The 144,179-nt window shown below is 40.3% G+C and overlaps 2 protein-coding genes across 2 annotated transcripts; both read right to left on the bottom strand.

The window, feature by feature from the left end:
• Window positions 1-2,482: 2,482 nt before the first annotated feature.
• PANX1 (pannexin 1) lies at window positions 2,483-44,490 on the bottom strand. The gene is made up of 5 exons (XM_039882032.1): window positions 44,104-44,490; window positions 23,644-23,783; window positions 9,411-9,634; window positions 7,669-8,321; window positions 2,483-7,195 (listed from the first exon to the last, which is right to left on the bottom strand). The coding sequence occupies exons 1-5, from the start codon at window positions 44,282-44,284 to the stop codon at window positions 7,116-7,118; spliced, it is 1,278 nt and encodes a 425-aa protein (XP_039737966.1). The 5' UTR covers window positions 44,285-44,490; the 3' UTR covers window positions 2,483-7,115.
• Window positions 44,491-52,012: 7,522 nt separating this feature from the next.
• Window positions 52,013-116,696, bottom strand: HEPHL1 (hephaestin like 1). The gene is made up of 20 exons (XM_039882031.1): window positions 116,518-116,696; window positions 104,942-105,186; window positions 93,885-94,097; window positions 93,031-93,210; window positions 90,422-90,676; window positions 86,936-87,116; window positions 84,423-84,562; window positions 84,137-84,268; window positions 82,388-82,599; window positions 77,787-77,937; window positions 75,897-76,109; window positions 73,007-73,220; window positions 67,731-67,870; window positions 65,033-65,173; window positions 61,482-61,588; window positions 58,708-58,930; window positions 57,288-57,427; window positions 52,867-53,029; window positions 52,322-52,393; window positions 52,013-52,232 (listed from the first exon to the last, which is right to left on the bottom strand). Exons 1-20 carry the CDS (start codon window positions 116,685-116,687, stop codon window positions 52,030-52,032), a joined length of 3,495 nt encoding a protein of 1,164 aa, XP_039737965.1. The 5' UTR covers window positions 116,688-116,696; the 3' UTR covers window positions 52,013-52,029.
• Window positions 116,697-144,179: the final 27,483 nt, after the last annotated feature.

Here is a 144,179-nt window from a genome sequence, read left to right on the forward strand (position 1 = left end):
CTCAGATGTAAATTAGCATGAGTGCGGGCAGAGAAACCATCAACAAGGAAAGCTCCTTAGAAGTGTTTCAGAAAGGCTCTCAGTTAAGCCCTCAGTCACTAAAATGGGAGAAGGAAATGGAGGATGCATGTACTTGGTCACCTCAAATTGGGCAAAATGGAGCGAGCAGTGGAAGAGGCTGATCCTCGGCCTGGGGGACAGTTCCCTTCGAATCTGATGCTCCTGTCTACACTAGGCATTCAGGGTATAAACAATTCCTTGGTGTCTGGGTGTTAGGCACTGGGTCAGGTTCTGGGGACACAAGGACAAGGAAGTCACCACTCCTGCCTTCGAGGGCCTCTCAAGCTGGTGGGGGACAGACAAGAACACCATATCAGTACTGCAGACTACTAAGCACTGAGGCAGTGTGCGGTCACCAGCACAGGAGAAATAGCAGAACTGGGTAAAGGGCAGGGGAAGTCACAGACAGTTTCTTGCAGGAGATGCTTGAGCCTTGCTTTTCTAGTGTGGTAAAAACACATAAAATTTACCATCTCCAACTATATTAAGTTTATAGGTCAGTAGTGTTAAGCACATTCACATTGTTGTGCAACCAATCTCCAGAACTATTTTCATCTTGCAAAACTGAACTCTATACCCATTAAGCAACACACTATTCTCCCCTCTCCCCAGCCCTCGCGACCACCATTCTTTCTGTCTCTATGAATTTCACTGCCCTAGGGATCTCACATAAGTGGAGTCATGTGTACATGGTGTAGGATTTATTGTGTGTATGTGAATGGCCTATTTTACTGAGCATATCTTGAAGGTTCATCCATGTCATAGCATGTCGGAATTTCTTTCCTTTTTAGGAGGAGTATGTATGGACCACATTTTCTTTATTCATCTGCCAATGGACATTTGGGTTGCTTCCATCTTTTGGCTATTGGGAATGATGCTATGACATGGATATATAAAAACCTCTTCTAGACCCTACTTTCAATTCTCTTGGGTATATACTCTACTATGGACTGAACTGTGTTCCCCTGCCAAACCCATATGTTGAGGCTCTAACCCCAAGTGTGACTGTATTTGGGGATAGGGTCTTTAGGAGGTAGTTAAAGTTAAATGAGGTCGTGAGGGTGGGGCCCTAAACTCATAGGGAACGAGGCTGAAAACTTGGGCGGCCTTGACCACAAGTTTGTTCTTTATCCTGAAATCCATGAAGTCCAGAGGGACTTAAATAGTGGGGGTAGGATAGGGAGGGTTGGCATAATCATATTTGCATTCTAAAAGGGCCACTGACAGGAACATGGAGAATGGGTTAGACATTGTGAGACCACAAGAATTCAAGAAAGTTAGCAGAGCCTGAAAGACAATACTGGGAATGGAGGGAGGCCTCGGAAGGATGAGGTTAAACTACAGGCTCAGAGACAGAGATTGAGATTTAGGACTTTCACGGTAGGCAGACCCTTGGGTGGCCCCCATGACGCCCCTGATGTTCTCCGCCCTGCATGGGATGGGACTTGTGATTTGCTTTGAGGCAACAGAATATGGCAAAGGTTAAGAAATTTCACAGGGGTGATGAAGCTCCCAAAGCAATTGATTTTGAGTTAACCAAAAAGAAGTACCCTGAGTGCCTGACTTAATCTGACTAAAACCTTTAAAAAAGGGACCAGGCCCTCCCTGAGGTGAGAGATGGACTTGATAACATAAGCAGTCATGTTAGAGAAATTCACATGGCAAGAAACTGTGGGCGGCCGCCAGCCAACACTCAGTAAAAAATCAGCCACAAGGAAATGAATTCTGCCAACAAACTGAGGAAGCTGGGGAGTACTTCCTTCTCCAGTGGAGCCTCTGATGAGAATGTAGTCCATCTACAACTTGACTGCAACCTTGTCAGATCCTAAGCAGAGGACCCAGCTCAGCCATATCCTGACTCCTGACCCAGGAAACTGAGATAATGTGTGTTGCTAAGGTAGCAGTAATTTCTTATGGAACAAGAGAAAATGAATACAACTTCCAAGGTTCCCGGGGCACTGCCCTAGGAAACAGCTGAGAAGCAGGTGGAAGCAATGATGATTGCAGCTAGCACGTATGGAGCACTCACTCTATGGTAGGTATTGTACTAAAATTTCTAATGGCTCTGACTTATTACCCACAACAGTCAATTGTTTCAATTGACCATTGGAGTATACCTCTTGAGAGAGGTGGGCTGGCCAACCTATGTTTAGCAGCATACAGTCTTTACTGCTTTCTCTCCAAGCCCAGACAAACAATCCTTAATCAGATAGCATCTGATTTCTGCTTTAGAAATTTCAGAATCTGTGGGCTCTTAATCAAGGCTTTGTTCCTTTAGTTACTGCCAGCTGGATTTTAGTAAGTACCATGGAGCCTACTGAATTTTATGTACCCAGCAGAGAAGAATGAGCCTCAAGACATTTCAGGACTCATCTTCTGTTACATCTTCCCCTGAGGAGAAGGCAAGAAATAGTAAGACACGTTTTTCATTACTCAGAGAAGTTTTATTCAGGTTGACACAATAGCGCAGAACCAAAACATTGTTTCACCTTTATCTATAGACAATGCAGCCTTGATTTTCAGCCTTTGACCTCTCCTTAAACAAAGTCAGCATGATCAGAATGCAGATCTTGGGCAACTGACTTATGTGGAAATAAATATAATAGTGATAACCACCAAAATGCAGAGCTTTCAAGGTTCTTGTGCTGTTTTTAAGGATCATTTTCTAAACCATGATATGTTCTCATCCTTTGATTGTTGTGGAACAGAAACCAATCATTCTTACCAAATGAAACAGCAAAAAGAACACACATATTTTTCTTTAAAAGTTTTGAAGAAATTTAGCCATAAGAAATTTAAATTACACCTAGAAGCACCACTTTACAGAATACCATTAAATTGTAATTACGATGCTTTTAAAAAGTCAACTCGTTACGAGGAGCTGATGGCTTCAGTTTTTGTAGGGAACACTTGTGACACTGTAGAATTCTACAAGAATTTTCCTCTTCTGGCAGGCAGGAGGAAAGCACTCAAGGCACGAGAAGCTTTTATAACTTTCTGGAACTTGAATAACAATTACTGATCAAACCGTGTGCTTTAAACGACAAAGTATTTTTACAGCTAAAGAGAGAACCCAGAACATAATATATTTAAAAGCAGGCAAGACAAACCAATCATGGATTAACATCTATGATATTCCACAAATGACACAATATCATCTTTGCCAACCTTCTTTTAAAGGTTTCCCTTTATCTATAAAAAATTAGGCTAAAATATCAATAATTGCTCAGAAGGAGCTATTTAATTCTAAAGCCCTCAGACGAAACCTCAATTACTGATAATTGTGCATTTCAATCAACATCCGTTTTCATGAGGTTATTCTGAGAAATTATGGAGACCAGGACCTTTAAAACTTCAATTTTCCTAATTATTGTGAGGCAATATTGAACTTGTATTGAACTTGGAAAGTGGTCATGACTTACTCTATAATATAAAGTTAAGAACTGTCACTACTTATATGTGGAAACCTGTTCATCTGAAGAAACAGTCCTCTTTCTACCAGGACGCTAAATTAGCCTCCTCTCCCTCTCCTGTGGAGAGTCATCTGCCTTTTAAAATCAAATCACAGTTGCTAATAAACTAGGATTTCTCTCCTATGTGTTCATGCATTCAACAAATATTTAAGAATGCCTATTAAAGGCCAGTCATTGTTTTAGAAGCTTGAGGTTTTTATCAGTGGATAAAAACTCCCAACCTCATGGATCTTCTATTTACCCTGGACTGACAATAGCAAAATAAACCAAACATGAATGCATTTAAAAAGGTGTACAACAATCTGCCTGTAAGAGCTGAACTAATCCTCCCAGGAACAAGGCCCACAGTGCCCTTGGCTCACTCCTGGACAGGAAAGGATATTCAGTGAACAGGTAGTTTCCACAAATGAACCATGAATGTGCAATAAGACCTGCCATTCAACTGAAGTTTCCAGCTTTCTCACAGTACAATGACAAAGTAGGACAAAGCATTTTACAAGTGTCATGCCACCCTCCTCTCCTTCCAGTGAGGCTGCACCAGGGGCAATGATTCGGATCTGGGATGAGATAACACCTGGTGGCCAGAGAGAAAACAATGGTCAGTGCCAACTGCCTGATCACTCCAGGCTATTGCCGCCCACTCTCTTGACTTTTACAGTCTGATTCTAGAAAGTGAAGTCAGTTACTCAAAAGGTACACTTCACTCAAAGGTAAACATACAGCTGAGTCTGTTGGAAACAGCAGCTTTGCACAAGGGCAGCAGAAGCCTCCATTCCCGGCTGTGTGGCTTGGGGCATCAGAGCGCAGCTCGTGCTTAGGTACATGGACTATGATGGCCCCTGAAGGTGTATTTAGTGTTGTGTGTCTATCTGAAGAAAACGTGTGCAGCTTTTAAAAAATATTTGCAAGGAAGTCTGTGACCTCCCAGAAGTTTACAGACCTCTGCATTGGAGGGTCTCTGCCTGTCCCTTGGTAAAATTATACACACAGCTGGACACTGAATTCAGAACGATGGGACCCAGTGTCAGCTGCAATATGGATGTTACGAGTCTGGGTTAAGAGGTCTCGGGGTGGTTTACTAGGAAGACGTGGGCCAAAATTAAAGTCAAACACTACTGCTGGGGGCTAGGGGTGGATGTCATTTAGCATAGGTTCATCCCCTTCTGAAAAATAAGGAATGACTCCTCATCTTCGGGAATCTGGCCCTTGAGAATCAGTCTCCATCCAGGCTGGCAATTCACAGAGGATGGGAGGATGAACTTTCCTAATAACACCATTTTCCAAGCCCAAATGTACAACCAGACATCTGTGTCAGCCTCCTGGCGCCACATATGTTCATCGGTGGCTCCACATATCCCACGGCTTGTCCTCACCACTCCCTGCCAGGTAAGGAATAAAAGGCAATTGGAGATCTTACTGTTCAAAATTACTGTCGATGTCACGGTTTTGTTTAACCTTCAGCCTGGGGGCCACGTGGCTAAAAGGCCTCTGGGAAAAACTATAATAAAACCATCAGCGATAGAAACTATGGGAAAGAGAAAAACGACATGGCGTTTACCAGGAACATAGAGCATTTGCTCTGAGTTTTCCGGAAGGTCCTTTACTGTGGCTACTCTTTTTCTTGGTACCTGCCTCTGTCTTCACTGTCTTTTACTAGACTCTGAACTCCTCAAAGATGGGGACCCGCCTTATTCATACCCATGAAGCCAGTATGATGTCTGGGACATCACAGACCCGATAGGAGCTCAGAGAGTGGGAATGGGGAAATGAACAGAGGCCGAGGACTCCATATAACTCTGATGAAAGGATTATCCACGACAGGACTTAGAGAGTCCCTGGTCTCCAATATAATGTATCCACTTCTACCACTTCAAAATATAAATTAGGGGCAGTCTACAGAGAAGATGAGGCTTTTAGGGGAAAAAAAAAAATCATAGAAAAATATATTTCAAAAATCTTTTCAAATTATAAAAAGAGTGTAGAGAATTGTGATGGAATCACAGATACAGTGACATAAATATGTAGCAAAATCGATTATTTGGATTACTGCCATTTCCACTATAATTTAACAGTAATAAATAACATGTAACAAGAATAATTTAAAGCACTGATTGCATCCTTGATATCTGTCATCAGCTCTCCGTCTCAGAAACCATCGCAGCACAGATAAAATCTGCTTTTGTGGATATTCTGAAAGGCAGAGAGCAGCTTATATAACTTGTTCTTCACAAAACACTCATTAGCTCACAGGAACAGGTCAACAACTGAACCTAAGAGCCAAATGTAAGCCGTGAGGTTCCTGAGGATTAGTCACTTTAGCAATGTGTTAACTTTCTAAGAATAAAAGTAGGGAGGTCCACAGATGTCATTTTAAATAATTTCGTATAAAATGTAAACATAGTTAGGATGTATTTACATGGTCGGAATTGGGAAAAGTTTTTATATACTCTGAGTCAACCTTACATGTCTATGAAATAATGCTTAGGTATTATATACCCATTTTGTGACATTTATTTTTTAAGTCTTCATCAATGCTAGAATGTTCTTCCCAAATGGCCTCAATTCTGACATCATGATTCTAAATTAAAATGAATTTTAAAAAGATATGCTTAAATATAAATAAAATAAACCGCTAAGTTGTTCTGGCTCCAAGCATACCATATGGCAGATATCATTTATATGTTCTGATCACAAAGTCAAAATATCCGTCAATTTAAGCATTCTGTGTTCGGTTAATTTAAACAGCATCCTATTTTAGATGCTTTTGATAACAGGAACGTTCTGAAGAAAGCCCCTTGGACAGTGACTGAATTAACCTGTTTCGAATGTTCCAATTTCCCCACTGGACTATTTTAGAAGCATTCTTGCCTAGAAAGAAGTCACAATTAAATATCCGTTAGACTCTATCTTACTACATTTTCAGTCAGAGCATGCATGGGCCTGCACCCTTCCTAGCAGAGTGCAGCTGACAGTGGTCAGAAGATTTTAGTTAGCCAAGGCTGACAAGTAGCACTGTAAAGAGAGCCAGGGTGGGCAGGACTCAGGTACCAGCATTACTTCCAATTAAGGACAATGGCAAAAGCAGATCCACCTATGGGTCGGTCCACAGCCAGTGAATGTTTTGCTTGTCCAACAGTCATTACAGCATGTAAGAGGCTCATATTAAATTGTATCCTGACATGTTTATTATTTCATAAAACAAAATTTAAAAATCTCTCGAAGTCCTTGCTTTCCGGTAGCTCCGAGTCTCACTGGACCATCTGTACAGAAAGGTGTTTCTTTGAGGCACTGCAAGCTCTACTCCTCTTACTTTGATTAGTCTTCCCACTTTTCCTCTGATGAGGACTTACACATATATACTTGCTGTGGGTTACTTATCTCTGCATTGCTTCTCGAAGGAAGTTCATGAACCATTCTCCCACATCTTGTTGACCATCGCTTTCATTATGGACTCAATAAGACATGCTTGGTATCTCTAACGAGAACCATTTACTATGAATCAGCTGAAACTTGACGGGCACTTTAGCCAAAATGAATCCCGCATCACAGAAGTCACAAATCTGAAGTTCAAGATAAGAATCATCAGCAAGAAGAATCCAGAAGTCTTTGTCGAGCATTCCTCTCTCCATTATTTACTTTAGTTTTATCGTGTACACTCAAATCTGTCAAAATGAAAAACAAATATTCTGACTGAATTCACAGCGGGAGTTAACTTCTCCTATGCTATAAATCTAGCCCATGTTTTTTGCCTTAGCAGGTATTGCATCTTAGCAAATTTCAGAGCATAGTGAAGTTAGGTCAGGAGGTACAGGGAGAAAAGCCAGTAAAACAAGACAAAAATAAGCAAGAATGACAGCAATGAGTAATGCTTGAGCAAGAGGCAGAGTATGAAACAGAGAGAGAATGAGAAGGAAGAAAGAATAATCTAGAAAAAGCACAGCCACTTTCCTTTGGAAGTTTAGGGCAGCTCTAGTTCTTTCTTCTCCCAGTACCAAAGGGTTTCACCTGAGACCACACTAGGAAAATGTTCTGATGCCCAATGACAGGTGGGGCAAAGACTGTCAATCATTCACAAAAGGCAGCTGCAAAGGTACTCTGTGGGTTTCCTCAACCAAGACCTGAAGGCTAACCTTACCTCGGAGCTCTGCCATCCGGTTCCCCTGCTCCTCTCCCATCGTCTTAGCCGGATTTTTCCCATCAACAACATCCATCTTGATCATGCCGAGGTTAGTCAGGAGAAGTATTGGGTCGATGCCCTGACCACTGCTTTTAATGTTCTCCAGTACCTTAAGACACTTGTATGACTTGAGTTCACTTATATTCTCTTCTAAGAAAAGATTGTAGAGGCTCAAGTCATTGTACCCTTCAGACTTGAAGTGCAGAACATCAAAAGTGGGCAGGATTTCATACACTTTGAGAACATCTGTCTTCTGTCGGAATGGAACAAATAGCGTGTAGAGAACCACCGGAACCAGCAGAACATAAACAATGAGGTTAATTAAACTAAGCAACTGGAAGATGCCAACTGCAATGAGTTTGCACTGAAACCGATCAGGGACAGTGCTGTCGTTTCTCAGGATTCCTGATTTGATGCTGCAGACAAACTCATCCGAGAGGGAGGAGAGGCTAAAGTAATAGCCCAGGTAGATGCATGCTAACAGCATAATGCAGAGTGTTAGTACCCGGCAGCTGATGTACTTGATGATTAAATTATTAGAGTTTTTCTTTGTCTTCAAGTACTGCTCCACAATTGGGTACTTGAAGTGGCTTTCAGATATCTCCCACAAACTAAAAAGAAAACAAATAAATAATAATTTAAACCTTTTCCAAGCCCATCAAATATTAAAGATGTAAACATATTCAACAATATCACACTAGAAATATCACACCTTTCTTCCCGTACTTCTCTATTACTTCATTCGAGTACTAGAGAATAACATCAGGTTATTCTCTAGTACTCGAAAAAAAGAAAAGCAATGATAAAACAACTTTCCCCTTAATGTTTTAAAGAAGCTCTAGTTAGTCAAATGAGTTATATCTGTAAATTCTTAGACCACCACCTGGTACCTAGTAAATGTTTGTTAAATAAATTTGATAGTTCTTATTCTGATGCTTTTTAAAAAACTACAGTTTTCTGCTCAAGTGTGAAAAAAATAAAATAAAAAAGAATTTTCCAGTCCAACTAGAACACATATATATGCCTTCTATAAGCAAGGGGTTTGAGTCAGATAGCTCAGTGGGTGTGGGATCCGGCTGCGGGGCTGACAGACCTGGTTCGGGTCCCAGTTCTCCCACTGATAGCTACAGTATAGCGTTTTTATCTGAAAAATTGGGGGAAGCAATAAATAAACGTACTTAATAGATAAGGATGCTCTGAGGATTTAAGGGGTGATGGACTTAAGAGAACTCAACATGGTGTCTGTGATATATCAAGTATGTTTAAAATGAGAGCTATTAATATTATTACTATTGTTGATAATAAAAACCAAAGGAAGAATGTGGAAAAGGCAAGGCACTGCCTACTCGTTCCCCACTTCTCATACCCGTTCCCTGAGCTCACTGGGCTCTTAATCCTCTGTGCTTCTCCATTAAGGTATAAGTCAAAGCACCCAAGCCACACTCAGCATCGTAACCTGTTACCTCTACTAGAAGTGCATTTTAAGATATGAGACAGTGATGTTTCATTCGATAAGAGAAAAACCCTTGATGTGAAGACAGGTGCTGGGGCATGTAGGTAGGGGTGTGATTTAGGTAGAGCGGGACTTCCTGGCTCCCACAGAGCATCACCAGGTAGATGTCAGCCCCCCATCTACTGGCAGAAGGGCAGAAAATGTGTACTACAAAACCTGACGAGGTACCTGCTAGAGACTAAGTTACCTTTGCCCTACATTCTCATGAGCACCAGGAACTGGGCAAACACCATCTCTCAGGTCAGGGTCACGCACGCTCTTTGCAGCTTTGATTGCACGGTTGTAAACTTTGTCAAGTTCTTCCATGATGAACTTCAAGTCTGAGCAAAGATGTGGAGTAGCTGCAAAACGCCAGAACAGGGAGGGCAGGTACAGGAGGATGGCAACCAGTAACAGGATGTAGGGAAAAAACTGAAAAACAAGAGAGCATCAGAGACACCCCACTGAAGTCGCCTCACCACGCTGAGTACTCTAGTTTTCTCATTTTGAGACAAATGTGTATGCTATGTTATTTAATGGAAATCAGGCCCATCACCTAATAACTACTTCTTATCTCTAAATTCACCTGCCCAGGTAATAATACTAATAACTATCTTTCTGCCCCCCTTACTAGACTTTAATTGGAAATAACTGGCAACTACATGGTAACACATGGTGTCTCCTCTCTAATCACAGAAGGAAACAAAAAAGTAAAATTATTCTCATGTCCTTTAGAGTAATCCCTCAACAAAATCCCAATTAAGGAAAAGGTAAATGTCACAGTGGCATCTGCTGTTTTTTTCCCAACTGCAGCTGACATTCAATTTGATTTTATATTAGTTTCAGGTGTACAGATAGCGTAGTGGTTAGACATTTATATAATTTACAAAGTGATCTCTCTGATTAGTCTAGTAGCCACCAGGTACTATAGTTATTATGGGTTCTTTTTTAAAAAAATTGCTGTGGTTTTAAGGAGGTCACTATGGCTTAGTACTCTTGCCTTTTTTTTTCTCCCTCCCTGGAACCTGGGAGAATTACACAGAAATGCATAACTTTGCTCAAAACAAATTAGAAAATTCTAATTTCTAATTGCTTCAGTGATTCAGTAATCATCCCATCGAACAGCTGAAATAAGCAGTTAAAAATCAGAGAATGAGGACTGGACCTTCCATGCTGGGACAGACCTAAGGAGAGCCCAACACCCTTATTTTACAGTTGGATGACCTCTAGTTGGGAGAAGCCAAACATATGGGCGACAGTGTCATTCATGAGGGGGGCATCTGGATGTGAATGTATGTGTAAAACAAATGAGAGGGGCTTCAGAAGTCAGAGCGAGCAAAGAGCACCCTGTAACCAGATCCATCGGGTGGTCAGGAAAGGCTCACCCTCAAGAGAGACGCAGGAAGACCACGAACTACAGTCGGCACAGTTCTGTGTCTAAGCTCAGCTTAGTGGACCTGGGCAGTAAGGTCACTGAGCCTCTGACTCTCAGTTTTCACATCTATGAAATGGTCGTGTCATACAGGTGTTATCAGATAATTTACAAAAAATGCTTAGTGTGGTACCTGGCATGTAAGAGGCACTAAAACATACCAGCAAAAACCAATGACAGGGCTACCTGGTGGGCGTGTTATGTTTAGTCCTCACAATGACCATTTTATTGATGGCTTTGTTTTGCAAGGGGGATAAGAAAGTCTAGAGCAATTTACTGGCCACAGAGCACAAAGCTGGTGACAGAGAATATAACCCCAAAGTTATCCCTTTTCCACCATAATACACTACAAATTATTTTACTTCTCTGGATAACTTTTCCCTACCTTTGGATCACTCTCTTTCTGCACAGCTCCTTGGAGTTGTAAAAAGAGGCTACGATGGCCCTGAGTTAACACAAAACCCCTACCCCACACATCTGTGGGGGCAGGGAGCAGATCCCAGATCCTGACTCTCACTATAAATTCAGACATACAAAATGTTGCCAAGAGAGTACACAGTGTTCTCCAAAACTCCTCCATCCAGTTTCCCCGCTGTTAACATCTCACATTTCCATGGTACACTTGTCAAGACTAGGAAACCATCATTGGTACCTTACTATGAACTACACTCCAGACTTTTACTTGGATTTCTCCAGTGTTCCCACTACTGTCTTCCTTCTTTCCAAGATTTAGTCCAGCGTATTCATTATATTTAGTTGTCATGTCTTCTCAGTCTTCTTGGTTCTGTGACATTTTCCAAGTTTTCCCTTGTTTTTCATGGAGAATAATATTTTTAAATGCATAAAATATTTCTTATTGGTTCACATAAGAAACATATTGTATTGATATACAGTTATCAAAATATTAAAAAACAAATCTGTATGTGATTCTTCTTTTTTAAATTTATTGGGGTGACACTGGTTAATAAAATTATATAGATTTCAAGTGCACAATTCAATAATACGTCATATGTATATTGCATTGTGTGTTCACCACCCAAAGTTAAATTTCCTTCCGTCACCGTATATTTGACCCCCTCTACCCTTACCCATCCCCCTTTTCCCTTTGTATATGTGATTCTTTATTAACACATTTCACAGAATCTACCAATGGTCTAACAACAGTAACTTTGAAGCAGTGAAGAGGAAACAGTATTCCAAATTATCTGTGTTTTCCCATCCCAGTTCACAAATTCCCTGATGCCATCACGGAGCCATGTTACGAATCCCTGCCCAAGAGGGAAGAGAGAAATCGCAAAATCTGAGCTTCGCAAAGCTCTCTCACCAAGACAGCGGCTTCACTCAGGGGGTCTGGCATGGGATGGGGTTTCTGAAGACTATTAATCTAATTTGCAAAGGGCTGCTACACAATGACACACAGAAACAGGATGATTAGCTGAATTCTGGCTGCATAATTCAGAGTTGGCTGCAGTGAGAAGCAGTGTTCCTTCGATCCTTGCCCACACTGAAGGGTGCCCATTTGTATAAAAATGCAACTGCGTGATATAGAGTTTGTGCTGCTTCCATAACCAAGAGGGCCCGGCATTTTCTTTGGGAATCAGAAGAAACTATTTCTAACTTGGGGTTGTGAAATATTTTTACAAGTCACTTGTTTCAAAGCCATTTAAAAAATAACATTTTACCTCAAACTGTTCTTCTGAATTAAAAAGTGACTGTTTATGGTCTGCGGCGATTTTTCTAACAAGCCTTCTTGGTATAATAATTAGTACCAATGAACAGTTAGGCACAGCTTACTGTAATCTGAAAAATGAGCGTTTAAAGGTATTATATATTGAGTGTTTGCTTTCTCCAAAAATGTCTTTGTACCTTGTTCACCCCTTTAGCAATAGTTGAAGGCCCCCATTTCTTGGTTTTCAACACAGCTAAACCTCTTTCTTGTTCTATCAAAAATAAAAAGGTGACTTTCAGTGAATCTGTAACAAGGCGATATTAAAATCAATTCAACTGAAATAGGAATCAAGGAAGCATTAAATTATAGTCTTTAAAATCCTTTTATGCAAATAAGAAACACGGAAAACCCGCTGAGTTTTATGACTGCATCTGCCAGATGGGAATAGCTCTGTTCACAGTTCTTTCTCCTCCAAATTAAGTCTGAGATGCTCGGCATCTCAAAGCTGCAACTGCATCACTCCACGTGATGTCTATGGTAGCGGAGAACTTCCAATGACAATGAAGCTTTGGAAAGCCACGGAGAACCAAGCAGTTGGCATGACTTTCAGTCTCTCTGCCTTAAAAATTGTTTTGTTGTCCTGGAAGGGGCTGTGGTTAGAATAACAGAAACTCCAGATGAAAAGAACCTTGGACGGGGTTCAGTATCACCTCCCTTCACATTCAAATCCCCTCTACCTTATCTAAGGCAAGTGTCCAATTAGGACTGAAGAACTCCTCACCAGAAATATATGTGATCACGTCTGTAGGATTAAATGCAAATGGTAAGTTCATTCAGAAACATCACCTGGGCACCTGCCAGGTGCTGGGCAGTGGGCTCGAAGCACGGCCCCCCAGATGAAGTGTACAGAGTCTGCCGTGGGACCACATTGGCCAGGTGAGAGCATAAGTTAATAATTAAACAATCAAAACATACAAGTGATGGCCACAGGATACATAGAGACTAAGTACTGAGGGAAGACTTTGTAAAACAGGTAACATCTGAGCTATGTTTTAAACTACAGTGAGGCCAAAAAACCCCACAAAATATAAAATGAAGTGCTATATTACGACTCAGCTGAAATTTCACTTTCTCTGTGGCCCTTCAAACATCATCTTTCTTCTGCTGGAATCCTTTCTCCTTGTCTGCCTGGTGAATTCTCACCCATCCAGGGCACTGAAGTAAATGAGCGAGCCCACGGTCAGGAGTAGTCAGAGCTGAGGCTGGAAGGGTATGCTGGATTGAATGGCATCCTCCCAAAACTCAAGTCCACCTGGAACCTCAGAATGTGACAGTGTTTGGAAACCTTTGCAGCTATAATTAGTTGAGATGAGGGCATACTTAATTAGGGTGGGCCCTAATCTAGTGACTTGTGTCCCTCTAAGAAGGCCATATGAAGATACAGAGACACACAGGGGAGAAGCCATGTAAAGACTGAGGCAGAGATTAGAGTGATGATGCATCTACAAGCCAAGGAACAGCAAGCATTGCTGATAAGCACTGAAACTAGAAGAGAGGCCACAACAGATGCTCTCTTGGAGCCCTCAAGAAGGAACCAACCCTGATGACACTAGGATTTCTATCTTCTTGCCCCCAGAACTATGAGAGAAGAAATCACTGCTGTTTGAAGCTACCGAGTTTCTAGTGATTTGTTACAGCAGTCCTTTGGGACTCAGGGACCGAATTATGAAGCCCTCGGCTTCCCACAACGCACGCAATGGGAAACCACTGGTGAAGAACATGATCTTAGAAAGACTACTACAGCAGAGGAGAAGGGAACACACTGGAGAGGAGAGACAAGGCAGGAGGCTAGTGCAGCAAAGAGGCGGGAGGTGACAAGCACTGAATAAGACAGCAGCAGTGGGGAGAGGGGAAGACATTTGAGAGCTACACAGAGAGGGAATCATACACTTCAGTGCCTGCTTGAAAGGGAGGGATGGAAAAGGGGAAGAACTGAGGCTAATTCTGGGTTTCTAATTTATGCAAGGGCATGTGTGGTGGTACCATTAGTTGAAATAAAGAAACACAAAAGAACAGATCACAGCAGAGCAAGGTGAGGTAGAAAGTAGACCTAAGATGATGAGAGATATCTATAGTCAAGAATATCCTGGTGGAGATGTGCAGTAGATAATTGAAAATAAAGGAAGAAAATCTGGCTGGCCTCCTTCATCAGGATTTTATGGTATATAGATGGTTGAAGTGAAAAGCATGGCTGAGATCCTCCAAAGAGAATGTGTAGAAGGAGGGGACAAGAGGACCAGGGAGGGACACGACACCCTAACATTTAAGGGTCAGGCAAAAAGAGAATCTTGAAGAGACAGGAAGGAATGGGCAAAGTGGAAAGTAGGTAACCAAGAACAAATTGCACTGGAGAAGCGAAATAAAAAGACCCACAAAAGAAGTTTGTTCTTGGCTGAATGTTGCTCAGACAGATCATCCCAAATGTGGATGTCAAGAGGAAGGGCAATCCAGAAAGCCTAGTGCATTCCATGAGCAGCTGACAGAGGACGGAGAAGAAGGTGGTATGCCATTGTATTTTGTGCTCAAGGAAGACGCCCAAGGTAGCAGCAGGCTGTGTCTGGGTGACATTCTGTGAGGGACCTAACATGAGGAGAGACCTGGAGAAGAAAAGAAGGCAAGCAGAGCGTTTGTGTGTGGAAGGAGGAAAAGACTCCTGTAGAGAATAAGAACCGAGTTACAAGGAATCAAGGAAAAACTTCCTAAGGATCTGTATGAAAATGGAATGAAGAGTCTTGTGAGGCAAGGAGTTCTTTCAGTGGATGTGGGAGAGCTTTAGAATTCTAGATCAAGGGTGGGCAAACTTTTTCCTGCAAAGGACCAGACAGTAAATGTCTGTGAGTCATGTGGCCTCTGTCACAACTGTACAACCCTGTCATAGTGTGAAAGCAGACACAGGCAATGTGTAAATGCATGGGCATGTCTGTGTTCCAATAAAACTATCTGCAGAAACAGGAGATTAGCTGGACATTGCTGGAGCATATATATCATAGTTTGTGCCAACCTCTAGATTCTTGCTTTTCAAAGAGTGGTCCCCAGAACCGCAACTTCAGAATTACCTGAGAGCTTGTTAGAAATACAGAATGCAGGCCCCATCAGACCCATGAATTGTGTCTGTATTTCAACAAGATCTCCAGGTGATTGGTGTGCACAGAGAGTTTGGGAAACATTGGTCTAGATGAGTGATATCTACACTGGAACCCGAGCTGGGCTAGCAGGATCAAAATCTCCCGAGAAGCAGATAAAAACCATATTCTTGACCTTAACTCCACAGGTTCCTACCTAGAGGTCTGACTGGGGCTCAGGATCCTGTATTGTCACACAGATAATCCTAAGGTTTGAAAGCCTCGGAGGACCCCTCCAACTAAGTTTCTGTGTATCTACTTAAGAGAAAGATTTGACAACTCTGTTTATTATTATTTCCTTGTTCTTGTGTTTTGTTTCTGTTTTTCAGTCAAAAACCTGCTTTTCTGTTTCAGAAAGAAATCTCGCCTACCAGTTGCCTACATTATGAATTTGAACAAAGAACAAAACACTCCAAAAGGCATTATCGAAAAGTCCTAGAGCGCCAACTGCTGGTCTCCTTGAATGCACCACATTTCCACCACATTTCCAGACATCCTTAGGGGTTCTCGAGGCCGCCAGAGATAAATGGAGTAGGAGAGAAGGCAAGGAGGAAGAGGAAAGGAGGAATGAAAGAAGTAGGTGAGGAGAAATTACAGCATTAATTGTACTACTGCCGTAAACTCTATGCTGATGATAAACACACTTAAATATTACACTAAGTAACTTTTTGGGGGAAGGGGGATATGGGTTTCTTGATTTAAACTCTGACATCAGAACCAAATTGAGAAGCGTCCATATAAACCTTGTGCCTCTCATCCCCTCATCCTGAGCACTAGTCAGAATGCTCCTAGAGAACTAAGTCTGCTTCTGAATAGGACATACAAGCCACTTCATTTCTCTCATCCTTTCCATGTATGTGTTCTGCACACTCACTATAGGCTGTGCACTGTCCCAGGGGTTCACTGGTGAAAAAGACACAGGAATGGTCTCTGCCTGCATGGAACTTAGCCCTAGAAATAAAGAATCAGTTAAGTAGGACTAAGTCAAGTAAATGCCATATCCCAGAGTGATTCCAGGAAAAGTATGGCTACTCTGGGAATGTACAATCAAGCGACATAGATCAGGATGGGGTACAGCTGGTGTTCTGCTTGGCTAGCCCCCCATTTTTAGGATCTGAATGTCTTAGAGGCAGGGTGTGTGGTCTGCTGTCCACACAGCGGCCCTGTGGTCTTATTCCTGGAGGTTTCACATTGACTCATCTGGTTCTTCAATCAATTTGAACTGGCAACAACCCTCCGTCCAGAGGGTCAGAGGAAGGTTCTAGATAGAAATGACATTTAAGTTGAGATGGAATGATTCATTAGGAGTTAGTCAGACTTGGAGGGGAGGGGAGATTTGCAGGGGAAGACTTCAAAGCAGAGTGTGTTTGAAACAGTTAGAAAACATGAACCTGAGGGAAATCAGCGTCCCTGGGGCACAGAAAGTGGCGAGAAAGGGTCTAGAAGTGAAGCTGGGCTGGTTCACAGGGGCCAGAGGGAAAGTGAACCTCATTAGCCAAAATAGTTTGCTTTTTAAAAGAGATAGAAACATTTCATAGGGACTTGAAGGGTTGTTTTTGTTTGTTTGTTTGTTTGTTTTTTAAAAGGAAATGACAGACAAAAAAGACCACCTGTGATTAGGTGGAAATGGGTAAAAGGATAGTAGAAATGAAGGCAGCAAGGTGAGAGAGATGACAGCCGGCTGCCCTAGAGGGGTAGATGTAGGGATGAAGGATTTAAGAGCTACTTAAAAGAAGGCAGAACTGATGAGACTTGGTGACTGACAGGATGTGGGGGAAAGAAGAGTCAAAATGGCTCCCAGATTTCTGGCTGATGTAACAAGGTGGATAGTGGTGTCATTAAGTGAACTAGCGGTCACAGCAGGGATGGGCAGGGAAAGTGAGTTCAGCTCTGAACAAGCTGTGTTGGAAGCACGTACCAGACCTTCAAGTGTTCAAGTTCAGGACACGGCTAAGTGTTTGGATCTAGAGCTCAGGAGAGAAGTGTGGGTTGGAGATAAAGACCTGGGTATTGATGGCATATGAGAGGAAGCTGAAGCAAGAGAGATGAGATGATCCAGGGAGAGGGTGAGAAAAGGAAGGCGCCTAGGACAGAACCCCAAGGGAATCCCAACTTCTCAGGGATGGACCAATGAGAAAGGATCTGCCAGGGAGGCTCTGCCCCAAGAGTCAAGAGAATACCTACAGAAGGAAGGCGAGATCCACAGAATTGGATGTCAGAGAGAAGCCAAGTAGGATGAGCCTGGCCAGTGAGAATAAATTCAGAAACAGGGAGGTCGCTGGTGACCTGGGCAAGATCAGTTTGGAGGATACAAATGTGCTAAAATGCTAACAGGAAGAGAGCATGCAGAAAAGAGAAGAGTCGGAGATGCAGAAGAGGAAAGTGAGGATGAGGTGTTCCTTTCAGTAGGGATTGAGGGGGGCGGATCTAGAACATGAGTGGGACACAAAGGTGTAAGATGGGGTGATGGTCTCAAGGTCTGGGCAGTTCTTATTAAATGCTATTCTTGCTGTTAAAATGTACCACAGTATTTTGCAGATGTAGCTGTAAACAGGATGATCTTGACAGGAACTCAATCAGATGAGTACAGCCAACTGCAGAGAAGAAATCAACGTGAAAGTGACCAAACAGTATATTAAGCAATGGCTAAGCCTCCCTTCCGGGAGACAAAGCTTTGGATATGAATCCTGTCTCCTTGACTTACTGCAGGTAAATAAAACTACCTAATGAGAGCCACATCTTGTTCTTGAATAGAGCACCCAAACAGCAAACTCCTTGAGTTTGGTAACACGGGTTCCAGCGTTTGGTCAGAAGAGGGCCTCTTCCATTTATCAAAAGGGAAGAAAAAGGATGGTGCTGCCACGGGAACATCTGCTAGGTCTGATGGCAGGAGGCTGAGTTGGTTTTCACGTCAGAGCTTCCATTTTCTCTGAAAGTGGTGGGAGAGGGCCTTGGAGGGCGGGAGGTGGTGGTAGGGAGTGGGACGCCCTAATGCAGTTCTAGGTAATGATGAATTCAGAGCGAGGTGGCCACAGTAGACAGGAGGTAAAAGTCCTTGTAGATAAGACAGAATGGTTAGTCCGATGTGTCATCTGGGAAGATACAGGAGTTACCTTGGGACAGAGAAGTCTTACCAAAGTCTTGAATGACAGGGTGGGGGATGGATGTAGCCGGGTGTCAAGAACATCTAAGGAGCAGGGATTTTACATGAAAGGAGTACAGCAAAGGTAAGGAATAAAGATAGGGGAAGAAGATACATCTTCGGGCCTACCCTGAACTCAGGACCTCTCTGGTCAACAGTGGGCTCCCCTGCCGGACAGCAATTCTTCTGGAAAGACTCTCCTTGTATTGAACTTAAGTTCATCAATAGATAACTTTCACCCACAGATTAGAGTGCAGACTTCTGAAGCTACACAAATTAAACCTGTACCTTTTCACATGTGAAAAGCATCTGAAACCTGCAGGAAGCCACCTGCTCTCCCACCATCTGGCCATGGGACCTTGGACAAAGCATCAACGGCTGTGGTCCTCAGTGTCCCCTCTGTGAAATGAGAAGCCTGGATGAGATGATTCCCATCAGCCCAAGAGTCACGAGTCCACTGAATGTGGAGAAGCCAAAAGAAAACCAACAGGAAAAGCTTTCTAAACTTGAAAAAGAATCCACTAATCCCCTCATCTGGGTATCTATCTACTCAAAAAAAATGGAAAGTAGAGACTTGAACAGATATCCATACTGCTATGTTCGTGGCGGCATTATTCACAATAATGTGAATATTGTGAATATTTTCAGAAGAAGAAGAAACACACATGTGTCCATTGATGGAATGGATAAACAAAACGTGGCATATACACATAATGGAATATTACTCAGCCTTAATACTGATACATGCATGCTATAACATGGTTGAAAGTTGAAAACATTATGCTGAGTGAAATAAGCCAGACACCAAAGGACAAATATTCGATTCCACTTATACTAGGTCCCTAGAGTAGGCAAACTCAAAGAGACAGAAAGCAGGATGGTGGTTTCCAGGGGCTGGGGAAGGAGAAAATGCAGAGTTAGCATTTAATGAGTACAGAGCTTCTGTTTGGGAAGATGAAAAAGTTCAGATGGATGGTGGTGATGGTTGTACAACAATGTGAATGTACTTAGTGCCATTGAACAGCACACCTAAAAATAGTTAAAAAGGTAAATTTTATGTTGTGTATATTTTATCACAATTTTTTAAAAAACCTGAAAAAAAAAACCCAATGAAAATAAAGTGGCTGTGATCACAGCATCTGGACTGGCTGAAAAAACCACACTAATGTTCAAACCTTCCAATTAGGCTGGAATCCTGACTTCTCTCTAACCACCTGCACTGGTTTCCAAGTTCTGCCATAACCAAGCACACCTAAAAATAGTTAAAAAGGTAAATTTTTAACTATTGCCACAAACTGGATGGTTTAAAACAACAGAAACTTTTTTCTTTCATAGTTCCGGAAGCTCAGAGTCCAAAATCGAGGAGTTTCTCCCTTCAAAGCCTCTAGCAGATGCCTCTCCTAGTTTCTGGTAGCCCCACACATTCCTGGCTCATAGCGGCCTAACTCCAACCTGGGTGTCTGTCATCACATGGCTGTCGCCTCCCCATGTGTTCACACCGTCTTCCCCGTGTCTGTGTCCAAACTTCCTTCTTATGAGGACACCAGTCATACTGTATTAGGAGCCCACCCTACTCCAGCATGACCTCAACTAATTACATCTGCAAAAACCCTATTTACAAATAAAGTAACATTCTAGAGTACAGTGGGGGTTAGGGCTTCAACATGTTTTTTTAGGGCAGCAGTCCCCAACCTGTTTGGCACCAGGGACTGGTGCTCCTATGAGAATCTAATGCCTGATGATCTGCAGTGGAGCTGAGGTGGTGATGCTAGTGCTGGGGAGCAGCTGCAAATACAGATGCAGCTTTGCTAGCCCACCGCTCACCTCCTGCTATGAAGCCCGGTTCCTAACAGGCCACAGACAAGTACAGTGGCCCGAGGGTTGGGGATCCCTGCCTTATAGAAAAGTTTGCTTCCCTCTGGTCTAAGCCTCTGATATCCCCTTTGACTATCCTTTCATGTAATGCTCTAGTCAGCAATAAAACACCATGTGTTGCTCTTTGATTGTGTGTCCTTTGCCTTCTCAGAAATAACAGCTTCCCTTCCTTTCCATTTCCAGATCAAAACTTTCACTCTGTGCCTACCAAGTGGCTTTCTCCCTGCCTCTGCTCCCTCCTGCACACCGTCACTGAGGATTAACTCCTAGAAACACCAACTTCACCTTGCTCAAGGACCTTCTGTGGCTCCCGCTGTCCCCAGCATTTAGCCTGCACACCTATTTAGCTTTCAAAGATACTCTATAACTTGGTTCGACCTTCCACAGTCAATCAAGGCCCCGCTACTCTCCAGCAAGACAAGCCAACACCTTCCCCTCTCAGAAGGTACCATGTGCCCTCCCTAGGCAGTGCATCAGCAGCCTCTTCTCTGAGACCTATTTCCATCAGCCATTTGAATATGTTCAAAACTCTGTCACATCAAAAAATTTTCCCGGACCCGAAACCTTCCCTCCAGTTACCATCCAGCTTGTTGCTCTCCTTTCTAAGGAGAAAGATTTTCTAAAAAAGAAAATGTCTGAAGAAATTGTCTATCACTATAATCTTTATTTCCTCACCTTCCATTTACCAACTGCTATCTGGTGCCCACTTCTCCACTAAAGTCACTCCTGCAGGGTGACGTATGATTTCACCAAATCCAGTAAGTTTTGTTGCCACCTTTACTGCACTGTCTTCTCTGCAGGAGCATTTAACAGAATTCACTACTTTGAAAACACTCTTCTCTTGGTTTCTATGATAAGCACACTCTCCTTTTTTCATCTAGCTTTCTGTTTATTCCTTCTCAGTATCTTCTTTACATGTTTGCTTTCCTCACTAAACAGTGAGCTCCTAGAGGAAGGGACTTCATGTGTGGTTCTCTGATGACAAGCATACTAGAATGTACATGGCAGGCCCTCAATCAATGGAAGCAAAAATCAACTCTCCATTACTTGTTTTCAGTTCGAGAATTTCCATTTCCCTGTGAAATTCTCCATATTATTTTAATTCTTTGAACACAATGATAATTTAAAATGTGTGTCTAATTAATCTGTTATCTGGATCTCCTATGGGTCTGTTTCTAGTTCTGCTTTTTCTCTCGGTTTTCTTGCATAGTGGTTATTTCTGATTAAGTACTAAACATTCCATGTGAAAAACTGAGACAAGAATCTGAAGCTCTGGATGAAGTTACCTTCCTTCAGAGAGGATTGATTTATTTTTGCTTCTGGCTGGCAGGTAAGTAGAGATGCTGACAATCCCTTATCTCCTTCGTTCAGTTGGCACTGAAATAATTCAAACCAGGACTCTAGTCCCTAGGAGGGCTGGTTTATTTCTGGATTACCCTTCACTCCTCATCAACAGCCTTTCAGGCCTGGGGTGCTGACCAGGGTCCTTCCAACTTGGCAGATCCCGACTTCAATTTTTGCCTCCAGATCTCTGAATCCAGTAAGCTGTCTGCTCAGACCCTCAGCCAAACTTCCCTCCAAACTACCTAGACACCACCACCAGAAAGAGAACTCCTTACTCTCCGATACCCCAAACCTGAGGCCTGCCTACCCATGCTGCTCTCCGCGGTTCCTCCTTCTACCCTGCAGGGGCAGTGGGAGCCCGGAGATCTGATTCTGGTCTTGTGACTCCTCGGCTTGACCTCTCCTGGTGCCCTTATCCTCACCTGTAAAATGCACCTGGGTTGACATCTTTCAAATTCTTTCTGCTCTCAAGGTTGTGCAATCTCTAACCTTTCTGAAGTAAGGACAATCCCAGACTATACATTCTTCTTCTGTGGATCCATCAATGCCCAGTCCAGTGACTGATTACAACTTTCCATTCTCATAAGAACATTATAACAAATGGACTTAAACTACAATGGTGTGGATTTAGATTTACAAACAAAGCCATGCAATTTTTGAAACTGTGCCCATTCACACTGAAGATCATTATTTGATGCCCTGGCTGCTAAGCCACGCGAAGTTGATAGGGACTCAACTAACATGAAGGCTAAAAGTCAAAGAGAAAAGCCCGACCCCAAAGAAGAAAGGTGTCACTGTAGGGTACCACTAGGCCTAATGGCATGCGATGAACAAAGATGAGGGGGACAGGCCTGAGTCAGAGCATAAGGATTAAATTGTTCTTTTAAAAAGGAAGGATGCTGACCGTGTTCCGCAACAGGCCAAGGCAGGACCTTAGGCTTTTCAGAAGCTAAAACACCAAGCTTCCTTGGTAAAGAAGAATACCAGAAGATACACAAACATTCTATCTGTTTTCATAATGAACAAAAGAACCAGTGGTTGAAAATAATGGCAGGCTGAAACAAAGTCCGACTTTCATAAGCACAGAGAAGACCTTCATTACACAGAGAATGTTCTCCTGTGCAAGCTTGCCGACTCTGGCCTGGGGTCTGCACCACCCAGCCTCTGTGCCCCTCACCTCCACTGAGCTCTTGACTTGTACCTCTTCTCTGCAGGTGATTTGTGTCTCCCGCTCCTTGCAGTATCTGGGCACATTAGAAAGCAAAGGAATCTACTCTGAAAGCTGTGCTACAACCAACACCCCCAGAAAGAGTCGTCACGGGGCTTCTCGATACGCCACCAGGAACACACTGGCTAGAAGCAGATAAACTCTGTGTGGGTCCTCACTTTTTCCAAGAGACCCTGTGTGTGGTGCAAAGGGTGCTGGCCAAGGCTACGTTCAAGCCCAGTCCTGCCGCCACCCAACAAATTCATTCAGGCATTCAAAACGTGCCGAAATCAGCTATCGGCCAGATACTCTGCTGGGCATAAAGGATAGAAAGGTGACTAGGACACACGAGGTGCCTGCCATTATAGAGCTAAAATCCAAAGAGTGCCTCAGTTTCCCCATCTGAAGGTGCTGGACCAAGGAATCTCTGAGGTTCCTTTTGACTTTAAAGTGCCAGGGATGTACGATCGGTGGTAACAGCCCTGGTTGGCCACAGGTATCTGTGTGGCCATGGACTGGCACGGCCTCTCTGGGCCTCAGTTCCCACATCGATAGAGCAAACAGGTGAGATGTGAAAATGCCCCAGTTACCTTATGCAGCCACAGTGGGAGGTTTCCAGAATCGCCCTGCAAGGAATCCTTCTGCTGAACTGCAGCCCAACAGTAAGAATCCACAAAGGCGGCCTGACGCCAGGAGAAAGAACTTGGGGAAAAACAGCTTATTTGTGTACCTGAGAAGCAAAAACAGATAGTTCCAAATCAATGAAAGTGCAGTGTCTGGACCCTCCTGCCCCACCGTCTCCCTCCCTGCTGCAGGTTTTCAGGTGTTAGCTAAGTCGTGAAGCACCATGACACGACTGGGGACCAAACACCCAAGTCGGTAGTAAAGCTGAATATTTGAGAGTGTTTTTGGCCAACATGGTCACGACCGGCTTGGGCTCAGTTGGGGAAAAATGTTTGAAAGGAATGAAACCACCATAAAAAGAAAAAGTGAGCAGGAAAACAATGAGAACAAAAATGTACAAAGGAAGCATGCACAGAGTGTTTCTTTTGGGGTGAGCGTGAGAGAAAGGAGGGGGATTTAGGGCTGGGGAGGGGGCAGGGAGGAGGAGAGTCAGTGCCAGCAACAGGACTAGGAAAGGAGTCCCTCTAGAACAAAGAAACAGAACTTTTGGCCTGAGGAAGTTGAGGCTGATGGACCATCTGGTAATACTTCAACTGGATGACAAATCAGTTTTCCATCTCCTTTAAGAAAAAAGGCACAGGCTGAAACTGCAGCCCAAGCAGTTTACATTTGGAAGGCAGATGCTTAATACGGCAAACCTCCAGATCGGAAGATGGGTGCTGGATGGGGAATCGAGAGAGCTGGGTTCTGCTCGAGGCTCTGCCACCAGCTTGCCCCTCTGGGAAGGAGCCCTGGACCCTGGTTTTCTCCTCTGCAAACTGAGGACATCACTCAGCAAATGCCAGTGTTCCTACTACCTGGAAGACTTGTCAAGCTCTGAAGCGCCTGTGAGCTCCTGACTCACATGGGACATGTGGGAAATTGGCCAACGAGACTTTGGGGCCACGGGGCTGAAGCTGTGTCCTTCCTCCTTGGCAGTAAGTAGAGCACCTTGCACTGAGCCTCTCCTGGCAGCCCCTGGTCCAGCCCCGCTTTCCCGTCCCATCAATCACCATAGGAATGTGTGTGTGTCACAGGCATAAAGACCAGCTGCTGAGGCCAAGAGCAGCCACACTCTACTCCACATCCTGGGCAGTGTGAGAGAGTGCTAAGTGCCTGGGCTCTGAAGTTACTTGTATTTAAACCTAATTCTGCCACTCACAGCTGGGTGACCTCAAGTCACTTAACCTTCCAAAGCCAGGGATCTCCAAAACGGCAATGGCATTAAGGTCTACATTCTTGGTATGGTACCTGGTTCCCAGTAGTTGCTTGGTAAGTATTACATTCTTCTATATGAAGTAACTATCAGATTCTGTTATAACTTTAAAGACTGGGGGCATGCCCACCGTTCTCTCTTCCCACCCTTTAGAGAGGGAACAGGGATTGTAAGAAGACACTGATCTGGACTTCCCTAGTCCCTGGGACACAAAAATCCTCTAAGTGTCACCGTCCTTTAGAGAAAGAGTGGTCATTAAACTTGTGGCAGGAGAGGGTAGTGATGGGGATGGTGTCCAGAGAGCAGATTCTTGTGATGGTGGGGGAGGAGGCAAAGCCATGGGCACCCCCTATCGTCAGTTGCCTTTATGCCCACAGACATCAAGAAAGGACTTCTCAGCAAGAGCCCTTGGAGATCACTGTGAAAAGTCACACACCATCAGAGAATGTCCTATAGCTGAGGGTAGGTGAGGTATTTCAAAGTCCCTTCCAACTCTTTTCCCCTTAAACCTGAGTTTTTACATTTTATAAAAACGGAGCAGTCAAGATACCAGGACCTCGGGGCTAATGTCACAGTGCTCTGGCATCACTAGGACTTTGTCAAATTCTTCCTAGGTGGTCCCACCCACCAAGACTCACTGAGAATGATGGCAGAGACACGACAGGGACAGGAAGGCCCGGGTTTAAACAGATGGTTTCTGGAAAGTTGCTTGCTTGGCAACATCTGTCCAAATACTTTCTCGTGAAAATGGACAATGCTGTTAGGATTTCATGAAAACCTGTTTGGCCTGTATGTTCCTTAGGCATAGTCTTCTTAGTGCATGTGGCCAACATGTAGTAACATTCTTTCTACAGGGAAATGTGCTCAAGTTTTGTCTAGGGACCTCAGGGACCTCCCCCGAGGCAATGGTAAAAACCTCTGGAGCATAAATAATTAAACTTTTATACCAAAGCTTTTGCAAAAGACGAAGAAAGAAACGACAACTGAGTATAGAGAGACAGAAATTGAAGATGTGCTGAGCTCATAAGTAAATGTTTTTCATCTGGAATGGAAGGTTAGAAGATAAGACATCAGACAACTAATATTCATGGGATACCAAGCAGCCCTTAAATCATTTAAACCTTACAACCAAATTGACAGAGAATGAGAGAGACTGAGAGACTGAGAGAGAATGAGAATGAGAGAGAGAGAGAGAGAGAGAGAGATATCTTATCTTCATTTTACCCTGGAGGAAACCAAAGTTCAATGTAGTTTGGTAATCCCACACTCAAGCTAGTAAATGGTAGCAACAGACTTTGAATCTATATTCAAATCTCAGTCTCTAAAAACACTCCCCTCTGGGACAGTCACTCCATCACACTGGAGGAGGTCCCAGGAGCCAGGGCTCTGTCGGAGTGGGGGTGGTTTGAGCAAGTAGTTCCTCCAAGTGCCAGGAAGAGCAGAGCTTCCTGGGAAGGGTCAAGGACAAATCTGGGGAAACAGATCAAGCCCCAAGTATTGGGTATTCCCAGGCCAGAAATTGGAGACAAAGGAAGCCAAGAGCCAGGCAGGGGCAGGAGCTAAATTGGGAGTGGAGGGCAGGACTAAATAGAAGGGCAAACCAAGAGTGTGCAGGGGGAGCGGTATGAGCTGGGTGGTGCAGACGGACACCTTCACCCAGGGCATGACAGCTCAGCCTGTCTTAAAGGCTTCTGTGTCAGGATGCTCAGCTGCTGTCATGGAGATAGGATGCTTGAACCTGGACCATCCTGACTCATCTCCAAATGTACTTCTACATCTTTTATCTCACTTACTCTTCAAAATAATACCTAAAGGTAAACAACAGTTTTATCTATTTTCCTAGTTATCTTCTGGTAAGGAGAGTTTCTAGTTTCTCCCTACTCCACTCATTTTAAAGCTGTTGCCAGATTATTCATCTTGCCTTTCTGTTCTGATCTTGACGCTCCCTTGGCTCAACATTTTTCACCGATTCTCCACTTCCTAGAGAATAAATCCAAACTGATGCTTCAAACCAACCCAATTATTGCTGTGGCTTGCACAGGCCTGATTCATTTCTAAATCTCTGCCTTTCCTCACACTAGTCCCTCTGCCCTGGGGGCCCTCTCTCCAAAACTTGTTTGTTAAGTCAGTGCTTCTCCATGTCCACCTCCATGACCTATCTTTCAAAGCCCACCTCAGATGGTCACCCTCCCCACGAAGCTTCCTCCCCACTGAGCTCCCAGAGCCCTTTACAGCCATCAGACAGAGGCAGATAATCACCTTCGCACGTGTTGTATAAATATGTACCTATGTCGTACCTCTTCCAGTGAGATCTCAACTCTTGGCGAGCAGGATGGAAAGACCCATCCCATCCCCTCTCCACTTCACACAGCACCCTGTATCAAATAAATAACACCCGTCTGGGAGCTTTAAACATTTGAAAGTACTACCATAAATACTGTCTCAGCGTTCAAGCGTCCCTGTAAGAGATCACTGTCCCATTTAATAGCTGAGAAAACAGAGCCCCCTGACCTGCAGTGATCCTCCGGCCAGAGTCCCATGCTCTGTCCGCAACACTCTGCTGTGTGCTGGCTGAATGAGCACTCTGATTTCTAGTGAGAAGCTTTAGTGAAAGATATGCACCAACTTCTCACAACTGCTCAGAAATCAAGAAATGCGTTTCAGGTTTACGATGGGAACAACGAAGAACACTACTTCTGACCGGCTGAGAGTGCAGAGGAAGCTGTGGGCTTTACATTTATGTGTCTGGCCAGATATAATGAAAGAGCACGAGGAGGAAATGGGTGCTCATGGGCCCTGTGGAAGGAGCCACAAGATCTGCTAAGTAAGTGACCCAACCACAGACATCCTCCCCTCTGGCCTTGGCCTGGAGCCCAAGGCACGGATCACACCTTCTCCCTGAGCGGCAGCCCAAGCAGTTCCTGGCAAGCTTAGACCTGTACCTGCGGCTGTCGCAGAGGCGGCTGGTGGAGAACCTGAGGGGAGACAGGATCACGGCCAGGGAGGGCAAGCCTGTCCAGTGGTTTCTCGATGGCACCAACACAATTTGTGCAAGGCTCTCTAATCCAAGTCCAACCCCACAAAGTGGGGCTTTGGTTTAGTTTGCTACCATCCCTCTCTCTTCAATAAGCTTTCTTTTCATTCTCATGCATTACTAACCCGCGTCTGAAGGGCCGTGAGTTCTGAGCAAGTCCCTTGCACCTTCAGACAAACATACCTATCCCCTCTCCCAGGGTGATGTGGGAATAAGTTTCTCTTATTTACTTCTGCATTTAAATGCTATATTCAACTGTGGCTGGCATAAGAATCAGGCCTCCTGAGGGGTTAGGGAACCTTATCAAAATCACAAGTTTAACGAAAATAAAACATGAATAGAAAGATCTAGTTAACTGGTTGGGAAGATTTTAGAAGAACTTTCGAATGGAAGATATGCTAAGCTGAAATAACGGACACATTGGTGAGACGCAGGGGCAGTAAAAGGCAAACCAAGAAGACTACCCCTGGCTGTGTACCTGTTTCACAGATGAGGAAACTGAGGCACTGAGATCTGTGGCTAGTGGGTTACAGAGCTGGCAAAGAGCCCAGGTTATCAAAGAAAGTTGGGTCAGAGATGTCAGGATGAGAAGGAAGGAGACGGGAGAGTTTCTTTGAAGAGAACGGTAAATCCTGGAGTTGCTCTTCTGAGGTACAAAGGGAAAATAGAGTAGAATAATGATGGTAACAATTATAATCATTGCTATCTATACATAGCATGTTAAAAGTTTGCAAAATGTTTTCATTTTGCCAAACAAAAAACCAGTTCTAATCCACTTTAATGTAAATCTCACACACACACACACACACACACAGACTCATATATTCACACACACCTATGTAGATCATAACATAACCTATAAGCACTGAACCTGAAAGTTCTGGTTATATTTTAAGGTTGCAAGAAATTGAAAACTGCTCTAGTATAAACCCTCAAGGTCAATGAGAATAATTACATAAAGAGGACCCTGCACGTGCGGATAGAGAGAAAGAGCTGGGTAGTGGTCAGCTCTTAAAAATAAACACAGAAAGGAATAAGCATTCACAAGGATGAAACAGGTCTGAATCCATTTAAAAGTGCATTTGACCCCAACATAATAAAACTGAATGACCCAAAGGATCTGCCCCAAAGATCTTTTCTTGCCAAATACTCAGGACTCTCAACCATCGTAAAATATAGTAAAATTCCAAGAATCTCAGAATAAAGAGCTAAGGAATACCTTTCTATTTACTAGATGGGATACTGCCCGATTCATGATTGTTCAATAAAGCCAATTAGATCTTTAAATTAAAAAAAAAAAAGAAAAAGCCAAATTCCTTCCCTTTCACCTTTCCAGCAGACTTCAACCCCGAGCCATCTCTAGCCTCGAACACAAGCAAATAAATATATTCTGGAAATTCCACACTGTCCATTACTGCCTTCACTTTAGCTTTGTAGGAAATGACTCTTAGGCACACACAGTTTTAAACCAGTGCAAAAATATAAGTACTCTCTGTAGCCAAAACAAAACAAAACTAAACTAAATTGAAATGATAGTTTTCTTTTCCTTTAAACCAAGTTGATTCACCAGATCTCTTTTGTCCACAGGCAAGCCTGGCTTTTAAAGAGAATCCAACCAGGACTGACATCTGCTCCTTTGCTAGGATGGGCATAATCAATGTTATCTTCTACACAATTTCCAAAAAGTCCCCAGACACTTCACTACCTACCCCATGTTGTACAGAGCAATACACAACCGCTCGGCATTTCAGAACGAATGGTTTGCCCCTTCTGGACCGACCTAACACATTAGACGAAGGCACCCTCAGGGCACAATGCTCTCACTAATGGAGGAGGGTATAGTCTGCACCTCACGTGGTCCAGGATGTGTAACCACTGGGCCGCACGGCCAAAGGGAACATACAACCAAGCTGGCGAGCCTCAGATGGAACCTACAAGGTTCATTTAATTCAATCAAGAATGACGGCATAAATAATATAATATTATATAGCCTGCTAAGTACAAGAGGAGAAGCAAAAGGGAAGCTGGACTGAGACCACAGCCCCAAGGAACCATGAAGCCAGGTTTACCAAGAAAGACTTGAGAACTAAGTAGTGGTGTGAGGGGGTTATTTCCTGTGGTGGGGAATCTGGTCCTTCAGCACAGCTAACCACACAAAAGAACTTGTATAAATCCAATATAAAACATGAGATTTGTCCAGTGAATAAAATTTTCATAACCTGGGTACCAGGGGAAAAAAAGGCATACAAAACCTCAATGTTCTATTAAAAATGTAAAACATTATCTGATGTATTTAAATATTATTTTATTTAAAATTTCTGTCCTCTGAGGTTAACTCAAACATAAAGAAAGTGATAGAAAATAATATAAAAGATACCTAGGAGTTTAAAGCAATACTGGCATTTTCTGTAGTTACTTCATCTCTTTATAAACATTTTATTCTGATTTTTTTTCCAGACCTACAAAAATGTTACAAGAATATTATAATGATAGCCCCCCAAAAGCAAGAAAAGACTGCCACTGAATCAACATGAATGAACCTGAGGGCATTATGGTAAGTGAAACAAAGCAGATAGAAAAAAACAAATACTGTATGATCTCTTATATGTGGAATCTAATAAAATAGAACTCATGGAAACGGAAAAGAGATTGGTGCTTGTTAGAGGGGAGGTGTTGGTCGCAGGGCTGGGGGAAATGAACGAAGGTGGTCAAAAGTCACAGACTTCCAGTTCTGAGATAAATAAGCCGTGGGGATGTAATGTACAGCATGGTGACTACAGTTAACGACACTGGATTGTATATTCGAAAGCTTCTAAGAGAGTAGATCTTAAAAGTTCTCATCACAAGAAAAAAATTGTAACTATGTGAGGTGATGGATGTTAACTAGAGTTATTGTGGTATACATTTCACAATAAATACATATAGCAAATCATTATGTTGTACGCCTTAAACTTATACAATGCTATCTGCCAATTATATCTCAATAAAACTGAAAGGAAAAAATAAAATTTATAAACTATGTAAAATACAGTATGAAAAAAAGACTGTTACAATGAAATCCCATACTCTGGAATTTAGATTCAACCACTGTCAACATTCTGTCACATGTCCTCCATACAAATGTATATGTAATATATACAGTGTACTTTTTTCTGAACCACTTGAGAGTAAGTTGCAGAGATCATGACCCTTTACTCTCAGAAGTATGCATCTTCTAAGAACAAGACCTTCTCTTATATAACCCAATGCAATTACAAAATTAGAAAACTGATATAATACTGCAATATATATTCAGATTTCCCAAATTATCTTTTGAATCAACCCCCCACCCTCCCAATCAGGACCCAATCCTACAACATCCTCTACATTTAGTTGTCATGTTTCTTTAGCCTTATCTTATCCTGGAAGGGTTCCAGAGCTTGTTGGACATTCTCCATCCAGCACGTGTAGAGAACACAGACCCTCTGTTTTGTGTTTGTCTGATTGTTTCTCTATGATCCCATCCAGGTTCTGCATTACTGGTAGGAGTCCACAGAAGGGTGTGGGTCCTCCACAGGACATCCCAGAGGCACTTGTCACCATGATGGTGATGTCATTTGTGACGATCATTTGCTTGAGGTGCTGTCTGCCAGGTCTCTGTTGTAAAAAAAAAAGCCTTTTCCCTATGAAATAAGTGGTCTGTGTAGAGATCCTCTGAGACTAAGTATTCTGTTCCCCAATAAACTCTTCCCCAGTAGGGAATCGAATACTTCAACTGTGGTTGCAAAATAAAGATTTTCCAACTTTATCCTTCCCGCTATCATTTATCAGTTGGCATTGTACTATAACTAGGAATTTCCCCTTGCTTGTATTTATATGTTTTTTAGTATCAATATGGACTCGTACAGTTTTTTGTTTTTCAATATTTTTTAATTCATTATTGTTATTTATCTTGATTCTCGTAACATTTCAGTCAAACTAGTTCCTGTGTGCTTTTGACTTGCTCCCCTCTTCCATACTTCTCAGCACAGGATGTTCCAGGCTTATCTTGTACTTTCTCTGCCCCAGCCTTGCAATTGGCCATTTCTCCAAGGGGCCCTTAGTTTCTTTCAGTAGGTAATAAAAATTGTAAACCAGGATTTAGATGCTAGCTGAACCCTTTACTACTGGGATGTCAGTGCTGCTCTTAGGCCCTTTCAGTAGACAAGGATAGGAAACAGGGTGTGTGTGTGTGTGTGTGTGTGTGTGTGTGTGTGTTGAAATTTCTAATTCCAATCCAACACCACTGGTTTCTTCCTTGCCTTTCCCCATTCCATGTTTGTATTGTCCTTCTTTTACAGTGAGAATCCCAAGCTCCCAACTATATTAACATAGTTACTCATTTGCTCAATCCTAAAATTCACACAAAATAATTTCAGAACTTTTAAAACAAAGACGTCTTCTGATTTTCATTTTAAAAGGTTTATACTGGATGTTATATCAATAACTGGCCATTCAGAGTCAAGAATATAAGCAGAGAGTGGTCATGAATCTATTGCAATAGTCCAGGTGAGAGAAAGTATGAAGAAATAGTCACAGCACATGTCTGTCTAAAGTTTCTTCTGTCACCTCTAGCTCCTAGCCTGGTCCAGGCCAAAGATTTTGGTTACATGAAATGAATATTAATGCAAAAGGTCAGATGGAAGGTAGAAGGGAAATCAACACAACCATCTCTGACATAATACTATTTGTGTTAAAAAGTGTTCTGCAAAATCACTAAAATAACAGAGATTATGGAGCATATAGGATTGGAGCAGATCACTCAAAATCTCTGCAGATTTTGTACCTACAGCACTAACCAAACAGCAACGATAATGATAAAAACTACTAGTGAGATGAAGGCGTGTAATAAGGGATCAGTGCTGCTGAACTACACACAAACAAAATGCACAGTGACCAGAGAGCACTTCCAAAACAGGGTGTGTGACCAAACCAAGCCAAGAGGAAAAGCTTGGGGTGAACGGGCGGTATGCACACGCCACGTTCCTCTGTAGTTGCTCCATGCAGATCCTCTTGCTTGGTGGCACAGATCATTCACGTGCTGGGAAAAAGGGCCTATGAGCCAATGTGACTCCCACATTATACTCGTACTAATCACATGTAAGCTACTTCCTATCACAGAATCACCTACTGAAGGAGCACACATGTCATTTACCAACTACTACAATTAGATAGGACTTAGATGCTCTCATTCAACCCAATAAAAGAACCATGTACTAGTCATCGTATTTAGTCCCATTTGTCAGACGAGGAAAGAGAAGCTCAGAGAAATTAAGTAATTTCCAGAGTCAGACAAATAACACTTGGCATAGGTGCAATACGATCCCACGTGTGTGGACCCTAGGAATGAGTGACCAGGACGTGGAGGCAGGTCGGAGTAGAGAATAGGTGCTGTGGAATGCAAGGCCAGTCAATAATGCAAGAAGCCGCAGGAAAGGGCTAATCTCAATCTCCCAAGCAGCCCGGTCCTTCGTTCTAGGCCCAAAGTTCACTCTCATAAAAATGTCATCAAAAATCATAGAGCCAACAAGAGCAGCCCCACGTGGGTCTGGTGTGTGAAGACCTGACTCAGAGCACCTAGGACTGTTTGTGTAGAGGCAGAAAGAGTGTTGGCAAGGTGGACGAGATTGTAGGCATGGAGTTAGTTCGTTTACCCAGTAGGGATGGAGGTTGTACTCATGGAAAGGAAGGGCCAAACCAAAAAAATATATATATCAAAAATGTCACAGCAGGAATATGACATGGGAAAGCCAGGAAATAAATCCTGAGGCAACCCCAAACTGGTCAGACTTCCACTAGAGCCAGCGTGGTTTGGTTTTGGTTTTGCATAGAAAGTGGGCAGTGGAGAAACTAGGCATCATCCCAAAATGAACATGAGAAATTGGATGCTGCCCCCCCCAAAAAGGGGGAGGGGGATAGCTTCAGAAGGAATACATGATTTAAGGTCATTGGGGCAATTTAATAGACACGTTTAAGTATAAAAAGGCTTAGAGGACAATTATTGTCCAGCAGGTCTTCATTGACATAGAGGCCTAATTTGTGTGAAACAATGTAAAAGTCCAATTAGACAGGAGAAAGGAATTTTAGCCTAAAGGAAAAAAATTAGGTAAATCTATAAAAAGAGGTCTGGAAACTTTATTCCTGGATGTTGTTTTATAAAAGATTCCATTATATTCAATACACAATGGGTTTTCCCTTTTGCTTACTAGCAAGCTACTTAACTCTTTGAACCTAATTTTCTCATTTGCAAAACTTTCATAGAATTCCTATAAGGATTAAATGAAACGTCTGCCTCAGTGCCAGCACACAGTAAGAATTCAGTAAGTGGTAGCTATTGTTTTTATTTCTATGTATCAGGTACCGTGGTAAGCACTGGAGATACAGATACAGGGTTACTTTGTCACATCCTCCATTATTTTCTTCAGTGCGGTTATAATTATTCTAATTTTACCTGCACTCACTGGTTTACTTGTCTTATCTTATACAATTCTCAAACATATGTACCATGACAGTGGGCCTTGGACAACCGAGATCTTAGATTTAATGGAACCACAGCCTGAAACTAGACCCAACTTGTTAAGCCCTTTTGCATCACCTCTCCCTCAAAGATGCCTTTTGTGGACGAAAAAGGGGCCATATACTAAACCTGACAAGCTCAAGGGAGGCCTGCATGGCAGACCTTACAAACTCAGAGACTGAAAGTAACCATTTAGGATGGTATCAACATAAATATACGTAACTAAAAGCAAGTCATAGTTGGTAGTCATGTCCTAGGTCTAGCTTCCTTGACAAAGTTCGATCTTTCCTTCAGTGAGCCTGTCTATTGTCTTTTTGCATGTAAGATAACATACTTTTGAAACATCAGAGTAGTCAGAGTAATAGCCTTTTCCCGACCCCCTCAGGGCACAACCTTCCACAAGAGCACAAGACCACAGAACCCCACACTGTTATCTTGTTCCTTGAATACAATCTCTATGTGCTACCAATGTTAATTAATTACCCTGTGCCCCGCAATGTTAAAGAAGTACGCGTCTCTCCATTCTACTTTTTCTCCGGTCTCAGAGATTTCCTGCTTTGCTATCTCTCTCACCTCCCTAATCTACCACCAGTGGATTTCATGTAGCCCCTCTTACATATCCTCCTTTGATTCTAATGTATAAAATAAGCTGCAAAACTGCCATGTCCAGAGCATTTTCTCAATCCATTGAGATTTTGCTTCCCGGCAATTGTCAGTTTGGCGCAAATAAACTCTTACAAGACTTTTCCTTAGGCTTTTTTAACAGCTAGCCCTTGCAGTTCCTGCTAAAAAGAAACCCTATTGTATAGGATGAGGCCTAGAGCATCCAAACTCGGTACTGAATCAATGATTAAGTGACTCCAATAAAATGAAAAGAACTAAATGACTGTTACTATTATTTAAACAACTGGTCATGAGATGTCTGCAAATACAGAGACATCCTATACAGACCATCATGGGCTTCATGTAACAGATGCAGAACCTCAAAAAAGGAGACATCCAAGTCCATCTGAGCTGGGTATCTAATGCCACAAGGCGCCTGTGCATAAACAAACACACATGCACACAGAGTAGCTATTAATATTGGTCCTAGGACAGCAGGGGAAGGAAGGCATTAGGAGCAACTGCCTAAGTGCAGAGGTGAGTGGCGACATTTCTCTCAGGACACCTCCAGCTGTTCACCTCCAGGATCTGGGCCAGCCACCACCCGCTTCTCTCCAGAGCCACAGCTTTTCACAGCCTTTCAATAGATGATGAAAGCCAACTGCTGGGCCCATACAGGACCAGGCTTCCACACCGGTCCTGGCTCACTCCCGCCAGGAACAGCCTTCTTCCTCACCGTCCACTGTGCCAGGCCAGGCTTCAAAAGCGACCATGAAGCTCCAGAGCAGAGGTCCTCCCCAATCAGCTCCAGCATCGCAGGACAAACAGGAAGTGCTGGGCATTCCCACAGAGCTCCCAGCAATGGCTCCTGATAAACTTTTATGAAATATCTGCTCCATACACAGTACCACGGTGGAGTCCAAGATATATATGACAGTCCTGTCCTCAAAGTGCACAGAGTCAGTAAGCCTGAACTTAACTGCAATAGCCCCTAACTTGTCTCTCCACATCTTTGATCTGTTCTCACAAAGTATCCGCGGTGAGATTTTAAAGGCATATCTGATTATGTCGCTTACAGCTAAAAGCCCTCTGACTGCTCTGCATAAACTCTAAAAATCCAAATTCCACAGGGCTCTCCACGATCAGACCTCTGCCCATCTCCCTAATTTCTATACCACTCACTCTTCCCCTTGCTCAAGGTCCCAGTAACACTGATCGTTTTCTGTTTCTCCAAGAAATATTTCCGTTCCTGCCTAAAAGGCTTCATGAATGCTGATGGATAGCTCAGCCCAAGTGTTACTTCTTCAGAAAGGCTTCCCCAATGCCTCCAACTGGGCAAGGCTGCCTGCCATGGCGATTGTTCCAAAGCACTTATTGAAGCCAGAATTCTGTGATTAGTGGGGAGTCACCTGCCCTGCCAGGCTGCAAGCTCCAGAGCAGAGGACCATGTCTGCTTTCTTCATTGATGGATTCTAGTGCAGAGCACAGTGCTCCATGAGTAAGTGTCAAGTGAATGATAATAATATGAATAAATGAAGACAAAAGCTCAACAAGAATAATTACCATAAGGGAGGGCATGAACCACACTAATAGAGTGTTAATAGAGACTTAAAAGGAATGAAGCCTTATTAAGAAGAATGTCAAGGCCATCAGCCCCTGAATTCTTCTCCCAGAGGAGAAGGGAAGGCAGGCAAGTCACAGTTCCCATCACCCAGACTCCTTTGAGCTGAGCTTCCAGGGCCCATTTGAATAGCACCCGAACCTGAGTGAGAGTGGGAAAGAAGCCTGAAGCCTCTGTTACAGCTTTGCTGGCTGTTCACAATATTGCAGAGTACCTTCAGATTGTAGAGGCTTAATGTGCACTACTTTTAAAGTCAACTACAGACATTAACTACAAACCATGTGTCAGATCTCCTTCCATATATTACCTAATTTAATCATTACTTGTTTTGAAAGGAAAAACTAGAGCTGTCAGAGAGAGGTGAACCTCACCAAGCAAAGACAGAGCTGAATAAGAACCTCTCTGTCTTATTACATTTTAGTAACACTTGCACAAGGGAGGGACAGTGCTTTCTGAAAACGTTGAGAACCCTTACTTTCAATCATCGAATGAGGAGACATTAATATTAAAAAAAGGATTTCTTAAAGATATCTTTACATTTCCTAGTAAATAATATTCACTAGTTTTGCTAGTTGGCTAAATTTAAACAGGAAACGGAGGGCCTAAAGTGAAACAACTTTTTATGCCTTTAGGTAAAAAAAAAAAAAAGTGATAAAAAGAAATAGTTAAGGTAGATTGTTGTGTGTGTGACAGGGAGAATTTCATAAGTCACTGATAACCAGCTGAGACCTGACAGTCAGTCTCTCTAGGATCGATTTACTCCAGGCCAAAGGCAACGGTAATTAGCCTGGAAAGAATGAGCAGTTCCTAGAACACTGCAGATGTTACAGCAAGAGCCCAGAACTATGTCTTGTGAAATCCCAGTGCAAACAGGGAACTACGAACTAAAACACGGAGATGCCATTTCCATCATAAAAATGGCACACTGAAAACTCTGAAAATATTAATTATCAGTAAAGAGTGGGGAAAGGGCTGCTTCCCGAGACTGCTGACAGGAGTGTAAGCTGGTGTTCCGGAGGGCAGCAAGAAGTACCTTCTCGCTATGTGCATACCTGTGACCCTCTAACTGCAAACTCCACCCTCAAGTTTGACCCTGGAGCTACAGTTCTCCAAGTGTGGTCTAGAATCTGAGCTTCTTTCGGGAGATTCATGACATTAAACCTGTTTTCACAATAATACTAGGTTGTTATTTGCCTTCTTACTCTCATTCCTTCATGAGTGTATACAGTGCAGTTTCTAGTGACATAAATTACTGTCACATAATGAATGAGAAGCAGGTGGGAGAATGTGGTGATTTTCTATCAAGTCACCATTAAGGAGATTTACAAAATGGAAAACAATGCCACTCATGAAGTTATTTTTGAAGTTATTTTTTCATAAAAATATGTTATATATGTTAACATGTAATGGGGCTTATTTAAATTGAATGTTTTAAAACCTTTTCAGTTTTAATTTCTAATATGATAAATACTGATAGATATAACCCACAACAAAAGCTCTTTGGAATTCTCAATAAAATTTAAGACTGTAAAGTGTAAGGGGATCCTGAGACCAAAAGTTGGAGATTCACTGCTTTAGAGAAACACATTTTGCATAAGGAAGCACGTCCAAGGATGTTCACTGAACCGTTTGCAGTAGGAAAAAGTGGAATGAATCCACATGTGCCTTAATAGAATGGTTAAATGAACCAAGGTATAGTCATACTACAGAAAATCACGCCACATCTAAAAAGAATAGGGCAGTTCTACCAAGATTGGAGTGTGTCAAAAAAGAAAGCGGGGCTTTAATTTCCTCTGTCTGAATTTTAAGACAAAGACACAGACATATAGACATTAGGCAAATCAAAATTACCTGGAAAATTCCGTCCGCTGCCCTCAGTAACCCCATGGCATGCAGGGTGTCCACGTCACCCTGCCAGGGCTCAATGCTACCAACCTACCGCCCCGAACTCTCACTGCCTCGGTTAGCTGTCTGAAGAAAGCAATCCAAGGAAACAATCTTCAGAGGAAGGCTGGTATTTGTATGGATTTTTAGAAGGCTGTCACTAATCCAAACCTAGATTCTGCAAAGTTTCCAACACATATGTTCAGTTTCTGCTGGGGATGGGAATTCCACCTATTTTGAAACAGATTATTTTCTACAGCCTCATTTTTCCTTCCTTTTCTTGAGGTGGTAGACAGGAGCAAAAAAAGAGAATATTAAATAAATATGGATCTGCTAATTCTGAGTCTTTTAAAGTCAGGGGATAGTATGCACTGAAACAGAACAAATGCTATTTGGATAAGTTCTAGTATATTTTGAAAATCAGTCTCATCATTACTGAATGTTTGTTAATTATCTGTCAATTTATATTCCTTGCTCTATTACTACTATTCTAAGTCAGCTCTAGAGACACTATACAGAGTTTCCAAATATTTGCGATGGGAATGTTTTTTTAACACTATCTCTTCTAAGAAATATAAAATCACACCTTATAGACAATATAATAAAACTTGGGATCCAAAAATCCCACTGATGCCCCTGATAACTCTGTTCATTTATACATTCTACTGAATGCCTATTATGTATCACGTTTTCTGCTGGAAGCTATGGACAGAGCAGCCAACCCTACAGAGAACAGATGGTCCCTGCCCCCAATGAACGTATAGTCTTGTGGGGAGACAGTATTCAACAAATACAAATAATTACCTAATTCCAACTTGCTGTAAGTGCTAGGAAGGAAATCTATAGTGTGCTATGAGGACATCAAGAAGGCCACCTCAAATTGCAATTTTAGCCCTGAAAGGGGCTACTGCTTTCTTAAAATTAGAGCACATCAAAATGTCTCCTCCAATCTTGTGACTGAGTCACATTTAGAGGGAGTTAGAGGAGGAGGGTATACAAGGAAGCATTTTTTTTCTTACTTGAAATGAACTCAGAAATGCAAAACTATCTTGGAAGATGATTTCATCCTTCTGGGAAATGATGCTGCTCTCTTCTTTTAGTTTTGGGAGGAGGGGAGCATTTACAAAGATTTATGTGGAAACAAGTTTTGTGTGACATTTTGGAAAGACCTAAATGTACATTACTAGGGGAATACTTAGATGAATTATGATAAGAATATACTAGGCCATGCAATATTATTCTGCCTGCGTATTAAAAAATAGTGAGGTAACACTTATCTACTGACAGGGAATGCTGTCTAAAACATACTAAGGGGGAAAAAGCAAACTACTATGGTATGAGTCAATTTGTTAAAAAAATGGTGAACGTAAAAAAATGTTATATTAATGCAGACAAAGGGTACTTTAAGGCTGTACAAGTGTCCATGGTGGTCGCCTCTAGCACACAGTGAAGGAAGTTTATGAATCCTTTAGCATGAGACTACATTTAGGTACAATGTGTACAATAAAAACACAGTAAAAACATTAACAAAGAAAACCATGTGCATATCAGCAGCCTCTCTCTGGAGAGCAGGCATCCTTCTACAAGAGGGCCAGGAGGCTTTCTGGGCTCTTTGGTTTTAAATATGAACTGAAGATGTGCTATTATAGGGTCTACACTCTGAGACCCTAAATATTAGCTCATTCTTGTACATAGCCCTCAATCAATCAGCTTTGCCATCTAGTACATGCTGAAAAGCAGCCTAAACATATTCCCAAAAATGTGCCTAAATTCAGCCACAACAGAGCACATGACTTAAGCCACCTGGTTACTGACTCAGTTGGGGAAAACATAAGGGGGAACTGTGAGCTAATAGTATTAGAAGCAGCTGCAGTTATATTTGTCCTTTGGCTCACTGTGGCTGGCCCAATGCCTCCCTGTAATGACAGTAGCAGAGCACAGCTAATCTAGAGGGACCAAATTCCTCTGTCTGGAATTGTGGCTGCCTACTAGGAGGGCAGCAGGGAGAGAAAGCTGGGCAGATCAGACTCCCTTTCCCAGGGGTCCACTGGCTTCCTCTGCTGCTCATTTGGTCCAGCCAGTCTGGCTCAGGCAAAAAGCATTCTGGCAGGAGACAGGGGCTCTCCTCTTCTAGGGTCTCCTAACGTACCAGCTTAAGGCCCCAGGGAATCAAAACAGCCCCTGGGGAGGGACATCCTGGCATCAGACCCTGTATAAACATAAGCCTAGCTCACTACAGACCTTGTCAAAAGACCCCCAAGAACATGAACCCCACCCAGAGTCTGGTCTATTGAAAGGCAGCACACTTAGGGAATATATTTCTTCAATAGTTCAGATAAATACTCCGGGAATATCACAGCTTCAAGGTCATGTAGTCCAACTATGCTTGTATTCTATAGAGTTGTCACCCAGCTATTTCCTAAATCTCTCTCTCTCCTCTTCCCAGGGTGAAATGTGCTGCACTTCTAGAGGCATCTGGGGACAAGTGTGCTAGAAATGACAGTTATTCTGTGGCATAGAACTCTGTGTCCCTGAGGCTTCCACACTGGGCCTGTGTAAGCTGTTATGGGAGGTGAAGGGGCCAGAATCTCGTTGGAGTGGAGAGCACCATGCTGGCACCCAGGAGAGCCTATATAAAGATCGGTTATCTGCCCTGCCCATGGGTCTCTGTGGCCTGGACAGGTTCTGTCCCTCTTTTCAGTGGGCTGAACTAGTAAGAAATTGGGCCAAAGACTATGGAGAAGCCTTTAATATAATACCAAATATGTTTTATCATTTGAGGACATTCTCTCTCTCTAACCTTCAACATCCCCCACTGGCCAGCTTCTAGAGACCAAGAGAAGATGAAGCATCTTGTAGGTGAGGCAGTCACACAGGCAGGTTATAATGCAATGTGCCAACTACAACAACGAAAGATGATCCCAGGCACCAGAGAGGCAGGGAACACGTCTCATGAGAGGGAGGATGAAGCCATGTTTGAAGTTTGCAGGACTATCTCACACTCCTTCTGGGGCCATTACTCAATCTCCAAAGTGATGGGCAAAGGTGCCTGTTCCATTCAAATTACTCTTCTCTCTCTCTGTTGTTGTTCTTCATTGCTTTGTTTATTTTTGTTTTTGCACAAAAGCTAAATTTGTACAAAATTACATGCTGTATGACATGTTGGTACACTGTACCAACTCCAGGTATTAATTTATGTACCTCTCCTCTCTAGAGCCTTTCTTCTGACTTTAGCTAATGTTTACTCAACTTGATAGGTCTTCCTTGCTCTTGCTGGCTTCATCCCACACAGCTGTCCTCCCCTTGGTGGTTCTAAAGCACTTGAAAAGACATGGAAGTCTGCTCAACAATGCTCCAGCCAAGTCCTGGCCAACCTTCACCTACCAGGTGCTCAGAGCTCTACACCATTTTGTCACTGAATCACACACAGTTGAATGATATTACAGGTCAGCATGTCTGTTTTCACTCCCACAGGGCGAGGAGAGGGCCATGCCTCAAACTCCTTCCATGTTCCCCTCAATACACAGGAGTACTATGCACACAGCATAAGGCCAGGCCTCTGCTGGGTAAACCCACTTCCAACACCAACCAGATGCTTCTCAGAAAACCCATCATTCTGGACATGTCTAGAGCATTACTGGTGCAGATGCCTCAGAAGTCCCTCTAATATCTGGGCAAGAAGTGAAGTTTGAACACAGAGGGTAACCAACTCCTTCCTCCTGGCATCAGGGGCCTGAGACTGTTGCTCCTCCATGACAGGGACCATGCCTCATTTACGCCTGGGTCCTCAGTGCCTAGTACGGGGTCCAGCCCACAGCTGGTACTCAACGAACATTTGTTGACGGAAGAGATTATCTCCAGGACCCATGCTACTTGGTGGTTTTCCTTTCTACCGGAAGCCTCAAAACCAGTCCATCCGGAAGGCAGAGGGAAACCCCATGGCTATGCCTTCCCTGAGACAAGGAAAACTAAACACTTATTTTTTCCATATTTAAGTTGGCAACTTCCTGCTAAGTTGAACAATTTAATGACATAGAGAAAAAAATCAACTCAGTGTAACCCTTTTCTAACCAACTCTTCCCTCAACTTCACTATTTCCATCAACAACACTACCATTCTTCACTCACCCAGGCCTGCACCCTTTCCAAAACTCCGAGCAGTCTCCGTCCTTGATGGCATATTAAAAACGAGGTGCCCAAGTGCAGCTACTGCTCTTTGATCACTCAGAAATCACCCCTTTCCATCCTTTCTCTTCCACTCTTGGGCCCCATCCATACAAAAGACCTCAACTGGTGCCCCATCTTATAGCATTCGGGCTCCCTAACTCCACGCTCCTCTCCTTCACAGACCCTACATGCTACCATCAGGCTATTTATTAAGTGCCATTTTTCAACCCATCTATGTTAGCTCAGATAAGAACTTCCTACTTTTTAAACCATCAAGTCTGTACTCCTCTGTTTTAAGCAACCGGAGCCCACATTTACTCTCCCGTCCCAAGAACCCCGACCAATCCTCCTGCCTCCGCCAAGACAGTCACTGTCTCTCCCCTTCCAGGAACACGTAACATTTTCTGCCATCTCAAAATCTTGGCATAGGTCTCACATCTGCTTATCCAAATCCCACTCATGCTCCACGGCTTGAGACCAACCCAACCTCTCACATAAGCTTTCTCCAAGGTCCAGCCCCACCAGCTGGACCAGTTTTCTTTCCAGAGCACTGTTTGGAGCTGTCATATACCGCCTTCCTGTTGACTCATACACTCTCTCCTGTGCTGAAAGTCAGAACAGGTAAAGAAGAAAACCATACACTTTTTAGCCACATGATCCTGTGCAAACCACCAGACTTTCGAATCTCGCGAAACTATTACCACCAAATGAGAATTTACATGAAGGGAACTCATTCATCTCACATTCATAAAAACGTGCAGGTGGAAGATGTTGGTATCCCTCTATTACCTGCCAAGAACAGATATTTCCTATCATTCACAACCCTGCAGAGCTAAAGTTTTGGTAAATATCAATCAATTCAAATAGACCGTAAAGGGAGAACACACTTTTCTTGGAGCACTTGTCTTCACATCCTTCGTTTAGCTACTCAGGAACTCCTCTGGTACAAAATTTTAGGTGACCACGCAAATGTGTGTAGGGGAAAAGAAGGGAAACAGTTGTTCCAGACAACTCTGGTTGCAAGGGCGCCGATCAAAGAGTGGAATATGAACACTAAGGCACAGTCGGAATCAGTAGGGTGCCGGGAACAGTAGGGATGCGCGCAAAGTCCACGTGAAACATGTGGACACATGAAACATGTGGACAAAGAATGTTTCGGACCACAAAACGGGCTACTTTCCTTCACAAAGTCCATGCCCATCGCAGTAATGAGCACTGTCAGAAAGGCTCACGGTAAAATTACTTCTCATCAGACCGGGGCACCGCTGCTAACGCGGGCTTGGCCGGGCGGGCCTGCCCTGCCCCGCCCCTCCAGTCCCCGGCCTTACCGATGGAGATTTCCTGCGCGAAGGCTAGCGAGATGAGCAGCAGGGGCAGCCCCACCGCAATGCACGTGACCATCTTGTCCACGGCCAGCTCCAGCCGCAGCCCCTTGAACTTGGCCTCGGAGGGCTCCTTCAGCAAGAAGTCCGAGAACACGTACTCGGTGGCCAGGTGGGCGATGGCCATGGCTGCGGCCCTTCGGCCTCGCCTTAGCAAGCCCCCGAGGGCAGGCCCGGGTACCGCAGGCGTCGGGAGGGCTGCGCGGCGCCTTCGCTCCGTCACAGGCCCGGCCCGTGGCTTTCGCTTTCCCTTTGCGGATTCCTCAATTGCTCCGACATCCGACTAGCCTTTGTGCCTCAGCGCGCGCGACTGCCAGCGGCTGCGCAGCGCCGCATCTGCCTCCGCTGGGCGCACGAGCTCTCGCGCTCGCTCCTCCGCCGCCCGCCGGGCGCAGACCCGCCCCCGCGCGCCCGGCCCGCGCAGGTCCCCGCGGCGCGCGCGCGCGCCCCCAGGGCTCCGCGTCTCTGCGGCGCTCCAGGGGCGCGAGGAACCAACCAGGGAACAAAGCGCTTCCCTCTCGGCCGGCCCCTCCGCTCCGCCCCGGCGGCCGAAGCTGCCTCCCAGGCGGCCCGCTCCGGCCCGCTCCGCTGCGCTCTTCCGGAACCTGGCGGGAGCCCGAGGAACCGGGGGCGTGGAGTTTCCGGGAACCGCGGTGACGCGGCAGCATCCCACGCGCGAACCTGGCATCTCGTCTTCTGCCTCAGCAAAGGGATCTTCCCACCGAGCGGTACCTCTGAAAATACTCGCCCTAGTCCTATCTTCATTCTCCCACTTCCTGGCACCTGGGATTCTTGAAACTATTTCTGAAAGCGACCCCTTTACTCGGTGGATAGGATGGTCCCCATTTATGCCCCACCTCCAAGGTTTCTACGTGGTGGAATCAGGTTAAAGGGAGCTACGAACGCTACAAAGAGCAACGGTTGCCGTAAAAGCCAGTCAAGCGGTGTAGACCCGAGCGCGTGTGTGGAAGAGGGAGCGCCGGGCCCTTCCAGGAGCTCTGCGTGACAACAGGACGCGCGGTCAGATGGGGTGAGCCATGAGTATGACTAAGTCCCAGGCCTCAGTTATCACTACTCCGAGCTTCTCCCTCTTTCCTGTCAGAGCCTTGGTCTGGGAGCCAATGGAGGGATACCCGCGGCTGAGTGGGTGTTGGGGGAGAACTGCCTCTGAACCACTTGCAAGGAGTGGATGTTGAGAAAATAGGCAGGAGATGTTCTACTCGGCAACATTTGGAGCAGACAGGACCTTTAAACGCGAGGACGCCTTGGCGCTGGGCCGGGCTGCATTCTCTGCTTTTTGTACATGGGCGGATGGATGTACAGAAGCCTCTTTTATGTGCCCTCTACTCCCACAGGTACATATCCATCCTGGCCTGCCCTCTGGGCACTCATCTAGCCGCCTACACAACTCTCCACTTGGAAGGCTCACGGGACTTTATACTCATAATGGCCAGAACTGTAGTCCTCTTCTTCCTCTCAACCTCAACTCCAGTCTTCTCCATCTTGCTAAATGTATGACCATCCACCCATCTCCCAAGCCAGTTCCACTTCCATCTCTCCTAGCTTCCATAACCAGCTTCCAAATTCTCTTGCTTATCTCTCATAAATACAGAAATTCTGACAGTTTTCTTCTGCCTGCACTTCCAACACCCCAATTCGGGCCACCGGCCTCTCTCCTAACCACATACAGGAATGTATCCCCTAGGCCTGCAAAGCCAGTCTCTCCCACAGCTGTCCCAGGGAGCTTTTAAAAGCTCCAATCTGGTCATACCATCCCCCTCGTCCCCTTCTCAAAGTGTGCATTGCTTTTAGGATAAAAACCAAATTTCTTAGAATGGCCACTGCCTAGCTCACCAGGATCACTATTTCTCAGTTCTTCAAGTTTGTGAGGCTCCTTGCTTCCTCCAGGACCTTCCCCTTCTCAACACACTCCCACCGTAGCCTCTTTGCTTGGCCAACTCTTACTCACCCTCTGATCTCGGGTGGGTGTCACTTCCCCAGGAAAATCTCTCTGAGTTCTCTAAACTAGATGAGGCCACTTTGTTATATATATTCTTGCAATACTGGCACTACCAGTTTAGCTGTGGGCCTTGAGGAAGGTATTTGACCCTCCTGTGCCGCAGTTTTCTCATCTATAAAGTGGTTATACCCCTTAAGATTGTGATAAGGATCAAATGAATTACCATATGTAAAGTTCCTAGGACAGCTGATGAGTGCTGTTTGACTGTTATTGTTATTGTTGCCCTCTATTTTTTCTTAATCGCAACCATAATTCAACAAGTGTTTGTTTAGCTGTTCATTTATTTAATGTTTGTCTCCCCTTTCATATGGTAAGCTTCATGAGGGCAGGCCATGCCCATCTATACCATTCTTATCTCTAATACTTAGCACAAATGCCATTCTTATCTCTAGTACTTAGCACATAGTAGGTCTTTTAATAAATATTTATTAAGTGTTTGAAGTGTTTAAAAATAAGGCCAACTTACACTCATTTATCTATACATTAAAGGCATATATTAGAGGCCAGCAATGGGCCAGTTCTGGGCTTGATGGATGGGGAAGCAAAGATGAAGTGAACACATTCCATTTCCTCAAAGACCTCATAAGGCATGAGCACAATTAACTATAATACAAGCTGGAAAGGGTAAGTGATTTTGTGAAAGGTGGGCGTGTGTCAAAGTGGGGTGGGGGGTGTGCATCAAAGAGTGGCGCCTAGAAGAATCTGTCTGGTTGTGGCCGGCAGAGTTGGGACGAGAGCTTTCCAAGAGTCAGTGAAAGCATGGATACCATGCCCCTTGTCTCCTTGTCAAAATCTATGTATCCAACAGACTCAAATGTCCCCTCTTCTGGAAGCCTTCCAATATCCTCCAGTTGTGGCGAATCACTCCCTCCCTAGCACTTTCTTCTTCTGGTCTAGCATTTAGCTCATATGCCCTGTATGATGGTTGAATGCATCTTTGCATTCTCTACGTATCAAATTCCTCTGAGGATCTGGATAGAATCTGCAGTTTTATAAATTGCTCTCAGCCATGGAAGTTTGACATGTAGCAGAAAGTCAATCTACATGTGTTGAATTTACAATAGAAGCAAGAAAGAGAACTCGTTAGGAAATGGAAAGTGGAAGTATCTGACACTGATAAAGGAAAGATGAAGGTGAAGGAGTCAAAACTGAAGAGGGCGGGGCCCGAGAAGGTATATTGGACTTTTTTTCAGCAGGCATTAGAGAGTGTTAGGAGGGAAGTAATATAAATAGAGTTGTGCATTAAAAAGGTTAATCTGCCATCCACACAGATTGGAACACAGAATGGAGGTGGAGAGGCCAGATAAGAGGCTGTTGAAATTTTGCACATGAGATGTAATGACAGCCCAAACTGGTGCTCTGTCTTTGAGAACAGAGACGAAGGGCACAGAGGAGAGTGATGGTTAAGGGAGCCGTTTTTCCTACTGTAAAAATCGGATCAAACAATCTGACATGTGCCAATGTCCTTTGAGAGGAAAAAAGAAAGCAGGTTCAACTTCTAGATTTGCCACTTACTTGCCATGTGGCCAGGGATGTGTCATGAGAAATCTCTAAGCCTCAGTTTCCACATTTGCCAAATAGTGATAGTACTGCCTACCTCAACGGGTTGTTCTGAGGATTCTATATGATAACATATGTAACAATGCCTTCCACATCATGGGCATTTAGCATTTGATAGCTGTCATTACCAACCTCAGGAGTTTAAGGTATCACACGAGAGTGTATATAACATCGATTAAAAAAAAAAAACTTTAATTTTTAGAATGGTTTTAGATTTACAGAAAAATTGAGCAGGTGGTATAGAGAGTTCCCACATATCCCATACCTGCACCTGGTTTCCCCTGTTGTTAACATCTTATGTTGGTGTGGTATATTTGTTACAATTAATGAACCAATATTGACACATTAATATTAATTAAAGTCTACTTTATTCAGATTTCCTTAATTTTTTATTTAGTATTCTTTTTCTGTTCTAGGATCCCATCCAGGACACCACATTACATTTAGTTGTCATGTCTCCTTAGCTTTTCTTGGTCATGGCAGTTTCTTAGACTTTCCTTGTTTTTCCTTGACATTGCTTTTTAAAAATCATTGTAAGGTACATTTTGGGATTAAATAACACACACTCCTCTCAGCCCTCTCTGCCCCCACCACTTGCTCCCGTGTCATTTCTTAGAAGGAAGCCAAGCAGTTGTGGGCCTCACAGCTACTGACCCAGAACTGTTTGTTTGAGATCCTTGACATTTAACATTTGAAGATGAGACCTTTTGCATTTAAAATAGTCAGAATCGAAATAGTCGAGCCCACTACACTGTGTTTTCTGTTTGTATGTTCATTCGTTCATTCATTCAAGTAATATCTGCTGAGCAACAATTATGTATCTGTATTGCGGTGTGTGCTGAGGATGCAGCAGTGAGCAAAACCAGTCAGAAGTCCTTGCTTCCACGGAGCCTACGTTCCACTCAAAGGGGCAGACAACAGTGAAACCAACAGACCAACAAAATGGTTATGTCCTATGATAAGTGCTACAAAGGAAAACAGTGATAGGCAATAACAGGGGGAAGGACCACTTTAGAGAGGGCAGTCTGGGAAGCTCACAGCTGAGCTAGGATAGGTAGAAAAAAGTATGAGCGTTCTGGAGAGGAAGAGCATTCCTGGCATAAAAGGCAGAATGTGCAAAGGCCTGAGGCAAGAACGAACTAGCAGGGCACAAGAACTGATTTGATGAAAGCTGGAGCAGAGTCAGAGATGAAGTTGGAGAGGTGGGCATGGACCAAATCAGACTGGGCCTTATAGACCAGGGTAAGGAAATGAATATTATTAAAAGTGAAGTGGAAAGATAACAAAAGGGTATTTACCAAGGAAGTGTGTGATCAGATTTGAAAGGACACTGCTACAGTCTGTGCAGGGATTGGAAGGGGCATGAGTGGCAGTGGAGAGGCTGGATTGGAAATGGCTGCAGTGATCCTACTTGAGCATAGTTTGTGGTCTGCAGCATAAGGAGAAACACATTTTGAATTTATTAGCATAAAGATAGCTTTCACATCCAATGAAGGAGGATGAAATAACCTGTGGAGAGGGCTGTAACAAATTACCACAGATTTGGTGGCACACACTTATTCTCTACGAGTTTGGGAAGTCTGAAGTCTGGAATCACTTTCACTGGAATAAAATCTAGATGTCAGCCCAGCCAGGCTCCCTCCATAGGCTGTGGAAGAGAATCTGTTCCCTTGTCTTTTCCAGCTTTTAAAGCAGCATTCTTTGGCTTGTGGCCCCTTCCTCCATCTCCAAAGCCAGCAGCTTAGCAGCTTGCTTTAGTTGGTGCGTTGCCTTCCTTTGTAGTCAAATATCCCTTTGCCTCTCTTTTAGAAGGACACTTGTGCTTGTACTTATGACCAGTCTGGGTAATCCAGTATCAACTCCCCATCTCAAGATCTTTAACTTAATCATACCTGCAAAGTCCTTTTTTTGTCATATGAACTAACATTCACAGGTTTGGGGATAACGACATGGAATTTGGGGGGACATTATTCAGCCTACCCCAGAGAACAAAATAGAGAAAAGGGCCCAGTGTCAAGCCCTGAGGTATGCTAACATTTCCGTCAGAAAGAAGAGAAGGAGTCAGCAAAAGAGACTCAGAAACTGGGTTGGAGAGGTGATAGAATTATGGACAGTGGTTCTTTGTTTGCTTTCTGTTTTTAATGGTGGGCATTGCTGATGACTTCATGCAGAAGGGAAGACCTACCTGAGGGAATGAAGTCCTTGAGAAAGCAAAAAGGGATGAGGTCCATAGCGGAGCGCCAGACTGGCCCTGCTGGGAGCAGGAACACTTCTTCCATTGTAAGAGGAGGAAAAGGTGTGTGCAATGTGCTTGATTTTTTCCAAAGAAGTGAGGCGGAGAATGAAGAAGTGTTGGTATATTTGAGCAAACAATGGGGAGAGTCATATTATTTGTGGACTATATTGTGGAGAAAAACCGTTATTTTGTTTGCTTTCCCTTAGCAACTATAACTAGGACGGTGGCTAAATATCTAAAAGGTAATTCTCCTTTACCATCCCCCCACCCAGGTTTAGTGATACGTAATGCAAATAGCCATGTTATGTGAAACTTTATTAAAAAGAGAAATGGTATAATCAAACTACTTTGTGGTTTCACTGTCATTAAAAAAAATTAAGAGGAAAGGAAAAAAACATACAACTAAATTTGTTGTCTGAGTTATAAATAAGGCATTTCTCATAATTATTATTATGAAATTATACAGCTTACACATGTATGAAAACTGGAGAGCACCTACTACAAGATCACATTATCCGTGGTTAGCAGGCTGGAATCCAAAATCTTTCTGGTACCTTGCTTGATAGGACATTCACGCAAACTATGAACAGAACTATTAACATTTGCATCCTGTTTTATGTAAGACTGTAGCTTCTATCAAATTACCCGTTTCCCCTCACCAAGATAAAGATGAGATAGTGTGAAAGTCCCCTCCACCAAAGTATTTATGAGGGCCTATTTGTTTACCTGGACACTCAAATGATCCACAGCTAAGGCAAATGTACTAATATCACTCATCTGGCATCGGCATTGGCATCGCAGGGCATCTGGCCCTGAGCTAAGGGCAATTCCTCAGTTTACTAATAAACGATATTGCTTTTATCAATTTTACACCTAACACTGAGGCATGCATACAGAAGGTATTGATTGCCTTGTAATGGGTTGAGTTTAGTTGTTCACATTTTATTTTTGCACTTGAGCCTTGAAAACTATAATACTTATTTTCAAAGCTGATTTGATGGTTTAAAAATTGCCACCGGGATTCTCTTTTTCTAACCTTTCCTTTTCTTTTTCTTCTCCTCCCATAAAGGGCTATGTCTTTAAGAGGTGTGGAATCAAGGATTTTGTGATTTCTTTGTCCTCCCAACCAGTCAGCTGCATTGTTAAATTCTTCCTGGTGTTTCTCACAGGATGAGACTCTTTTTATTTCCTGGCAGATGGATATTTGGAAAGGTCCCCAAGGTGAATGAAAAATCAGACTCAAGACTCAAATCCAGACTTGCCTCCTGCAAAGTTTCCCTCTGTCTTAGAAGCTTCCACTAAACTCTCAGGGAGTCTGACTCACAGTGGGAGAACATAGCCTGCTATTTCACAGATTCCAGCCCTCCACACTCCAATACAAGTAAAAATTCTCTAATTGATTCCTGAAAATAACAAACTTTGCCATGGAAACATTGTAAAAACATATAACATGAAGTGAGTCGTAAACATTCAAGTATCTCTACAAGTTTGCATAAAAACAGCAGCAATATTTTTTAAATGCTTCTAACTTTGCCTTTTGTAACAGTGTGCAAAAGGCCAGGAGAGCTGGCTAAAGCCTCCCCAAAATTCACTTGGTCAAATGCTATCAGCAGATACTGACATAAACATTCCTCAGTAAGTTACTTTTCCTGGAACAACTAAGGGAAGCGTGTCACATAACATGGCTGAGAAATCAGTGTCACTCCAGTTGGATGTCTGAGGATGGCAACTCTTTTCCAAAGTTGTCCTTCTAGAAAAGGAAGCTAAGGAAGTGCTGTCTAAGAATTATGAAAGGTAGAAAATAAAGATATCTTTCAGAGGCTCTCCCCACTTCAAGGAATTCATTCTGGAAACAGATTGAGACTGTTCAATCACACCCATTCTCCTCTTTCTCTATTTTAGACTGAAAAATTATTCACAGCCCATTTAAAAATAAAGAAAAGCAAATTGCTTTGGTTGTGTCCCAGAGAATCAGAGCCGGATCCAGGATACAGTGTGAACCTTCCTTGGCGAACGATGCCTTGTCCAGTTTCCCTGCCGAGGAGGGCAAGCCAGTTCACAGAGCGTCCGTGGGGAGCGCGCAGGACTGGACTTCCCGATATGCCACCTGCTTCCTTGCAGAGCGCAGTCTGAGGGAGAGAATCACCGTGACGATCAGGAGGAGGAGTCCGATGATGAAAAGGATAACCAAGGCTGCTTTGGCTCCTCTAGGACCCAGATTTTTGCCAAAGAAATAGAGCTGCTCTTTGTCGGGTTCTTCTGTGAAAAAGAAAAGTGAGGTGTCAGTCCTCTGCCTTTCCCTGGAGAGTGAACACTGACCATGCAGGGTTTAGAGAGGGAGTCCTTACCATTGGAGGGCACAGTGGCCGGGTGGGACGCTCCTCCAGAAGGAGACTTGGTGGAGTAGGGGATCCTGTTGTCTGGACAGAGAAGACAAGTTGATTGTTTTATAAACAACAGATGTAGATTCTTTTCATGACATGAGTTGTTTCAAGAGTTATTTTGTTTCACCAATAAGGACTCTATGCCATCAGTATCTGTAAGTCTTTCTTAGATTCTCACAATGTTACTCTTCATACCAGTACACATACCGTTCCTACCCCAATCACCTTTCAAGCTTCTACTCATCCATTAAGATCCATCCAAAGCATTATGGCCTCTCTGAAACCTTGGCTCATATCCCCAAACTGTTAACCATTGCTTCCTACTACTGTCACCAAATCCTGTACTTTGCACTCAGTTTTGGCATGGATCACATTTTATTGTGGTTACTGTTTACATGTCTGTCTCTTGCTTGGCTTTGAGCTTCTTGTGGGGTCTCATGCCTTCTGTTTTCAGGGTCTACAGGAAGCCTGGTGCTATCACTTGGCATCACTGACAGACAACAGTCTACCTATGTTCCGAAGGACTGTGTAGGTTGTCTCCATGCCAGCATGGATGTGATCAGATACATGACAGTGTAACAGCCATGTCCCTGGGTGATCTGCAAACAGTTCGATGGTTTGGAATGTCCCAGGAAAGAGGTCATAAACATCTTCTCGGTAAGATTTATCTATCTGCAGAAAGAAGGAAGTAATAAAGATAAGAGCAGAAATCAATAAAATCGAGACAATGGCCCCCAATGATCCCCGCCTCCCAGTAGTCATAACCTTTGTAGTCCCCTCGTATGTTGCATGAGAATTGATCTTTGAGACCAATAGCATATGGCAGAAGTGATGGCATTCTACTTTAAAGGGTAGGTTATAAAAGACAGTGGCTTCTGTCTTACGTCCTTTCTCTCGTTTTCTCCTTTTGGATCACTCACTCTGGAGGTAAGCCAGCTCCCATGCCATATCCACATGGTGAGGAACTGAAGGCTCCAGTCAACATCCCTGTGAATGAGCTTCACTTCAGCCCCAGTGAAGCCTGATGACTGCAGCTCCAGCTGACATGTTATTGTAGCCTCATGAAAGATGCTGAATCAGAACCTGCTAGCTAAACTACTCCCAGATTCCTGACCCAGAGAAATTGTGAGATAGTAAATGTTTATTGTTTTAGGCCACTAAGTTTTGGAGTAATTTGTTATGTAGCAATAGATAACTAAAACAAACCTCTAGACAAACTGACCAAGGGAGAAAAAAAGATACAAATTATAAATATCAAGAATGAAAGAAGAGACACCACTAAGACCTTATAGACATTTAAAAGGATAATAAAGAAATATTATGAATAGCTTTGTTCATGAATTCTTTGATTTAGATGGTATGGACAAATTTCTTAAGGTGAAAATGGACATATATCACTATTTAGATAATCTGTTAAAGAAACAATTATCTTAAGACCTTCGAGCAAATAAACTCCAGATCCAGAGGTCTTCATTGGCAAATTTTACCAAACATTTAGAGAGGAAATAATACCAATTCCAAACAAACTTTCAGGAATAGAAGAGGGGAGAACATTGCCAACTCATTTTATGAGGCCAGCATTACCCTGATACCAAAACCAGACAGATACTTTATAAGAAAAGAAAGCTGCTACTAATATTTTTCATCAACATAGATGCAAAAACCCTTAACAAAACACTAGCAAATTGAATCCGGAAATATATGAAAAGGATACTGCATTATAAAGTTTATCCTAGGAATGAAAATTAGTTCAACTTTTGAAAATCAATAAAGGTAATTTACCAATATAGTAAAGAAAATCATCAATAGACTAAAAAATAAAAATATGATCATCTCAATAGATGCAGAAAAAGCATTTGATAGAATTTAACATCTGATCATGATAAAAAAAAAAACAGCAAACTAAGAATAGAAGGAAAATTCCTCAGCTTGGTAACAGGATCTACAAAACACTTACAGCTAACTTTATATTCAATGAAGAATGACTGAATGCTTTTCCCCTAACATTAAAAATAAGGCAAGAATGCCCACCTTCACCATCCCTGTTCAGCATTATAGTAGAGGTTCTAGCCAGTGTGATAAGGCAAGAAAATAAATAAAAAGCATCCAGATTGAAAATAAATAAGATTGTCGCTAATCACATATTGTCTATGTAGGAAACCTTCCCTCAAAGTCTACAAAAAAGCTACTAGAAATAGTTTAGCAAAGTTGCAGGGTACAAGGTCAATTATACAAAACAGTTATATTTCTATATATTAGCAATGAAGAATTAGAAATTGAAATAAAAACAATGCCACTTATATATCATCAAAGTCTATGATATATTTAGCTGATAATCTAACAAAATATATGCAAAATCTATATGCAGAAGACAGAGAACACTGATGGAAGAAATCAAAGAAGATCTGAATAAATAGGGATATATGCCATATTCACGGATTAGTAGGCCTAATATTAAGATATCAATTCTTCCCACACAAATGTACAGCTTCAATGCAATTCCAATCAAAATCCTAGCCAGATTTTTAATAGAAATCAACAAAGTATTTCTAAAATTTATATGGAAAGGCAAAGATCTAGAATAGCTAAAAAAAAATCACCACCTGATTTTAAGACTTACTATCACACTAAAGTAATCCAGACAGTGTAACATTCAAAAAAGGATAGACATATAGATTAGTATAACAGAACAGAGAACCTAGAAATAGACTCTGATCAATTATGATTTTGCACAGTGTGAGAAAGGGTAGTCTTTTCAATAAATGATGCTGCAACAATTGGACATCTATATGCAAAAAATAAACCTTAAACCATAAATAAAAATTAACTTGAAATGGATCAGAGCCCTAAATACAAAACCTCAAACTATAAAATTTCTAGAATAAAATCTTTGTGACTTTAAGTTGAGCAAAGATTTCTTAGTTATGACACTAATAGCATGATCCATAAAGAAAAAAATGATAAACTGGACTTCTTCAAAATTAAAAATTTCTGCTTTTTGACTGGTAATGTTAAGGAAATGAAAATATATCACAGACTGGGAACAAATATTCATAGATCTCATATCTGGTAAAGGATTTATATCCAGAATGTATAAAGCTCTCAAACTCAACAATAAGGAAACAACCCAATTAAAAAATGGGCATAAAATCTGGACAGTTCACCAAAGATTTACAGATGACAGAGAGAAATAAACACATGAAAATATGATCAGTATCATTAGTCATTAGGAAAATGCAAATAAAAAACAGTGAGATACTGCTACACACTTAGTAGGATGGCAAAGAAAAGTAAAATAAAAATGGAAAATTCCAAGTGCTAATGTGGCTGTGGAACAAGTGGTGTTCTCATATGTTTCAGATGAGAATACAAAATGGTACTGCCTCTGTGGAAAATAGTTTGGCAGTTCCTTATAAAGTTAGATATATATTTACCACATAGCCTAGCAATCCAACTCATAGATATTTTCTCTAGGAAAATGAAAACTTATGTTCACACAAAAACATGTACACAAATATTTATAAGGATTTTGGTAATAATCCAAAATTGGGAAATAACCCAAATGCCCCTCAACAGAGGAATGGATAAACAAAGTGCAGTATATCCATACAATGGAATACTACTCAACAATCGAATGGAATAAAACTACTGCTACACACAAGGGGGATGCAGTTCAAATGCCTATACTAAATGAAACAAGTCAGGTTCAAAATGCTACAGGCTGCATAGTCCCATTTATATGAGATTTCAGAAAAGACAAAGCCACAGCCATAGAAAATAGATCCATGTTTGCCAGGGGTTAAGCATGGAGAAGTAACTGACTCCAGATGGTACGGCAGGGAAATTTTAGGAGGTGATGCGTTCTATGTTTTTATTAGTATTGGTTACACAACTGTATGTGTTTATTAAAACAGAACTGTACCTAAAGAGGGTGATTTGTACTCACTGTAAATTATACCTTAGTTTTAAAAAGTTATATAAAATAATTTTTATATGTATATAAAATTTTATAATTTTATAGATGATATTAAATTTTATAAATTTTTTAAAGTGTAGGTTTAAAGTGTAAGTTCTGAAAATGAGCATAGGTAGTTAACATGTAAAACTATTATCATTACAGACTAATACTTGGTGTCTTAAACTGTTGAATAAATATACAGAGAGGAGAGGATATTCAAAATTTTATTAAAGTTACTTTTTATTCCTGTATAACTAGGAAAGAACCAATACAGCTTTTCCTTACAGATTAGATATGATTATTCTTCTCTGCTTTACTTCCTTGTAGACTGCACTGAGCACTTTAGATAACTGACTATTTGGACTTTATCACGAGAGATTCTAGTTCAGCCAGTCTGGAGTAAGGCCTGGCAATTTGTTTCTTAAACAGCTCCCCAGGTGATTCTGTAAAGCCAGCACCAACCATATGATACAGATGCTGGAGAGGCAGAAGGCCACACATGGTCCAGTATAACTCACTAGGGCAAAAATCAAAGTAAAGTTTTGGACCCAAGCCAAAGCTTGAAATAGCTTCGTTACTAGATAGGGCTATTCTGTTGGCTAATCACATAGAAAAGAAATGGGGAAAGGAAAGAGAAAGAAAAAAAAGGAAGGATGAGGAAAAGGTGCAAAATTCTATAGATGCTTTCATATATAATATTAACAGCATAATCCAGATAGTCAGAATTATCCCCATATAAGTGATGAAAATCTGAAGCTCAGAGAGGTTGTTTAAACAAGTACAATAAAATGTATGTACATATTAAGAAATATCTATCAGGGGAGGGGTACAATCACACTATTCTGTTCCATTCTCTAATACTGACTACCCACCCCTCATAGGCCTTCTTAGTAAATAACCCTCTTCACAATGGAAATCCATTGAATTTATTCATTCAAAATGTCTTCCCCAAAGCATTTTCCTTAAACTTACTTTGAAAAGAAAGCTCTCAGCATGATAATGGATGGTATGAATGTCCACTTCACTTCCTATTCCTAACAAATACCAGTTTGTCATTGTATCTTCATTCATGATGAGGCCGTGGAGATTCCCAAATATCTTTCCATTAATAGCTAAGACGGTGAAAAGAAAATAGCTTTTGATTAGTGAGAAAATACTCATTACTTAATCTGGTTTTAGGAATGGTTCAAGACGATTTTTAGGTCACCAATATTCTCATCTGCCTGATAAACAGGGAACAAGCTCACTTGCGCTTGTCAATCTCCCCACCATCTAGACCAAAAATTCAGATTACTAAGAAATCCTTATACAAAAAGGGCTAGGAAGAAGAAATAGCAGTTTATTTTTGAAAGCTATTTCTTGGGGAGCAATGTGAGTTGTGTTTGTTTATTCAGCATATTCTTTTTATGCTGTAGATTACAGCTACATGTGTGAGGTAGCCAGATTTATACCATTCTACAGTTGAGTGGACTAAAGCAGAGATCAAATGTATATAAATCATAATTGAACCAATTAGAAGTTATTTCATTAATATTTCACTTTCTGAGAACTAGTTTGGGGCAAGTTCCTAAGTCTGTCTGACTCTCCAAAAAACGTCACATCAGCTGAGCCCATGATCTCAGAGTGACCAAAGGAAACTCAAGCTGGATTGACGTGATAGTGACTCACTCTTGTTTTCTACTAAATTTTTATTCTGTGCATCATGATACAACCAAATTAGTTACATTCATTAAGAAGAGAGACATACTAAGAAACATTTGGGAGAGGGAAGCAAAATTGGTAGGAGAAAATAGCTGAATCAGAGATCAGGCTACTATATTCTAATCAATGTTAGCAATTAAGTAGCTTTATGACCTCGGGCAGGGCCTATCTTTTTGTACACTTTTGGCCAAAAGTACATCTTGGTGAAAGAGTGCAGATGTGTCAATTAAACACATTATTCCCACTTAAAAAAAAAAAAAACTGCCTTAAATTACATGGAATTAAATAACGTAGACACATTAAAACATAAATTTTATGATGGCATTTTATCAAAAACAGTTAAACCAGGCCCTTAAATTTATAAATTTGATCAATTAGAAGTTATGGTGTATTCTTATAAGTGATGATTCATTTTTTAGGAATTACTTCATGGTTTCATAATTTAGGGATCCCAGAATTCAGAAATAGAAGTCCCTAAAACAGTTGGTCTAAAGCTTCACTGGACCTTGCTGGCAGCCAACCAATGGCTTGGCTGGCTCCCGCTGAAGGAAGCTTTAGAGGACTTTCTTCAGTCCAAGTGTCCTGGGGGATGGGGAAGGGCTCAGAGAAGGAGGCTGGTGACCTCTTGCAGTTATAGAAATTTCTGTGAGCTCATCTCAACAAGGGTCTTCTTTTAAAACCTCTGATATACCATGCATTCTGTTGCTCTCCTCAAAATCGTCAGTGTGCTTAAAATCTCTTGGGTCTTTATTGAGATACTTCTTAATATTGTCATCCAGATACCAAGATTCATTCTCATTAAATATCAAAAACAAGAGAACAAATTCATAATCAACATCACTTCTTCTTCCCTTTTCATTCAACACTCCTTCTCTGCATATAATCAGAGGACCTATCAAACCACTGTATGTATCCTGAAAGAAAATAAAACTGAATTAGAAAAGCCTTTAAATAATTTAATAATACAGATTAAGTGCTTGTAAGAAAGTCATTGTAAAGAGACTAATGACTATGAAATAAGTACTAAGGAGCCCTGAGAATCAGGGTGATCTTTATGAAAATTTAGGAGTATTCCTAAAAGTTTGCTACACAGTGAACTCCTTGAGGGCCAAAGCTGTGTCCCTCACTTATCACAGTCTTCAGAGCACAACCCCATGTTTAGTAGAAAGTAGTCAATAAATATTCATTAAATAAATAAATGCTTATTTCTATTTTTCTGTTTGTTTTTTAAGTGAGACTATATTTATAGCTATATACAAATATTTACATTCTACTTCTGCAAGTAAAAGTGAACAGGGTGATTAGTAAATGATACAGGACCATGGATGATGACCTCCATGTCAAGTAGTTCAGCCCCAAACTTTCTTTTAAGGAAAACTCCCACTTTTCCAACTGCCTACTTAGATATTGCTCCTGATGTGCTTCCTGCAATGATTCAATCTGCTAAGCATTTCTAAAGTGGGCTTTATTATTTCCCTCAAACCATTTTTTTCTCCTCAATTCCCTATTTCTATAAACAGCATTATGATATTATCTGTCATTTAGATCAGAAAACTTGATTTCAATGTTTAATTTCTCTTTCTTTACTTTGTGCCATCTCGTTTCCTGTTAGATCTCACATTTATTTCTTTTCCTTTCCCCATGCTTCTCCATTCTGTGACTTCCTTTCCATTTCATCTGCCCCCCTTTTAGTATAGGATCTTACCACCTCACTCTAGACTAGAAATAGGCTCCTCTCTGGTTTCTGGCTCATCTCACCTGCTGCCCATCTTGTTCACTGCCATCAGATTAATCTCATCATTTCCATATGTAGAGGTCTTCAGTGAATTTCCACGGCCCACTGAATAAAATCTAAATCTTTGACAGGTCCTCAACCCCCTCATGTGCTCTTCCAGGAGATTTCTCTAGTTTAAGCTCCCCACTGCTTTCTTTTCTTTTCACTAACTTAGCTAAATGGGACTCACCATTTCCCAGACACACCTTCTGCTTTCCTGTTTGCAGCTTTGTTTATAATGTTCTTTCTTCTAGACTCTCTTTCTAATGCCTCCTATAGAACTCACCAGATTCAGAGTTGTATTATAATTATCAGTATGCACATGCATTATTTCCTTCCAAAGATTATAAATTCCTTCAAGACAATATTTGCATTGCTCAAATACTTGGTAGAGTCATTTGCAATCACAAGTGCTCAGTAAATTTTTGTTGGGATGCACAAATAAAAACATAAATGTGAGTATCCCATAATTCCAATGTGTAGGTTTATTTTTTCAAGTGTCTTGTATGTCAATCCTAAACTTTTGCACTGTCCACTACAACTCCAGGATATTAATGCAGCCATCTAATACTTAAAAGGAAGGTTAAGATAATCTTTCACTTTGTTAAAATAATAGGCACTACGGCCATGCCACCCTGAACAAGCCCAATCCTGTCTGATCTCAGAAGCTAAGCAGGGTCAGGCCTGGTTAGTACTTGGATGGGAGACCACCTAGGAAGACCACATGCTGCAGGCATAAAAAATAAAAAATAAAAAATAAGAGATTGTAAGCTGACAAGGTCCTTGCAATATGTGAGGTCAACCAAGGGTTGCCTCGCCTAAAAAAAATAAAATAAAAAATAAAATAAAATAATGGGCAGTGTTTACATTTTATACCAATGTGATTTTAGTTTGGACTTTGATTTACGACATATAATTAAAGACTAGTTGTTTTGTATACACTCATGTGACTCAAATCCAATACTGGATCTTTGCCTTTAATTTCTAAATAAAGTTAACCTATTTATCATTCGGATAGTTCATAGTTTCAGTTACTGTTTGGAGTGTGCTGTCTTTTCCTGAGCCCTGATAGCAGTGGTAATGCCTTTAAAAATGATAGATTTAACACATCAAAAACCATGGTATAAATTATATTTAAAAATATTTTTATTTTATGGTTATTTACATATCTTCTATTGCTGCAAACTGCCTCATAAGTTCTAAATTTTGTAATTGAAACATTGGGATTTTGTCTCCCCCCCATACTATTTTATTGTCTTTAAAAAAAATAATTTTATTTTTCAATTACAGTTGACATACAATATTATATTAGTTTCAGCTACACAACATAGCGATTAGACATTTATATTACTTATGAAGTGATCACCCTAATCAATCTAGCACCCATCCGATACCCTATATAGCCATTACAATATGATCGACTGTTTCCCCCACAAACTTTAGATTAAGAGTCAGCAAACTTTTCTTTTGTAAAGTGACAGATAGTAAATATTTTCTACTTTGTTGGCCATACTTTTTCTGTCACAACTATTCAACCATAGGCAATGTAAACAAATGGGTCTGGCCATAGTTTGAGACCCCTGCTCTTAACCATCACACCCCTTCACATATACCCACCAGAGCTGTGATAACTTAGTAGTCAACCGAAAGCCATATTGCTTTGAGTGTTTTGGGTGCTCTCTCCACCTTACCTTCACAAAGTTTACTGTTGAATAGTAAACCCATGGAATACAATTTGGGTCAGATGGCCCTGGACCAGACCTTTTAGGGACATTCCATCTATAAGTTTTTATTTCTCCTGAAACAAATGAGAAGAAAAAGAAATAATTTACTAGCGTTACCTCTGTTCCAGATCATTTACCTGAAGACATACAAATAGATCTTTATATATTTTGGTTAATGTTTATTGCTGGGGAGAATTACTCATCTATTAGAAATAGATAGTTCCCATTAAACTCATCTTGATTTTCTGCAGTTTCAAAATGGCAGACTTTTCATTTCAGACTACAGCCTTCCCTCTAGTTTGCCCTTCTATTATCAACTGATGTTTATTCAGGAAATGAAGACATTTTATACCTCGTTGTTTTTCCCTCTCAAATTTCATATCTCCCTCCCAAAAGCTATGCTTGAGCACACTTAAATTACCATAGACTTCAGCCTTGGCTTCTTACGAAATCTCCAGGGAGCTTTGTAAATTCTCACTGCTCAGACCTCATCCCAAACCAATCAAATTAAGAGTATCAGGGTCTGAGACTAGGACATCAGCATTTTTTAAAGCTTCTCGGGTAATTTTAATCTGCAGGCAGATGAGATCTAGTTAGAACCAGAGAGAATCAGAGAGACCTAGTTCCAAATCTCAATCCCATGACTTCCAATATACCCAATCTTTGATAAGCTACTTAACCCCACTGATGACCTTTAGTTTCTTTACTTGTAAAGTGGGTTAGTTATCTGAGTTTTCATATTGTTGTGAGAATTAAATAAGATAAAATACCTAGGATAATGCCTTATATTAAAGGCAGTCAATAAATGTTAATTTGTATGTATATTAATAACAAATGTATGTACTTCCTATTGACAGGCGCTGTATCTATGCATCCCCTGTGGCTGACCCATAGCCTTGCAGAGGAGTCATAAATATACTCAAGAATTAGGAAGATAATCACATTGTAAAAGTCTCAAATAAAAGCCACATTTAAATTCTTATCTCCTTTGGAGCTACCTGTGTCCCATCCCCACCCCATCAGGACAAACAACCTATAGCTGGATGTGAGCCACAAAGCAAAACAAAAGTAAAGCTTACTTGTAACTTTGCTCTATATCTGTTCCTACACCAGTAGGTTAGTAATTTAACTTTAGGTCTAGTTTTCATCAAGTTTCATTATAGCCCCAATGCCTTGTTAATTGCAAGACTAACATCTGATAATTTAACTTCCTAAATGCAAGTGGCTACAGGGGTGGTATTATTAAAGTTGACACTCCAGCAGGGAGTACGGCTCTAAATAAAAAGATGCCCAGTTAAATTACTCAAATGTTTTTTGAGTAATTTAATTTAAAAAGAAGAAATTTGACAGGGGCTGCTTACTTTTCTTATGATGCTCTCCTTGTCTCATGGGGATTCCCTGATGAACCTTCTCCAGCTTGCCTGCACTGTCTGCACCAAGTTAGTTCCCTGCTCCTGTGCCCATCTCAGCTCTCCCAAACCTTTCAGCCTGTCAGAGACCCTCGGAAGGGATTCCCTCCCTTTGAGTTCCAGTAAGAAAAATGCCTCTTTGTCACTTTCTAATCATTCTTCTCCCCACTCACATAGCCCTCACATCAAGGACTGTTTGAAGGCCGGCCAGCATAGAGGAGCCGTGCCCTTTGCTAGTCACGCCATTAGGGTACAACGGCCTGTGAAAGGTCACCCCAACTTGTCCACAGTCCTACAGAGCCTCACCAGTGCCAGATTGGCACCTTTCTTTCTCCCTCTGGAGATACTTTGAGCCATCAAAAATGAATATTTAGTGGCTTTTTTGAGCCATTTAAAAACCTTTCCCTCTTCACTGAAGCAAAACACATCCATTTTTTAAAAATCTAACAAGTTCAAAAAATGTGAAGAAGTAGAAAAGAGTATCTCACTCCACTACTCAAAATACCACCACAAAGCTTTAACTGCTACTAACATTTTGGCTTATTTCTCTTCTGGCCTTTCTTGTATTTTGCTTAACATGATTCCACAAGTCATTCACATGCCATTCAAATCTTCTTAAATATCATTGAATGGTTGCATAATAGGCCATTATATGGATATTCCAATTTTATTTAACTATTTTCCTATTGATAGACATTTAGGATGTTCATGAAAAGTTTCTTGAAGCAGCAAAACACAGGCTTTTGATATTGGGAATGGGGTGAAGTGGGGAGTGGCAGAGTAAGTTGGCCAGTGGCCAGTGAAGATTTTCCTTCCTCTAACCCCATCCCTGCATAGGTACCTTGCTAACTTTTTCTAGTGATACATTAGATTTTCTTTTCTTCTTTTTATGCATCTCTTTTTTTTTTTTAGTTTACATAACTTTTATTGTAATTACTATAGTATTAAGTATTATAATATTATTATATGTAAGAGATAAAAAGGAATATAACTCCCCCATAAATATGCCAATGGTTGCTGTCAATTTCATAACTGAAAGTCATAGTGGCTCCTCCCATTTATTACTACCACACTTCAACCATGTAAGTGTTATGGGATGCTCCTTAAGTTGTGAGATCTTCTCTCCCTTCAGTGCGTTTAAAATCCAGTTGGAGTTCTACCTCCTTTATGACGCTTTCCCTCGTTACTCCTTTCCCTAAGTGCTCCTAATTAATCAATCGGTCTTAACGGATTTTCCTTCTCTGAAACTTCTATAAGCACACTCAGACATATTCTTGAAATTCTTCACCTCTTAGAAGGTGTATAATGCTGTATAATCCTCACTACTACTGAAATGATTCATCTTGTCTGTCTTTTTTCTTCCAAACTCATTTGAAATATCTTGAGAGAAATATGTGATTAAGAGCTTCAAAGTTCTGAAGTCAAACAAACTGGGGTTCCATCACAACTAATGCTTCACTTGGTCAAGTTCTTTACTCCTCTGTGCTTTCATCATCTGTTAAATGGGCATAATACCATATTTCATCAATTATAGGATGTACATTTTTCACATTTAACATAACTGAAGTCAGGCTGCATCTTTTAATCAATGGCATGCTAAAGTTTAATTGGCAGCATTTTTTTTCTTGTTTTAGTAACAGATAAAATAATGATGATGGGAGCATTTGAGATCTTGCTTCCTGGCAATGTTGTCAATTTGGCTCAAATAAACACTTAAAAAATTCTCTCTTTAAAAAAAAAGAATAGTGATGGACATTATAATCAATGTTATCAGATTTAATGGAATATTAGTGTCTACCTTACTGGGTTATTGTAAGGATAAATGAGTTTTTGTTTTTTTAAAAAAAATGAAGCATAGTACTTGGCACAAGGTTAACTTTCAATATGTGTTAGCTATTATTACATTTACTACACTTTTAGGTCCTTGATGGACCCTAGAACCTCCGTAAACACTTGGTCATTAGATGAATGATGATCTCACACTGGGAGTGACTAGGTGACGGCTGGAACACACTGACACTAAAATGAGTGCTTCAAGACACTAGAGATCAGAAAAAGGTTGAGTCTTGTGTCCTCATCAAGACATTGCAGATCTCTGGAGTAACTTACCTGGCTTTGTCATAGGCACTTGGAGTCGCTTCTCACTATCCATATTCTCCACACCGTGGGCTGAGATGGAGTAGGGTCGATTGGCTTTGTTCTTGAATATGATCAGGATAGAGTCACCCACCTCAGCATGTATCATTGGGCCTAAAGGCAAAACACAGGTCTGTGTGCATTATCATTGCTCTTTTCAACACTGATGTAATTTAAATATAGGTAGTATTTGGCAAAATAAAACAAAGGTTAGCTTCTTCATTAGTGAAGAAGGCAATATATTCAGTATTAAATATCATGTAGTGTGTGGCAATTGGATCGACCTAGCTTCAAAGTCTGCCTCCTTCACTTATTACAGAGGGCTTGGGTAAGTCAAGGCCTGCCTAAGTCTCAATTTCCTCATCTGTAAAATGGGTTTAATTACACCTTTCTCATAAAGTTATAGTAAGAATTAAATAAGATAATGTATTTAAAATGCTTATTTCAGTGCACCGAAACACAGTAATAAGTGCTTAAATTTTTACTACTGCTGAGACATAATTTCCAGGAAAAGCCATATCTATGATGTGATGACTTTTAGTTGTAATTCCCCTGTGTAAATTTGTTAGGTCCGAAATTGCTCACTATCTGGTAAATGGATATAATAATAATGATAATGAAAATAATAATAATGATAATGAATATAATGTATATATGTGTATATATATTATATATATACATTATATGTGTATAAAACAGATTTGAAAGATAAGAACAAAACTAAAACATTCATGTATTGACTTATGATCAATACAGTGATTTCACTAATGCATGGCCAGTGCAGTTTCTCAATATTTGGATACTTGATGACATGTGCTTTCTTCAGCTCCCCACATGTGCCCATTTCTGTTAGAAGCAACCAGCCATGTGCCAGTGGAAACTATTCCACATTCCACTGGAGAGGCCTGTGCCAACATGACTGTGGAATGCACCTTGCCCAGGCCAGGTCACCTCTTGGTGCCTAGAATGTGGCACAAACACAGTTTTTCCCGCGCACGCCCCATACTGACAGAGCATCAGACACACAGTGGTCTTCAAGAGGCACCACTTTGAGGAGGATGGAAACAGATTCCCACTTTGAAAGCACCTCAGACCTGATCCCTGTTTATTTGTGTTCTTGGGCATTTATCGCACTCCACATTCACAGGGAGATATACGCAGGGCGGGGGCGGGGTGTGGGGGGGTGGAGGGCCTGACCATACCCAGCCAGTCTTCACTCATTCAGACCAAAGTTTTAATTGCTTTTTTGAGAAAGATCACTAAAGGCATCAAAAAATCTAAATTTTTTTTGTGCTATTATTATCTTTGGAATGAAATAGTATAAATCACAAAATGTCTGAAAAATGCTCATTTAAAAAAATGATAAAGCTAGAAAAGTAATGTTTAGGCATGTTTTTTTAACAGTAAATATGAGTATAGTTATAGGTAGGGGCATGTGTATGCATGTATTAAAATCATGATTTGTATATTTATTACCACTTAAATTGCATTTGTCTTGCTGTAGTGGTGAGTAAGAGTGAATGCCTTCTGATTTATGGCCTGGTAGGTCACAGGAAGCAGTAATGAGGAGTAATATTCCTGCCATGTGCCCTTTGTAACTTTAGGAGCATAGGCCTCTCCCTGGGGTGCAGAAAATGAGTAGATGGGCCTTCTGCTCCCCTGGCTGAAGTGCCACTTGGCTAACCTTTAATGGAGTCACTCATTTGTGTCATTTTACTGAATAGACCCAAACCAGGGCTCTTTGGGGGCAACCCAGAGCCCTCAGCAGAACCAGCACCTTTTCTTAAGAGTTCAATTGATACACAAGTTTTGAAAGAAAGAACATTCTCACGGGCGCTGACTTCATTTAATGTGACAAACAAGCTTGGGTGCGTGTGCCAGGGTTAATAGATAGTGAAGGTATGGGGTAGGTGGATGGGGTATTTAATAATTTATCGAGCTAGCAATCGTCGTACCTTATTTTAATATTAAAAAACACTGTATAATGCCATACTTTATACATAAGTTACCTGTGCATTTAAAAATGAGAACAGATTTCATAAAGTCATCTAGATTAGCCCTCTGCCTTAAGATCTCATCTTTACGATGGGGTCAGGTTGGGTGACTCCCAGGTGAAGAGAAGTGGGGAGGAAGACAGGAAGCACTATTTGATGGCCAGGCCAGGAGGCTCAGGGCATCAGACAGGTGGAGTGCATTCTGAGAAGGCCATGAGTGAGCGCCTCCTAAACTGAAAGCAGGTCTTTCACCCTTAGCAGCCCTCTCACATTAAGGGGTTCTTCTTTCATTATAATTATTTGGATGGTGTGTTGTTATGGCCCTGTGCACGAATAATCAAGGACCTTGAAGAAGATATGCAGACACTCTGCTTGCTGTTCTTAGGCATGAGATTGTTTCAAATTAAAACTTCCCAGCTCAGCAGAGGAGTGAAAAAGGAACTTCAAGGCCACAGATAGTGGTTAGACTGCTTTGCTGATAGGGATTCCTGTTTGCACGTTATCTGGAAGTCTTATTATGACTATTATTTGGACGGGCTGAGCACACAGCTTGCTCCTCAATGATGAGAGAGTGGGAAGAGGTTGCACTTGGTGAATGCAGTCAGGCTACTCTCTTCCTTCGCTCCCTTCTCAGGTAAGTCTAATGGACGTGCGCACCGCTGCCATCTGTGCCATACCCAGCAGTTCTAAGTGCTCCTCTCGCGGTGGCCGGGCTTTGATCTCCACAAATTCTCCATTGGTGTATTCCCTGTAAACCACCTTCTTGTACTGAGAGCCAATCCAGTTTTCAGTGTGGTTCATAAATATATCTCCGTGTCTGCAAATCAGAAGCATCAGAAATTAAAGTCGTGAGACAGTAGAAAAACTGAGTGCTTCTGAGTGATCCAGGAGTGCTCCAGGGCAGTGCCTCTAAAACCTGGCTTTGATCAGGATTTCCCTGTGAAGCTAGCCTTTTGCACCAGGCTCTCTGGGAGTGGAGCCAGGAATCCGCATTTGAAAGTGCCTAAGGGGTTCTGATGTGGGCAGCCCAGTACTGGCTTATGGTCCACTTTTGGGAATAGTTGCTCTATAGCCTGATGGGTGTTAAATAGGGTCAGCTTTAGCTGGAGACTTTTAAGGGCCCCTCGAGTTTATACTTCTTGGGACTAGCTAACCTTACATGCCCATACATGCACACACCCACACTCTACCACCCTGCATTCCTCTAGATTTCATACATATCATTCTGTGCCTTGTTATGTTTTTCTACTTTGATCTCAAGAAAGCCTGTGGTTTGTGTTTGTACATATGCCCATGTACAAATATAGATACAGTTGATTCTTGTAGCTATGTCATAGAAAGTCACCACAAATATTGAATTATTGAACACTGAACCATTATTCCTAGGGGAAATATAGGATTAGTTTCCTTCTAACCACTGGCCATAATATTTTCATCATCATATCAATATATATGTGTTTTATGTGTTTCTGTTTAAAGACATCTTAATATATATTGCTGATTCAGTAACATTGAATCTGCAGCCAAAAGCCCCATAGCTCATGCCTAAATGAAGCTTATCTAACCTATGTATTTTCTCTGTAAGGCCTTCTTGAGCATTCAAACTCTAGACAGCACTTCAACACTATGCTGGGGGTAGGGTGTATTTTTAATAGCTAAATCACCAATAAAAAGCATAAAAATACAAAAAGAGTGGCACTAAAGAAATCACAAAAATGACATTTGTATATGGTATGAGATCTGAAACAAGAAGGCACAGTGAAGCCTTGTTTGACCTCAGCTGGGAACATATATATCAATTTACACAAAATTTTTGCTGCAAATTACCACAAAAGTACCACAAGAATTGATTTGAAGGCGAATTCACAAATATGGAACCCACCAATAATGAAGATTGACTGTATATTTAATCTATCACCAGGATAGATCATCACAAAAGATAGAAAGAATATCCGTTTATCTCTAAAATATAATATGTCTCATATCCTTCCATTTCCCACTGTTAAACTGCCCACACTCCAACTTAAACTACCTCCATGACTTACCTGCATTAACTAAAATTGCTCCTAATCATTCTCCTTGCTACCTACACTCCTCCTTCCCTCTGTTCTCTACACAGCAAGCAGAGTGATCCTAAACTGTAAATTCAACCAAGTCTGTCATTGTGGAAAGCCTCTTTTATGGCATCCTGCTGCCAAACAACTTGAATTGCCTCTGATACCGCCCCTTTACTGTCTGCCTCTGCCAGCCTCTCAAGCCTTGTTTCCCATCACTGGCCCCCAGATACTCCATGCTCAAGTCATTCTAAGCATTCACTCTCTTGAGCACCACGTACTCTCCTCACCTTCAGGCCTTCCACGTGCTGCTCCCTATGCCCAGAACGTGCTTCCTACCTCTTCAACTTGTCCACTCCTCACATTCCAGGTCCAAGACTCCTTCCTCTTGGAAGCTTTCCCTGACCACTTACCCTTTCCCTATCTTGCCCCCCGCCCCCACTGGGCTGCGTGCTACTGCTGTGAGTTCCTGCTGAACCCTGCACTCCTTCTCCTAGTGATTGCTTCACTCAACATGCTTGTTCTAACGTCTTCCCCATGGACTAGGAGGTTTTTGTGGGAAAGAACCTTGTTTGCCCTGCCCAGCAGTTTTACCAGCACTTTACACAATGCCTAGCACACAGTAGATATTTAACAAATGTGAGATTCTTACACTGTAACATGACTGCGAATCATCCAAAGAATTCAGTAAATTGCAAATTTGGGGGCTCATACTCCAAGTTTCTGATTCTCTGCGCATAGGTAGGAGTAAGAAGTATACAAGCATCCCAGGAAATGCTGACACATGTGGTCTTTATGCTTTGAGAAACACTCCTGTCATAGTATTAGATAGCTGAAGGCACTAGGATGAATTCTTCTAAAAGGTTACAGTCCGTGCTACTCTCGGTAAGCCTGAATAAGGGGAACTTTTATGCTAAGTATAATTCGATAAGCTCACATATACATGGGCAAATAATTTTTGACAAAGGAGCCAAAAATATACAATAGAGAAAAGAAAGCCTCTTCAATAAATGTTGCTGAGAAAATGAAAAGCCACATGCAAAAGAATAAAACTAGACTGTTATCTGTTACCATATACCAAAATTAACTCAAAATGGATCGAAGACTTAAATATAAGACCTGAAACAATAAATAGGACTACATCGAGCTAAAAAGTTTTTGTACAGCAAAGGAAACCATCAACAAAACAAGACAACTGACTGATTGGGAGAAGATATTCGCTTATGACACATCTGATAAGAGGTTAATATCCAAAATATATAAAGAACTTAAACAATTCGACAACAAAAAAACACAATCCAATTGAATTATTTTTATATTAAATTTATCAGGGTGACATTGGTTAATAAAATTAAATAGGCTTCAAGTGTACACTTCGATAATATATCATCTGTACACTGCATTGTGTGTTCACCCTACACTGTATGCTTTCTAAGGGTAGAGAATTTTCCTTCTACTTTTATTTTCCAGGGGTCCCAATAATACTTGTGGTAGTGACGAGCACAGACTCTGGAGCCGTGCTCTGCTGTTTTCCAGCTTTCCTTTTCTGCAAATAGGGAGATAATAATCCATCTAGCTCCCAGGATTGGTGTGAGGATTATATGAGATAAGATCTGTAAAGTCCTAAGTCAGATATATATTAGGCAGCATGTAAGTACTTGCTTGATCATCATCTCCTTGAATATCGTATGCAATGCTGGGCCAAAGCTGATCAAATGCGTCAAGCGTGGTTGCAAGGGTTCTACCAGATAAGAGTTTGTAAAAGCCCTAGCAAAACGCCTGAATCATGGTGGGTGCTCAGTAGATGGTAGTAATTATCTCAAATCTCAGACTAGTTACTTTACCTGCATATAAGTCCACGAGAGAGATACAATTTTTTTTATCTCTATAGCAACTTAACCCCTGTTTTCAAAATCCAAGCCCCGCCCCCACCCCTCCTCCACCCGCACTGCCCAAACCCTGGCATTGTGTTGATGGTCCCATTTGCTGCCTTTTAGTATTTTAATGGCTTCTCATTATGTGCTTAGTAAGGTCCTACGAAGGACTTCCAGGCCCCAGGTGTGCTGACCAGGACAATAAATGTCTCAGAGATAACCTGCAGTGAGAGGTGGCTTGAAAACAAGATGTGTCTCATGCTATGGCTTTGAGTCCAAGGGCAGAAACATAGCATCTGGTGTGCAGAAGGAGTGTTTGTCCCAGGGCTTCTATCTACAGGGGTGCCATAGATGTGCCACTAGGGGAACTCGTCATATCAATTCTGAACTATGCTTTTATCTACAGATCTGTCGTGCTTTGAGTATGTGAATATTCTCTCATTTCACTTTGTTTTTATTCTTTTATGGGCAATATCCAGAGTGGCAGGGGCAGGGTACAAGCACACTCAGCACCTTCCATCTCTCTGTGTCACTTGGGAGACAATCCTAGAAGACTGAAAGTACAGCTTCCTGCCAGCCCAGAAGGATGGAGGGCTCAAAACAGAAATTACACTGAGTGTCAAGAAAGGCTATGTTAAGGCTGTTTCTTGCATATTCATGGGCTAAGACTGTACATGAGACAAAATTATTATATAATTATTTCTTTAATTGTGGCGGCACTTTAATGAAATAATCATTTTAGAAAAAGCCAAATTAGTGTTTATTTCATATTCCACTGCACCAGAATCAGCTTAGCTTATATTGGCAGCACTGATTTTGCAGAAGAGGGGTGTCTGATTAATTTAACAAATGGGTTGGTGAATAATTGAAAATTTCAAGTTGTCCTTGAGGCTAATCTTTTAAAAATTAAGCCATTTCGTTCCTTCCTTTATCCATAAGGTGGCACTGTTATACTCTCTTTTGCAGGAATCTGAGACCTCTAAACAGAGGCCAACAAGAAGAGAACCGAACATGGTAAGATCAGGAACAGTTTTGTGTAGAGGAGTTTGTGTGGCATAGCCATAGGGGATTAGTATGAGGGGTAGGAGAGGGGAGGGTGATAATAAAGAACAAAGAGAAACATAGGCACCAAAGCCAACATGGTGTAGTGGAGAGAAACAGATTTGTCCTTCAAAAGGCCTGTATTCAATTCCAACTCTGCCAATGACCAACTGAATGATTTAACTCTCTGCATTGAGTCTCCTCTTCTGTATGGAGACAATAGTACCAAAGCAGAGGGTAGTTGTGAAGTGAGGGGTAGGAACTTTGGGGGAGGAGGTGTGCAGGTCTGAAATTGACAGATGCCTCTATACCTTGTCGAACTCTATCCCAGTGCACCCCGAGGGCTTAGGGCAGGTAGAGGACCAAAGATCACAAGCCTGCTTGCTTGAGCCTCGTTGATTCTTTGCTGTTTAGCACTGACTGACAGCTCTTTCACAGGAGGGTCAATCTTGCAGAATTTCTGGATACAGGGCCTAGTAGAATGATCTGTTCCTCCTTTCCCAGCTCGGGATCTCTGCCAAGGCAATGCCTCCTACCTGCTGCTGGGTTGTCTCTCACCCTGATCAGCACTTGGTCAATGCCCATCCTCCGTCCCCCTTCCCCGTGGTCCTCTCACCTGATCTACACACCACCTCTGATGCCCGCTGCACCTTTTTGTCTTTCCATGATCACTGTGGCACCTGCCCCTTTCCCTAAATCCTTTTGCTCTATACACACTCAAAGGCACATTCATTGATCCGCAGCCACACTTGGAACCAGCCACAGCGTTGGCACAGTAGTGCTGAGCGAAGTGCCCTCAGAATGACTCCAGAACTCCTTTCTGGAATGGAGATGGGAAGCTTCCCTAATCTCGTGTGCACATGGTAAAAGTCTGCCAGAACCATGCAGGCTAAACCAGGACATTCTTAGGTTTCCACATCTGATAAATGTCTACAGCACATGTACAATCCCACCCAACAGACGTGGCGTCTTTGCCCATGGTACCTTTCCCCTCCTGCGTCCAAGTGCTGCTTTTCGAACTCCCAGTTTTTGTTAGGGGCATAATCCCATTCTACCTCTTCAGCGGCGATGTAAAAGGTTCTTATCATCCCATACGGCTGCTCTGAAGGGTCCCTGTTGCCACAGCTGTTGACCTCATATATTTGACTCATGCCTCTTGTGAAGTGGTGCATGGTAGAACAAAACACCATGAAAATACCTGAAAGAGAAATGGCTTGACATTGTGTGTGGTGGTCGATATTTTTATTTTCTTGGTTTTAGTTTGCTAACAAATTTACATATTTTATTATAAAATAATTAACCAGTAAAATGGATTTTTTAAAAAACATCAATTTTGTATAGTATTTTAAAATCAGACTCTGAGGGGGAAAAAAATCAGACCCCAAGGGGAATAAATTACTTTGGATATATTTATGGGGAAAAATGCCATTTGAAATTCATCTGTAATGAAAAAATGAAACTTGCAAAGTGATTTCTCTGGGTCTTCCCTGTCATGCACACCTATTAGAAGATAGTCGCTCCTGGAAAATCACTGATAGATATAATTATCTTAGTCCAAGATATAATTATCTTAGTCCAGCCCAGTTTAAAAAAACTAATTATCTGTAAGATTAATATCCTAGCCAAAGTTTAAATTAGGACAGATGTATTCATGTATTTTGCCCTAAAGGATTTCATAAACTATAAAGCGGAATTCACATGTAAGGTATTATTATTATTATTAAAGTCGATGTATTATTTCATTAAGCCTTTGAGCAAAGGAGATTCTCATTACCAATGGTAGGTCTACATTATGCCAGATGAAAAGAAAAAAGAAAAAAAGGCAACTAGATTTCTCTACATAATGCCAACACTCATGCCTGACTGAGAATTATGCAATTTTTAAAATGAATTTTCTAGATACATCGGCATCGAGTAGATATATTTTAATTGAACTCACCATGAAATCATATTAAACAAAATTATTAAAAGATATTATCTCTCAGTGAAATTATTGAATATTTCCAATTATTGGGATCCAGTTGGAATTAACCAATTCTTACATAATTCCAAGATTATGGGATACATCTTCCCTTCCTCTAATAGGCTCTGTTCTTAGAGATGAGTGATTAGTGTGGCTCTCATTTATATCTACAATGCACAGAGATAGCTTTTATCATGCTGCACATGTCTGAATATTGCCAAATTACCCCTCCAGGATGAGCAAAAACTATTGGCTCAGTAGGTACTCCAGCGGCCCACAGGCACTAGTGAGGACCCTCATGAGGAGGGGTCTCTGTGAAACCACAGGGAAAACACCTCTGAAGGCAGACTTGGAAAGAGCTCCTGATCATGTTGGTTTCCAGGCAGCCTGTTAGTTATGTGTTTATCACGTTCTTCACTAGTTGGGGAATTATCTTCTCTTAGAGCAAAGAGGAGTTTAAGGCCTTATTTGTGGTGATGGCTTCAGGGATGTATACTTATTTCCAGACTTGTTAATTTGTATATATTAAATATGTACATCATATTTGTATGTCAATCATACTTCCATACAGTGGTTTAAAAACAAGAACAAAAACAAAATGTTTGAGTTGCGATGTGGTCTGTTCTAACCACATTTGGGATACTCTTTCTGGCTTATAGATGAGAAAGGAATTGGTGAAATGACTGAGCTTTTAAGCAGTCGCAGATTTATACTTACCATCAAACATAAACTGGAAACATTATCATGAAGCTCTTTACAAGCCTATAGGGCACATGAGTTCAAGGCACTGGAATAAGGAGCCAAGTCTCTAAAACTATTCCAGCCAGCTCTGGCTTTGAATGCCTGTTTCTATGGATTAAAACTATTTCCCTCCCCTCCTCTTTTTGGTTTTGAAGAGTATATTAAAAAAAAAAAAAAATCAATGTGCCCAAGGCATCCCTTAGTTTGAATGATTCATAATTGAACAATTATATTAATTTAGGAAGGTTGAATACTAGACGTTTACAAGGCAAGGATTACAGAGCACCGAGTCTCAGGCAGTTCATGGGCAAAAGTTTTGAAGCCCAAACCTCAAGTTCTTAACCAATGGCACTGGGAGGCATCTAAACTTCAGTTCCAGGGTGAAGTAAAGAAATAAACATTCATGCATAAAGGAGGGAGAGTCGGCAGTCATTCATCTTGGGTAGCATACTGGTTTCTTTTTAAGACTAATGAAAATGTTGAGTTGTAGAAAAATGCTGAATGCCCATCGCACTTGCTATCCTTATTTTTTACACCACAGTTAACATATGCTGCCATGTGTTGCTCTGTGCCCTGAGTATCTAATTAGCTCGGGAATCTCGGAGAGAAGGGACTGGTACTGGCACTTCAGTGGGCCTTCCATGGACTTCAGGCCCAAGGCAGCTTGTCCTCTGAGGAAACCAAGGGTGCCCAACAGAATGAAAAGAGAGAAGCCCCCAAATAACTCATTAAGAGGGCACTACCAGTCTCTAGAAAAAGCAGACCAGGCCACATCATAACCTAGAAACACCCACTGGACTGTCCTCGCCTGGTAAGATACTTCAGAGCAGAAACTAAAATGATGTCTGTGCTTAAAGAGAACAAAAATATCCTCTTTCTTGGGGCTGAGTTGTTCATGGGTATGAATCAAGAGCATTCTCCGAAGATTCCAGTGGCAGGGTCATTTAGAGGACTCTCGCTTCTGCTTTGTGGGTATCGTTTTAGATGCTTCTCCTTTGTCCTCTCTGCTGTGCTTGGAAATAATAGGATTCTCTGATTCATTCGAGAATGGATCTCTTTTTACATGCACTGAAGTGCCCAAATTTGACCATTTTCTTCAGGGAGAGGACACTAAGAGTATATGCCTGAAGATAGGAATTTGGTAACCTGAGATGTGCCCCCCAAGTTTACCTGCATGGTCTGGCTGCATGAATGCCGTCATAGAGGTATGGGGAAACAGGGCCAGGGTGTCGCGGTGAGTCCCTCGGATGTGAATGGTGTTGCCTTGAAAATAAACTCCATGCATATCGGTGTCAGTGCCCATTCCAATCATGTGCCAGGAAATTCTATCCTTTTTACACATGTTTAGGCCTGGCTGATTGCCGTACATATAGCCATTAATAGCTAAATGGAAAGAAAGACATTGTCAGGGCCCACTATAATTTTGTAGACATATTGAAAACACATCATTTTAGTGAAAGATTATCAGTGTGTGTGGGATGGGGGTGTTCAAGTTCAAACTATATTCACAGAAGATCCTTATTATCAGAGAATGAATAGTACTAGGAAAAGTCATGTGGTGAATCAATTTAAAATAGAGACTGAAATTAACAACGAATAATGAAAATATACTAAAATTGTGAAAGTGTTATTTAGCATATACACAAGGCCATGAATTCTAAGAATTAATAAGGAATAAGTCGGGTTGCTTTCTGGCAAAATTTTTTTCCTGACAAAATCGTTTGAGACTATAATATGATATCCTTTGCTTCAAATTTTAGTTTTACAGATTATAAAGAGGATCATTCCTGAAAAAATATTATGAATTTCACCAATTTCCCCAAAGTCTTCTCTGAAACTGTTGATATGAAAATCATTTTCTTTGGAGGTTCTTCTCCTGTTGTCTCCCTTGTTAAGCGTCCTTCCTTGGTTATTCATTCATTTAATTTTGTCAGATCCTCATTTGTCAATGGCTTTGCATTCGATTCTAGAAGTTATCAGATAACCCTTTACTGATTAGCTTTTGTACTAAGAAATTGCTGTTTCCTTATTTTAGTTTAGTTTTCCTTTTTTATTGACTACTAGGAAGGTTGGAAACAAATTTCGTATTCAGTTACAACAAAACTTTTTATAGAAGATGATAATGAAAATGCCTTATGCTGTGCTTTTGATCGACCCAAGAGGGGACTCTTGGAATGGAGCATCCAGGACCATAGGTGTCTATGAACTGGTTGCTATGGGCCACTTGGAACCTTGGACCATTTTGGACTTCTTTGTGGGAGAAGAAGATAGAAACTATCTTGTTATTAATAACAAGGGGCTGTCTTGTTATTTTTCTCGTAATGTTTTAATGGCAATAAATAGATGTTATACTTGATCCTAAAACTGGCAATTTAGCACCTGTTATCTCACAGTGTTTGCTTTAGGCACTTTTTTTTGGCTGCACACTCTTGCAGGCATTTGAGTTTAGACTCTTTCTAATTATTTCGCCCCCTTAGGTTGTGTGCCCAAGACTAACAAGAATCCTGTGTTAGACCAATTGCAAGGTGGTGTGCTATTATAACAACCAATATGAGAGAGAGAGAGAAAGAAAGAGAGAGAAAAAGAGGGAGAGAGAAGAATTAAGTAGTTCTAAATGAAGATTTGGGATGGAATGGCTAGTATTTTACAAATTAACACTTTAGACAGATACTCATGTGACTTGATAAAAGATGCTTTGCTGTATGATTACCTCCAGTTATTGCTGGGGTTATCAGACAACGATGTCATTATAAACCCAAAGGAGGCATTTTGTCAGTAATTTTATACATTTAAGATGTACTGTGATCTTTGCTAGTTCAAATTTTGCACTGCTTCATCTAAATCTGAAAAGTAGTTCAGAAATATTAATTAAGGTTCACAACATCTCTGGGAGATAGGAAGGTTTCACCATACCTTGTGAGGCTGAAGCCCTGAAATAATTACTCACAACTGAGAACAATACTCAAGAAACCAAAATTAAGATGGTTGATGCATTCTGGACATTTTCGATTCAAATGCAATTACACCTTTTTTTACAGCAGGAAAAGTCTTTTTTTATACCATGCATCCGGTTAGACTTCACAAACTCTTTGTCCTCTTTGTCAACACTGGAGGGACGCCAGGTAAACTTCTGAATGTTTTCATCAAGATACCTGCTCAGATTTTCATCGAAGACTGTGAATAGTAGATAAAATTCCTTGTCTATTCCTTTCTACAGAGAAGAAAGAAATGAATATGTAAAAAGTACCAGGTGGAGGAATTTTTAGCTCTGCTTCACTTTCAAAGTTAACACAAAGTCAATAAGGACCATCATCAGCCATAGATTTACTGGATCATTTCGTAAATTAGGATTCTGAGCATGATTCTGGTAAATTTCACTCCACACTCCAAAAATTCTTCTCATTGTCTGCTTCTCCCTCCCAATGTAACTTTAAGGCAAATAAGTTCCTGCTCCAAAGCTTTCCTGCTCTATGGTACTACTGTTGTCAGGCTGGACATCACTGTTTTACTCTCCTTACTGTGGCCTCCATGTACCGACCTTGGCCTATTCCTCCCCCTGATTTCATATCTGTGTACTCACCCCCAGGTTACTCCACCACTCTGGCCTTTTGCTTTTTCATGAATACACCAATCTCATTCCTGCCTCAGGGCCTTTTCATGTGCTGTTCCCACTGCCTAGAAGGTTATCCCAGGTCTTGCTTGGATCACTTCCTTACTCCATCCAGTTTTCTGCACAAATGTTGCCTCCTCAGAGGACCCTTCCCTGACCACCCTGCTTAAAACAATCATTCATCTTCCACCCTGCCTGCAAACTCACCCCCTTTACCCTACTTTACCCTTCATAGCACTTATCTCTACCTGGAATTATATTTTGTCTATGAACTTATATTTTTTTCTCACTGCAATATAGGCTTTGTGAGGGTAGGAACATTTGGGGTTTCTCTCTGTATCTCCAGCTCCAAAACAAATGCCTGGAAAAACAGTCACCCAGTACATGTTTGTGAGTGAAACAGTAAATTTGAATAACTTATAAGACTTTGTTATATTACATTAACTTGAATTAATATTGAAGGGACTATGAATTACTTGTCATTGTATATATTCCTAATCCATCTATCTGATCATACAGCATCCTGAATATCTGATCATACAGCATCTTGAATTGCTGAAATATGCTTTTCTTTAAAGCTGAAACAAAGAGGTAACTGCATTTCCTCTCCCTCAATGTGTTCCTTTCCCTAACATGCTCCCTTCTAATTCACCCTTCATCCTGCTGCCTGCTCAAGGGTAATCCTCAGCAATGCCACCTGATCGCATCTTTCTCCTTAAACTGGACAGTGTGATTTAAACTCACAGTGATCTGGTCCCCACCAACCTCATCTCTTGGCCCTTCCCTCCTTGCACTTTGACTGGAGTGAAGCCAAGCTCCTTGCAGCAATCTGAACCTGCTGTGCTCTGCAGGCCTCTGTCCTTCATGCATGTACCCCTCAACTTTGACGGTCTGCCACCCTAATCCATCATGGGCCAGCTTAGCTGTCCACCTTTGTGATTCTTTCCTAATGTCTTATCAAAGATATGGTTACTTCTTGCTTTATGCTCCCACTACATCTTATATCCACTTACTGCTTTTATCACATGGTGTTTTAGAAGGCAGTAGTTTAAGATGATGGGCTATAGAAATAAACAGTGTAAGTTTAAAACTTTTAAAAATAAAAAATAAAAACTTGAGGGAAAATAAGGGGTCAAAATATATTTTAAAAGATCATGAGTTAAAATGACCTTATTACCTAAAGCATTATACAAATTTAATGCAATCCCCATCAAAATTCCACTGGCATTTAAAAAAAAAAAAAAGAACAAAAAATCATCGGATTTGTAAGCCCCCAAATTGCCAAAGCTATCCTGAGAAAAAAGAACGAGGCTGGAGGCATCACTCTGCCCGACTTCAAATTATACTACAAAGAGACAATAATCAAAACGACATGGTATTGGCAGAAAAACAGACACATGAACCAGTGGAACAGAATCAAGGGTCCAGAAGTAAACCCATATTTATGTGGGCAAATAATTTTCAACAAAAAAGCCAAAAACATACAGTGGAGAAAGGAAAGCTTCTTCAATAAATGGTTCTGGGAAAAGTAGAAAGCCACCCCCAAAAGAATGAAACTAGACTGTTGTCTATCACCACACACCAAAATTAACTCGAAATGGATTAAGGACCTAAATATAAGACCTGAAACAATGAAATGCATAGAAGAAAACATAGGAACAAAACTCAAGGACCTTGGACTTAAAGAGGATTTTATGAATTTGATCTCAAAGGCAAGGGAAGTAAAAGCTAAAATAAGTGAATGGGACTATATGAAATTAAAAAGCTTCTGCACAGCAAAATAAACCATCAACGAGATAAAGAGACAACCATCCAAATGGGAAAATATATTTGCAAGCAATGCCTCCAATAAGGGCCTACCATCCAAAATATACAAAGAACTCGTATAACTCAATAACAACAACAACAACAAACGAACAATCCAATCAAAAAATGGGCAGAGGACATACAAATGGCCAACCAATATATGAAAAGATGCTCAACATCACTAGCTATTAGGGAAATGCAAATCAAAATCACGATGAGATACCATCTCACACCTGTTAGAATAGCTATAATCAACAGGACAAGAAATAACATATTTTGGAGAGGATGTGGAAAAAAAGGAATCCTCATACACTGCTAATGGGACTACAAATTGGTATAGCCATTATGGAAAACAGTATGGAAGTTCCTCAAAAAACTAAGAATCGATATACCATATGATCCAGCAATCCCTCTACTGGGTATTTACCCCAAAGACTTGAAAACCCATATCCGAAAAAGATATTTGCACACCATAGCAGCACTATTCACAGTGGCCAGGACATGGAAGCAACCAAAGTGTGCTACAATAGATTATTGGCTAAAGAAGCTGTGGTACATATATACAACGGAATATTATTCAGCCATAAGAAGAGATGAAATACTGCCATTTGCAACAACATGGATGGACCTCAAGATAATCATGCTAAGTGAAATAAGCCAGACAGAAAAAGTTGAAAATCACATGATATCACTTATATGTGGGATAGAAACCTAAAATCAACAAAAGCACAAGACAAACAAACAGAGACTCATAGACATGGACAATAGACTAGTGGTTACCAGAGAGTAGGAGGTGGAGGGAGCGGGGAGGTAGATGGGGTAAAAGGGGTCAAATATGTGGTGACAGCAAGAAATCTAACTATGGACAGCTGACACTTATTGGATTTCGTTAACCAATGTCACCATAAAAAAAAATTTAATTAAAAAAATGATCATCGGCTATGGCAGCAGGCAGACCTAGGTTCTAATGCTGTTGTTTTTTCCTTTTTTTTTTTTTTTTTCATGATTTTGTGTTAATACACTGGCCATGAATGGTATTGGCTCATGGAACAACTCCCAGAGACTATAAGATACTTTTAGCAAATCTCAAAATGACCATTGATAGGATGCAATGGGGGCAAAATCAGAAGCACCTTACAAAATTTTTCTGGCATTCAATTTCCTTGGTTCAGGTATTTAGCTAGTAGGAAACAGTAGTGTATTGGAAAAAGATTGATGGATGCTCAGAGTTCCACGTTCTACCTCTATTGCTAATTACTAGGTGTGTTTCCTGGGATATCACTTAATGCCTCTGAACCTCAGTTTCTTCAGCTTTAAAATAGGGGTGATCATTCTGCTTTGCCTTATATGATTATCGTGGTCCAGTGTAAACAGTCTTATTGCACAAGCATAATGGAGGGTCATTCAGAGGGTCAGGGACACTCAGAACCTCCTGTAGGTATTTCCAGGATTAGACCTTTGTGCAAGCAATTGAAAAATCTGAGGAGAGCCAATGTACTTTGTGTCTTCTACCTAGAAATTCCTGAGAGCCTCAATGTGGTTTTATACAATTCCAAACATTATAAAATATACTATTTAAATAAATAGTCTTACTAGTTCTGATTGGTGAAGTAATTCCAAATGGTTAAATGACTGGATTTTCCTGTTTTCGTCATTATGTTTAATATCATGTAGACATAGCTTGGAATGCTATGCTTTGTCATACTAATCAGTGCAACCATCCAAGCCTTCAGGTGGGACTAGCCAGAAGTTATCTACAGGCTTTCTTGTTTCTTTGACCATGGTGATTAAGTTCCAGTTCTCAGTGATGAGTTACAGTGATTCTCAATCTTAGCCACACATTAGAATCACCTGGAGATTCTGATCTAATTGGTCTGGAGCACCTGAATAAAAGAGGTTTAAAAGGTCCCCAGGTGATTCTACTGGCCAAGTTTGAGAAACCCTGCCCAAGAAGTAGGGATCCCAATTTTCATTCCATGTAGGTTTCAGAAGATCCCAGAATCAAAGCAATGCTCAGGGAGAGGCCCACCAAATTGCAACCACAACAAGCAGAAATCTGGAAAGTCAGATCTTAAATTTACAAAGAAAATGAAATTCCCAGTATATAGAAATCAATTTCAAGAGGAAGGAGGAAAAATTGCTTTTTTTTTTTGTAACTGACTATTACTATCTAATCTCTAGCCACATTTACCGACTTCTCTCACATACAACCCTGAGCAGAACTTGGTAACATTTGATGACCTACCTGTGTCCCATCAGCATTGAGAACACCCTTTTTACAGACTAGCAAAGGCCCTACAAGGCCAGAGCTGGTGTCCTTGATTGGCTCAACTGCTGAGAAGTAAAGATAGGTCAGGCAGGGAGGATCATCAGCTGTTGGGCTTACACTTTCAGGCACTGTCCATCTGTATGTGAAGGTTTCACCTGGCTTAACGTGTGCCCCTGGTTTCAGAAATCCTGAGGAGATAAATGAAACAATTACTCAAAGCAATGGCCAAGAACATTAAAAGTGTCCAACTAGGTCTTCTAGCTCGAAGTGTCTCTCTCTAATGATGTATTTTGCTCGGAAAGATCGTTGTTTTTGTTTTTGTATCTACCAGGGGAGGCCACGGCCACAATCTGCTGTCTCATGAGATTGAATCTTACATTAAGGATTGTCTTCTTCACAGATTAAATTTAGTAGCTTCATTGATACTATTTCTTACTCAAATACCAGATTTAGAAATTATTAAAAGAGTGATAGTTGTCCATTTAGTGATTAAATGTAGAGCTAGAAAATATCGAGTGCCTTCTATGTGAAATATATTATAGTTGGCCCTAAAGAGGATACCAAAAAAAAATTAAGCAAGAGACCGATCTTTAAAGAGTTTAAATTCTTGAAGGTTGAACTAGGACATAACTATAAGATAGAGGAAATAAGTGAATGCCCATGTTTGCTAAGCTGGTAAATAGCATATCTGGGATTCAAACTCAGGGCTGTTTGATTCCAAAGATTGTGCAATTAATCCTCACATTATGCTGCCAAATGAACACATTGGATCTCCACGATACTGAGGCCAGAGACTCTGCATCTTGTCCAGAGCTTTGCAAAAAAGTGCCCAATAAGTTTGCTGAGTTAAACAATAGAAAATATAGACATTTGGGCTGTCACAGGTCCTTCCTGCACACACACAAAAAGTCACTGTGAGCATTTGACCAAAAAAGTGAGTGCAGGTACAGGAGATGCTGCAGCAGGGGAGGGTAAGGATGGGTCTGGGGAGGAGGAATTCTCTCCATTCCTTCATCCTGTGTCCCCTCACCATCACCACAAAGCCCGCTCTGGATGGGCCTGGCCTCACTGGGACATGAAGAAGTAGCCCAGGTAGCCACGATGTCAGCTGTGGTGATGGGTAAGGCTTCCAAGAAGATCAGGAGTTTCCTGGGAGCAATATTATAGATGGAAAGATAGCTCCTGCAGCAGCTGGGCGGAAGATGTCTTTTCTATGTGTAGAGAGCTGGTGCTACCTACTCTGTGATGGGGAGAGATGGTGATAAATAATTGTCAATAAATACAAAGCAAAGACCATGTGTAAGATTTTGATGTCAACAAAACATTGGAAATCAGATTTTCCTCCTCAGTCTTCACCCACAGAATCCCATGCAAACTGTAGCAGAAAAGTTTTTCACCTTAAAGGAGTGGAAGTGACTATGAAAGTAGCTTGCTTTGAGATTTATTACATTACTGAGGGAAAAGAAAAAGAATTGGTATTTTCCAAGGACCTACTGTGAGCCAGACATTGTACTGAATTCTTTCCATCCCTTCCCAAAGCCCTGTGAGGTGACCATCATTAAGTGCATTTGATAGGTGAGAACAATAAGGTTTAGAAAATTGAAAAAATTACCCAAGCTCAGTGGGCTGGTAAGTGAAGGGACCAGGATTTGAACCTGATCTGTGCAGTTCTAAGTCCTTTGCATGCTCATCCTGTTTCCTACTTAAGCTTAGGCTGAGACTTACCATCTATGTTTGGGGCTGCATCAGAAGCCTTGTCATAGACCACGCCGTGGGGCAAAATACTGTAGACTTTGTCAGCTTTGTTGGCAAAGGTCACTAACAGGATATCTCCCACCTCTGCCTTGATGACTGGGCCTGAAAAATATCAGGAGGAGGAGGGATAAGAGGATGAAAAGAGGCAGAGAGATGTAAAAATGGGCAGGAGAAGAGTCATTCCACGTAGATGTATATGACCTGCTAAAACACCTCCCCTCCCCCATGCAAAACATAACGGATGGTTTCTCTCTACCAAGAATTCCAAGATGGGCTTCTGCCTCAGAGAGTCTCTTTCTTTGAGTAAAAGTTGCATCAACATACTCCACATACTGAGCCTTCCAATATTTTCCTCCTATCCTGTTGTCTGCTTGTGTGAAGTAGAATTCGGAGTCACTGTGGAAAGAATAGGAAACTGACTGAGAACACATCTCTTCATATCCACCAAAAGCCTTAATTATGGAGTTTCACTTTATGATCTTTAGCCTATTCACCTACCCATCTCCCCAGAAAAGAGAGCACAGGCTTCAACAAAGTTCCTAGGAATAGTCGCCCAGCCTTAAAAGTCTTCAGAAGCTGGGTGACGTACAAGCTCATTTCTCTCTTAGCCATTGCACTTTCTTCCCCTGAGGTCCAACAACTGAAGAAGAAGGTACAGGTCATCTCCTTACTTACCAATACTGGAGTCCCGGAATGCTGTCCTACAAAGTAACAAAGAGCTAACTGGTTTCTTTGTAGAATAGGCAGCCCTCTATCTCTTGCTGAAGTCAGTGTGAATATTCTCTGCATATAGTAAGCTCTTTGATATCTGGTATGATTAAGGAATGGAGTGTCTAGTTAATCAAATAGTTTAATTAATAGTTTAATTAATAGTTAAGCTATATAAATGAAATATTAAATTTCAAACTTGTGAAATATGATGCTATAAATTCTGACTAGGACTAACGCTATATTATCTTATGTCTGTCAATGGTACCATCACTCTTGCAGTCACACGGGCTATCTTTGTCTTGTTTTTCTGCCTCTTTCCTCTATCTTGTTCATCCTTCCTTCGTAACCTTTTATCACATTCTTCCTTTTCTGCTTCTTTTTGTGTCTTTTCCTTTCCTTTCTTCCCACTGCCACAAGCCCCATTCATGCCCTTATCACCTTGTGTTTGCACTGTTATATGGACCTCCAACTGCACTCTCTCTATCCTCTATCTCACATTGACTCACTCAGTTTTTTCTCAGCATGTACACATCTACAACATTAATCTCCAAAAATGGTAATTTTCATTGCAGTTAGCAACTGCAAAATCTTTTTTTGCTTCCAATTGCCAATCAAATGAGGATTAAAGGATCTCTGCAATTGATATCCAGTTTATTTTACTCCAGCTCCCTTCCTATTGTTCTATGCAAGTGCCCGTTCTCCTATGCAAATCTCCCACTTCAATCATTCTGATCTAATCACTCTCCATTAACTCCTGCATCTAAAATTTCCTCTTTTTGCTATCCACTTGTATAAATTCTATCATTCTTCAAGAACCTGTTTAGATTCCGCTTTCTCTGTGAAGTGTTCCTGACTATCTTAGTTCTCTCTGCACGCCCAGAGAACTCTGTCTGGATAACTCATCTTAATCTTATTTGTAACTTGCAAAATTACTTCTCTTCTGTGTGCACAGGTTCTTTCTCCACTTGAGGCTGGGAACATGGTCTTAGACCTCCTTGTGTCCCTCATGTTACTTAGTGCTTTCACATGTATTAATTATTAATTGAATATAGCTTAATGTTCCATATTTTATAAGGCACTTCAGAATTCTGGAAGGCTTCTAAGACATAATTTTCAATGCTAATTCTCATTATTCTGTTTATGGAGAAATACTGATCAATAGAAAATGTGATATTAGAGTTTTCCATATACAGTTTACAAAAATTCTTTAGGCAAGGTTTAAGTGCATCAGTGCATCAGAGAATGAATGAATTAATGAAATTTACAATGAAAGAAACAAAGAAAATTTTAAAAACATTCCCTCAAACATAAAAAAGATTATAGGGTAATAGCAATGCTTCTTGTTATCACATTGTACATTTTTAAATGCTTTCACAGACGTTATTGTATGTGATTCTACCATAAGAAGTTAGAGGAGTTTACATCCACTTAATGAATTTTTAGATTCAATTCAAAAAATAAAATATACTATGGGAGGTCAGAGAGAAAATGATTGACTATGACTCAGGAGTCAAAGGAGACCTCACTTAGGAGGTGACATTAGAGTTAAATTTTGAAAGAAAATGTAATTTTACTGTACGGGGAGGAAAAGGAATTGCGGGTAAGGGAGCATAACTTACATCAGGCTGTCCTTGCATTAAAAAGAATAACCCTCTTTGGCCAGTTCATTTCCATTGAAAGAGAGTACTGTCTTATTCCCTCTTCAAAAGTGTGTTCTCCATATGTGCAATGACCTTATTCTGCTCTCTGTCCTCTAAGTATTTCTCATGGGACTTAGCACTGAAGTTTGCCCACAGTAGGTGCTCAAGAAATGTTTGATGGATAAATAAGTGAGTGAATGAATCAATATAGTGTTTTGATTTAGCCAGCAAATCACAAAGCAATAAATAGTCTGCTAATTCCCAGTGGTATAGACAGGGCTCAGAACTCCTTAAATGGTGTCATTATGCCATCTATGTAGTATGTGCTTTTAAGAGCAGTGTGAATGAGATCACAGGGAAGCACCTAATAGATGTCTCTCTTATGAGAGGCTTACAAACATGAGCAAAAAGAGCTTACCTGCCAGAGGCATTTAGGGGAAGACCACTGAATTTGTTATAGCCTTGAGGACCATAATCCCAAATAATTTTTTCTGCTGCTATAAAGTAGCGCCTCTGATGACCCTTCATCTTCATCTTCATCTTGGGGTGAGAAATATCATTTCTGCAGTTACCAACATTGTATTGCCCCAGCATACCAGCTGCAGAACAGAGGAAAACCATCAGCCAAGGTATAAATGCTCACAAAAGAAATCATACACAAAATAACTGATAGATTTGACTTCATGAACATTTAAAACTTTTCTACAGAAAATAGGACCATAAAAAAGTTCAAAGTAAAAAATAAAAAATAAATAGCAAGATTTTGTTCTTTTTCATTGCTGCTTAATATTCCATTGCATATATATCACATGGATGGACCTACAGGGCATTATACTAAGTGAAATATATTCAGACAGAGATATATATATCATATATATCTAATATATATAATATATCATATAGTTTCACTTATATGTAGAATCTAAGAAAACAAAAAACAAATAAACAAGCAAAACAAAACAAAAACACACTCATAGAAACAGACCAAAGGGGTGGTTACCAGAAGGGAAGGAGTTTGGGGATGAGTGAAAAAGGTGAAGAGGAATATAGTCAATAATATTGTGATAGGTTTGTACAGTGACAGATGATTATTAGAATTAGTGGAGTGATCACATTGTAAGGTACAGAAAGGTCAAATCACTATATTGTACATTTGAAACTAATATAACCAATTCAATATTGTATGCCAAACTATACTTAAAGATTTAAAAAGTAAAGGATTAATGGTTGGAAGGGGGATATTTTTATACATATGACAAAAGATTAATATGTAAATAATGTTGAAAAATAAGAAAAGAAAAAGTAAACCTCCCAATATAAAATGGGCAAGGAACATAAATAGTATTCACAAAAGAAATACTATTGGCTCATAAACAAATGAAAAAAAAGTTTAACCTTAATAATAATAAAATGACACTGTTGTTCATTTAACAAATTGGTAAAGATTAGAAAGACTAATAATTCTCAGTGTTGGCAGATGAATATGGAAAAGAGAATGCTCACACACTGAAAAGCAACACTTTTAAAAAGGGAATTTGGCAATATATGTTCATAACTTTAAAGAAAAATCAAACTCCTTGACCCAGGAATTCCAAATTTAGGAATTTTGCTAAGGAAATATCAGACAAAAGTATAAACTTATCTGTAAATTGATTTTATCAATATTGTTTTATAACACCAAAAAAGGAGAGAGCAAAAATATAAATTTTAAGCAATAGAGTGTAGGTTAAGTAAATTATAATCTCCTCATAAAGGACCCTGGAAGGATTAACAATGGTGAGGTAGCTCTATATTCACTGACATGAAAATATATTTCTGATCTATTAATAGGTGGAAAAACTAAGCTACAGGGCAGAATTTTATTTTATTTTCTAAATTATGCATGCACTTAGTATAAAGGTCTAGAAAATAGTGATGGAAGATCTTCACCCAAATGTGGCATCATTACCTCTAGATGGGATTACTGAGTCTTAAAATTGAATTATATGTATTTTCTAATTTTTTTACAATAATTCTTTTCTGAAGATATGGACAGTTTAGGAAATATTGTATTTTAGTAACCTATAAATACCAGTTTAGGTCCATAACTATTAGCTAAGCTTAGCAATCTTACTAGTCTCAAATGGCTGCTAATGTTAGTTTAAAACTAGTTTCTCAGATTTAACAGCGTGAGAACCTTTAAGAGTAGGGATCTTGTGTTGGGAACACTTAAGATCTACACTCTCAGGAAATTTCAAGTATATACTACAGTATTATTGATTGTAGTAATCATGCTGAGTATTAGATCTCCAAAACTCATTTCCTCTTGCGCAACTGGAAGCTTTGCTCCTTGAGATCTCAGTCATGCCAACCACCGGCACACACACACACACACACACACACACACACACACAACTATGAGGTGATGGTTATGTTAATTAGCTTGAGGTTGTGTGGTGATTAGTTCACAATGTATACATATATCAAAACATCCAGTTGTACATCTTAAATATATACAATTTCTATTTGTTGACTACACATCAGTCAGCTGTTGGGGTGGGGGATTGGGGGGATAGGAAACTTATCTCGTTCATCTTTGTCTTCCTTGAACAGTATCAGATTCATGTTAACTGATCAACTCAACATTTGTTGAATTGAAGTTAATTGGAATATCCCAGCTGACTAAAGCCGAGATAGGCTGCTTAAGGTTGATGAGAACAAGAATGTATTATCAGAGCAGCCCTGAAAGGTTGCATCCCTGTACTCTTAGCGACTATTTGCAGTTAGTCAGTATCCAAACTTAATCACACAGTATTTCTTCTATGTTTATCCCACTGACACATTTTCTTTTTCTGGTCTAGTTTTTACCACCTTAGGCCAGATCTTTTATATGTCATAGCTCTAATGTTGCCAGTGCTTCTTAACTAGCTTCCAGTGGCCAGAATCTCTCCTGAATCCTTTCTGCACATAGATATCATATTTACCTTCCTAAATCATTGCACTGATTATGTCACTAGTGTGCCTAAGGATCTAGAAAGACTCCCTATTGCCTTCCAGACACAGTCCTACCTCCTTAGCCTTGCCTTTTAAAGCTGCTCCCTCTCTAGGCTTCTCTCTCATCACTCTTCTGTCATGAGCTGAGGGTCCGGCTAAATAAGACCTGTTCTGTATGGTCCCAAAGAACCAGGACCAAGTCATTCAACTGGCATTTAAGTACACAAATGTCTATTGTGCACCTATCATAGGATTTTGCACCTATCATTGGATTTTGTCTCAATATAAGGGAGAATGTTCTAAGAGAACAGCCCAGAGTTTAAATGGCTGCTGTAATTACTTAAAAGAGATGTTTCAAAAGCGATTCAATAATTGGATGGGGGATTGGCCCAGGTTATCTATACATTCCTTTCCAATGCCAAAAACATGTTATTCTAATTATAGTTGCTCATATAGAACATGTGTTTTTCCCAGTTCATGTTGCATCTTCTACATGAAAAGCCTTTCTTCCTTTCTTCATCTATTCAATCTCTACCTATATTTCAAGTCTCGGATTAGGAACCAATTCCTCAGGAAGCCTTTTTAGATTGCTCTAGAGAAGTGACTATGGTGCCCAAAGCATTAATCATTTTGCTTTAAGTATTATTCATTTTGTAAATGTCTCATTGTGTCTAACTACTAGATTGTAGATTCCTTGAAGTTTTTATCATTTCTTTCAGTCACCTCTTACCTGATTCATAGGGATTAGATCAATAAATATCTGTTGATAGGGTTACAAATAAGCATTACATATTTTCCTATATATTTAGTATTTAATTAAATATAACACATTCAAGACTCTATCTAACAGCAGTCATTGAATGAGCACTATTGACTATGTGGTTTTATTGTCCCATTGCAAGCATCTCCACACTGGTCTTTGTCCTTTTACCTTGTAGGTGATCACTGACTTGACAAGTTATCATCCACTTCCCAGGATTTTCAGCTATCATTTCTGTTGTCAGGAAGGTGGCTGGGAACAGGTTGACCACATCAGTCCGATGCCCTCGGCTGATGAAGGTGTTACCATAAAAATAGATAGAGTGGATGTCTATCTCATTCCCCATCCCAAATAAGTGCCAGGACACTGATTCACCAACGCACATATCAGGCTCAGGGAAGTTTCCAAAGAGGTATCCATTGAGAGCTGAAAAACAGAAGCACACTAGTGGAAGAGGCTTCCCTGCAGAGGTGAGCAGGACCAGAAACGATAGTAATTCATTCTCTGGCACGACTGGAAAATCAGCATAGATCATTGATTGTAATGTTTTCATGCAGAAAAGCATGGCTTCTTTTATAAAATGTAGCCCCAGAAAGGAATAAAAGGTATTGCTCTTTTGGGGAGACAGACAAGCAGTAAAAAAAAAGTGACAATTGGCACACAACTGAAAACAGCCTTGGAGCTGCTATGTGGACACAATGAGATCAGGAGTAAACAAAGTGCTGCTCATACTTTCATGGCAGTTTTCCAGGTCCTTCATTTGCATATCTGCCTTCCCCATGGGACTCTGGTCCTTGCAACTGGAAACCCTGTCTTACTCATCTCACAGCTATCAGGACCTAGCAGAAAAGCTGGCGCATAGTAGCTACTTGATTTAAGTGACAAAAGCAAACAGCAAGATGGAAAGGAAAGGAACTGATTAGAAGGAACTTATGAGACATGTATATATTTTGTTATTTTAAAAGCAGGGAGAAAAATCTTTTTTTCACTAGGTCTGGTTGGAGAAGAACCCTACTGATTGAGCTTACGCCTTAAGTCTGAGACCTAATACTTTAAATGATCTAAATGGCAGTTAGAAGTTGACCAAGTACAGAAAATAACTTGACTTAGGACTTCTTAAATCCAAACTGAGTTTAAAAGCTATTGTTACTAAGATAATAACTTAGCTGGCACAATTAGTTCTAAGTCGTTTTAGTAACTTTAAGTAAATTTGTCAATAAATCTTGTGTTGACTGAGCATCTCTATAGACTAGTTTTTTCGTTTGTTTGTTTTTGTTTTTAGGTTAATTTTTTTTCTGTGTTTGTTAGATCTGCTTTGCCAGTCGGAAGAAGGATTGTTTGCATACACCTACTTCTGTATACAGGCTGATTTTTTAAATGCAGTCTATATTTGCTGATGAAATTCATTCATTTTTGTTGGATATTTTCACTCCAAAAGAGTAAGAGGAATTATGTGGACAGCTGAGTCATAAATCATCACAATTAGTAGTTTTCAGCAAGATTTGAGATCACCACTCTCATTTTGTTAAAAACAGGGATAGTAGTTAACTAACTGGTCATTGCAATAATTTGAATTTAGGTCTTCGTTTATCCTAGCCTTCATTTTTTCCCCCTGCCTCCCTCTCTTTTCTCCTCTCTCTTACTTCTTTTCTTCCTAAAATATTTTCCAAGCACCCACTACAACTAAGGTTGCTGGAAGGAAAAGAGAGAGTGTAAAATTCAATGGAAAGAGTCAGTATACTAACAATCATACCTCAACATGCTTTGGAATCAGACACGACCAAATTAAATTAATTTGCTATGGGACTTCTCTCTCAGGTTCTCTCAGGCAACTGTGGTACTAATTAACATTTTGACCTTAAGCAAGTCATTGATGGTCTCTTGACCTCAGTTTCTTCATCTGAAAAATGGGGGAAGTCAGATGATTTTCAGCTTCTTTCTTCTCTCCTATGAGTTTATGACTACATTGATTCTGTCTTGGTTAGGATAACTATGAGATAGACAAGCAGAGGTGGAGGAAATTTGTCAATGAATGACATGGGGTGTTCGTTTATATTGAAGATGTTCTTTATGTTCACTAGAACTCTCTAGGAAAAGAATGGAATGAGTCTGCTTAATAACCTCCAAATCCTGAAAGTCTGCATTAAGCCACTACTCTGCAAAACAAGGATGTGTAAGTATTATGTCTCAACTATCAGGATAACTGTAGACATTTATACTACTTTCAATAAATACAGGGTCTAGGTCATGGTGAATGCTCAATAAATTTGCTGATTTAAATAATGTATGGGAAAAAAATAACAAAACAAAACAAAAAGAATGTCTGAGAAACATAAGTCCACAACTCTGCATTTAAACTCCAGGCGTAATGGTTTTTGAAATTTAGCAGCTGCTCAGAAAATGGTTACTGGATAAAGCAAGAGGTTGCAAAGCACAGGATTGTTACATGATAATGATTCGTTCTCTTTTCTTCTGTCAATCTAAACCCAACCATCCTCTGGACTCTCCTCTGATTCTTTCCTGATAATACCATTAATCCTTCCACTTTCTGTACCATAGCTTTGTCATACCTAATTTAGCTCGTATCTCTTGACTTGTCCCTTCCCAAATTGTTTGAGGTTCTGACACATAGTGTATTTCATATCTCTTTCTAATCATTCTCATCATTAAATTACAAATCTTGGAAAAATAGATTTGACATTTCTGTGTTTTTGCATCCACATGGTATCAGATACCCAGAAGGCAGTCAGTGTGTGTTTGGAAACATGGGAGATACTCACCGTGCATTTTGTTACTCCTCCGGAAAACGGCATCTTCTTTGTCAACTGAATCCGGGTCAGTGCAGAAATGTCTGATATTTTCATCAAGGTACCAGCTTTGATTCTCATCCACCAGAGTAAACATTATAACGAACTCTTGGTCTACATCAGTCCTCGTCCCTGAATATTTATTCAGGACACCTATCATGCACGTTCAAAAGAGTAGAGAAAAAAGTTCAAAATGAACTAAGGCAAGATGAGGTTTGCTTCCTGCCAACGGTGTCAGATAAGTGTGAAGTTTGTCAAAGGCCTGTAGGCACAAAAGTAACCCACAGCATACAAGCAGCGAAAGGCTTTAATGGAAATGACAATCATAGAAGCAAAAAGTCATAAAACAGAAGTCTTCACAACTGTAGACTTGGAAAGCTGGCTATCCCTTAAGGAAGTAGACCTTATTGTCAGGTACACTAAATCAATAGGGAATAAAATAGCAAAGTAGTCATATGGGTAAAATAATGAAGCTAAAATGTTTTGGTCCCTTGTTTATATTTTTAACGTTCTTATGTGTAGTGTTAATATGATGTGAATAGCTATTAATATGGAATGTCCTCTTTAAAAAAATGCATATGTTTCAGAAAGCTATTTTGATTCTTAAACAGAAGTCTGAATTATTGCTCCTGTTATAGTGTCAGATTGATCTTCTATGCAAGAAGAATTTCCCTAATCTTACAGAAAGCTTAGAAGAAGAAGCACAATCTGTATGGAGCAAGGGAGGTAAGGAAGACAAGACCTGAAATTATATACACTTTTTAACACACCTGAGAGGAGGCTCATGGGGGCGGGGTGGGGAGGGGAGGTTGGAAAAGTCTCCTTACCTTCCTTGCACACCAGCAGCGGGCCAATTAACCCAGAGCAGATGTCTTTAGGGGCGTCGATGTGTGAATGGTACACCCAGGTCAGGCAGTTGGCATCTGCTGGAGCAGGGGCATATTCTTCTCTTACTGGCCAGACGTAAGTATAGTTTTTGCCAGGAGGAACCATATCGTCATTCTTGTTTTTTCCAGATGTTCCATCTGGGTACAGGGCTCCTTCCAAGAAAAGATAAAACATACTTAAAACAGAGGTCACATGCTATAGGGGAAATGGCCAGAGCTTTGGAATCAAACACATATGAATTAAAATTTATTTCTTGTAGGACTGAGGCAAATTACTTAAATTCTCAATGCCTCAATTTTCTATCAGTAAAGCTGGAATGTTAATACATATTTCCACAGGGATATGAGAACTAAGTGACACAACGTATGTGAGTGTCCTCCACAGAACCAGATGCTTAAAAAATATTCATAAAGACTCCTTCTGATGGGCCTCCTGTACCAATCAGGAAGATTTCAATCCCCTTCACTTAACATCAACTAAGGAAGGAAAGGAAGAAGCAGCAGAAGAAATAATGAACACCCCTTGGGCACTTAGTACAGATTCAGCAACTGTATGAGGTCTCACAAGGGATAGGAAGGAAGTTAAGACATTATTCTTGCCTTTAGGGATCTTATAGTTCTGCTGGAGTGACCAGAACATGAATTGTGAACACATAGGACAACTGGAGAATAAAGCAGGATGATGTGTTGAATGTAATTTGGGGTCTATGCAAGGTAGAAGGACTACTACAGAAGGGGTGGGGCGAATGGGCATAGCATTTCCTTTCTCTGTTTTATAAACTAAGAGTGCATGAGGTTTTTCAGTTAAAGAAGGTCCGCTGCTAAAAATAGTTTGAAAACCACCTGGGTAGAAGGCAGGAGACCAACCTATACAAGTTACAATTATCAGAAGCTTCATAACAGAGGTGGGATTTGAGGGGCCTTGAAGGACTGGTAGGAGTTGAATAGTACAGAGAAGAAGGCTGGAGGGTGAGAGCAGAGAGGGAGACAGGTGTGGAAACACTCCAAATTCATTCTCCATTCTCTCATTCCTTCACTAATTCACCAACAAACCTGTATTGGACATCAACCACATGCCAGCAAATGTGCTGATGTTAGGAATACAAATTCAAATAAGACAACAAGAGCCAGTGAGTCCAAGGCAAGCCAAATAGAAACTATAACTAAAAAAATTAACAATACATTTTTAAACAAATTTTGCCATGAAACATAATTTGATTTTTGATGAATGATGCCAGTTAAGTCCCTATTACATGCCAAGTGTAGTAGGTACTTTGTGTATATTATCTCATTCTTTATAGCAACCCCATATGGTATGTATTTAATATCTCCTTTTAGATTAAATCAAATACTGGTAGCATGTGGCTGGGCCAGATTTCAGTCTAGTTATATCTGACTTCCCACTACACTGTGATACCTCTCCATTAATTACTGGGAATATAGGGTTTGAACTATTTTTACATACTTATTCATTTTATTTTTATGTATTTTCTATGTGTATATTTATGTTAATCTAAAAAATATGAATTATTTTACAAATTAAATCTCTATACTCTGTAATACTGAAAAGATAAAGTCAGAGAGCAAAACCTACATAAAGAAAGGAGATTAATTTGTTAGATTCTTTCAGTATTAAGTATAGTTCTGAATCGCCTCATTATATCTAGGTCATATTGTTATATCTAGGTTTAATATATATTAGGTTAATATAATTCGGTTATATTCTTTGTCTAAAGAAAGGAAACTTACCAATTTCTCGAGAGAGGAACTTCTTGCTGGTACTAAATTCTAAGACAATATTTTCAAGAAAATCTCTGTATACAAATTACTGAGTTAGGGGAGAGGAAAGAGGGGAGAGGTAGACAGAGTAAAAAAAATTAAATCATTTCTTCAATTTAATTAGTTAATTAATTAATTTAAAAATTATTGAGTAATATGATTAATTACATCTTCAAAGTTTTTAAGAATGGTTTCTAAAACATGCAAAAATGTTTTTAAAAGTAATTTCTTACATTGCCTTTCAATATAAGGTGGGACCACAACACTGAAAAATATCTGACAAAATCATTTTTACTCAATGTTAAACTAATGTAGTTTATTGCTTTCTAACTTGATAGTTGATCTACTCTGATAGAGGAATAGGAAAAAATCAAGAGGTGCTACCCGTCACCCATTAAATCCAAATGTTTTCCTGTGCTACCTAGCCTGTCAGAAGCATTTGATAGTATTGTCTTTTCTCTCCCTCTTAAAAAAATTCTCCTCCCTTGGTTCCTGTGACATCACACTATCCTCTTCAGCAAATCATTTTCAGTCTGGTTTTCCAGTTTATTCTCTGTCATTCAAGGACAGAAATCCTCAAGTTATAATGCTGGCACTATGTCCAGAGCTCTCTCCCTGGTTGATAGCACTCATTCCAACAATGCCTTAATCAACCACATGCCAGTGAATCTCAGTTTTATCTTCAGCCTGGACCTGGCCTCTGAACTCTACACTGATATCCTACTGTCTACTGTACATCTCTACTTGTAAATCTCAAAGAGATCTAGAAAACCACTGTCCCCAAAGAACATTAGCACTCCCAAACCTGGTCCTCAGTCATTGCCCCTTCTCTCAGTAAAAGACACCACCAGTATACAGTGCCACAAGCTAGAAACAAAGGAAACATTCTTATCTTCCTTCTCTTCCTTTCTCACCATTTCCAAAGCACCACAGGTCTTGCCCTTGCTTCTTCTCAAATTCATCCGTTTATGTGTATCTCCACCATCACAAATCCCTTTATGTGTATCTCCACCATCACGACCCTAGTCCAAACATTATCTCTCAGTTGGACATATGCAGTAAACTATTAGCTGACTTCACTGCATTTCTTGCCTCTATAGTCCATTTTCCAAGCCATAGCAAGAGTGATCTTTTCAGATCTCAAATCTAATTATATTGTTCTTTATTTAAAATCATTCTATGGCTTCCCATCACTCTTGGAATGAAGGTCAAATGTGTTGAACATAAATTGCAAGGCCCAGCATGGTCTGACTCAGGCAATCCTGAATGCCCTGGACTAAGTCATTTTCTACAATGCATGCACACAGAAGGAAGGTCAGTAGGGACAGTGATGAAATTTACAGCCACTGAAGTTAGACCACCTAGAGTCAAGTCCTATCTCCATCACTTGTTAGATATGTGACTTGGGCACTTTCCTTCTTCTCTATGAGTCTTAGTTTCTTATCTGTGAGATGATGATAATTATAGTCCCTACCTCATAGAGTTGTTGAGGCTTACATGACACAAGGTCCATAAAACATTTATCACAGTGCCTGGTATATAGTAAGCATTCAATAAACATTGGCTATTATTTATTAATAGCCATTGCCTAAATTTTTAATATATATATGATGTGTGTAATTGCTTGACTAATGTCTGTCTCTTATGTTAGACTGTAAGCTCCATGAAATCTCAATTTGTTTTTGCTCAAAATTATGTACATAAGATCTATTCCAGTGCTTGGTATATTGGGTACTCAATACATATCTGTTAAATATTATAACGAATGAGTGGGATGACCGTATACCATCTTTATCCAAAGCCCTGTGAATAAAATGCATAGATTGGAAGCTTCTGAATTTATATATTGAGAGGCTGCAGGTCAGGAATTGGGGAAGGGTGGGTGGGTAGTGGACTTGTCTTAAAGCTTCAACTGAGATCACTCATTTTGCTTTGACTATATGACACAAATAAATACAAATAGAAATTTTTCTAAAGATTCTTTTATTCACTATTTAATGTACTTTTTTTGCTTATTATTATTGGCGGTCATTGATGACTGTTATTTAAAAGTGGGGCTAGAGCTCCCAAACAAACCTTGGTGCCACTGCTCAAGATAAGGAATATCATTTGGGATTCAAAATAAACTTTAAAGTAAAAAAGTGATTTGAGAGTAAGTGGCTTATTAAGTTGTTCTGAAAGTCATTCCCAAAAAGTTTGACAAAGATTTTGAACAATGGTAAAATTAATAATATAAGTATTTTAAAACATTCATTTCATTGCATGTATTCTAAGATGTGTCAGCTTTTAGAAATTATGATGTACACATTTTCTCTCATCAGATTTGAGAATATTGAGGATTGGTGGGATTGTGAAAGAAATAGGCTAGCTCATGAACAAATGGTAGCACAGTAAAATGTGCATTATTTTAGAGGACAGCTTGCCAATTCCTATCAAAAAAAAGAAAGAAATGTACATAAATATAACCAGCAATTTCACTTTTAAGAATTTATCCTAGAAACATACTTGAAAATGTTTTTCACAATACCAGAACTGGAATATTCCTTGTAGAATTGTTGATATGAACCCAAAACAGAAAGCAACCTAAATTATCATGAAAATAACAACTGGTACATTCATACAATGGAATATTATACAACTGTTAAAAGGAGGTCTCTTTGTATGTACTAATATGAGAAAGTCTGCAAGATGAAGTAAAAAATGAAAAACAGAAAGTATATAATAGCATTACAGTATAATCTATTTTGTATAAAAGGACAAGTATATACGTACACATAACCATAGACACACATACACTAAAATATGTCTAGAAAAATTTCTAAGAGAAACTTACAAGAAATTATTAAAAGTGATTGCCTTTCAAGTGAGAGACAAGAAGGATTTTTACTTTTTATATCTCTTTGTACTCTTAATTTTTCTAACCATGTTCATATACTACTTTGTATTTAATTTTTTGTTTTGAACTAATTTTAGCAGGCATGGAGGGAATCAGATTGTGAGACATTTTACTCTTATTTATGCTTTTATATATTTTAAAAAAACAGTAAATTTTAATTTTTAAAAAGTCTTAATAATTATATTTCACATGGATATTAAGAGAGCACTAGATAATTTTATTATTAAATGATATAATGTTTTTAAGAGCTCTAGCACAAGTATTGGCCTACAGTAACTGCTCAATTAATGTTAGTTCCACCCACCCAATTCTGCTAAGTTTCTTTTTCTACCTCTCCTCTGATGATTATCTTGGAGGCAACAACTATATATTTCCTCATATTTGCAGTGCCAGTATCTAGCATTGTGTCAATTTCATAGTAAACACTAAGTTGAATTGAGGAGAGACTATAAGACTAGCAAGCCCAAACTATAGCCAAGACAAAAACTGATTAAAAGAGAGGGAGGAGGTCAGCAAATCTCCCCGCAAAGTAGCTATAAAGTTGGATGAAATTGATTCCAAAAAAATATATATTTCAGTACTCTGGAAATTGAGTAAAGACATCCAGCAATGTTTATGCTTGAAGAACTGCTGAACATTGTTTATTCACATACTTCTGCTCTATACATTCAAAGAGAAAGGCAAAGGGCCTAGTGAAAAGTAAAAGCCAAGGCAGACAAAAACTGCCCAAACTTTGAATGTGTTTCCTATCTACCTACAGATCCAAAGGCAGAGAACAGAAGACTTACTGATGCTTAAACAAAACCTCTGTCCAATCATTTGCTGACTCCTAAACTAGGCAGGTAGAGAGGTGACTCTCAACAGCCAGGCTTAAAAATGAAAACAAGAAAAAAAGGAAAAAAAAAAGAGCAGAACACTACAGGAACGACAGATTTCACAGATTTATCTCAGGCATGTTAACAAACAAAAAAGCAAACAAACAATAAAAACAACCTTGGATGAGGGAGAGATCAGAATCCAGAGTTGCTAGAATATATTCTCAAAAATGTCCAGTTTTCAACAACAGCAACAAAGTGAGACATGCAAAGAAACAAGAAAGTTGTGGCCATATTCGGGTAAAAAATAAAAAGCAGCCATTGGAAACTATCTCTAAGTGTCTCTGGATGTAAAGTCTAGCAGGTAAAGACTTTAAAGCAGCTATTGTAAATATGTTCAAACAACTAAGAAAACCTATATTAAATAATAAAAGGAAAGTAGAAAAAAATGATTCAACAAATGGAATTTCAGTAAGAAGATAGAAATTTTTATTAAAAAGAATCAAGTTGGAGTTTTGGCATCAAAAAGTACATTAAATGAAATGAAACGATATGAGAGGACCTCAAAAAAAGATTCAAAATGGCAGAAGAATCAGTGAATCTGAAGATAGATCAATAGAATTATTTTATCTGAAAAGGAGTGGGGAAAAAAAGATTGAAGAAAATAAACAGAACTTCAGAGACATGTGAGACAAATCGAGTGAATTGAAATATGTATAATAATAGTCTACCAAAGGAGAGGAGAAAGAAAAGGGAGAAGAAAAAGTATTCGAAGAACTAGTGGCCTAAAATTTCCAGATGTGATGAAAAACATTAATCTAGACACATAAAAAGCATAATCAACCACAAATAGGATAAATATAAAGAATCTATACATAGACACATTGTGGTCAAACTGTCAGGGGAAAGGTCAAAGAGGTAATTTTGAGAACAGAAAGAGGAAAAGGACTCATCACATACAGGGGAGCATCAACATTATTAACAGTTGACTTCTCATCTGAATATTGGAGATGAGAAGACAGTGGGATAACATACTCAAAGTGCTGGAGGGGAAATGCCAACCATGAATACTATATCCAGCAAAACTATCCCTCAAAAAAAAAAAAAAAAAGAAGGCAAAATAAAGGTATTCTGGATAAACAAAGACTGAGTGAGTCTGTCACTAGCAAACCTGTCTTACGAGGAATACTAAAGGAAGTCCTTTGGACTAAAAGAAAATGCTACCAGAGAGTAACTTGAATCTACAGGAAGAAATGAAAAGCACCAGAAATAGGAAATATGTGAGTTAATACAAAAGATTCTATAAATATATTTCTTCTTCCTTCTCTTCTTTAACAGTCATAAGATAATTTAAAGTTCTAAATGTAACAACACTTTGTTGGGTTTATATAAAGAGAGGTGTAATGACAACATGATAATAGCACAAGAGAGAGAAGAGAAAGTTCTGTTGGAACAAAGCTAAATATTGCCAAAACTAGGTTGGTAAAAATACGAAGTATATTGTGATAAGCTAAAATGCATATTACAATCATAGGCCAACCAATAACAAAATAACTCAAAAATAAATAGTTAAAAAAATTAACAGAGGAATATAAATAGAACACTAAAAAATATTTGTTTAACCACCAAAGAAGGCAGTAAAGGAGGACTACAGGAACCAAAAAGACAGAAAGCATATAGAAAATAATTAGGAAAATAGCAAATGCAGATCAAAGCAATCGATAATTACATTAAATGAGAATGATATAAGTGCCTGATCAATATGCAGAGATTGTCAACCTGGACAAAAAAGTGACATCTAACTATATGCAGTTTGCACCTTATATTCCATGACACAAAAAGGCTGAAAGCAAAAGAATGCAAATAGTAACAATATGAAAGCTGAAGTGCTGTCAATAACAAACTAGATTTTAAGACAAGAAATATTACTAGAACAAAGATAGGTATTTTATAATGAGTCAATGTATCCAGAAGATATAACAAGTATGAGTGGATTCATATCTGACAAAAGTCTCAAAACACATAAAGCAGAAACTGACATAATTGAAGGAGAAATACACAACTCACCAATAATTCTTGGAGATTTCAATCCTCTGCTCTTAATAACTGATAGAATGACTAGACAGAAAATCAGCAAGAATATAGAAAACTTCAACTAAGTCTACCTGATAACATATTAATAGAATAAAGGACAAAAAAACACACAATCATTTCAATAGGCGCCAAAAAGCAATTTACAAAATCCTCATCAAATTAAACTTATCAAAGTATTTATCAAATTAAAAAGTCTCAACAAACTAGTAATAGACAGGAACTCCTTCAATCTGACAAAGGATATCTAAGAAAAACCCACAGCTAACATCATGTTTAATGGGAGGGAGACTGAATGCTTTCTTCCTAAAATTGGGAACAAGACACGAATGTCTGTTTTTACCACTGTTATTAAATATCGTCCTGAAGCCAGTGCAGTAAAGCAAAAGAAAAAAAATTAAAGGTATATCAATTTGTAAGAAAGAAATAAAACTGTCTTTTTTCACAGTGATGTGATTCTACATGTAAAAAATTCTAAAGAACCCTCTAAACATCTAATCAAGCTTAACAAGATAGTAGGATCCATGATAAATATACAAAAATCAGTCATCTTTCTATACACTAGCAACAAGCAATCAAAATATGAAATTAAGAAAATAGTCCATTTATAACAGCATAAGAAAGAATAAAATACTTTGGAATAAATTTAACAAAAGGAATGTAAATCTTGTAGACTACAAACTAAAACATTGAGAGACATTAAAGATCTAAATTGCTCATGTGTATAAGATTGGAAGACTTAATATTGTCATATGGCAATTCATCTTTAAAATGCAGATTGTAATTTTCCCCCAATCGATACATAAACTCAATGCAATCTTCATCACAATCCCGGCTTTTCATTTTTTATTAACAAGCTGATCTGAAATTTATATGGAAATGCCAAGGACTTAGAATCTTAGAATAATAAAAAGGCTTGAGAAGAAGAACAAAGTTGGAGGACTTATAGTACTCAGTTTCAAAACTTACTACAAATCCATAGTGATCAAGACAGTATGGCATTTGTATGAGGGTAGCATATAGATAAGTGGGACAGAATTGAGAGCCCTAAAATAAATCCTTATATTTATAGTCATTGATTTTCAGCTACGGCCTGTGATTCATTCATCTTTTATGCCTAGGACCCAAAGTCAGTCTCTGGCACCTAATGGGTATTCAGTGGAAGGTTTATGAATGAAAGTAAACCTTTTAAATACAACACACACACACACACACACACACACACACACACACACACATATGATAAGAAAAAATGAATTGAGTGGCTGAAAGTAAGGACCTGGCCTTTGCTCAGAACCTTTACCAAGAGCCCCTCTGGAAGAACCAGGAAGGTAAGAACCAAGAGCTCATGGTGACCTGCTGAGATTTGCACACAGGAAGGAGAGGTGCTGCTTTACTGATTGCATCAGTACAGGAGCAGAGTAGAGTAGTGGAGAGAGCCTTAGCATGGGAGAGAGGAGGTCTGTGTCTATTATAACTCAGCTGCTAACCAACTATAAGAATTTGATAAAGGCATTTTTTCTTTCTAGGCCTTGATTTCTTATAAAATGATAATGTGGGGCTAGATCTGAGAGTTATTCAAAAAGTATTTATACAGTACTTGCCACATGCCAAGAATTGTGCCAAGCACTGAAGAACATTGCCCAGGAAAACCCAGCATGGTCTCTGTTCCCAGAAGTCTACAGCCTAATGTAGAAACACACACAAATGAGGAAGAGGATACACACAGAAAAGTTCCCTTCTACTGTACAAGCTTTATACGTGCTATGAAGGGAACCAACAAACTCCTGAGATGGAAGAGACCTATTTACTATAGGCTATGAGAAGTCTTCCTGGGTATGAACATACAATGGAATACTATTAGGCCTTAAAAGGGGTTGAAATTCTAAAACATGCTACAACATAGATGGGCCTTGAAAATACTATGCTAAATGAAATAAGCCAGAAACCAAAGAACAAATATGATATGATTCCACTTTCATGAGGTACCTAGAGTAGGCAAATTCACAGAGACAGAAAGTAGAGTAGTAATTACTAGCAAGTTGGGTGGAGAAGGGAATAGGGGATTATTATTTAATGAGTGCAAAGTTTCTGTTTGGGATGATGAAACGGTTCTAGAAATGAATAGTAGTGATAGTTGCACAACGCTAAATGTACTTAATGCCACTAATTGTACTCTTAAAATAGTAAAATGGTAAATTTTACCACAAATTTTTTAAAAATCATCTGTGATCTTATAAAGCTTTGGAATTACTGGCCTAGATGATCTTTCAGGACACCATCAGCAATATTAAGGTATGCTTTCCAGAAATATATGAAGGAGAAAGGACAAAATTAAAGATTCATAAAGGCCCCTATTTTCTCCATATTTAAAAAGACAGGCACGGCTATTATGACACATCTTTACCAGCAGCATAAATAATACTTTTACGAAACTATATTAAAGAAAATGCATCAATAGTTATCATTTACAAAACTCTCTCCAAGTTTACCGGGAACAGTTTTATGTGCTCATCTTCAGCTACTCAGAACTACCAAATCTGGGACTGAGAACTTTGCTGCACTTCAGATGGAAGAAAAGGGCTGAGAACAAAGGACAATCTCAATGTCTCATGTTTATCTTCAGACTTCTCTCCTCCTGCTTCTTAGACAGACCTGGCAGTGGTCTGTCCTATTTGACTGTCGTGGGACATTTGTTAATACCCTCCTTAATGATAAAGCAAGTTACATCAGAGTACTGTGCCTGACACAGTCTCCAGAGCCAGGGGTGTAGCAGGTATGGCACCATTTGACCCATTCCACCTTGGTGTGAGGAAGAATGCTATGAGAGATGCAAAAAACTTTTGATGTCTGGGGAATACTTCCATTTCAAAAGTCTAAAGATAGTACTTAAAAGTTAAAAAAAAAAGAAAACAGGGAAGACTTGAGAAACTGCACTATCGAAGCTCTTGCAAGGGTATTTTAGAAAGGAAGCACCAAAGATAGTAGGCTTACGCAGGGAAGTTGAGATCAGCTTACACTGAGACATCCTCCCCATAGCCAAGGCTATTATCGGCAACAGCATCCTTGAAACCTGCTAGTGCATGCTGCTCTAGTGTGCTGCCCAGTCACGAGTGATTGACAAGGAAGAAAGTTAGTGTGCTGCTGGGGGGCATGGTATAGCAGGTGCCAAGGAAGCCCAGCACCCAGTTTTGTATCAACATAAACAAGAGTAAGAAAGAAAGGGGGAAAGAAATAAAGGAAAGAGAAAGAAGAGAAGGGGGAACAGATGGGATAGGGAGAGAAGGAGACAAAGAAAAGACAGATGAACATGTGTAATTATTGTGCTCTTAGAAGCTCTTTCACCGTAACTGACAATTAGTTGTCTAACTTATGAAATAGAGACAAGACACCAATAATACAGGATTGATATTTACCTTCTGAGTCTTTGTTGTAGAAAACGCCATGTGGATGCAAAGAGTAAGGTCGAGAAGCAAAGTTTTTTAAATGGATGACAATCACATCACCTACTTCAGCCCTCAAGATGGGGCCCAGGAATCCAAGCCAGGGAGGTTTGGGGATCTCCGTGGAATAGGTATCATCTGTGTAGTGTCTGTAAACAGCCTTTTTGTAAAGACCGCCTATCCTGTTGGGCCCTCTTTCGAGAAATAAGGTGGCAAGTCTAAAAGTAAAAAGAAAAATATTTTTAAATTGAAATTTAAACAATCTCAATAGCTTACCTTAGCAAGTCATAAAGTGTAATTTCTCATTTAGGGTTCACCATAACCCTGTAACCTCTGTACAGCTGTTAAGGTTATCCTCAATTTTCTAACAAGGAAACTGAGGCTAAGAAAGTTAAGTGATAAGCCAAAAGGCACACATAATATTCACAACCAAACTGAAACAAAACCAGATACTCTAGAGTCACGTTGTCCATCGCCTCTTTTTATTCGACACGTTCCCCTCTGCGTTTTCATTTAACAAACAATATGTGCTGACTACATTCCCAGCACTTTGCTAGGTGCTGTGGAGGAATATAAAAGAATTCTTGATGTAATAATGGAAAAATTAAAAAACTGCGTAGAGCAGTATGTGATTAAGTGCCAATTGAATGTTTGATACAATGGATATAGGCTCAATTTTTCTAGAAATATATCAGTTCAGAGAAGAAAAATATCTCTGTGGGTCAAAAGGGTCAGAAAACACCTCGTGAAAAACACAGGAATTAAGAAGTCCGATTATAAAACAAAATAGAAAAATGAGGACACAAAGCAGGGACAGAACATGAGCAATGAGAAAGAAGTGGTGAGCATAATATTGAGGGAGAGGAGGTTATAGGCTGGGGCCTGGGTCCGGAAGGGGAAGAGTGAGGAGAATGGATGCAAGTGCTATCTGGGAAAAGACTGACCATGAACTTTAATTCCAGGTTGAAGAATTTAGGATTTTTCTTGGAAGCGTTGAGGACTCAAAGAAGTTTTTCATAAATTGGATGACATGATAATCAGTATTTAAGAACCATTGTTATGGCAGTTGTGTACAAGTTTTAGAGGAGTTAGGCAAAGAAGAGAGTAAAGATGAGGGACAGGGAGGTTGTCAGGAGATCAGCAGCGGATAGTGTAATAGAAAGAAGTGGATATGAAGAAGCAGGATTCTAAGACTTGATGTGACAGGATGCCCTCCTGGTGCCCCCAGTGCGAAGGGGACACTTCCTGGGGTCTAGGAACCTGAGACAATAGTAGCACTGGTGACACCAATTTGGAGGTGGCCATACTATCGCCCCCCTGGGGAAGTGGAACCCCTTTCCCCACTCAGTCTATGTGTTTAAAATGGGGCTCCAACCCCAGAGGTACTGGTTTCTGCTTGAGCAAAAATCTCCACCACTCCTGGGTGTAGCCATCACAATGTGGCTGTGCCCTGTCTGAAGGTGAGAGGCAAGTCCTACTCTCACACACATACCTCCCTCCACATGCACATGCATGCATTCCCTCTCAGGCATTCAACAAAATTTAATTAGGTCAAGCCCTGTGCTCTGGGGATACAGAGAAAAGATGCAAAACCTTGAAGGAGCTGTCATTCTAGAAAAGAGAGTCACGAGAACACAGATTCTATTCTGGGGCATCTAATCTGGAGTGGAAAACAGATCAGTGGAGAATTCCTAGAGGAAGTGATGTCTAAATATGGTCTCGAAGATCAAAGAAGAATTACCCTGGCAAAGAATATGCAAAGGGCTGATGTAGCAGACATTCTGGAGTTTTGCCAACTCAGCGCCCACACTCCCTTCTTTGATCTGAAAGCATACTTTCCCCATTCTTATGCTAAGTGCTGTGGAGGGAGCTCCACCCCCAGCTCCAGAGATGGAGCAAGTGACTCAGCCTAACCTGTCAGACACCGAGCTCCCTCAGACATTGGTGGAGGGAAGTCTGGACAATTGGTGGAATTCCTCTCCCAATCAAGTGACTCTGGATCACAGTGATCAGTTCAGGGACAGCCACAGAGTGGCTTTGCTTTAATCCAAGGGACTGTAGAGACTTTTGAAGGGTCTCTTTCATGAGCTCTTGGAACCAGGGTTGTGAGTCTGAAGCTTCTGGCAATCATATGGTAACCCAAGGAGAGAGTCTGCCTGGGTACTGTTGTATGTTCCTCTCATCTCCTAAATTTAGCTATTTACTTCTTTCCTCTAATCAACTCCCACTTGCTTCCATTATCATATTCCTTTTTGTTTTTCCCTTTCTCATTATTGTACTTTTCATTCTCTTTTATTCACTTCCAATAATTCAATCCTTCATTCAAAAAAAGTATTAAGCACCTACCAGGTGTCATTTGGCCCTTCTCTTTTCTATTCTTTTATACCTCCCCCTTACCTTTTCTGTTTCTTTGTTTTGTCTTGTTTTCTTTTGTTTTCTCTTTCCCAGTTCTTTCCTGGATTGGAAGCTGAACCCAGCAGCTAGAGAGAACTTTGCTACCTCTAGGATGACTAGCCCTGTGATTCCTGGGCAGCTGGCCTTTCTCTGGCAGGACCATCCCTGGCTCCTCCATGGGGGACTTGAACCTATTGCTTCTCCCTTTGTCCCAGGAAAACTACCCCTGACTGACTCTACAAAAAGAGCAGGACAGTGTTGACACACGTGGGTGCCTGGGCAGGCTAGCAACCTGGTACTTTGGGCAGGTAACTAATGTGGGGCTCCTTCAACTGATACTTGCAAAAATACTTATTCAGTTCTTATTTAGAAGAAAGATTGGGTGCTGAGGAGGGAAGAAGGTGGTCTGATAGTGGCAGTTCTCACCTTCCCCTTGGTGGCAAGAAGAAGCCCACCCCACAGTTCACTGGACCAGTCCTCAGAAAAGATTTCAATGACCACCTGTTATTATTTGAGCACATCCCCTGGGGTCTCCTCCTTCCACCTCTCAAACTCCCTCTCAAGCAGTTGATTCTTTTCAACCACATTCAATACTCACCTCAGAGAGGTTCTGGAAGTTGTAATTTCTCCACCTTCAATGTCATTTCCAGTGAATTTTATCCCCCCAGTGATACTCAGTGCCCCAGTGATGTTCTAGTGCCCTTTAGAGCTGAGGGCCAGTTGCTCCACCTCTTAATCTGGCTCAACTGAGGACCCCTCCAAGTCCAAGGCCATTCTTATTAAAAGGGGCTTTATTGCTGCCAGGTGTGACCATGGCCTTTGATCAATATTAAGTGGTCTAGGGCAGGCTGGATGCCTCAGCTGGTTAGAGAATAGAAGTAATAAGGTTGTAAAGTAATCACTTTTTAATTTGACTTTTAAATCATGCTATGTTCTGTTTAAATGCTTTTTAAATTTTGTTGTGCTATAAGCTTCAGTTTATAAATTACAAAAAGGCAAGGTGGCTGTAAACCCTATGTATCAGCAGGTCCCTGGGAGAAAGAAAACAGTCTTTGGAAGGCAGGCCCAGCAAACCAAAGCTCATAAGTTTACTTGTTGGATTTTTGGAAAGATGTTCACTGGATATTTTTTTGTAGCCACAAACTCTACCCTGGACCCAGGGACTGTTGGATATACAACTCCCCGCTGAACAACACAAGTTTGAATTGTGAGGGTCCACTTACACGCAGATTGTTTTCAATAAATTCAGCCCTTTGTGTCCTTGGGTTTCACATTTGCAGATTCAACCACCATGGAGAGAGAACTGTTTTTGCATTCCCAACTGCAAATTCCCAATTGCGAATCACAAATACTGTTGGACATCTGTCTCTCTTAACTTCTCTACTCTGGGCTCCCAGCAAGTGCGTGCGCACAAACACACATATATACACATGCAAATGTATGCTGAGCAAGAGCTCCTTATCATGAATTGTCTGACAGAGCCACTCAAACAAGAGGTGAGCATATCAGAGGGAGGAGAACTGTTTGCTGACTTCCTACAACACTTATTGCATATCCTGCATATTTTAGCACTGAGTTACATACTAACTTGTTTTGTACGTTCCTGGATGTGTATCAGTCTTATCACCTAAACAGTCAATAGTCACCCCAAGAGGGAATTAAATTTACTAAAGCATTGGTTCCCAAATGTCCATCCATGTACTGATTGTATCAGAATTATCTGGGACATCTGCCAAAAAATTAAGTCCTCAGGCCCCATTTCAGGACAATTGAATCAGACTTTCTGGTGTTCGGGCCGTGGCATCTATATTTTTCCTAATCTCACTAAATGATTCTTATGGCAGAGCTTTCCGGCGCTTGCCTATTCTGATTCTTCTTTCTTCCCAGCAGAAGGGGAGAGCAAAGAGCTTGTGCGGTTAGGTGGAGCTGTAGGATTTGGGCAAATAAGTAGAAGTGATATGTGTCTCTTCTGGGCCGAGGCATTTAATTGCCATTGCAAGACCCCTCATTTCCTCTGCTACAGGGAAAGGCTTGAGTGAAGATAATGAGGTCTCAAGATCCAAGCAGCCTAGCTTGCTAGTTTGCCCTGGGAAAACAGTTGTCCTGGAGTCATATGGCCCTCCATGAACCTCAGTGGGTGAGAAGCACACCTCTGTGGTGTTAAGCCCCTGAGATTTAGGGTTATTTGTAACTACAGCACAACCTGATCTATTCTGACTAATACAATTCTGATGTGCATGCAAGTTTGGAAATCACATTTCTGTAGTACATAGCACAAAAACCACAGAAGTTATTTGAAACTATAGCACCTGTTGAATATGGAAAAGGTAGGGAAGGGGTGGAAGTAAGAGAAAGCAGTATTTTTAGTGTCTATACAGCAAACTACCCTTAAGAACACATAATGCATTTGTAACAGGACAGTTCCTATGAGTCCTAGATTTAAATTTTGCCCAAAAAACAAAGCAAGGGGGTGACTTGAAGGCCGCCATCCACAGGAAGCAGCCTGAAGTTTAGCTAGAGTACATGCATTAGAATGCCGGTATTGGTGGACTGTATATTGTTTATAGTGTAGCTGCAGGATGGCCCCACTGTGAGGGACTGAGCAATCACTACCTCTCAGGTTCATCCCAACCTGCATGCTAGCATTTCACTGAGCAGCTGTTTGTTTCAGGCTGTGAAAGAATATAGTTGGGCTGGGAAGTTTCACATTGGCAACTGCTTTAAAGACAAACAAGGGAGTAAAACATTCACATTGCCAAGGCCAGCGGCAATACCGTGAAGGGAGACACCTTCCAAAAGCAGGCGAGATTTTCATCAGAATGAACCTACCCGTGGGAATCATCTAACAAGTGCAGAGATGGAATCCGGGTTAGGAGTGCATAATTACAGGAAGTGTGCACCTGACCAGCACCACTGTCCCCACAACCTGAATCTTCTAGTGGGATTTTCATCATCTATTTAACCTTTTTGAGCAATTGATGAACCTCTACAGTCTATGAGACATTAAACTGGAGCCAAGATGTGTGACTCTCAGTTCCTGCACTCAAGAGACATCATCCGGTTGGGAAGACAAATCATATGCATTGGAGAATAAGTAGCAAACACCCCGTTTTTTATATTAAGTGGCAAGTAGATCATCTAGAATGTCTACTCAATGTCTGAGTGTGTGTGGTGGGGGGTGGGCGGCAGGAGGATAGAGAGAGAGAAAGGGTAAAGATGATCTTCTAAGTAATATCAGCAGAGGGTAGGGTTGGAACAAACAAGTGAGATCATTACAGTCACGATATGGACAAGTGACTTTTTTTTCTCATCTTGAGAAGGGATATTGTTCACCAAAGAGAAAACAGGACTACACTGAGACAAGTGGCACTTGGCAAAGAGGAGGGTGGAGATTGTGATTACACATTACAACTCAGGTGCCACCGCTGCACCCTCCCCGATTAGATCAATAATTTCGAAGCCACCCAATCCAAGTGATGTGCTCCTCTTCACATCCTCTCGTCCTGGTTCTCCAGCACCTATGTCTTGAGTATCTTCCTTCTCCCACTTTGTTTCCACAAAAGCCCCTCAGAACACACATAAGGTGTGTTAAAAACAAATCCACGTGGTAAAGGGAAAAGAAAATAAGCTTGAATCCCAACTCCCCAACTTGATCTCGTGAAATTTTGAGGAAGCGATTTAACTTCTCTGAATGCCAGTTTCCTCTACTGTAAACCAGTGACCGTGATAGATCCGTAGTGAAGAGTAAATGAGACGAGATGTGCAGCCCCACTCTGGGAGAGTGAGGGCTCAATCAACAGTAGTTATGGGAGTTATGATTATTTCTGGCAAAGCTCTAATCAGAAAAGAGGAAAATGTGACTATTCGAGGTCTCTTTCCCACAGAGCTCTAGCTCTCCAGAGAAGCCCTCAAGATAAGAGAGCTACCATGATGACTAACATTTCATGAGTCTTAACCTAGTACCAGGCACCAGGTCTCAGCATTTACATATCTCATGATACCTATCATTGTGGGCTGATAATGGCTTCCAAAGATAAGTCCATATCCTAATACCCTTATCTGAGAAAGGGCCTTTGCAGATGTGATTGTTAAAGATTTTGAGATGAGAAGATGATCTTAGACTATCCAGGTGCATCCTAAATGCCACTAAAAGTGTTCTTATAAGGGGAAGATTAGATACACAGAGAGGAGAAGGTGATGAAAGTGGTGGCAGAGATTGGAGCGAGGCCCCCTCCTCAAGCCAAGGACTGCCAGAAGCCACCAACAGCTGGAATAGGCAATGAATGGATCCTCCCTCAGAGCATTTGGGGTGGGGTGGCGGGGGCGGGGGCACGGTGGCGCTGCTAACACCCTCATTTTAGACTTCTGGCCTCCAGACTAGGAGAGAATACATTTCTGTCGTTTTAAGCCCCCCAGTTTGTGGTAATTTGTTATAGCAACCACAGGAAACTTATACATCCCCCCAAGAAAGGACTATCATTAGCCCTATTTTACTGATGAGAAAACTGAGGCAAAGAGAGATTCGATTACTTGCCTAGTAAGTGGAGCAAGAATTCTAAGCTTCTCAGTTGATACCACAGTCCCACATCCACCAGCAAGCCAGGCTGCCTTGGCATCTCTGTTAGATCACTACTGGGCTGCACTTGGTTGAGGAAACCCACCCTGGGCCTCCTGGTCCCCTTGACAAGGGCAGAAAATCCATCACCCTTCTTCATGGCATGGAAAGCCTTTATGACAATGTCTGAAATATAGCAAGGACTCAGTGGCAGGTATTATGTTGTCTATGAGTTCTCTCAAACCCCACTTAACCAAGCCTTGGGGCCCCACTGTCTAGAGGTGGGAAAGGGAAGAGGGGAACCTGAGAGGGTGTTCATAATGGATGGGAAACAGGGACTGCCAGCTGCCTTGTAATATTCCTGCTCCCCTTTGTTCTTAGTAACAGGATCAAATCCTGCTTTCCTTCGGGCTGAAAAGCACATAACTAAAAGACTATATTTCCAAGCCGCCTTTGTGGCTTTGAGTATACAGTGAAATGTTAGTAGAATTAGTAAAGCAGGGTTTCCATGAGAGCCCTTTAAAGGGCTGATGCAACAAGAATTGTGTCTCTTCTACCATTTCCCTTCCTCTCTTCCTTCCTGGAACATAGACAATGAGACCTGGAGTTACAGCAGCCATCTTGTAACCATGAACATATTTGAGGAGTGAAATTATATGCTAAGGATGGTGGATCGAAAATATAGGCCCCTGAAATCGTATCAAATGAACTATCCCACCAGCCTTGGACTGCTCACCTCTGGATTTCTTGTAGAAGAGAATACGAAACTCTAATTTGTTTAAGCCACTCTATTGTCTCTATTGGCAGCCAAAAGCAATCACTATCTGATACAAAGAATAATGGAGACCCCAAGAGATTCACATAGCATCAGCCCCAACACATGATTTTTTTTTTCTTTTTGCAGATAAGATAGAAGTTGAGATTTGAGAGTCACTATAAGCGAAGACGAAGCCCTAATGAGACGATATCCTTTCCTTTATTTTCAAAGCTTACAAAAATCTCTCTCTCTCCCAGACCTGCTTTCCTTCAATTGGCTCTTTCAGATGGACATATGGATCTCTCCACATCTGTCCTAGGGCTTGTTCCTACCGGGTGTTCAAAACCCTTTGCCATCAACTGGGATGATAGTGATGTGCTTAGGTGAAGTCTCTTAACAAACCCTACAAACTTGGTGTTCGAGTAGCAGTCAGCCTCACTCATGTCCAAGTGGGGTTCTACCTGTGAGTTACCGCCCACAAAAACACCTGTGTTTCACTGGGAAGAAAAAGCTTGCATGCGTACCGGTTGCCTAACTAGGTCTTTGGTGAGAATTGTGGCTTCAAATAAGGTGACCCCACTCTGATTCCATTAAAGACCAGGCTTTACCACTGAAGCACAGTCACACCTTAATTAAGTGCTTTATGAGCTCCGGCAGGAATGGCATGAATGGATCAAATGCTGACACCATCCCCAAGCAAATCAAAGGAGCCCTGTGTTCCCATTGAGCACAGTAGGGAAGAGGAGAAATATATTCATCATATATTTAGAAAAAAAATATTTCTAAATAGAATATAATTCCTATATCCTATACTTCCTAGGAAATATTAGTGCTATAATCTCAATTGTATTTTTGAACCCTATGATGAAGCAAAGGTACCAAGTTGTAAAATTAAATTTTACCATCTGACTGCTACAGTGTCTCAGTAAAATGATTTCGATTTATTTCTATCTCATCCTTTCAGGATGAGGCTCTTGGTGCTGCCTAATTTTGGTTTCCAAGCTTTTTAACATCGCTGAAACTGATATCTTTCTAGTCCCCTAGTTTTTGCCAAGTGTCTTTAAGGATTATATTTCAACTCCCTTGTTATACAAATTAAGAAAATTGATTTTCAGACGTTATGCAACATGCTCGAGGTTACACAGCAAGTGGGGCCAGAGCAAGGACTAGATGCCAGATCTCCTGATTCCTATTTCAGTCTCTTTCCACTCATAGGGGAAAACAGAGTACCTGGCTCTCCTGGACTTCTAAATACCAGGCATTTGTCTATGTCTGAATATTCTAAATAGCAGAATATCCTCAGACATGCTATCTACTTATGCTGCAAGAGGCTGAATAAGAGGCATGGTCATATCATCCTAGATGAGTCCTTGCTCCTGGGGAAATGGCGCCACACAGAGCACACATACTGAACTCCATGCATGTCCCACAATTGTGGCATCTTTACATGTGACACCTGTGGCACCTGTGATACATGTGAGTTGTGGCACCTGTGGCATGTATTCTGTGGTCTTCAAACAAGGGTCAGGAGCCTACCACAACTGTACTTTCTTCAGGACTTGTCTTAAGACATCTAATAGCACTTCCTGACATGACTGCTGTTAAAAGGCAATATGCATTGCACATTCACCCAGGCTTCCCTTTCGAGCTTCTGGAATCAGCCCCATATGACTGCTGTCCCTTTACACACCAGAAGGAAACACGTGGGGACATTGGAATCCCAAGTATGATGTCTAGTATGTCAGCTGCTAAAAAGCAGGAGTCCTCACATATGGAACCACAGCATTAGTTAAACCACCTCACTCTAATCTGATACCAAACTGTGTTTTAGTCATGGCTCTTTTCTTTTTCACCATAACTATATTCATGCATTTTACTGTACTTTCTTCAAAGCACCATCATATGACTGGAGACAGAGCCCCTAACTTCTTCCTGCACCCAATTCATGGAACTAGATTTCTAGTATTTGAGTATTTAAAGTACTTTGGGTTTCTTAATGAACAGTAACTGGCTTGGTCACTGATAGCAATGATCATCTTCAATGTCTCTTTGGGAAGAGTGACAAGTGAGACTAAATCTGCCTTTAGTAAGAATTGGGTCTTTCTAGAAATTTCTTATTACTGGAATCCCTGGCTTCCTCAAAGCTGAGTTTAATTCGTTGGAAAAGGATCTCCTTTGCCAAGAAACAGGTTGCCAGGAAATGTGAGTTCGGTGCTGCCTTTACTCTGTAAACCCTGGCAAGTACTTAATGGAACCCCAGTTCCTGGTTTATGAAGTGGGAATAAAAATATGTACAAGCAGCAATAAATTAAATGGTTCTAGTGGAATTCCTGGGTAAAAGGAAAGACTACCTACATGGATATTTAGGAGTCTATTTTACTCAACCATGTGGAAAGGAAGTCCCATATCTTATTGAGCTTAAAGCCTATACTCACTACACTCAGAGTACACATCTTGAATAGTCTTGTATCCAACAGCTGCTCACAATGACAATTTTCTATTGAGCCTTTTTTGAGGACAGCAGAGCTCTATTTTTAGAGAAGGGTACTAGCAGTTAGGGTAGCCTTTCAATCTCATAACCATTTGTTATGGTGAAGGCTACTGCCACCAATGGTCAGCACATGCACGATTCAAAGAAGTCAAGAGTTTTTTTGGAAATAGCCCCTTGGACATTAAATTCCCTGGTACAAAGCTTAAAGAAAAGTCTTTCTTGGCAGGCTGGCTGGCACAGACATCACACTTCCTTAAAAACAAACAAACAAACAAACTATGACCGTATCACCTTTGTGGCATAACCTGGAAGTTGTGTATGCGAGCCAAGTGGATCTTTGGTCTTTCCACAGGGCATGGGGACCTGACTCTTAAAGATTCATTGGCAGACCCTGTGCTGTTCCTGAATCTTATCAACTAACCTCATTTTTAGAAAATCTAACTTGGATGTTGAGTACAATGGCTCTGCCTATCAAGAAAGAAGCAGGCATCCAAATATCCAACATTGGTTGCCAGAACATCTTGAAAGATGTTCTGAGAAGCACAAAGTTGAAAATATGCATAACAACTTCTGGAGCCAAGGGGTCTCTTCAGAGGGAGCTCCAAGGAACCAAAAAGAGATGTAATACACAGGACCTTGCAAGGGAGAGGGGAAGCAAGGGCTATTTCCTGCAAAAATAAAAAATCAGGAACCCAGAACACTCTAGAACCATCTCATCCAGCTACACCATTGGCTTTGGGGATAGGATACCGCCCTCAGATTGAATGAGTCGGGCTGAAACAAGCCTCTCACCAGTGAAAAAGCCATTTCTAAGTGGACTCAAGGAAGCTCTTAAAACACCAGCCAAATCTATTGTAACTACTCCTTCTTTTAAATAGTGAAAAACAAAACATAACCACATATAGCATACTTACTTCCAATGATATTTTGTTCTAAAAATAAAAACTAAGAAAACACCGTATGTTTTAACAGTGACGAATTCTTGAAAATCCTCAAATTTTCATCCCAAGGATTGCCATTATTTTTTTTAACGAACTTCTTGAACCCCCTGGATGTTACTTAGTGGTGCCTAGTGACAACTGTCCATGTGTAGAATAAGCCACTATTCAAACCCCTTGTTGTGTAATGGCTCTTCACAGACAAGGCTAGAAGGCTCAACAAATAGAGTTAAGAATATCTCTTCCAAATTACACATTCACCCAGGTTAGGGCTTTTCAAGCAAACCCCAAACCTCTCCTGCTTAGTTAGATCAACTCACTCCCATAATAACTACCCAAGGAATACAACCTTCCCCATGTCGAGTCAAAAGGAAGCCAAGCATGGGAGTCTTTGGTGACCCCAAGTTCACTCACTTGTCTTCTGCAAAACTTTTCCCAGTGATAATGTTCTTCCCTTGAGGTACATAGTCCCAGTATTCTTCCACAATCCCAAGGTGGTATGTTCTGGTAACTGCACCAACCAGCACGGACAGACCCAGGAATGGGATGAGAAGGATGCAGTCAGCCTGCTGCTTCCGAGGCATTTGTGGATATAATTCAAGCAAACAGTGTGTGCAGGAGGCAACTCTGCCTGTCCCTCCCCCTCACTCGGAGCTAGTTATAAATGAGAAATGGACAAGGCCCAGCTCCTCCTCCTCAAGTAGCTTAGGGTTGGGACAGAAGCTGACAATTCGTATAAGCAGAGCAAACTCGAAGGGGGAGTTACTATGATGACAAAACCTTTGCCAGCCATCCAAGAAATGTGTAACTGGCTTATTTGTTTACTGCCCAAGCCAAACAGGCCTGTTTCTGTAAGTTTTGGTGCTCTGCTCTGACATTAGTCATTCATCATTACCAGGAATGACAGTGCAACTAGTTGGGCGATAGGTTTCCCCGCCTTCTTCCTCTTTTTCTCTCCACACCTATTACAAGAACACATTAAAATCTGAAAACTGAGCTTGTCTGAATGGAGCACCAGGAAATATCTCAAGCACTAAAGAAGGCTTCATCTCTGTCAAGAGCTCAGAGGGAATGATGCAATCACCCTCCACCATCTCCAACTTGTTTTATAAGGCTACATGAAACAATCAACTCACATCATAAAGTTCATAACAACACTGTTAAACCTCACTAGTTCTCAATTTGCTCATGGACCATCTCCCCCAAATTCATATCCCACCAGCAAAAATTAGAAGCTCAATCACCTGGTTCAGCCAAAATTCTAGAGGCTATCACCCTTAAACAGTGAGCTGCCTTTCTAAGGATGAGTGAAAATAATACAGAAGGAGTATCCTTCAGGCACATGAAGACAAAGTTTATAGCAGCTCTTTGGGTTAAAAGGGTGAAAGGAGTACCCATTCTTCTGTGTGCTCAAATCTGTGACCTAGAATTTCAATGTTTAAAGATACCTTGTTCAGCTCTGGAAGAGAGCCAATCTGATCCCCGTGCAGATTTGCTCTCAAGGCTGCAGACATGGAATGAAGGAGACAGTCTCCTGGCTGTGCTTTGAGGTTGGACAGACCTGTGTTTGATATCCAGTCACACTACTTACTAACTTAGTGGCACTGAAGAATCACTTGACCTCTCTTAAGCCTGGGTCTGTAAAACAGGGATGGAGCCATTGTTAAGAAGATTTAAAGGATGACATAGGAGCAAATCTAGATGACCATGAGTTTAATGATTACTTTTTAGATATGACACCAAGGACATAATATAAGAAAGAAATCATTGATAAGCTGGACTTCAAGAAAATAAAATAAAAAGTTCTGCTCTGTGAAAGACACTGCAAAGAGAATGAGAAGAAAAGTCACAGACTAGGAGAAAATATTTGCAAAAGACACATCTGATAAAGGACTGTTATCCAAAACATACAAAGAACTCTTAAAACTCAACAATAAAGAAACACACAACTTGATTTAAAAATGGACAAAAGACCTCAACAGACACCTCATCAAAGAAGATAGCCAGAAAAGAAAAGATAGCCAGGTGGAAAATACACATATGAAGAGATGCTCCACGTCAGATGTCATCAAGAAAATGCAGTTAAAACAGTGATGTGCTGCCACTACACACCTATGAGAGCAGTCCAAATCTGGCACACTGATGATACCAAATACTTTCGAGGCTATGGAACAGGAACTCTCTTTCACTGATGGTGGCAATGCAAAATAGTATAGCCACTTTGGAAGACAGTGGCAGTTTCTCAGAAAACTAAACATATAGCCCACATTAAATATTTTACAATTTTATTTGTCAATTATACTTTAATAGAATTTAAAAAACTAAATATACTCTTACCATATGAAACAGCAATCATGCTCTTTGGTATTTACCCAAAGAACTTGAAAATTTATGTCTACACAAAAACCTGCACCCAGATGTTTATAGCAGCTTTATTCATAATTGATAAAACTTAGAAGCAAACAAAATGTCCTTCGGTTGGTTAATGAGTAAATAAACTGTCGTACATCCAGACAATGGAATATTATTCATCACTAAAAGGAAATGAGCTATCAAGCAATGAAAAGTCATGGAGGAACCTTAAATGCATATTACTGAGTAAAAGAAGCCAATCTGAAAATCTACAAACCCTATGACTACAACTAAATGACATGCTGGAAAAGACAAAACTCTGGAGATAGTAAAGAAGTCATTGGCTGTGGGGTAGCAGGGAGGGAGAGATGAAGAGGTAGAGCACAGAGGATTTTTAGGGCAGTGAAACTATGTATACTACAATAGCAAGTACATGTCATTATACATTTGTTCGAATCTATAGAATATACAACACCAAGAGTGAACCCTAATGTAAGCTATGAACTCTGGGTGATAATGAAATGTCCATATAGGTTCATGAAATGTAACAACTGTACCACTGGGCTGGTGGATGTTGGTAATGGGGGAGGCCAAGCATGTGTGGGGGCAGAGTGTATGTGGGAAAACTCTATATTCTGCTCAGTATTGCTGTGAAGCTAAAACTGTCCTAAAATAATAAAGTCTACTTTTTAAAAAGATTTTAAAAATGATATCTAATACCAAAGTGCCTACCATAGCCCCAGCACAGAGGAGGGTTGCAATAAATGTTAAAGTCCTTCCCTGTCCTTACCCACTGAGAGAGACTGCCTCAGCTTAAGCGATGAGAGACCTGCATTCCCACCAGCACTTTTTTGCTTTCTTTCCCAGAGTTCCATCTACCATGACTTCCACCAGCCTCAAAAGTTATTCTTCTTTAAAATTTTGGATACTATATAGATGTATCTTAACATGAGTTTTGCATTAATGTTCATCTTAGCTAATAAAATACATGCTGAGTATACTGTTTCATAGCAAGGCTCTTAACATCTTTGATTTATCGATCTGAAATTATGTCAGGACATTTGTAGAGTAATTACCATAGCACATTTCCTTTTAACTCACATCTGCTCTTCAATATGAATTGGGACACTTTGTGTGAGTTTGTCACTTTAATAGCCACTAGAGAGGAAGGACTCACAGGGCAAACCTGGCCTCGAAAGAAGTAGGGCTTTAGGAGTTCTTGGAATTTGGAAATGTCCTGGACCAAATTGTTTTTGTTTATACCCCAGAGAAGCAGACTATTTTGGGCTATAGGAGGGGATCCCCAAATGCCCCTCTAGCCTGTGCACCCCTGACAGCCCAGATAAAGCCCTAATCATTACAGAACCTTGAAACACCCAAACATGCCATTCTGCTTCATTCCTCCATTTTATGTCCCAACCCTTCACTCCCTCCATCCCTCACCTATACTTAATTCCTCTTCATCCTCTCAGGTCCTCCTAGGCAATTCCTCTCTGAAGCTGTCCTTGGTTCCTGCCACAGCCACCACACTTTCCTTCCTCTGTGCTTCCTCTGGACATTGCAAACACGCACTTATCCCTGTTCATATTATTGTTTGCTTACACATCAGTCTCCCATATGAGGCTCTAAACTCCTTGAGAACAGTGCCTAACTGACCAGCCCTCAGCACCTCCCTCTCACTCTGCACAAGGTCCCAGGGCTTTATTTAAAGAACGTTCAGCTCAGGGATTGCAGCTCCACGTGTCACCCCTGGGTCCCCAGTCTCTGGACTCTCACCCTTCCACCAGTCTCACCTGTGCTTATCTACTTTGGACCACCAACTCCCCTGGGATGGGGTTTGGGCCTCCCCCTCCCTTCCTTTCCTTCTGTCATTCATGCTTGCCTCAGCTCCAAGCTGAGGTCTAAGAGCTAGTCCTGCCTCACTCTCACACCCAGGTGCTCAGGCTACTTTTTGTCTGGACTGAGAGATTTAAAAGGCATCTCGTTCATCTCTGTATCCTCAGTGGTCAGCACAGGACCAGTGGTTAGAAGTAGGCACCGAAGAAAAAAAGCATATTAATAACTGTAGCATTTATAATACATCAGGCAGTGTACTAATTGTGTTATATACACTATCTCTTACTTTTTGCAACCATAATACTCTATGAGGTGAATAGTTTTGTCCTTGTTTTGCAGATGGGAAATGAAGATTTTGGAAGGTTAATAACTTGCCCAAGGTCACAAAGCTAGAAAATAGCAGAGCCAGGATTCAGACCAGGTCTGTCTGATTTGGAAGCCTACGCTTCAAACCACCACACTCAGTAGATATTAGTGGAGCTGTGTTAAATTGAAAGCCAAAGCCAGGTCAGGAGACCTTTTCAAGAAAAGAAACATTGGCAATATACAAGAATTTTTTTTTTGAACAGGAACGTGACCTGAGAATTTAAAAGGAACAGAATGTTGAATGCACATGGGCAAACACTCCGCCAGATGAAAGTCCAGTGATGAAATCATTCATTCAACCACTTGAAAACATTTGCTGAGTATCTACCTTATTAACTGTTTTTGTCAACTGGAAATGAGACACACATGGTCCCTGCCCTCAAAGTGTTTGTATTCTAGTGAGGGAAATAGATTGTAGGCAATAAACAAGTTTTAAAATATTATTTAAAGATATTAACTAAATATCATGATGAGTTCAATGAAGTTCAAGTTAAATCCAATGCCAGTGGTATTGTGAGAACATCAAGACCGCATCCAGTAGGTGTCAGGTGTTTGGGAAGGTGGCCCAGAAGCTTCTGAAGCATGCTTATATTTTACAGGGTGGAGTATAACATGGTGAAGTCCCATTCCTAGAAGTCCCACCCATTGCCATCATAAAAACAAAGAAAACAAAACAAAATCAAGGTTAGTCTGAGAGACACTTTGATTGAGTTCTGTGAGTTAAGTTAATGGGCCACATCCCTGCCCAATAGGGACTTCCGCTTTCAGGGGTTCATTTGTTCCTCCATTGGGGAAGTGTCTCATAATGCTACATTCCTTCATGCATGAGGCAAACTCTGGTGCCGGAGACTCAGGAGAGCCAGCCTTCAATCATAGATCTAGTAAAAAGAGGAGCAGAAGAAATGGACTCCCCTCCTCTCTCTCCTCAAACTCTTCCATCTTCCCCTACTTCCACGCAAACTAAGACAGGTCCTCCCTGAGCCTTGAGGCTTGTTTTGTAATGACCTAGGTTGTAACAGCTTTTGATTTTTCCTAGTGAAGAAAGCTCCATCACCCTTCATCATTAGTGACCAGAGAAGAAGTCTTAGAGACTTTGAGAGAGTTCTCTGAGGGTTTCAGAGTGATGTCTATGTGAAGGCATTTGGCAAATCTGGTTGAAAGTCAATTCAGACTCTAGATCTGTTCCCACTTCTTAGGAGATGGAAGAGGCGCTCTCCCTTCTCCTGCCCTTTCAGATTCTTTCCATAGTGGCTCAATAGCACTGTCCTCAGTACACCTATGGGCCTATGGAATGCAGAGTAGCAGGACAGGACACTCAAGGAAGGCATCCAACCTGTTTTAAGGGAAGATACCAGGCTGCTCATCACAGCACTTATTAAAAATCCCACCTGAGGAGCACTTATTAAAAATCCCACCTGAGGAGTTCTTATTAAAAATCTCACCTGAGGAGTTCTTCAGGAAGCCCTGTTATATGACATCAAAGATGCTGCTTAACTATAGCAAATTTCTGGATGTAGATGGCTACAGGAAATGAATTCCTGTTAGAAAGGAGATCCTGGGCTCCCGATGGGGTCTGCCTTAGCTGAGATCTCCCTGGGACATAGATTCCCTGGAGAAACACCTCTGACGATCAAAGCGCCTGGTGATTCTGCAGAAAAGGGCTTTATAGGTAGTGCTTCAGCTCTCAAGTTTGGACACGTAGGCACAAGTGGCATGGATTCTGGAGCATGGCCAGGGTTCCTTGCCCTAGCCTGATCACTGGTGCCCAAATTCCACAATCAGAGCTTAAGACTAACCCTATAAAAATGAAAATATCTCTTGGTATTGGTCTCACTGGTTGTAGTTGCCTTTGTTGAATGAGTTTATTAGGTCCTCTCCCACGAATAGATTTAGATTGAGGGGAGGAAGAGAGGGAACTTGAGGCATATGGTCTTCCAGGAAGAAGTCCAGTAAGCCTTTGCTTCAAGTCAGAAAGAATCCAAGCAACTGTGTGGTTCAGAAGCCCCAACTTACACGCCTGTGCTTTTAGTCTAGAAGAGTATCTAATACAAAATCTGAACTGAACTCTATTTCCTTTAAGTAGGATATGAACCTTCCATTTCATCATAGACCCCACCACTCCTCACTGTCTCAAATATGTCTATTTCACCTATTCAACATCTGGTCTGAAGATATGTGTGTTTGTGGCCAGTGAATTCTATTCTAATTCTCTACTCAATGCAGAAGTCTTTTCAACAACATCATGTATTTTTTGTTCATTCATTTATTCACATATTCATTCAAAAAAAATGTGTTTGGAGCACCTACTACATGCAGGCTTATAAGCACATGGGATTTTAGAGGAGGAAGAGCGCTTGGGGATATCCTGCTCTTAACACGTTGTCTCACGGGTAATGCAGCTGAGGCCCAGAATGCTGTATGACCTAGGTACCACCACAAAACTGCTCTGAGCAGAGCTGTGTTTAGTGAGAAACTGGGTGTCCAGATGTGGCTGTCACACTTGAGACTGCCAAGCACCTCACTGAAATTCAATCACACTATGACTGTGGCATTTACCAATGTGCCCGATTCAGTGACTCTTGGGGGCCTATGGGTCCCTAAGATACTTTCAGGGGATCAGCAAGGTCAAAACTAGCTTTGTAATGATACAAAATTATTGTTTGCTTCCATCACTCTCATTCTCTCATAAAAGTATATTAAAGTTTTCTGGAGGTACATGATGTATGGTATTGCAGCAGACTGAAGGTAGAGCAGATATGAGACTATTAAGCCTGCCATTGAGTGGTTTGCATAACTGTATAACTATGACACTTATTACTAAATATATTTTTGGAAAATATACTTTTATTTGAAAATATGTTATCTATATTAACATTTAATGGATTTTATGTTAATATTTATTATTTTTCAAATTAATTTACAAATAGTCTCTAAATTTCTCATTTTTAATTTCTAATGTGGTAAATATCAGTAGATATAACCTGCATAAATTCTAGATATTTGGGGTCTTCAGTAATTTTTAAGAGTATAAATTGGTCCAGTGTTAAAAAGTTTGAGAACTGCTGATTTATTCTGATAAACCTAGCAAAGGCAAATTATATTACTTAATTTTTTTCCAATAAGCATATCATCATATACATAAGTTGTACAATTTTTTAAAAAAAAAAAATCTTGAATGGGCCTCATTTTTGCTTCTTAAAAATGGAAAGAGGAGCCTTGCCTGTGGCAGGCCCAATTACTCCTTTATTTATGTTAAGGTTCAGTCTGACTTGAGCTATTCCACCACCCAAGACTGAGAGGAGTAACTTTGGCCTTGTGGTTATTAGAGTATATTAGGGCTGATGTCATCTCAACTCCCAAATCTACTCCTCCTGCTTCCATCTACGTGATGGGTATAATCATCATCAGGGGCCTAGACCAGAAACCTGGATTTCTCTTTTACTCTCTCCTCTTGCTTTCTGCCTTATTCACCATTGCTATCTTATTGAACAGCTCTTGTACCTTTCCTCTTCACTGCAACAGCCATCGTTGAGACAGATATTATCTCATGCTTGGAGATGGTTCTCATGTCTTTGCTGGTCTCAGGGTCCACCTTGTTCCCAACATGGTGACTCCATTCTGTCCCCAGAATAATCTATTACATAGAATCTGATCAAGATCCACCCTGCTCAGTCTTCACCATGTCATAAAAGGCCCTTGGTTATTCAGCCCCTGAGGACTAACCAGCCTCACCACCTCATACACTTCTTGCAAACTCTATTCTCCTCAATGGAGAATACTTGATGTCTCCAAACCTGCCACGCCCGGAGAGGCCTCAGAGCCTTTCAACCCTGGGTTTGGAGTTCCCCCAGCCTGGAATGCATTTCCTTCCTGCTTGTCTACCTGACAAACTCCATACCTCGAGTCTCAGCTCAAGAACTCCTTTCTGGAGGAAACTCCAGCTCCTGGAAAGGACGGGTACACACAATAAATGTTTGTTAAAATAAATGAATAAATTCTTTATCTGAAAAAAATCATTCCACAGTATCTGTTAAATTTCCTTGCCTTATTAAATATGGTATAATGAACTGGATTAATAATTTTTGTACACTCTTTAGAGTAGGGACACTGAGCTGTAATGAATGTTCATTGATCTCAGGACTTGACCTAGAAGTTGTTTTTCTCTTAATATATCTATAATATCAACCATTTTCTTGTCTTTGCTTATTTCTCCTTAAAATAGAATCAGAGAGTGAGATCAAGATAACTTGGTTCTAATAAATTGGCTTCTGGTTAATTGGTTCTGTCACTTTAAGTTTACTAATACAGTACTTATAAAGATTTTACCTAGTATAAATAATGCATGGGTATTTTTCTCATCACTTTCTCATTAAAACCGTACTTTTTTGTAACATTAATTCTGGTAGCATCTTTCTTATAGTGTCAACACAAAATGGGACAGGTTGTCAATGGAGCCTTTTGCCTGATTAAAATTACTTGTGATTCCTATTTCTTAGTAGTAGAGGAAACTTTATAAAAACAGATAATCTATTGAAATAACCCATGTTAAGCACCTAATAGAAGGTTTGTCACAGGGTAGTAAACAATAAATGCCAGTTCTTCCTTCTACCATTAAAGTCAAATTCAACAAAACTAAGTCCAGAGTTTTCACCATGGCATGTAAAGCCCTGCTGATCTGACCCTGCCCACACCAGAAACCTGCTACTCTCCCCGTGAGATTTTTTACTCCAGTAATATAGCCTGCCGGTGCTCCTTGAGCATGCCATGCCATGCTGCTTCTCATCTCTGCTTTACTCATTCGCTTCCTTCCCTGGGAATGCCTTTGCCCCATCATAACTTCTTCCTGTCCTGCTGGACTCATAGCAGGTATCATCTTCTCTGGCAATACTTCTGGTCCTCCCCAGCTTGAGTTAGCTTCTCCACCTTGAGGCTCCTCCATAACCTCAAGCCAACCTCTATCGGAGCCATATAACCTTGGGCACAGAACCTGATCTCTCTTATCTCGGTTTCCTCATCTGTAAAATATAATAATAGTTTGAACTTCACAGAGTTATTAGGATAATTACTTGAGATTTATTTAAAGTGCTTAGAATAGTGCCTGGAACATGTGAGTCACCCCCTACATGCTAGCTATTATATTTATTTTGGTACCACTTAGCACATTGAAAATATTTGTGTACTTATCTATGACTTTGTCTTTGTTCTCTGTCTCCAAGAACCTAGCAGACCCCTTAGGTGCTATCTAGTGTTTTATAAACTGAATTAACTCTTGCTATCACTCAAAATTCTATTATCTATCAATGAACATACGTAGTTTTCCACCACAGTAGTTAGCACAGAACAATATTCCGCATTATGGTCTTTCCCTTTATATCATCCATACTTTTGCAATTTTTAACAGCTATATACATTTTTATTCATTTCCCTTTATATTTGCTATAATTGATTTTGTTGTAAACATTTTTGGCCTTAAAAAAGAAATGTTTCCATATGGCAGCACGAAATTGTTTGGTCAAAGAATATAAACACTTTACAGCCCTTGAGAGATCACCACGCTGATCTCCAAAGAGAACAGGCTGCTATACAATTTCTCAGAAACCTATTTCTCCCCAAGATGTGTTATCATTAGATTTTATCACGGGTTTTATTTCTTTAGTGGAAATATAATAGTAGCTCTGAGTTGTTCTTATTTGCCTATTGTTAATTTCTACCAAGGATGGATATTTTGTCACACAATATTGTATTTGTATACACAAGATACTGTATTTTTTCATTAGCAACAAAAATATCTACTCATTTTTTACAACATTCAAAGTGGAGTTCAAATAGTAACATTATATATTTCTATCGTCTTTATACTCCTTTAGATATAAAAATTTCCAATCTAGTTATTTTGCTTTTGACATATATTTTACAGCACTTTCTGCTACCACAGATTTTTGTCCATGAATAGTGCCCCAGGTGTGGAGTAACACAATGATATTTTGACATTTAAGCTGTCCCATAATAGTCTTTAATAGCATTTGACTATGCTAATTTGTTTACTTCAAGCTTCATTTTTGACAGGTGGTTTTCGAATAGTTAAAATAGAATTTAGGTTACTCGCAAAGCACTAGGAAATTTTGTGGGTTTAAATATATATTCTACACAACTTGGCTAAACAATTTTGTGTTTGATTTTTAGATTTTTGAACATATATATAGTTAATGTGGTTAATATTTGATTGCTTATAATAATAACAGAATAAAGTTTAGTTACGGACAAAGTTAAGTTGTGAAGAGATTTAAAATGCAGAAATACTTGAAAATAACAAGATCACAATAGCCAAGAGGTGTAAACAACCCAGCTGTCCATCAACAGAGGAATGAATAAACAAAATATGGTATGTGTGTACAATATACTATTATTAAGCCATAAAAAGAAATGAACTTTTTGATACATATTGCAGCATGTATAAACCTTAAATATGTTATGCTAACTGAAATAAGCCAGACACAAAAGGACAAATACTGTATAATTCATTTACAGAAAATATCTAGAACAGACAAAAATTAGATCAGAGGTTACTGAAGCTTGAAGGAGGAGAAATGAGGAGTTATTGCTTAATGATTATAGAGTTTCTGTTTGCGGTGATATAAACATTTTGAAATAAATAATGGTTATGGTTGTACACATTGTAAAGGTAATTAATATCACTGAATTATACACTTAAAATTGGCTAAAATGACAAATTTTGTTATATATAAATTTAGCACAACTTTTAAAAATTAATAACGTAATATGTCAAAAACCATTGAATAGTACATTTTAAGTCAGCGAATGTATGGTGTGGAATTATCTCTCAATACAGCTGTTCTTTAAAAATCTTGATAAGTGATAGCCTTCAGAGTGTGAAATAAAACATTAGAAACAATATCCCAGGAACTACTACTAATATGATAACCTTGGCTTCTATTTTCATATTTATCATACCTCTAAGATTTCTTCCAGTGAATTTTAATGAAACACATATAATGAAACCAATTTCACCACAGGCTAATTGAGATAAATAAGAGTTAAGTTCCTATGGTATATTTCTGGTCACAGAAAACATCACCAAACTTCTAAAGCAAAGATCCCAAACATGTCTATTATTAAACATTGAAATAAATGTGAGCTATGTATTCATTTAAAAAATATTAATAAAAACAAGTAAGGTAATTCTTTCCTAGCTCAGTGATTCCAGTTTAGGGTCGCGGGTGACCGGAGCCTGTCCCGGCAGCTCAGGGTGCAGTTTGGGAAACCACCCTGGACAGGATGCCCTTTCATCACAGGGCACACTCACACCCACACCCACACTCACTCAGACTGAGACAAGGTAGACATGCCAATTAACAACAATGTGCACATCTTTGGGATGTAGGAGGAAACCAGCCCTGGGGAAAACCCATGCAGACGCAAGAGAATGTGCAGACTCCACACAGTGGCGCTGGCTAGGAATCAATTTTTTTTCTCATCAACATTATATCTGAACAACTTTGCATGAAATGATGTTATTTGAGAACCTGACATACGAGACTCTATAAAAACCAGAAGCGAAGAACATCAAGACAAGTTTCTCTGGGCTGCTTGAAGTTGAAGCCCCCATTTATGGAAGTTGAAGCCCCCATTTATGAAAGATCAAGTGTTAGTTGCATCGTGTTTGTGGCAGGTGGTAGGGAAATGCCCTTGAGAGATCCCTATCAATGGCTTTGTTAGAGAGAGACCTAAATCAAGTAGAGGAGGATGAGAAGGAAAGACTGGGAGGCCAGTAATTTAATCCTGATTGTGATGCGGAGCCTCGATCTGATTTTCGTCAGTTCTCAGGAAATGGGGCCAAATCATCCATGATGAGCTGCAAACTAAGCTGCTGCCATCCACCCCATCCCCATCTTTCTAATGCCAGAATAGTATTTCATGAAGAATGCCTATTTTTATCTATACATAGAAAATTCTAGTATATTAATCCTCATTTCATCTAGCTCCATAATACAGAATCAGGCCGATATGTAGGAAAAGCTTCAGATTTTGGCTAGAAATAAAGAGGATCTTTTTTAACAATTACAGTGATGTGAAAATGGATGGACGATCTGATAATATAGGTATACCTCGGTCACCTTGTGGGTTCAGTTCCAGATCACCACAATAAAGTGAGTATTGCCATAAAGTGAGTTGCAATCTTTTTGCTGGTAGAGGGTCTTGCATTCAATTTGTCAAAAATGCAACATCATAAAGCGCAATAAAACAAAGCTCAATAAAACAAAGTATGCCTTGTGGTGAAACCCATCAGTGGCCATGTCCAAGAAAGAGCAGATCAATCCATCAGGACTGTAATAAAGTAGTTCTCAAACTTTCTCTGCATCAGAAACACCTGGAAAATTTGTTAAACCACAGATTGCTCAGTTCCATCCCAAAGCATATGATTCAGCAGTCATGGGCGGGACTACATAATTTGCTTTTCTAACAAATTCCCACGTGCTCCTGATGTTGCTAATCCAGGAACAACACTTTGAGAACCATTTCTAAAAATGATATCCTGCTGCTGGGCTGGATGCTGTACTACATAACCTCCAAGGTATGTTCCTGCTCTGAGATTCTATGATTCCATGGAAGCCCCATATGAGACAAACATTCAAATTCCAGAGAAATGCATTTGCTCCAAAAATGGTACTCAGTTCACTTTAGTTTAAAAAACCAAGAATTTATGGGATACATTATATTCTTAGCAGCATGCTAGGTATCAAAGTACTATTTAAAAATTAAAGCAAATGATTCTGGCTCTCAGAGACCCTGCAGTTGAACTAGCAAGGCAAACCCTAGCTCCTCCATTTGGTTGCTGTGTTAATTCTCACCTATTTGACAAATATTTCATTATGTTTCTATTATTCTTCAATTTATGAGCTAGGCATGGAGGATACAATCCAACCTAAGAAACGCTTAACAAAATTATAACCTTTCTAAAACTTTATTTATTTATGTATAAAATGGAAATGCTACCTACTTCTCAAGATCATTGTGAGGATTAAAGTACATAATGTTTGTCAAAGTGCCTAGGACAGTACCTTATGTATAAAGTAGGTGCTCAATAAATATTTTTTGTGTCTGGGATGCTTCAGATCAGAAGTTTGACTCGGTCTGGTCCATGAGAATAGAGGAAGTTAGTTAATGGCTATCATATCTCCATGGAACAGGTGAGCAGGGTAATTTTCCTAAATACCTCATCAAGTGATCTGGTTGCTTTCACTGCCATAGATTCTCCTTTTCTACCAATAGCAGCAGAAATGGGTCTCAGAGGACTCTGAGAGAAGCTTGAAGAACAGTGTCATCACTGAAGGTGCCAATTCCAAATATCCTGGAAGGTGATGAGTTGAAAGGCAGCAGTGTACAAAGTTTATCAACCTTGGCATCATTGTCATCTTGGACTGGACAGTTTTTTGTACCAGAGGCTGTCTTGTGCATTTTAAGATGGTTAGCAGCATTCCTGGCCCCTATCCACTAGATGCTAGTAGCACTACTCCTCAATGATGACATCCAAAATCATCTCCAGACATTACCAAATATCCCTGTGGGACAAAATCACCTCTGGTTGAGAATCACTGGTATGGAGGAACTCTCACACACAGAGTCGCCAGATTTAGCAAATAAAAATACAGGACTTCTTAAAAGACAACCGATAGAGTGAGAGAAAATATTTTCAAATCATGTATCTCATATATGGTATCAGGGATTAATTTCTAGAATATATAAAGAACTCCCACAACTCAACAACAACAACGAAAATTCAAAAATGGGCAAAGGACTAGACTAGACATTTCTCTAAAGAAAACAAATAAATGGCCAATAAGCACATAAAAAAGCTGCTTGACATTACTAGTTATTAGAGGAATACAAATCAAAACCACAATGAAGCATAAAAAGAATCTATAGAATGGGAGAAAATATTTGCAAGCCATCTATCTGATAAGGGGTTAGTATTCAAAATATATAAAGAAAACAATTCAATAGCAAAGAAACAACCCAATTAAAACATGGGCAAAGGACTTTAACAGACATTTTCCAAAAGAAGGCATACAAATGGCTGACAGGTATATGAAAAGATACGCAACATTATTAACCATCGGGAAAGTAGAAATCAAAACCACAATGAGATTTCACCTCTTACCTGTTAGGATGACCATTATCAGAAAAGAAAAAGGTAAGTGTGGATAAGGTTGTGAAGAAATTGTACACTCTTGGCAGGAATGTAAAATGGTCTAGTTGCTATGGAAAACAGTATGGAGAATCCCCAAAAAACTAAAAATAGAACTACCATATGATCCAGCAAGCCCACTTCTGGATATTTATCCAAAAGAATTGAAATCAGGATCTCGAAGAGATATTAGCATTCCCATGTCCACTGCAGCATTATTCGTAATAATAAAGATGTGGAAATAGCCTAAATGGACATGGCGAATGAATGGATAAAGAAAACATACAGACATACACAAAATTGAATGTTATTTAGTATTTTTTTTAAGATATTTTGTAATATGTGACAAAGTGGATGAAACTTGAGGATGCCATGTAAAGTGAAGTAAGCCAGTCAGAGAAGGACAAATACTGAATGATATCATTTATATGAGATACATAAAATACTCAAATTCATAGAAACAAAGACTAGTTGTCCAGGGCTAGGAGGAGGGGTTCAGGGGAACTCCCAACTCAACAGGGATAAAGTTTCAATCGCACAGGATGAATAAGCTCTAGAGATCTGCTGTGCAACATTGTAGTTAACAATACTGTATTGTGCACTTAAAAATGTATTAAGAGAACAGATCTCATGTTAAATGTTCTTACTACAGTTTAATCAATAATAAAATAAAATAAAACATAAGATATTACTTCATGCTCATTAGGATGGCTATCGTATTTTTTTTAAGAACAAAAATAACAAATGTTTAAAAAGATGTGGAAAAATTGAAACCTTTGTGAATTGCTGGTGGGAATATAAAATGATGTGGCTGAAGTGGAAACAGCTTGATGGTTCAACAAAAAGTTAAACATAGAATTACCCTATGATGAAGAGAAAAGGAATCCTCATACACTGCTGGTGGGACTGCAAATTGGTACAGCCACTATGGAAAATAGTATGGAAGTTTCTCAAAAACCTAAGAATTGATCTACCATATGACCCATCAATCGCTCTACTGGGTATTTACCCCAAAGACTTGAAAACGTGTATCTGAAAAGATATTTGCACACCGATGTTCATAGCAGCATTATTCACAGTGGCCAGGACATGGAAGCAACTAAAGTGTCTTACGATAGATGATTGGCTAAAGAAGCGTGGTACATATATACAATGGAATATTACTCAGCCATAAGAAGAGATGAAATACTGCCATTTGCGACAACATGGATAGACTTCAAGATAATCATGCTAAGCAAAATAAGCCAAACAGAAAAAATTGAAAATCACTTATATGTGGGATATAAACCTAAAAGTGACAAACGAACAGGACAAAAAAACTGAGACTCATGGACATGGACAATAGACTAATGGTTACCAGAGGGTACGGGGTAGGAAGGAAGGGTGAGGTAGATGGGGTAAAAGGGGTCAAATATATGGTAACAGAAAGAAATCTAACTATGGGAGGGAAACACGAAATGCACACACACACACACACACACACATATATATATATATATATATATACATATGCCTTACTGTTAAAATATATAGCTGAAACTTATCGGATTTTGTTAACCAATGTCACCATTTAAAAAAATCAATAATTAAAAAATAAAAAAAGGAATAACCCTATGATCCAGCAATTCTACTTCTAGGTACATACCCAAAAGAATTAAAAGCAGAGATTTAACAAATACTCACACTCCAATGCTCACAGCAGCATTATTTATAATAGCCAAAAGGTGGAACACTGCAAATGTTCATCTAAAGATGGATAGAGAGAAAAAAAATGGCATGGATAATAAAGGCTCTTCTGTTCATCTTTCTGGCAACCAAATCAAAGTTGTGACAGAAACAAGGAGCAGCAGCAAGGAAAAATTGCCTGGGATCAAGATGAACAAACCATACAACTAGGGAGAAGTCCAACAAATGATCCTGCAACAGCAGAAGGTAGGGCAGGGTGAGGACGTGGGGCTGCCTGGTCTCCAGCAGCTGATAGAGATGGAGGCTGAGGCTGTGGCAGTGGCAGTGGCAAACGGCTCTTAAAGGGGCTGTGACCGTGAGCAGATTTTTGCAGCGACGGACATGCTCACTCTGAGTATCAGGGCCTACTCAGCTGCGCGCAGGAGGCACCAGGGACTTACAAGGAGGCATTGTCAGAGTGAGGGCCAAGGCGAGATTCGCTCTGTACAGAAGTGCCTGTGATATCCATTGTTTCCTGTTGAGCCCTCCTCGCTCCCAGTGCACAGACGCAGCACGGCCATAGCCATGAGGTCATCAAACTGGATAACAGAGGTCACTCCATCCAGAGGATTTCCTGAAACCTCATCTCCCCAACTCACTGCCCCATCCAAGCCACATCCAGGTATATCCTCAGTGAGTCAGGTGCTTCTTGCTGAGCAGTGCCTAGACTCACACTGGAGGCAGCTGCCCTTAGTTACTGGTGTGTATTTTGTTTGTTTGTTTGTTTGTTTTTTGAGGCAACTGTAAGCACAGTATCTGTAGATTGCTTCCTGAATCTTAACAGGTGGCCCCGGAGTGGTAGAGGCTTGGGCTAAATTTGGCATGCAGCTGAACCCCTCTCAGGACTGTGCCACTGGACACCTACTTCACAAATCCACACTAATAAGACCAGGAGACTTAGGAGCTTTGCTTAGTACATAGAAACAGACACGGAAAGGCAGCCAAAAGGGGAAGGCAAAGAAGCAGAAACCATATGACAGAACAGAACAGAGATCCAGATAAAATGGAGTCAAGGAATCTAACAGACGCAGAGTTCTAAACACTGGTTATAAAGAGCTCAATGAACTTTTGAGAAGTGTAGATAAATTCAGTGAGAACCTCAACAAATAGAAAAAAAACATAAAAATGGAAATGGAAATTATAAAAAGGAACCAGTCTCAAATGGAGAACACATTATCTGAGATGAGAAGTATATTAAATGGAATAAACAAAGGAATAAACAAAGTGAATAAAGAAAAGGATCAAATGCCCTATCTAGAGGATGGGAAAGTCAAGGACACACAAGCAGAATGGCAAGAGATAAGATGAGAAGACTATAAAAATAATTTAAGGAGCATATGAGACACTATTAAGGGTCCAAATATCTGTCCGATTGGTGTATCTGAAGAAAATCAAGATGTCAAACAGCTGTTTGAAGAAATAATGATGGAAAACTTTCCTAACTTGATGAAGGAAATGGACATAAAACCCCAGGAAGCTCAGAGAATTCCAAAATTCAGGTGTCCAAAGAGGCCCAAACCAAGATGCATCATAATTAAAATGCCAAAAGTTACATACAAAGAAAGAATATTAAAAGCAGTAAGAGAAAAACAGATAGTTACTTATAAGGGAACACCCATAAGAATGGCAGCTGATTTCTCAAAAGAAACTATGCAGGACAGAAAGGCTTGGCAAAAAATATCTGACAGGATGAAGAACCAGGATCTACAACCTAGAATGCTTTATCCAGCAAAGCTATCATTTAGAGTTGAAGGACAGATAAAGAGCTTCCCAGACAAAAATAAGCTAAGAGAATTTATCATCATCAAGCCAGTATTGCAGGAAATGTTGAAGGGACTTCTTTAAGAAAAAAAACATGCATCAAAAACAGGAATAAAGAATGGTAACAACTACATTCCTATCAATAAGTACCCTAAATGGAAAAGAATTAAGTGCTCCAACCAAAAGATAGAGCGGCTGAAAGGATAAGAAAACAAGACCCCTACATATGAAAAGGAAGGGGGTGGAAAAGGATATTGCTTTGATGTACTTAGAAGGTATTTAAGTCAGACAGAGAAAGATAAACACTATATGATTTCACTTGCGGAATCTAAGGAATTAAAAGAACAAACTAATCCAAAACAGACTCACAAATATAGTGGACATTTTGATGATGGACAGAGGGGAGGCGAGTTTGGAAGGCTGGGAGAATGGGATGAAGGGTTAAAGAAGTACAAATTAGTAGCTGATGGATAGTCACGGGGAGGGGGAGCACAGCATAGGGAATGCAGTTAGCATTAATCCATCAGCTAGATGGAGGGTCAGGGGAGGGAGGAAGCAATTGGGGGGATCATTTTACAAACTGTATAGATGTCTAACCAATGTACTGTATACTTGAAACTAATTAAATACATAATTTTTTTTAAAGATGAATGGATAAACAAATGCAGTATATACAAATGATGGAATATTTTTCAGCCTTAAAAAGGAATGAAATTCTGACACATGCTATCATGTAGATAAACCTTGAAAACATGCTAAGTGAAATAAGACACAAAAGGACAAATATTGTGACTTCACTTACATAAGTCACCTAAAATAAGCAAATGTGTAGATACAGAAAGTAAAATAGGTGTTATAAGGGGGTGTGAGTTGTTGGGAGTAAGAAGTAATTTTATAATGGGTACACTCACTATTTAGGATGATGACAAATTCTGGAAAAGCATAGTGGTGATACTTGCACAACATAGTGAATGTACTTAATGACACTGAATTATTAACTTGAAAATGGCCAAACAAGGTAAATTTAGGTATATTTTATCACAATGAAAGTTGTTTAAAATACAGGACCATCTAATTACATTTGAAATTCACATTAAAAAGTGAATAATTTTAGCATAATTATGTCCCATGCAATATTTGAGACATAATTATACTAAAAAATTACTTGTTGTTTTTCTGACATTCAGAAATAACTGGACATCCTCTGTTTTGTCTGGCAACCCAGACAAGAGATATTCAAAGTCCTAACTCAGATAGGGACAAAGAAGTGAAGAGAGTTCCAAGGATGTTTTAGGATTAAAACTGATAGGACTTTGTGACCAAATCAAATGAGCACGTGCTGAAGCGGGAAGAATGCGAATAGCACTGAGGCTTCTGTTTTACAACACAGAGATGCCATTAATGGATCCACCACTACCATCCATTTCATTCACTTACTCAACTGACCTGTGTATTTTGCTAACGTCGTTGTAGGGGCTGTCCTGATCTCAGTGAGTAAATAATGAGCTTGCAGTCCAGTGGGGCCTATGGACAAGTAAGAAGACAAGTTCCATAATGCCAGGAGAACATGTGGCAGAGGCATCAGACAGGATCAGAATCACTGGTCTGGAATCGGGGAGGAGCATCATCAGGAGCACTTGGAAGAGAACTGGGGACAGTCCTAGCCTCCTGGACTGTCACCTGGGGTTGCCCTACATACCATGAAGAATCTTAGTCTATTGTTGCCTTCCAAAGATCAGTGTCCTTCTAAGGAAGAACTTCCAGCAGAACCTGCTGCCAGCTGATTCAGATATAATCTGACACTCGAAAGAGTACCATCTGCCCTGCTGCCTTCCTAGGAGAATGATTTGAAAGATAAAATATAAAAATATTGTTAGGTTCCTTCTCAACCACAGGTTTCCCAGAGCTCGACATGTGGCAACTGGGTAATAGGCAGCTTCTAAATTCAGTTGATGGCTTGGCTTCCCTTTCGAGCTCACTAAATTGGCCCCCATCCCTGCCTCATACACCCTGTGCATCCATACATCATTAGTTCATTAGACACATTGTAGCACTACCAAAACTATATTACCAAAATACACTCTATTAAAGGATTAGGGCTAGTTCAGGAAGAATGAGTCATCAAGATTAAAGAAAAGCCATCTCTAGAATCCTGGCAGTTCTTGGGAAATTGCCCTGTTAACCGACTGGATTCTTGGTAACTTTATGAACCTAAAGACAGAGCCTCTTCTCATTTCCTTTTGGATCTCTCCAAATTCCTGGGGTGAATTTCCTGTCAAGTTTGGTGGAGTCTAGGTGGTAAGTCAGCCAACATCCTGGGGTGGGGTAGGTAACTTGAATACATGCTGCACCTTGATGTCAATCCAAGTGAGTGTGATCTTAGCTTTTTATGACTTGGGTAGGGGAGGCATGGAGACAGACCTTACCCAAACAGTAAGATGGATGATGAAAAGGGGCTGCAGACAGGATTTTTAAGGCAGTGATACTATGCTATATGATACTATAATGGCAGGTATATGTATGTATGGTGGGTATATGTCATTACACATTTGTCAAAACCCATAGAATGTATACCAAGAATGAATCCTAATATAAACTGTGGACTTTAATAATAACATTTTAATATTAGATCATCACTTGTAACAAATGTATCACACTAATGCAAAATATTAATAATAGGAGAAACTGGGTAGGGAGTGAGGGAGGTATATGAGAACTCTATATACTTTCTGCTTGATTTTTCTATAAATCTAAAACTGCTAAAAAAAAAAAACCCCTATTTTTTAAAGAGGAGGGTATTGCAGAGTCTTCCTAAGGTAGTAGTGGGGTGGAGGCAAGACAAGCAAGCAAGACTGTAGGTACTTAGAGGGTAAGGACTGTTTTATTAATCTCTGTGTGTACAGCACATTGTAATGGATGAATGAATGAATGAGAGAAATCTATTTGTGTAAGGCAGTAATCAACAGGTAAACGAATTAGAAACACCAAGAGATCTTTCTCAAAATATACAAATTCTTCTGCTCAGCCCATAAGATTTGGATACACCTCCAAATGAGCGTGTGTACACACGTGCACGTGCACACACACGCATGCACACAGCTGCTTCACCCCCACCCCATTCCTTGGGTTGAGAGCTATGGTTTTAAAGATTGCCCCACCCTTGATGCATCCAGCCATAGGATAACTGTGTTATTGCCCCGTGTTGCCTGGGGAAGACCCCAGGCTAAGAAAGAACCATCTTTGTTAAATTAATTTGCATGTGATAAAGCCCAGTATACAAGCAGAGAATGTAGTTGCCCCAGAAGCACTAAAATGAATTTCTCTGGTCTCTTCTCACTGCTCCTCTCTGCCTGGACAGAAGCTTTCCTTCAAGTTCTCACTGGACTTCATTAAGGACTCCAGAAGGCCTCTGTTAAAACACCTGAACCATTCTTAATGTTCTCCCCACAGCACCTAAGAGTGATGCATTTACCTGACAAGCTAGTTGGCACCTTACTCCTTGAGAAGAGGGGAGAGAGCAATTGGCCAGCCTGGATTATAGGAGGGTATGAAGAGCTGGCAGTGGAAGAGTGATCATAGCTTCATGCCCTAGAAGGTCAGCTTGGAAGGGTATTGAAGGCTTGGGGTATGCCGTGGATTCAGGGAATCATGGAAGAGTTGGCATTTAAACTCAGTTTTAAGGAAAAAGAGGAATTTTCATGTAGGCAGGGAAGACAAGAAGGAATTAAAATCAGAGTTGGACTGTTTCAGAGATTGCTAAGAACTGTCCACAGCCCAAATCAGACAGCAAGACATAGGCAGTTTTAAGTTACTCACGCATAGTAATGCTTTGTTACTTATGCACACTAACTTTAGGGGGAGGGTTGGTCTCATAGCTGAGCAGCTACCCAGTGAGTTCCATCCTTGAACAGTCTGGGTATTTCTGGCCCAGAGCCCACTCTAGCTAGGTGAACAAACCTACCTTCCTTCCTTCCTTCCTTCCTTCCTTCTTCTTCCTTCCTTCCTTCCTTCCTTCCTTCCTTCCTTCCTTTTTTTTCTTTATTTTGTTTGTTTCTTTCTTTCATTTATTCTTTTTTTCTGTTGTTCTTTCATTCTTTCTTTCATCTTTCTCATGTTGTTAGAAATACCAAGGATATGCCCCAGCTGTACAATTTCTTAGCTTGTCTAAAAAGTAGATCAGAATAAGTTCACTCCATGGGAGCCCAGACAAGATTTTCCTAAGCCAGGAAACAGCACAGTGTCTCCCATAGAGGCTTGTGATACCAGCTGAGCAAAATATTAACTTTATGAATTACACTAGTGCTTCCCAAACTTTAATGTGCACACAAGTCAACTGGAGATCTTATTGAATTGCAGACTGCTTCAGTACAGCTAAACGGGAACCTGAAATTCTGCATTTTTAACTAACTCTCAGATACTAATGATGTTGTTACTTGATGAGATCCAATCTTTGAGTAGCAAAGGATATACCAAATCCAAGCTTAAGGGAGCAAATTCTTAGCCACACTAGCGAAGTATATGAAAGAATGTTCAGCTATCACCAGTCTGCTCAGGGCTACTTACAGGTACCAATTTCTGAGACCTGAAGGGGAATATTGTGGTCTGACTGGTTGGTTAAGAACATATTAATATATATTTCATCCCTACCTCCAGAGAATAGGCATCACCTTGTATTAGGTTTCAATAAGTTTCTTTCAGCTGAAATATGTATGAACAAGGTAAGATGAGAAGAGTGAATGGGAAAGGTAAGAAGTGGAGAGCAATCTGTGCCCACACTGGTCAACTCAATCAGATTCTCAGCATCCCAGTATAGTAAAGACCTCTCTTTTTCTGGGTAGTAAAGACCTATCTCCTGGGCCCACAACAAAAATATATTTATCAGTCTCCCTTGAAATTCTGGCCAATAAATTGTGGACAGTACTGTTATATGCCACTGCCAAGACTGGCTCATTAAACTCTCCCAAGTGTAATTCTGGACTTTTCCCTGTGCCACCAGAGCATCCAAGAGAGAACTCCAAGGCCCTAGGGAGAGTCACAAAGAGAGGGACTATGGGCCCTGAGTCATGTGGAAGACTTCCCAGTGAACACCCAACTAGCCTTTAAGCACACACAAAATGAATCTGTATTGTTCTAAGATGTTGAAACTTGGGGACTTAACACTCAGGACCATCAAATCAGGGAACAGAAACAACTCTAAGTCTTTTACCAGAGGGACTTTAATATAAGGAATTTATTACACAAAAGATGAAAGAGCTTAGAAGCCAAACATGAGATGGTGAGGCAGCCCTATGATTAGCAAAAGCGGGATGCGGCTCCATCCCTGGGCTTGGCTGGACAACAAGAAAAGGGAGCTTTGACAGATACTGGAACTGGTAGGCTGGAGCTAGAACCCCTGTGGGGCTGCCAGTCGGAGATGGGACCACAAAGTGAGAGGCAATCTCACAGAAGCTAGAGCTCAGAGGAGACAGCCACAACAGAAAGTGCCATCCAAGGCAGATTAAGAGACACAGAATTATCTTGGCTTCTACTTTCTTCTACCAGTGCATCCTATTGGCCTCGCCACCTAGAATCCTGTCAACAAGAGAGTTTGTGAAATGTAGTTCTCTGTGACACATAAAAGGGCAGGGGGAAAGCAGCGGATGGATCTGAGAGCAGGTAGGGAATCAGCCAGCTGTGATACCTTCCTTAAGACATGTGATATGCTTTACAAATGGTCCCCATACAGTGCCCCTGGGCTCAGGAGTGTCTCAAAGATTGTTCAATGTTTGCTCAACTATTTCCTCAATGTACTTTTGCCTGACCTTGTCCAGTTATCCTCCTGTGCCAAGAAAGACAAGCCTGTGGAATGCCCACACACCTTAAACCTCCAGAGTACAGGTAGGAATGACAACGGCCACAAGAAGGATAAAGAAGCTTTAACCTAAGCTTTACCGCTAAAATCTGTTAGCTTCAGCAAGTTATTTAAGTATCACTTGACCCACCAGTAAGTAAGATGGGAATGAAGAAATACTCCCATCTTATTGTGAGAAAGATATGAGATAATTTATGTAAAGAGTTTAATACATAGTCCATGCTCAGTATATGATACCTACTATTATTCACTCATTCATACACACATGCTGTGTCTATCATGTGCCAAAATTTATTCTAGGGTTAATGCTATGAATCAAGTGGTGAACAAAAGACAAAATCCCTATTCTCCTGGAGCTTATATTTTAGTTAATGTTAATACCTTTTTCTGTCTCATGAAAAAAAATGAGTTTAGATTTTCTAGCAAGCACTTTTCAGCTCTGAAATACATAATTTCTATTGAGAGGCACAGTTTAAGTAGAATAAAGTCAAATAAAGCATAACAACTAACATTTATAATTGTCCAACATTAGACACAAATTAATTCATGAATTTTCTGTCACTGGAGATAGACCACATTAATGTAAATGGTACTTGCCAAGACAGCTGTAGCAAGAGTTTCTTCATCAGATAAGAGGATTATATGAGATGACCTCAAAAATCCTTCTTATATTTATAATAATTATAAGCTAGACTTAAAGTCCTTTCAGATCTGTCTGTCCCACCATAATAGTCCCAACACCTAACCAGTACCCAGCATTTAACAGGTACCTAATAAACATTTGTTAAATAAATGATTGGTGGTTCTTTGATTCTTGGGCCTATGATTCTGTTACTGGTACCTGAGGCTTGTTATAGCACTCATCGTACTGTGTTGTAGCTGTTATTTCATGTGTCTGTCTGGCCCCAGGAGAAAGTTGACTACGGAACTAATAGCTAACATTGGAGAGACGACATTTTGTATCTTAAATCAGTCAGGTTAGGTACTAGGTTTATATCCCCTCGCTAAGTGCTGAGAGGTGGCAATTCAAACTTTATAGAATATATCGTCTAGACTAGAGTTCAGTAAACTTTTCCCATAAAAGGCCGGATAGTGAATGTTTTCATCTTTTGTAGGCTGGATGTCCCTGGTACAACTACTCAACTTTGCTGTAAAGTAAAAACAGTCATAGACAAGACGTAAGCAGATGTAAGTAAGTATTTCTCAATAAAACTTTATTTATGGACATTGCAGTTTGAATTCGAATAATTTCAACAAGTCATGAAATATTGTCCTTTTGATTTCTTAACTAAGTGAAGCACAAGGGACTCTTAGGGCAGAGAAACTATTTTGTATGACACTGTAATGGTGGCTACATTTCATTATGCATTTGTCAAAACCCATAAAATGTACAACACAAAGAGTAAATCCTACTGTAAACTTTGGACTTTAGTGAATAATAATATATCAATATTGATTTATTAATTTTGACAAATGTACCACATCAATGCAAGATATGAATAGGGGAAACTGCGTGCTGGGGGTAATGGGGACATGGAACTAACTCTATGTACTATCTGTTCAACTATTCTATAAATCCAAAACTGTATTAACAACAACAAAAAAAGATTTAAAAAAGATAAAAAGTATATCTCACATGTGGCTGATTTGTGAGACCCCAGATAGCGCAGTGATTTAATTGGGCCCAACAGAGAGTGAAATGGCCTGGCAGGTAGTGGCGGGTAATGTGAGTCACTTATCTTGGCTGAGATGAGAGTCAAGGGCATTTTATGTAGGGTTGAACTGACCCTTGCCCTTTCACAGAACGGTGACCACAACTCTGCAAAAATCATACGTCAAAATGAGAAGTTCTTAGGTTTTTATAGTGCTGTAGAACAATTTCATGTGTTTATTTCAGAGATAAATCCTAATATAAGGGAAGGAGAAACAAGGATAGGAATGGAAGAAGGGCTAGAAAAGAATTTTAAAAGGAGAGAATACTCAGGTCAATCTCTGTTCAACCCAATTTGCTAACTCTCCACTCCATGTTCTCTAATTCAGGACCCTTGAGAGGCAGACAGACACAAGCTTCCAGATGCTGATGATGACTAGAAGGTGAACATAGACTTGTACATTCAGATAAAAATGAACAGACCATGGTGTTCTGAGAGGCTGAAAAGAATTCAAGACTTAGGTTGCAGTAGTTTCCTTAGGTCAGTTAGTATATTATAGTCATTCACCATTATGAGGCATTGCATTGGGTGAGGCCTAAAAAAAATGGTGTAGATGATAGAAGCTCTATTCATCCCTCTGGTGACCGAAGTTGTGATGAAAACAAGGAGCAGCAGCAAGAAAAAATCACCTGGGATCTAAATGAACAAGTCATACAACTAGTGAGAAATCCAACAAATGACCCTGCAATGGCAGAAGGTAGGATGGGGCGAGGACGTGAAGCTGCCTGGTCTCTAGCAGCTGAGTGAGACAGATATGGAGGTAGTGGCAGCGTCAGACGCCACTTAAAGGGGCCACGTCAGCGAGCAGATTTTTGCAGTAACGGACCTGCTCACTCTGATCACCAGTGCCAATTCAGCCGTGCCCATGGGACAACAGGGACTTACAGGAAGGCATTGTTCGAGTGAGGGCCAAGGTGAGACTGGCTCTGTATGGAAGTGCTAGCGATATCCATTGTTCCCTGGTGACCCTCCACCCTCCCAGTGTGCAGACTCAGCAACGCCATAGCTGTGACGTCATCAAACTGGTAACAGTGATCGCTCCATCCAGAAGATTCCCTGAAACCCCACCTCCCCCAACTCGCAGCCCCAACCAAGTCACATCCAGGTATATTCTCAGTGAGTCAGGTGCTTCTTGCTGAGCAGTGCCTAGACTCACACTGGAGGCAGCTGCCCTTAGTTACTGGTATGTTTTTTCTTTTTCTTTTTCTTTTTTTGAGGCAACTGTAAGCACAGTATCTGTAGATTGCTTCCTGAATCTTAACAGGTGGCCCCAGAGTGGTAGAAGCTTGGGCTAAATTTGGCCTGCAGCTGAACCCCTCTCAGGACTGTGCCACTGGACACCTACTTCACAAATCCACACTAATAAGACCAGGAGACTTAGGAGCTTTGCTTAGTACATAGAAACAGACACGGAAAGGCAGCCAAAAGGGGAAGGCAAAGAAGCAGAAACCATATGACAGAACAGAACAGAGATCCAGATAAAATGGAGTCAAGGAATCTAACAGACGCAGAGTTCTAAACACTGGTTATAAAGATGATCAATGAACTTTTGAGAAGTGTAGATAAATTCAGTGAGAACCTCAACAAATAGAAAAAAAACATAAAAATGGAAATGGAAATTATAAAAGGGAGCCAGTTTCAAATGGAGAACACATTATCTGAGATGAGAAGTATATTAAATGGAATAAACAAAGGAATAAACAAAGTGAATAAAGAAAATGATCAAATGCCCTATCTAGAGAATGGGAAAGTCAAGGACACGCAAGCAGAATGGCAAGAGATAAGATGAGAAGACTATAAAAATAATTTAAGGAGCATATGAGACACTATTAAGGGTCCAAATATCTGTCCAATTGGTGTATCTGAAGAAAATCAAGATGTCAAACAGCTGTTTGAAGAAATAATGATGGAAAACTTTCCTAACTTGATGAAGGAAATGGACATAAAACCCCAGGAAGCTCAGAGAATTCCAAAATTCAGGTGTCCAAAGAGGCCCAAACCAAGATGCATCATAATTAAAATGCCAAAAGTTACATACAAAGAAAGAATATTAAAAGCAGTAAGAGAAAAACAGATAGTTACTTATAAGGGAACACCCATAAGAATGGCAGCTGATTTCTCAAAAGAAACTATGCAGGACAGAAAAGCTTGGCAAAAAATATCTGACAGGATGAAGAACCAGGATCTACAACCAAGAATGCTTTATCCAGCAAAGCTATCATTTAGAGTTGAAGGACAGATAAAGAGCTTCCCAGACAAAAATAAG

Source organism: Pteropus medius, unplaced genomic scaffold, assembly GCF_902729225.1.
Source record: "Pteropus medius unplaced genomic scaffold, Ma_sr-lr_union100, whole genome shotgun sequence".
NCBI classification, from domain to species: Eukaryota; Metazoa; Chordata; class Mammalia; order Chiroptera; family Pteropodidae; genus Pteropus; species Pteropus medius.

Bases quoted from the DNA above. Each gene is read 5' to 3' on its own strand.
- PANX1 (XM_039882032.1), bottom strand. From the start codon at position 44,284: ATGGCCATCGCCCACCTGGCCACCGAGTACGTGTTCTCGGACTTCTTG. The intron at 9,635-23,643 runs GTAACTGGGGCA...CTTGTTTTTCAG, and splicing joins TCCCACTGTGGCTGCATAAG to TTTTTTCCCTACATCCTGTT. The intron at 8,322-9,410 runs GTAACTTAGTCT...TTTTCTTTTTAG, and splicing joins CATGAGAATGTAGGGCAAAG to TTTGTGGGAGATATCTGAAA.
- HEPHL1 (XM_039882031.1), bottom strand. From the start codon at position 116,687: ATGCCTCGGAAGCAGCAGGCTGACTGCATCCTTCTCATCCCATTCCTG. The intron at 84,269-84,422 runs GTAGAGAGAAAC...GATATTTTTCAG, and splicing joins AGCCCATCTTGGAATTCTTG to GCCCAGTCATCAAGGCAGAG. The intron at 67,871-73,006 runs GTACCATGGGCA...TCTGATTTGCAG, and splicing joins TTGGACGCAGGAGGGGAAAG to ACACGGAGATATATTTATGA.